Source organism: Leptonotus elevatus, chromosome 5 (assembly GCF_054856555.1).
Source record: "Leptonotus elevatus isolate MCC_2025b chromosome 5, RoL_Lele_1.0, whole genome shotgun sequence".
Lineage (NCBI taxonomy): Eukaryota > Metazoa > Chordata > Actinopteri > Syngnathiformes > Syngnathidae > Leptonotus > Leptonotus elevatus.
In genome coordinates this window covers 14,898,087-15,012,296 of record NC_141243.1, presented here as the reverse complement: position 1 = coordinate 15,012,296, position 114,210 = coordinate 14,898,087, and the positions used below count along the sequence as shown (strand labels likewise).

General features: G+C 38.9%; 8 protein-coding genes and 1 non-coding gene across 14 annotated transcripts; 3 read left to right on the top strand and 6 right to left on the bottom strand.

Annotated features, from left to right (window-relative positions):
• Positions 1–1,879: 1,879 nt before the first annotated feature.
• On the bottom strand, positions 1,880–36,901 carry dtx1 (deltex 1, E3 ubiquitin ligase). 2 transcript variants are annotated; one of them, XM_086075282.1, is made up of 10 exons: positions 36,468–36,901; positions 35,607–36,143; positions 18,058–18,769; positions 11,558–11,619; positions 11,276–11,437; positions 9,714–9,775; positions 9,460–9,618; positions 7,563–7,724; positions 6,899–6,988; positions 1,880–5,725 (listed from the first exon to the last, which is right to left on the bottom strand). In XM_086075282.1, exons 2-10 carry the CDS (start codon positions 35,863–35,865, stop codon positions 5,501–5,503), a joined length of 1,893 nt encoding a protein of 630 aa, XP_085931408.1. In that variant the 5' UTR covers positions 35,866–36,143; positions 36,468–36,901; the 3' UTR covers positions 1,880–5,500. The 2 variants fall into 2 exon arrangements, with proteins under 2 accessions (XP_085931408.1, XP_085931409.1); XM_086075283.1 differs by having other exon boundaries at positions 11,276–11,407.
• Positions 36,902–38,797: 1,896 nt separating this feature from the next.
• On the bottom strand, positions 38,798–46,925 carry slc20a1a (solute carrier family 20 member 1a). Its single transcript, XM_086076277.1, has 11 exons — positions 46,779–46,925; positions 45,542–46,092; positions 45,278–45,418; positions 45,101–45,186; positions 43,861–43,957; positions 42,271–42,390; positions 41,993–42,184; positions 41,444–41,897; positions 39,691–39,876; positions 39,539–39,623; positions 38,798–39,455 (listed from the first exon to the last, which is right to left on the bottom strand). The coding sequence occupies exons 2-11, from the start codon at positions 45,894–45,896 to the stop codon at positions 39,300–39,302; spliced, it is 1,872 nt and encodes a 623-aa protein (XP_085932403.1). The 5' UTR covers positions 45,897–46,092; positions 46,779–46,925; the 3' UTR covers positions 38,798–39,299.
• Positions 46,926–48,544: 1,619 nt separating this feature from the next.
• vgll4l (vestigial like 4 like) lies at positions 48,545–53,818 on the bottom strand. Its single transcript, XM_086076387.1, has 5 exons — positions 53,610–53,818; positions 52,183–52,303; positions 51,832–52,099; positions 49,913–49,994; positions 48,545–49,811 (listed from the first exon to the last, which is right to left on the bottom strand). The coding sequence occupies exons 1-5, from the start codon at positions 53,674–53,676 to the stop codon at positions 49,510–49,512; spliced, it is 840 nt and encodes a 279-aa protein (XP_085932513.1). The 5' UTR covers positions 53,677–53,818; the 3' UTR covers positions 48,545–49,509.
• Positions 53,819–56,139: 2,321 nt separating this feature from the next.
• On the top strand, positions 56,140–58,074 carry pxmp2 (peroxisomal membrane protein 2). Its single transcript, XM_086076336.1, has 5 exons — positions 56,140–56,368; positions 56,638–56,760; positions 57,022–57,184; positions 57,424–57,543; positions 57,617–58,074. The coding sequence occupies exons 1-5, from the start codon at positions 56,259–56,261 to the stop codon at positions 57,683–57,685; spliced, it is 585 nt and encodes a 194-aa protein (XP_085932462.1). The 5' UTR covers positions 56,140–56,258; the 3' UTR covers positions 57,686–58,074.
• A 1,029-nt stretch (positions 58,075–59,103) lies between these two features.
• Positions 59,104–60,124, bottom strand: isg15 (ISG15 ubiquitin like modifier). Its single transcript, XM_086076338.1, has 2 exons — positions 59,749–60,124; positions 59,104–59,665 (listed from the first exon to the last, which is right to left on the bottom strand). The coding sequence occupies exon 2, from the start codon at positions 59,653–59,655 to the stop codon at positions 59,182–59,184; it is 474 nt and encodes a 157-aa protein (XP_085932464.1). The 5' UTR covers positions 59,656–59,665; positions 59,749–60,124; the 3' UTR covers positions 59,104–59,181.
• A 587-nt stretch (positions 60,125–60,711) lies between these two features.
• gatc (glutamyl-tRNA amidotransferase subunit C) lies at positions 60,712–62,618 on the bottom strand. Its single transcript, XM_086076337.1, has 5 exons — positions 62,209–62,618; positions 62,065–62,115; positions 61,374–61,543; positions 61,189–61,292; positions 60,712–61,108 (listed from the first exon to the last, which is right to left on the bottom strand). Exons 1-5 carry the CDS (start codon positions 62,398–62,400, stop codon positions 61,047–61,049), a joined length of 579 nt encoding a protein of 192 aa, XP_085932463.1. The 5' UTR covers positions 62,401–62,618; the 3' UTR covers positions 60,712–61,046.
• A 567-nt stretch (positions 62,619–63,185) lies between these two features.
• On the top strand, positions 63,186–63,258 carry trnak-uuu (transfer RNA lysine (anticodon UUU)). The gene has a single exon. It is a non-coding gene; the product is annotated as a tRNA-Lys (tRNA).
• Positions 63,259–63,626: 368 nt separating this feature from the next.
• On the bottom strand, positions 63,627–99,637 carry sgsm1a (small G protein signaling modulator 1a). Of its 5 annotated transcripts, none has more exons than XM_086076478.1 (26): positions 99,539–99,637; positions 99,384–99,427; positions 90,013–90,088; positions 83,439–83,601; positions 83,198–83,350; positions 83,016–83,083; positions 80,836–80,981; positions 80,499–80,636; positions 79,691–79,815; positions 79,260–79,327; positions 78,995–79,158; positions 77,617–77,752; positions 76,057–76,186; positions 75,657–75,721; positions 74,600–74,745; positions 72,581–72,709; positions 72,320–72,502; positions 71,377–71,448; positions 70,264–70,810; positions 69,827–70,194; positions 69,627–69,751; positions 67,623–67,705; positions 67,430–67,539; positions 67,157–67,253; positions 66,746–66,913; positions 63,627–65,031 (listed from the first exon to the last, which is right to left on the bottom strand). In XM_086076478.1, exons 1-26 carry the CDS (start codon positions 99,555–99,557, stop codon positions 64,943–64,945), a joined length of 3,612 nt encoding a protein of 1,203 aa, XP_085932604.1. In that variant the 5' UTR covers positions 99,558–99,637; the 3' UTR covers positions 63,627–64,942. The 5 variants fall into 5 exon arrangements, with proteins under 5 accessions (XP_085932604.1, XP_085932605.1, XP_085932601.1 ...); XM_086076479.1 differs by having other exon boundaries at positions 69,827–70,191; XM_086076475.1 differs by having other exon boundaries at positions 69,827–70,810.
• A 4,186-nt stretch (positions 99,638–103,823) lies between these two features.
• Positions 103,824–111,942, top strand: slc6a4b (solute carrier family 6 member 4b). Its single transcript, XM_086075940.1, has 13 exons — positions 103,824–104,053; positions 104,655–104,789; positions 104,944–105,163; positions 105,300–105,438; positions 105,520–105,654; positions 106,383–106,486; positions 108,037–108,164; positions 108,237–108,349; positions 109,524–109,655; positions 109,756–109,855; positions 109,968–110,068; positions 110,864–111,031; positions 111,119–111,942. Exons 1-13 carry the CDS (start codon positions 103,852–103,854, stop codon positions 111,197–111,199), a joined length of 1,758 nt encoding a protein of 585 aa, XP_085932066.1. The 5' UTR covers positions 103,824–103,851; the 3' UTR covers positions 111,200–111,942.
• The last annotated feature ends 2,268 nt before the right edge of the window (positions 111,943–114,210 follow it).

The window sequence follows — 114,210 nt, the reverse complement described above, 5'->3', positions numbered from 1 at the left end:
TTTAAATCACTGAGAAATCATCACAATATTCATTAAAGTCTTCTAACACACCAATTGTTCCATTTGTTTTGTAAAGATTATATGTCACGTGAGGTGCAGAATTTGGACCCACAAGCAGACAGGACATGGGGAAAATTAAAAAAAACGAGTCTTTATATCAAAAAATACAAAGTAACAACACACTGGATGCAGATGGCCTTCAAGAAAACACGACGAAGAAACCTTGACTAAGAAACCTCAACATACTGACAAAGTGTCACTGAGCATGTCCAGCTAGCGTCATGCTCAATTCTACAAGACAGAATAAGCGTATATTACAAAATAAGGGTGTCAAAGACATGACCAAAGAAACTGCATAGCAACCGACAACATCACAAGGACCCAAACCAAACACAGTTGCATTATTTGTACATCACATGAATATTTCCATTATAGAGGACGTCAACCCAACAAAAAAATTCTTGACAATGCGTTCTATGCAGCCCTGCTAGTCTAAATACAGTAATCTGGTAAATATAGCCTTAGTGGAATATGAGTTAAGCAGACAAATCCAGCAGTTTTTTGTCAGCATCAGAAGGCGGCCATTTTGCCACTTCCTGTTGAGTGAAAATAACATCAAATTTTCTCAGGTCTTAGGTAACAACCAATCACAGCTTAGCTTCAGAAAACAGGTGAGCTGTGATTGGTTGTTGTTGCCTGAGCAACTGTGATGTCATTTTCAGTCAGCAAGTGGCAAAATGGCCGCCCCCTGAGATGGATTAAAACGGCTGGATTTTGCTTCATAACTCATATTCCACAAATGTAATATTAATCAGAATGCCGTGTTTAAATTATTGTGAATACATTTTTTAAAGGTGAGTTAAGGTAGTTTTTTTTTAAAATACTCTTGTTTTTATTTATTTCATTAACAAAAATGTTTTTAGAATTTTAGTTTGAGTGGATGGAATTTGTAATAGGTTACATGTATGATCCAACTGTTCCAACTGTTTATCCATATCAGAAGGTGGCCATTTTGCCACTTGCTATAGAGTGAAAATAACATCACGGCTGCTCAGGTCTCATGTAGAAACCAATCACAGCTCAGCTACAGAAAACAAGGGAGCTGTGATTGGTCGTTGCCTGAGCCCTGAGCAACTGTGATGTCATCTTTTTTGATTTGCTTCTTAACTTATAGTCCACAAATGTAATATTAATCAGCATGTCATTTTTAGATTAATGAGGTCACATATTACATAGTAATGTCAAGAAATGGTTACGGTTGACTTCCTCTTTAAATTCAGTCTCTGATGTTGGTGAAAACCATTTGGCCTGTTTTGTGCCACTTTCCTAATTCTTTAAGGGTCATCTCCAAAAAGTGAAGGTATGATGTAAAAAAATTATTGTTTACTTGGCAAAAAAGAAAAAGAAAAAAAAAGTCAGAATAGACCTTTTTAGTTTTAATTGCGTCGTATACAGCATAAATCTTTTAGAGCAGAAAGCTCAATACACAAGACGTCTACATGCAAAATAATGACTATAAAAATCGCCACCAAATGCAATTATAACACAACAGTCATTTTAAATTAACATTAATGTTTGTATCTACTGCTGCTCTCTGCCTTATTTAAATGCTAATGAGAGCTGACAAACCTGCACTTCCGCAGCAGTCTCCCAGCGCGTCCGTCCTATTAGGCAGGACACGTGACCAATGCGAGGTCGCTACTGGGTTGGCGCTGGTGCGAACGCGGCAAGGTCGTCACGGTTGACGCCGCCGTCCCAACGCGCCCTTTTGCTCCCACACACACTTCAGTAGCCAGCGGCTTTAAATGACCAGTAAAGCACATTCTAATCTACATACCAGAAATAAGACACAATAAAATGATGGTCAAGGTGACAAAAGTGAAACAAAATCACCCCCATTGAGGGCACCTTTATTGTCCCATTTTTGTCCACAAGAAAGACACAAACATGCAACAAGGTCAACACGATTCAATAAAGACCGGTTATTGGTTAAAAAGCCCTTTATAGTTAAATCATAGTCTCTATGTCTCTTTAAGCTCATTTCAGTTCCATTTTTGAGAACGAGGAAAATATTGACGCTGCTCAAGTGATGTCAAAACATTTAGCATGTTGTGCATATCCAAAAAAGTGGAGAAATCAGCCAAACGCTCTCTCTCTCTCTCTCTCTCTCTCTCCTTCACTCGTGTAAAAGAAAATGTTCTGAGGCAAAGATGCGGAGCGCGGTGCTAAAATGGCAACATCATCTGGTTGACCTTTCCAAAGAGCAGCCTTTGAAGATTTCATACGCTTTGCCATTAAAGTAGCTCGCATGCATCTCGGTCGGGAAGTCTTGGAAGGACGACATGGGCCTATGATTTTTGTCTTATGAGACGCACACTTGACTCAAAGAGACAAAGAGAGATACCAACGGACAGTATAACCGCACTAAATGTTTACGCTATATTTGAAAGATGTACGATAAGCATTAAACATGAATGACTTTTGATTACAGTAGCAAATACTACATCTTGCGCCGTATGACAAGTCATAACTTCCCACTTGGAATTAAATGGAAACGGTTATGTCAGAGTTATCGCAAAGACAATTGTCAGAAAATACATCCAAAAATATATGCTTTCCAATATGTCCGCTTTTGTTATAGACAAAAAGGAGCGAGGCACCCCACAAAGAAAACGACTAACCCCAAAACCACTGTCCTTGCTACAAATAAATCAAGTTTTACATCTCAAAAGTAGTAAATTGCATAAACGCCATCTCTCAGTCGATCCGGCATGACAAACCACATCGCATTTTGCCTCTCAACACAAGTCTGTACACACCTGAAAATCTAAAGGGCCGACAAAATGTTCAAGAAGCAAACATTTGGATTTCTCCAGTTCATTAAACTTGACTCAACGACGTGGACGTTTCCCTGATAGTTCTGCCTTGCTAAGGCCTCCAAAAAAGTGAAAGGAGGTCCAAACAATGAATAGTCTCAATTCATTTGGCCTTGTGGAGCGTGATAAGAAAAGTAGACAGCCGAAATAAGATCAGAAGTGGAAACCGTAATAAAAGAAAGATTTGATGCGGCAAATGTGTCGCTCACAGTCACAGGTTTGATTCCAAAAACATGCATGTTTTTGTTAACGGAATACTTTCAATTGACTGGAGTCATTTACCAAGTGGATCATTTTTATTTTATTTTTTTAAAGCCCCTGAAAAAGTATTTTTCATAAAACCTCTTTAGGTAAACAAATGGGTGGTAACTTTTTTTTATCATGCAGCAATCACTTACTTACTAATTCTTTCTAGGATAAAAACTTGATAACTTCTATGATTTTCTATCATTTCGCTAGAAAGGATTTATGCTTTTTTTTTGCATATAAAGACAAGAGCTGTGTCATCCATTGTGAATGAGGCTAAGGGCAACAATGCGAATGAAGAGATGGTAAGAAAAAAACCAACAACAAAGATTCACTTCCTGTCAAAGCACATTTTCGAAAGACGTGTTCAACTCGGAGGATGCGAAGAAATGGGAGGACGATGATTTCAAATGAATACGGTTCTCCCTTAAACATGAAATAATAATCCCTGAACTTCTGATGATTTGTTGAAATCTGCAAAAGCAATAAAGCGGTGGACATACTCACCGAGGTCAAATAACTATAAATAAGTTTGAACTGCATCAAAAGAGGGAGATATGTTTTTGCTTAAATTAGAAAAAACAACAACACTTCAAACTCAACTAATTCCAAAAATGTGTGGGGCCTAAAACCCAACTGTAGGGAACACCATGTGATCGGTGGTAGCTGGTAAGAGTGGTTGACTTATAGCCTGAAGGTTGTGGGTTCCATCCTCAACCCTGGTGACTATGTCGAAGTGTCCTTGAGCAAGACACTGAACCCTCATTTGCTCCCAGCGGACCTGGCAGCAATTTGTGTGGCAGCAGCCTCCCCTTGATGTATGAACGTGTGAGATTCAGCCCATTTACCATTGTTCTTTTGCATATAATCACACAGTACAAAGTAACATCACGTAAAAATAAAAATAGGTTTTCAGGGCCTTTAAAAAAAAATAAAAAATCTAAGAAATCAAACTCCACTTATCTGCGGCTCCTGTTTATTTATTAAACAGTGCAAATATCCGCAGCCAATATTGACCCAATTGTTTGCTTGCTTTGGAGTGAAGGTCGACTGAAAAGTCGACTTCACCCCTAAAAATGACCCGTTCGGGGAGAATGACAACGCTCATGCTGTTCTTGCCCCCCCGCTAATCATAAAGATACATTGACTATATTTATTCAAGTCAACTACACACATTCTACATGAAGGTACGAACAGTAGCATACACTAACACTACTTATTATATTAGACGTCCATTAACATGGCATACATCATTAAACAGTCCCTGACAATCTGACAAAATTGTCAGATTTTTATGTTTCATGTTGACATCTGCTTTTATATAGCGCTCTTCATGGGTGAGTGTTTCAGGGTATAAAAATAAACTAACCGTACAATCAAACTGAGCTTGAATTGCAGGGTATGTATCACCTTTGAATGAAAATCCCCAGCAAGGGTCTTCAAAAAGCCTTTCGCTCTTGGGCATAACATCTTAAGAGGGAAAATGAAAAACCGAAACACTAGCGAAGCATCTGCCGCTGCGATGAAGCATCATTTGCATGTTTCCTGGAAGGATGTCTGCTGCTAATGACGAGGACGCGGAGCAAGCAGAGAACACGCCCAACTGCTCCCTCGCCGCAGAAGGAACGCTAAAGAAATAAAACTCACGGGAGAATTTTCGCCTCGCAAAAGATGGATCTCCTCGGGAGAACGCCGACACCTTTAGGACCTGGGCGCATGCAGTCACACGCTCCCCCCCCCCCCCCCCCTCATGCATGGCAGCATGATGGATAGACCCAAGGCCACATTTTCTTCCAATTGAGCGCATACGAGCACAGAGGTCAGCGTTATCAGAGCGTCAACAAAACAAACGAGTCGAACCTTGGAATGTACGCTCCGACATTTCTTAGCGAGCATCTAAATGTCTGCGCGGGTATGTAACATATGCTAATTAGCAAATAGCTCTCGGGTGACTGGAATCTATCGAATGCGCTACAAAAGACACTTTCTTTAGCCCTTGCTTCGCTGATGGGGCACACTTCTAAAAAAAATCACTGAAAAGCTTCACCATCTGTTACAATATTTGATTCTCTTAAGTAAACGAGGGAGAAAAAGCAAATCCTTCGGAAAAATCACATCTATTTCTTGATCGTTTTGTCTTCTCGAGGGAGAAAAGCGTCATTGGCAACTCATCTTATTGCAGCAAATCCCTCGACATTCGCGATGCCTGGTCGCGCCACAAGTGCAGATGCTTCGCCTGGAAAAGGAGGTCAGCGACACATTTGCCGGCAGCACGTCAAGTGCTCCGAGGACGTGTACACGCTCCGGGCATGATCAAAAGAAACGCAAAAAAGAGCACAACAATCGTTTTGCTTCTGCCTCCACTTGTTCACAATCGTTCAGTCCTTCAGGTTGTCCTCGCCGACTCCCTGGGCCGACAGCTCCGTCAGGACGTTGTCCAAGTAGTTCGGGTCAGGGTAGCCGTGGCCCGTCAGGTTGGAGCCGAACTCCGTCTTGTGGTGGATCTCGTTCCACACCACCGTGTCCGACTCGCCTGTGGTACTGGAAGTGCCGATGGTGAAGATGAGGCGGCGGTCCCAGGCTGTGATCAGCAGCTTCAGGACCTGGATGGAGTTCATACGAGGGAGTTCATACACCCGTTCAATGTTTTTTCCGATCATAAATGTGGAATGATCATTTGGGTTGTGAAGATTTTTGTTTTGTTTTACTTGACACGTATTTTGTCTTCTCAGAAGTCAGGTTTCCATCCAAATGTTTCAAAATTTTGTATGCAAATGTTGTGAAAATGCGCAAAACGGACGTGCGACTTACGCCCGTTTCCATCCGCTCTTATTTTGAGAATATGCGCCGCGAGATGACGTTGCTGTGACGGGACTTTGGGGAGTTCCAGGTGGGAATGTTGGTTTTGACGGACTGAACGGAAGTACTTTGTCTTGTTGGACATTGAGAGCTGATGTTTTATCAAAAAAATTCTTCCTCTCCCCAAACATATCGTACTTTATCATCCGCCATTTATTGTGACCACAAACGTGCGTGTGACGTAGTATCGGTCAAAACGTGCGACGTGTATCCGGTCTTGAAGTCGCTTATTCGTTTTTTTTTTTTTTAACCCGTTGGCACAACTAAACCTGGAAGATTAGAACAGTGTTTGATTCTAAATATGCTTTCTATTTGATCATTTTACATTAATTTCAAGATTTTAGTCAAGTAAACACTTCTTACAGCTGCGAGAAAAAAAAAGAAAAAAGCAGAAGTAGAAAAATGTGATTAGTTGCGTTTAATCACGATTAACTCATTGACTCCCAGCCAAGTAACCCCCTTCGCTCCGGGCTGTTTTACTGGATTTTGAAGAGCCCGCAGAATATTCTGTTCTATTGCTTTAAAAACATGGAACCTACTAAAATAAAAATAAAAATTCTAGCTGTTTCCGTTTTGCAGCAATTAGCATTAGAATATAGAAAAGTTTCATCATTATTCACAAGCGCTTTTTTGCAACATGGCCATGGGTGATCTCTTATACTCTGCTGCCACCTGCTGGCCTATTTTTGCAATAACTATCATTGTTTTAAGCATCCTATTCAGGTCAGAGGCTGCTGTTTTGGGGACCATGGCAATATATATTTTTTAAATAGAACGTTTTTATACGTTTTTGGGAGCAAATGAGTTCATTAGGAAGAAATTGTACGATTAATTAGTTAAAAAATGTCAAATCGGTTTACAACAATTAGCTTTGAGGGATTCTTCTGACATCAGATACGTTTTGTGGCTTGGCTCACCTTCCTGCCCTTCTCGTTGTCTGGCAGGTAACACTGCCGAGGGAACCCTCTTGCGCTGAACTTCTTCCCAGGGTTAGGGTGCTCGTTGGTCTAAAACATACAGTGATACATGACTGTGACAACAAAATATCAAACAATTTGTCAGCGCAGTGCCAAAAACTGTGGAAATGCCTCAAAGGTTGGCGAGGAAAAAAAGATGACGGTACACTGGCGTGATGACGAGAGCTGGAGGTGTCCAGCTCGCACGTGGCTGCTGTGCTAACGTGACAGATGAGCGGTGCTGACGCCTTTGGGAGACTGTGCCTGCTCTCAAAAAGGTCATTTGAACATTTTATAGCACCACTGGAGAGTCAGGACGAAATTGGCAGCTTTCTATTCTAATTATTATGAACACATGCTGCAAAAAAATGTACAGCATTCAATATTTCGCTGTTAAAAGGTAATACAAAATGAGTAATAGATTCTATTTCTTACAGCCTCAAACTCTTCTCGATTTAGAATCCTGAGACCGATTAGACTACGGTGTTCTTCGTGACTTACACGGTTCACCTTGGTATAAGAATCATCAAAACTTAAGCGGATAAAGGCCGTCGATTTAGAGAAGAAAGCGGCTGGATCAGAGCACAAAAAGCAAGACGGATTAGTGAAGTCGGATCATTCCGACCTGGACACCGGCAGGAATGTCGTAGACGATGCGGATGGTCTTGGAGTCCGGGTAGCCGGGCAGGCAGTGGGGGATGACGTGATATTCCATCTTCCCGGGAGGTTGAGTGCCTGTTTTCTCCCCATAGATGGTCTTGCATGTTGGGCATTGAAGGCTGCCATCCTGCTTGGGAGAAATGTGCCAAATTAAGAAATAGGATCTCTTCATTATCACCATTCAATATATTTGAAGTATTAGCCACTCATTGCGGATTATACAGCATGAGGAGGTCTTTCATTAGCCTCTTTTTGCAGGGGTCAGCAACCATTACTGTCAAAAGAGTCATTTTAGGCCAAATTAACAAAAAATTGGCCTGGAGCCGCAAAACATTTGAACATTGTTATGAACGAAATGTACTGAGGGCCCAAAAGCTCATTAATGTAGAGCTCCACCATAACAGAAAAGTATGCAGCATCAAATACTTTAGGGATTATTTTTTTTCTACATTTCATCTTATGTTTGTGGATTTTATTGTTGTAATTGGTTATACTTGGTTTTTCATTTCATTTTTAGACTTTCCTGCCTTTCTGTCAAATTTCTGACATTTTTGGCAATTTTCCCTCTTCTTCCTTTTTTTGCGCATTTTATGGCTATTTTTCGATATATTTTTTGTGTGCCTTTTTTGCTCTAAATTTTTTGATATTTTTGCCCATTTTATGGCCAATTTATAGTCCTTTTCAAGATTGGTTATTTTGTTTTTGGACATGTTATTGTGATTCTTTGGACATTTAATTTCCTGCCTTTTATTAAATAAAGTTTCTGACTTTTTTGGGGTTGCAATTTTGTGTGCATTTTATGATCATTTTGGAGATTTATGCTTTTGTTTTGGGACATTTTATAGTTATTTTTTTCTGCCTTTCTTAAAATTCAATTCTGTGACATTTTTTGGAAATTTCATGAACATGAGGATTAGCGGTTCATAAAATGGATGGATGGATTTTATAATTTTTTTCTTTTCCTTCCTAGGTCACTTTTTTGACATTTCTAGGTCATCTACCTTTCGTCTTTTTCTGACAACTTAAAATTTTGGACTGAATTCTTTAAAAATATTTAATTATTCATTAAAAAAAATCGAAATCCTTAATTAATTTGACGAATATTTTATCTAAAAAAAATTAATAAATAAATCTGTAAAAAAATATATATTTCTACAAATATTTTGAGCCGCAGGAGAAGTACAAAAGAGCTACATGTGGATCCAGAGCCGTAGGTTGCAGACCCCTGCGCTATTGCGTATAAGGAGGGACCTGTAGATGTTGGCATGCAGCAAATGAAATTCAGCCAATCATTTTACTACTTCAGCATCAGATCTTCAACTCGAGGAAAAAAAAACGCAGCTTGAGAGCTTTCTATGCTGTAAAAGCACCTCCAATGAATTTCCTTTTATATTGGGTGACTCATTTGTGTTCTGCACAAAGCACATGAGTAGCTTTATGCAAATTACATTTTCTTATTATTGTCTGATCTATAGGCAACAATAAATATAGCAGAAAAACGAAACAACTGTGTGTGAAGTTCAAACATTTGCGTGCTATCATTCTAATGATTGGTGATCATTGCACAAACAGATGTGCTTGCATTTTCTGCTTCTGCATAAGCAAAAAGGGGTTCTGTTAATATTTCATGCAACTGCACCAAAATGAGCTGAATTCATAATGATTTCCTGCAAGTCCCAGCGCTGGGCTTCCGAGATGGATACGAGTAATCTGATAAGATCCCCATCTGTGTACAACAATTGCCGAGTTGGATCCTCTGCCAGTACCGTGCAGTCCAGTCGAGCCGAATGAGTGGGCGAGTTTGTAAACGGAGCCCAGAGAGTGACATCATAACAACGGCTGGCTCGCAAGCTTTTACCCACCTTATTGCCATTGTTGTACATGGCCACCAGGCACAGCAGATGGTACATATGGCCGCACTTGCCAAGTTTGCCCACCAACTCTGGCTTGATGCCTTTGTGCTGCAGGACGCCTTCGTAGCCCGATGCCGTGGCCAGCCTCTCCATGCAGATGGTGCAGTCCTGCACAAACACAAGATGTCAGTCGTCGTTCGCCGGAATGCTGGAACCCCCCCCTCCCCCCTCAAATTTTCACACCTGTGTAAAGTGTGTTTTACCTCATCTGGTGCCACTTTAATTTTGTCGGTGTATCTTCTGACAACATCCTCTGGGGTTTTCCCTTGTAAAATACACACACAAAAGTAAATATGCGAAAAGGATAAGTGGAAAGAATAGTCAATATATATCCTCTTTGCAATCACTGGAACCCTTCCATGGTGATTAAAAAAAAAAGGGGGGGGGACGTAAAAAAAAAAAAGTTCATCTAAATGTTCACTCTGAAATAGTAATGGACAAATGAAGCTTCATGAAGCATTTGTGATATTTTTGGACTCCTCTAGATGGCACTCTTGGTTTAAAGATGCAGTGGAAATTTAATCAACTTCCATCGCAACCAAGAGCACCATCTAGGGGAGTAAAAAAATATATATCACAAGTGCTTCACGAGGCGTCATGAAGCTTCATTTTCCCATCACTACTTTGAAGACATGAAATTTGGTGATATCTCGCAAGAAAGTCTCATATGATGTAATGTCAGCAAGATTTTTACCGGAAAACAGTTGGTTGTACATCCTATTGTATGACCTCGGGAAGGTTCACATGATTTAGAGGTCCCACTGGACATGTTGAAGAGGTCATCATTTAACTACCATGTGCTGTATATAATTCTTTTTAGGGATGTTCCATACCACTTTTTTTTCAGATCAATAAGTACTAAGCAACCAATATCACTAGTACTTTTGATATATAACCCCCCCCCCCCCCAAAAAAAAAAACAATAACCAACAACAAATATTATCCAATATAGCATTTTTTCTTAAAATGTATCTTCTTCTAATTTGTAGTTCCTGATCGTAAAATGGTTACAAGAGGGTGGCTGATACTAGTATCACTGTTGCCTTGAAAAAAGGCCAGTATCGGTACTTACTCGCCCATCCTTACTTCTTTTCTGTGCGCACCAGTGTAGCATAGCTAAGAGCACGCTCGCACAGCAGACCCCCCGATGCCATTTTTCCCGCCCGAATGTCTTTGTTCGGTTCAGCTAGGCAGAAAGAGATGAACACTGCGCCGCTGTGCTGTCTCCTTTCAACGCATCACACATCCACATCACCCATTGTCTGAGGTTTTGTTTTGACACAGGTGCAGTTGTGGTGAGAATTGAGACGCCTCCATTTGTAAACACAAACTGTTTACCAAAATAAAGACAAACGTACAGATGTGCCGTTTTGTCCCTTGGCGCCTCAATAAACCCTGTACGTGCTCAGTAGCGTTTTTTTTTGTCGGAATCCTCCCAAATCCTCACAAGGTAGATGTAGTAAAAGGTGCAAGAGTACAAGTGGTGTCGCGCACCGAGAGCTGTAAAGGGCTGACTAAGTCGGAGGACAACTGCAGTGTAGGCTAAGGATGGAAGCCTCGCTGATCAATTAGGACAAAGACTCCCGTGGGAGGTCCAGCGTTTCCATCGACCCGTAAACTGCTCTCAGCTAAGCTGATGACAAGAAAAGTTGGCTGATCTCGTTTGGTCATCCATTTTTTTTTAGTCTACACTCAACATTGGATTTCATCGACACGTTTTCCTCCCCCCGCACTCCACAAATTCCCATTCTCGCCTCCATCTTACCTTTCCTCAGGTGCTTTTTCTTGGTCTTGCGTCGCATACCGTTAAATCCCGGCACAGGTTTCATATCGCTCTTACTGATGTGCGGTGGGTGCAGAATGGGCTTGGGTGCACGGGTCAGGCAAACAGGGAGACCTACAGCGCACATCAGGATACCGGTCATACCTGATGCGTATTTAACAACACACAAACACAAATACACACATAGAAAAAAAATTGAAAAAACGATCGCGAGTGGTATTGAAATACGTTCGCCACAAAAGGAAACATTTCAGCTGATCCAACCTGCTAGCGCTGGATGCACCGGTCCAGACCCAGTCAAGTTTTTGACTGGGAGAGCAGGAACCCTGTAAGGGAAAGAAAACTGAAATCAGCGAGAAGGTCCTTTATTCATGATGTCGTGATATGATGAGACAGTCTGGCACAAGGATGCGTCCGATCCAGGCTGACAGAGTTTGGACTTGACTTCACTGCACACGTGACAAGGACTTGCTTATTTTAACGGGAAGTCAACCCCAATGTTTTCTTTACAATGATATGTTCTATTCAGCTCCACTGGCCTAAAAACAATAGTCGGATTAATATCACGATTGTGGGCGTTGAATTAAGCAGCAAAAAGCCATTTTGTTTTTAGCCGTCTCTGGGGGCGACCATTTTGCCACTTGTTGACTGAAATGGACATCGCAGTTGCTCAGGGCTCGTGTCATCACGAATCAAAGCTCACCTGCTTTCTGAGTTTGGCTATGTGAGGTTCGCAAGCCGTGATTGGTCATTACCCGAGCCCTGAGCAACTGTGATGTGATTTTTTAGTCAACAGCAAGTGGCAAAATGGCCGCCCCGTGAGATGGAGAAAAACAGGTGGATTTTTCTGCTTAATTCATATTCGACAGATGCAATATTATTTAGAATGCTGTGTGGGTGCATACAACAAATCATAAAGAAAATGTTGGGGTTTAGCTCCGCCTTAAAGCCTGTCCTATTAAAAAAAAAAACTAGGGGTGTTACAAAAAATTGATTCGGCAATATATCGCGATATTACAGCGCGCAATTCTCGAATCGATTCGATATGCGGCCGAATCGATTTTTAAACATCCATTTTTTTTTATGGGAATGTTCAACAAAACGTCTTACTTAGGGTTAGGATTCACACATTAAGCATGGAAGAATGTTATATTAATGGAACATTAAGCCTTAATATTTGATTTCAGTGCTGTTCAAACATGAAACAGACTGCAACCTGTTTGTTAAATGCAGTGGCTCAGTTATAAGCCTGAAATTTCAGATAAATACATTTTCATACAAATCTTACAGTGTACATGTACAAGTTTACTGATTAGTATTTTCTAAGTTTGTGTTAATTTTTATTTATTTTTGAAATCGCAATAATCAATTTTTAGATTTGTATCGGATTAATCGGTATCGAATCGTCAGGTAATTCACAACCCTAAAAAAAACCAATGCAAATACATGATGTTTACTAGAAAAACTGCTAAAAATGCTCAATACTTACATTAATTTAAAAGCCACAATTTAACCATCAAGTTTAAAGAGTACGGCATACACAATCATATACATATGCAACTACCTAATTTGTCTTAAATAGTATAGTATCAATAAAAAAATATATAGATACACACCAAACAACCAAAACTCAATCATGATCGTGTGGAAGAAGCTATTTTATATCTATTTCTTAATGGACAAGAGGCCCATAAATGACCTCCCACATGTCATATACACTTCATCCACTCAACTCGGCTCTCGGACCAGGAGGGGCCTGAGGTCTTTGGCCTTGCAGCCCGCAGGCGTTTCACAAATCCGCATCAACTGACTTCTTTTATGAAAGTGTGAGAATCTTTTTCAGTGCCAGGAGAGAAGAAGAAGAAAAAAAAGAAAAACGTGCCCCCGTGCTGTCCTGTTGAGACACTGGGGTCCAACTTACTCCTGCTGTGTAAGTACTTTTTTTTCCCCCTCACATACTTTGATAAAGACCGCAAGATATCACACCTACTACAGTCCCAGGACAATACTTGAAAAGAATGGAGCAAACTCCACATATTATTAAGATGTCTTATTACTGCGGGCACACAGCCCAGATCTACATTTTTAGAAAACATGAATATTACAAATTTTGTTGAAAGAAACTGAAGAAAAAGCTTCATTTGGGAAAAATTTACAAAAATAAATACATAAATAAATAAATAAATAAATAAATATAAGGTATTTAGACCAAATTGTGATCAAAACTTACCTAGATTTATAATATATAATAAATAACTCATCAATATAATAAAAGGGTCTTGGTCTCAGTACACTGTACCGACGTCCCACTAAGATACAGCGCAGAGAGAGCTTGTAACTTTAATTAGGGATGCTTTTCATCTTCATTGCAATCCACTCCAAGCAAAGATCACACAATGAGCTCCAGAGAGTATTACATCATAAATATGCAATGTGATATTACAGCTGCACACTTAGCGACTTCAAATAAAAAAAAGGAGGGGGAAAAAAAAAAATCTATGAATATGAGCGAGACTGAAACAAGCAGGCAAACACTTATCTATGCAGTTTATTCCTACAAAGTCAGGACACGTTGCCTCTTGCAGGCAGTGCAGCGGAGCTCATCATTTTGTAAAAGTGCACACTGGCAGTTGTCTGTTTGGTTTAGATGTGCACCTCTGCAGGAAGTCAGCCTGCCTGTCCTGGCGGAGCCTTGAGCGCTGACCTTTAAGACACGCCACTGCTGAAGGAAGCCAATGTCATTCATTTGCTTGAATCCAATTGGACTGGAATCGTTTGCAACTTTCCATAACATCAATACAGAAAGTATTTGTGATCGGGCGGTTATTGCAAACAACAGCAGCCCTTTCCTTCTGTCTGGTTGAGCGCACCCTCTTTGAGCCAATTCAGTCAAAGAGGATGAACCCAACCACCTTGACATCTCATGCACTCCGCCAAATCAAATCTCTCTCTCTCACTTCTGACCGGGTTCATCCTGAACTGGTTGCCAGCCAATTGCAGGGCACGCGCAGACGGACAAGCGTTCAGAATGGTCTGTATTTTGAAGCCTTAAATCTTAAATGAAACATAAGATCTAGAATAAGATTATATTGATATGTTTTATTAATAAAAGATATTTCATCGACAGATTTTCTCTTCAAAGTAATCCCCCTGGAGTCCAACACACTTTGCCTTTCTATGCTACATCGTCTTGAGGGATAGACCGATTATCAACGCCAATATTCAGCTTTTTTTTTTTTTTTATAAATATCGACGTCAGCTTTTTATAAAATCTGACGGCCAATAGTAGATCTATTTAAGATTGTCTTAATTTCAGGGAACTATTTTTCATTTATTTATATGAGATGTTGACCGAGGAAACTCCGCACCTACTGCTTATGGTTTGACATTAAAACTAAGATTTCAGATATTTTGATATTTTGGAAAACATTTATTTACTGGAGAAATCAATAGGGAGCTATTTACATGTTTAAGTTTTCATTTAACTTTTTAAGACATGCTCCCTGAACTTTTTCTTTAATTTTTTTAAAACAAAGATATAAAAAAAAGTCTACATTTTACAAATCTGAAAAGTTGTTCAATTAATCCTCTCCAATTAATCCATCAGGCTAAACTCCCCCCAAATTACACCCCCCCCCCCCCAAACTTGTGAATGATGAATAGTAATCGCTGGATGTTTTTCACCAACTCCACCCCCCACTTCAACAAACATGATACTGTATATTAGGGGTGTTAGAAAAAAATCGATTCGGCAATATATCGCGATATCACAGCGCGCAATTCTCGAATCGATTCGATATGCGGCCGAATCGATTTTTAAACATACATTTTCTTATGGGAATATTTGACAAAACGTCTTACTTAGGGTTAGGATTCACACATTAAGCATGGAAGAATGTTATATTAATGGAACATTAAGCCTTAATATTTGATTTCATTGCCATTTAAACAAGAAACGGATTGTTTGTTAAATACAGTGGTTCAGTTATAAGCCTGAATTTTCAGATAAATAAATACATTTTCAAACAAATCTTACAGTGTACATGTTTACTGATTAGTATTTTCTAAATTTGAGTTAAAAAAAAAAATCGCAATATAATAATCAATTTATAGATTCGCATCGGGATTAATCGGTATCGAATTGAAAGGTACTAGGCAATTCACACCCCAACTGTATATGATTCGGGCTGAATTTTGTCCGTCCGTCCCCGACCACCGGGCTTAGCAATAAGCAGTAGTTTGATGCATCTTTTACAAACCACATAAGTTGTTTGGAGAAGCGTGTACAGTAAAAGGCAAGGGTGGTGAGATTCTGGTCTTTGTATGTCCATGAGACTAATTTGTTGACACAAGCAAACCGATGGTCAAACTGCAAATATTGTGCATGTAAACATCAATTTGAAGCAACACAATCTCCTCAAACAAGCATCTTAATTCACAGTCTGACAACTTTCCAAGGAAAGCAAGACGATCATATTAACACTCATCATGATCACTTGCAACGAATGCTTGGTTTTCATTGACACCATCAGAAAAGCGTCAATTAAACTTTTTTTTTTTTTGTCCGAACATATTTCTTTGTTGTTTTCTAAAATTGTGGTTACTTGCAAAATAGAGGCAAAATTATTTGATTTCTCTTAAAATAAATTGTTTGTTACAAAAAAAAATGGTGAAAACAGTCTAATCTGATGGAACGGTAAAAGAGAGACATGAAAAAAAAAAACACAAGGTGCCGAGTATCTGTGTTTCTATATTCTGCTGTGTGGGGAAAAAAAATGTGATGTCTCACATTCTGTGTCGATTCCTGGTGTCCGTTTGCCTCCCACAAGTGAGCAAGTGCGAGAGGTTTGTGTTTGTGCACACGTGAGTGAGCGCGCTGCTGAGGGTATGTAAACCACGTGCATCCTGTATGTTGAGCCACTCGCCTGAGAATTTTTGTACTCCGCCTCACCCAAGCCTCTTCAGCAGCTTTCTCTCTCTCTCAGTCTTCCTTCCACAAAAGAAATCTTAAAATCTTTCTCCATCGCATTTGTACACATGTGCATCAATGCAAGTGTAAACGTTCATGTATGTGTTGTGCTTTTCCTTTATTTACTTTTTAAATTTTATTTTAGTAAAAAAAAAAAAAAAAAAAAACAGGGTTGGGACTAAAGAGTCAGTGATACTAGAAAAACGGATTTTCCTCAATGTTATTTCACACACAAATTTTCCATAATCCATTATTCATTTTCCCTGTGGAGCCTGACCTCCATGGCTAAGAGGTCCCCCCCACAGCTATGCCACAACCCGCCTCTCATGCTGGAACCACTCATCACACACACGCAGCTAATGAAACCAGAAAGAAAACTATGCTTCCACAACGACACTGTGATAATGACACGGGTGCAAAGGAGAAGCAAGAGAAATATTGCTGTTATAGTATAGATCAGGCATCGGCAACCTTTCCTGTCAAAAGAGCCATTTAAGGCCAGATAAATGACCAAAAATCTGTCTGGAGCCACAAAACGTTTGAAGATTGTGATGAAGGAAACAGTCTGTTAGCATTTGTCTAATGTACTGAGGGTCCCAAATTCTAATTAGAGCTGTACCATAAAACAAAATCCAATACTTTTAGAGTTTGAGATTCTTTTTTTTTTCTACCTTTCGTTTTCCGGGTTTGGATTCTTTTTTCTCTGTCATTTTTGCCATCAGTTTTCTGATTTTGGGAGGGCAATTTTGAGGACATTTTATGGTACATTTCAGGATTTCTTCTTTTGTTTTTAGACATTTTATAGTCTTAGACATTTTCTTTTCTGCTTTTTCTTTTTTTATTAATATAAATTTTCTGACTTTTTTGGGCAATTACAAAGACATTTAATTGTAATTTTCGGGATTTCTTGGACATTTTATGGTTACATTTGGAATGTTTTTTGTTTTTTTTATCCAACTGTGACATTTTTGGCAATTTCATGGAATTTTATGATGAATTTCTGCTTTTCCTCTTCAGTCATTTTTAGGTAATTTTAAAAAACTTTTGATCTACCTTTTGTCTCTTTCTGACAACTTAAAAATGTGAATTGACGTTTTTTTTATATATCTAACTAATTTGCTCCCAAAAACGTATAAATGCGTTCTATTTTAAAAAAGTGTCCCAAAGACGTATTTATACGTTTTATGTTTATTTGTTGTTGTTTTTTTACGTCAGAGCATACAGAAGGCTTTGATGTAGTCTTTCAACTGCAGAGAATGGTTGAAGAAATGGTAGTTACTACAAAAACGGCCAGCAGGTGGCAGCAGAGCATAAGAGCTCAACCAGGGCCATGTTGTAAAAAAAGCTAATTTACCCACAGTTCTTAACAGATTTGTAAATAATGACGAAACTTAGCTATATTCTAATGCTAATTGCTGCAAAATGGAAACAGATAGAAATGTACTTTTTTCTGAGGAAAGAAGAGACTCTAATCTTTCTTTTGGTGGGTTCCATGTTTTTAAAGCAATAGAACACAATATTCTGTGGTCCTTGCAAAATTAGTAAGCAAAGGGGATTGCTTCAGTGAAAATGGCTGAGAGTGAATCATTAATTCATTTAAATAATATTTTATACTAAAATAAAATTAATATAAAAATTTAATTTTTTTAATTAATTTCTACTCATTTTTGGGGGAGATCAACAGGGAGCAGAGGGACTAAAGAGCCAGGTTGCAGACCCCTGATATAGAGAAATACAACGATAATACAGTAAAAAATAAAATAAATAAATAAATAAATAAGACTTGTCTCATTACCCTGGTGGAATGGTTCCTCTCGGAGTGGCCATAATGCGCTGAGCGCCGGGTCGGTTCAGGTTGTTCTGTCCATTGAGTGCAAGTGTGTTTTGGCCATGGGATGACATCACAGGGAAGTTGGCTGTTGACAATGGCACCTGCACCTGTTCACCTTTGGCTAGCCCGCCTCCTATACTGACATTATTGGTGGCGGCCGACGTTGGAGACCAAAGAGAAGTTCCGGCAAACGTGTTGCTCTGCCGCACTGCCGTCAGGGTCCCTGTTGCACCCGCGTTGCCCGCCGCCCCTCCATGGAGCTTCCGTCGCTGAGAGGCGAGGATCGCATTGGATGCGGCTCTCGTACTGTTGACCAGGATGCACTGCTGGCAGGAGCAGGGCTGTCCGGAGCTGGCTCCCACAGGCCAAGACTGCGACTTGGGGATGGAACCCATGATGAGCGGGTAAGCAAGATCCATACGCCTCCGAAGGCGGCGTTTGCGCTGGCTCTGCTTGTTGGTTTGAGACATGCCGTTGAAGTCGATGAGGTAAGAGAAGCCAAGAGAGGTCAGATCCAACCACGGGTGCTGCTTCTCGTAGGCATTCTGGATGGTCACGCAGATCTCCATGTCGTACGGCGTCCATGAGCCATTGTCGTTCTCCCACTCCCACACTACACCTTTGCCTGGAGCAGACGACGGTTCGTAGAAGTTCCTCTGCACTGGTCTCATTGTGCCTGAAAAGACATGACAGGCTTGTTATGATAGCCCCAATTTCCCGGGAAAGTAAAGTTAAAAAAAAAGAATCTTTCTAGTATTGTGTTCTATATGACCCCATTAGTCTACACGTGGTATTGTGATTGTGGAATATGTATTATATTGTATTTTTATCCATTTTAGGCGGAGGCCATTTCGCTTGCTCAGGTAACAGCCAATCCCTGCTCCACTTGCAAATGTCACATGACCAAACAGAAAACAGACAAACCGTGATTGGTTATTACTTGAGCAACTGTGATGTCCCGTTGAGTTGACAGCTTGTGGCAAAATGGCCACCCCCTGAGATGGATAAAAACGGGTGGATTTCATTACTTCATTCATATTCCTCAAATGTAATCTTAACCAAATGCTGTCTTTAGACAGGGCACAAAGTTTCACTTGACTTTAAACAATGATTACAGTTAGCAAGGTCATTAGTAACCAATAGAATTGCTATTTTAACCTCAGTTCAAACTCTGGTTAATCCAATTAGAAAATGAATACGTGCTGAGGCAGGAACTTGAGCTGCTAATGAAGATTACTTTGTAATAAATGTGCGCAAGGCTGAAGGCATATTTTACCGATTGTCACATTAGATCAGAGGTTCACGATATTTTGGCTAGATCATCACAAAACAAGGTTGTGTAAGCTTAAAAAATAAATAAAATAAATAAATGCTCAGGAGACTCAGCAGGACCATCAAATATTCAGAGAAACACAACATGGCCACAATCCTTTGCTTTTTTCGGTCTCTTGACTCCACCAGCAAAGCACCGATGCCCATCTACTCCTCACCCATAGTATGATGAGAGTGTGTGGTTTTAAAAAATATTTTCTCTGTTGTGCCCTGTAGTCCTGGAATGTATTCAACATCTCAGTGGCATGCGATAAACTGACATTTAATGATATGGCAACTTATGTTTAATATACCAAGAGTACTCGATTTGCCAAGGCCCCTCAGTTTGCAGTAGTCATTTACCGTTGTGTCCACACAAAAATTCAAACATGACTTGTTGACGTTCTCACCACAACTCTCTCCATTGTCCTTCCTAACAGGAAACTGAGCGAAAGTGTCCACTTCCTGACTGGTCGTGTGTGATTTTAGTAGCCATCTTTCCTGCCCCTACCCTCAATGTCCTCCAGTTGTCTTTGCCTTCCTATCAAGCGAGAACAAGCTGCGTGATTTATTGCCTCGCCAGACCCCACAAAAAGGGACTCTAACCTCACTGTCGCTCCGGGCCAAGGCAGTTCAGGGAGAGCTCAGCTGTCCTTCCAGGTCTCAGCTGGAGGAAAACTTCCTGCAGCCTGTTTGTTGCTGGAGGCCAAGTGTGCTTCCATTCCTTAATAGCTTTGTTTTCCTCTGCCAGTGACCGAAGACCTGTCTAAATGACTTCTGAATGGCTGAACAAGTCGAACGCAACTGTAACGTCCTTGACTTAAAAGCCAGCGGCAGGAAATGAAAACAGATGTCATACAGTTGAAATGGAAGTCAACCCCCCCCCCCCTTCCCCAAAAATAATTCTTGACAGTATGTTACTAGTCTAAATACAGTATTTTTGGTTAATATTGCGTTAGTGGAATGTGAGTTAAGCAGCAAAATCCAGCAGTTTTTAATCAAAATTAGAAGGCGGCCATTTTGCCACTTGCTGTTGAGTGAAAATGACATCACAATTGCTCAGATAACAACCAATCACAGCTCAGCTCCAGAAAGTGGAGCAAGTGGCAAAATGGCCTCCCCCTGAGATGGATAAAAACGGCTGGATTTTGCTGCATAATTCATATTCCACAAATGTACTATTAATCAGAATGTCATGTTTAGACTTGTGAGGTCAAATATAACATGATATTGTCAAAAAAATGTTTAAGGTTGACTTCCCCTTTTAAAACACTATGCAAAAGTATAGGGACACAATGCCAATACAGAAAGTGTTAATGGAAAAAGTGTTTTGTTTGTTTGTCAAATTTACAACTTCTTGTTGATTATAAACAATATCAAAAATGTAGTTCACTGATGAGGAGGGCCTGCAAATGACTAAATCCGCCCTTGAGCGTATCAATGCGCGTGTGAAGCAAACGCCTCTGGTGGAAATTGCGCAACCGCAAGCAGTGTCACAAATCTTTCAATAAAGAGCATGAGATTTACGTGTGTTGTAATGGAAGCTGTTTCTGGGTCGACACAGTGGTGAGTGTAATCGATAGTATACGGCATGTGAACGCTAGCGCTCGTCTGTTCCCTGAGCACGGTGCCAGCAGCCAACTTCTCAGTGTTCCTCTCCACAGTCTGCCTTGGCCGTGCACCAGCACTGTCTTTCAGAGCCGTTCCTCACATTTTCCACTCACCGGACTCCATCCTGGTCTCACACACAACTCTTGGACAAGGAGCAAACGTCTGTGTCGGCGAGTTAAGGCCCCGTATCACCTAGTTAAGGCTTTTCCCCCCTTTAGTGATACTGTACCATAATCACAAGCTTGATGATATACCCTTAACCTTTCCGATTTCTCCGAGCCTGAATTAAGCCTATTAAAAAGTATTTTTGTTTTTTCAAAGTCACTTCATAATCAGTTTTTCCTACCTCACTGCTACCTCACCGCATTTGACATTTTTTGTGAGTACGTTTCTCAGGCTGTGGTTATACAAACGAAACTGGGTCCCACACTTGCTAGGTGACTTTTAGCATCATGAAGCCTCAGGATGTCAACACCTTACTGTACATTTGCATCTGAGCAACCCGCTGTTCCAAGTCATTAAAGCGAATTAAATGAATGCACTTGCAAGCAGTGCGATTTATAAAAACATGGGATTTGTTTTCAAATCCTAAAACGACCTTGTTAAAGAAAAAAAGGCAACATATTGTGAGCACAGAATTTCTCACTGCAGAGGGCTGAGATTAGTATTTGTCTTTTCCTGTATGAGCATAAAGCGATGAATCTATTATACTGCCAAACTTGTAATGGGTCATTGCACCTCAGTGAAACCCAATGAGTGAAAGCCTACTTTTTCAGATTTTGAGTTTAGACAAAACATAATATAGAAAGTAAAAATTCCAAATTTTAGCTTGATCTGATCAACAGTTTCTGAGATTTAGCAGTTTTCACTTTTTCGCGAAAATAGCTGTGGCAGCCGAATTTCAAATTGCCTTTTTTTAAGCAACTACTGGTTCAATTTAAAAACCAAAACAAAAGCAAGGTATTTCTGAAACAGGGAAATTATAAGGTATCAAAATCTGGCATTTGCATCAGAGTACTTTTGACAGAAATTACTTTAGGCTTATGTTTTGACCTTGAAATACACAATAAGTTACACGCCTAACCTCAACAACACAAATACAAAAGAAAGATAACCATGCGTGTCATTTGGATTGGTTATCATTTTCCCTTTCCAGAGATACCCTGGTTTTTGCAATCTGACGAGTGGTTGCTGGAAAATGGGAATTTGGAATTCGGCGGCAACACCCATTTTCGCAAAAATAAATAAATAAATACATTTGCAATTTCTCAGCAAACTGTTGATCCGATCAAACTGAAATGTAAACGTTGTCTTTCCATGTTATGAATGATCCCTACATCACATTTCACTCATATCGGAAGGGTGGGATTTCAAAATTCTGGATGATCTGAGATGCAACGACCCTAATATCCTACTAAACCTCATGACACCACATTGAATTGCACTAAGTCCTACGCATCAAGATGTTTTGACAAGGTGGTACTTCAATGTTTTCGTTCGTGTTTTAGACTTCAAACACATCGTGAGTTCATTTGAAAGCCACAGAATAACGCAACCATAAAAGTAAAACCCCAAAAACTGCAGATCCACTCTAGATGTTAATTTATTGAGTTGGTTGTAAATAAAATAACTGAAGCCTATTAGGAGGTTTGCACTTAAAGAAAAAAGTGCGGCATGGCAAAGGGAAAAAAGCACTTTCCAAAAAAAATAAAAAATAAAACTCACGCACATAAATCCAAGTTGAAAGAGAAGATGAGGAATCAGAATGCTGCCAAGTGGTTAAAAATATGTTGTACACTACTGGGAGAAAGCATCTGGCCCAAACAAATCCGACATTGTCATTCGCGAGGGGACGTTTTCTGTTTTTAATGTTTAAAGTTCTCTGTTCATAAAGCTGCCACCGTCATACCTGTGCGGTCCAAGTGTGCTGCGAGAGCGATTAGCTGCTCATTAACAACCAAGCTGAGATCAGGCACCATAATAATGAGGACGACAGTCAGCACCACTAAGCTGCTTCAACAGCATTGTAGGTTTCAATATCACAGCACTGCTCCTCTTCTCTCGCAGAATCACACATTAAAGCTCATTTTCTATGCCGCTACGACACGTTCATTTGCAGCTCTTTACAATGTACTCCTGTAGTCAGCTGCCACTTGGATTCCCACAAGCTTCATTCGGTCTTTGTTGGCAGACACGACGGATGCACGAAGCCAAAGCCTTGGTTATGGTAACTTGACAGAGATGCTAAGTAAAAGGGGGAGAAAAGAGGAAGAATAATCAAGGAGGTCTATGATTGGTGGAGGATTTGTGCAAAGGAACAATAAAAAGAAAGAAAGAGGGGTGGGGTGTTTATCTTTGGCCGAAGCCTAGAAAGTAAACACTGCAATAGAAAGAGTCCCATTAATAGGTTCTTGTTCTGCTACCAGAAAATTGGGAGAAAAGCGAGAAAAAGTGGCTCAACCACTCAGCAAAGTGAAGACATCCTCTGTTCTTTCAACTCTCATACACCCCCATGTCTTTCGGGACATGTCTGCTTTCTGTCCCCAGAGTACAACTAAAGAGAGAGGCAGCATTCAGTTTTAAACAATGCACCAAATATCTGGAACAAAATCCCCCAAAATGGCATTTGCAGAAAATTACTCTCACGTCTTCTAAATTAAGACTTGAGGACCTGCTGCCTTGTATTAAACCAAATTCAAACCTACTCTACTCTGAATAGTAACTTACAGTCATTTAGCTGATCTTTAGTTGTTGTTTTTTGAAAATGTTTCATATCTGAAATCCTTTTTTTTTTGGTTTCTTGGTTTGAACTGGCACATTATTTTTTGTTTATGTTAATGTTTTGATTAAATTTTGATTTTACATTATGTAAAGCACTTTGAGGTGTAGAGCCATTCCTGTTGTTTATTTTGTTATTGTCATGTAAACCTCCCACCACTTGGGGGAGCAGTGGCGCCAATTTGACACAAGTCTACTTAATCAATGAGACGCAGGAGTTTCTACTTTCTAGTGGTGGGAAGGTAAATAGTTTTAGACCGTGGACGTGGTGGAATGTGTTCGTGGTATCAGTTTTTTTTTTGGGTGTGTCTAACCATAAGTAAATAAATCTTCAATGTAAATTTGAAACCGGTAGACATTTTGTTATTTAGCCACAGGTCAAAACAAACGAAAGGAGCAGACTAGTTTCAAGTAATATATCTGCAGGTATTTGTGTAAAACAACAAGTACAAAAATAATTTGCAGTTGGTCCACGTACAAACTCCAGTCAGCGCAGCCAAGCATCAGACCCTGCAACAACCTCCAGAATTTGTGGATTTCGTGATTGTCCTCGCCACTGACTCGCCGCGTGTGGGAATGACAAGAAGGCTCATGCACATGTGCCGGTTTACCTGCGTGTGCATGAATGCTAAACAGAGGTGCGTGTTGCGAAGATACTGTAAGTGCGGCTGAATGCACGTCTCTTGCATTTTTGAGTTTCACGGCACCACGAGTCCGCTTCACGTCATTATTCTTTGCTGTGTCAGGGGAGAGAGAAAATACTGCCAAGTATATCATTGATTTCTACACACATTTGAAAATGTTTGGGATTTAATCCGTGTGCTTCACAACAGTGCAACAATAAGGCTTACATTTTCTCAAACAGTGTTTGTCTCAGACACCAGCCAAATGATGACTGCAAAGTTCTGTAGTTCTGGAATCAATCCAGTTTGAAAGCAGCTCTCATAAACAGAGAACAAACAAAAGTAAACAAGAATTTTGAATATTTATACAATTGGGAATAACAAAAATAAAAAGACTGTTTGGGAAAGTCAGAAGAATAATTTAATAATTTACATTCACATTACAAAAGTAATACTACTGTATGTTCTTTTGCTCCGATCACCACAAACGCATGAACTGCAACAGCATTAATCCCCAATGTGAACATTATGATTCCCATTCTGAAAATAATCTTGATCCACTGCAACATCTATTCAATACCACACACATACAATTACCTCAGCCAGTTAAGCTGCAGATCTCGCTTGCATGTGACCACACTATATTTCATGTCAGGCCTCACACACAGACGATATATTTATCAGCGTTGTATCCTGCCTACTCAGCAAAAAAATTGACTTAAAGACGTACTGTGTCAGAGGATACGTTGAGGAACAGCTCATGCAGTTATGTTCATAAAATTACCTTGCAACCTTGTTGTATGACTGGATCAAGAGAGGATCACAGGCAGGTTTAAGAAGAGTCGGCTAATTAATTAAAACAAGATAGATTTGGCCTTTTTGAATGCAAATTCTGCGTTGGCTACACCCTTTTCAATTATAGCAGATCAAAAAAAGAAAGAGACCACAAGAGGAGGTGGAGCTACACTATAGCTACGCTAACTTGCCTTCTAAAGTTACAGTGTTACGAACTTATTTTGTTCCGTGACCTCGTTTGCAACTTGAAACCAGTGGTAATTTTGTCGACAAAAAATGTCAATTTTTTTTCCCCGGACAAAAATGAAACAAAAACTAAAATAGAACCCATTCATTGAGACGATAACTTAATTTTGTCAATGACTAAAACAACACAGTGACGAAAATTCACAAAATCCAGTCAGAAGAAGGAATGAAATGCGGGTGGGAGAAAAGAACCACGCAGAAACGGTTCACTGCACTTGATTTAATGTTCAAGCATGTTAAAATTAATTGTGCAGCTGTAAAATTAATCACAGGCAATTAAGCACTTTTTTTAAAATGTAGCTGCAAATTAAGTTTTAAGATAAGGCATATTATTGTCAGTTCAACATGTTTCATTGAAACAAGTTTAATAAAGACACCGCTGTGTTAAATGCGTCTTGTGTGTTAAACTAAAGTTACAAATAGGTGTGTTATAATATTGTGTATAAAAGTTGTATGCTGAAGGAAAAACATCGACTAAACTATAATTGCTCTTTATTTCCGTCAACTAAAACTCAAATATAATCAGATGACTAGATTATGACTAAAACAAAAAAAATTGGTCAAAAAGACTATAAATAAAACTAAATTAAAATTTATTGTCAAAATTAACACTGCTTGAAATGTTCAGAAATCAAGGTGACTTTTCCCATTGAAATGAATGGAAATGCAATTAATCCGTTCCAGTCCTCGAATTATGTTAGGATGATGCAGGACTTGCAGTTGAATCATGCACCAACAAAACAACGCAATCATCGTCGTAATGGGGTGTCTGGTCAACTCTCAATTTGCATCGTCTCCTAACCATTCCGTTATAAGCGCGCTATTCTAATTATATTGCTTGTATTGGATTCATTAAAAGGTGAATGCAAATACAGAAATTCCTTCAAAGTTGCCTGTAAATGAGCCATGCAAGTTTCAGCGCAACATAAAGTATAAATCAAAGTCGTTAATAGTAAAACATGATGGCCTTACATTGATTTGATGATGTGATTTGTGAAAGTTCACACTGACTGTCATATGCTTTCTAGCAAGTGTGAAATGCCCACTGCGAGAGCGCACACTGGGACAATGACAATGAGTGTCAAAAGCACCTTGGGCTTTAATTTTGGATTCAACAATTTGTCATGCTGCCACTGCACAGTCGTGGCCTAAGAGTGCAGAATGAGAGCAAACCCCAATGTGACGCGCTTTCGGTTCTCTGCGACTGATGGCAGCCCGAGTTGCGTCAGTGTGACTTTGGTTTCAGTTAAATGACGCTTTGTGCCAACGTCAGACTACCCACTTCTATCCAACCAACTTACACTCTGTGTAACACCATGAACGTCTGCCTTCTATAGAATATAGACAATAGGCTATTATATTCATAGGTCATTTTGTCTCAACTTGAGCTTTTGTTTTTGTAAAGCCAGAGCAGATGTGAAGACATGCACAATTGTGTCACGAAGATATGGACAGAAAGGACAACAACCCAGAGTTCAAGGTTTTAAAGGTAACACTAACAGTGATGTATGGATCTGCTCTGACCTAAAAAAAATAAATAATAATTGGGTCTACCAGTAAAACAGATAATATTTTTTATTTTTTTTCCTACCTCAACCATCGCAGTCAGATATCAGATATTTATAAGATCAACCTGACTGAACGGTTTCCAATAGAAGTGTTTATCCATCTACAGATCATAGACTACATTACAACATTTGGAACCCTAAGATGTTAAAACGCGTCAGTTTTAAAAAGCCGCCAGTGAGGATATCTGAACAGCCGGCAAATGTGCACAGCTTGACAGCGTCATTATGCCGCCCTCCTCCTGGATTGTCACTTTTCATCAGGAAAACGCTCCGCCTCTTACTCTTCTCTCCTCACCTCGTCCCGGTGACATCTGAGTGGAATCCAGCCAGCAGATTTGGCTACAAGTGACTTTGGCCTTGCCTTGGCTCAGGCTCGCCGTTTATGGGGGGAAATAATAATCAGGATTCTTTTTGATTGATATCGAAATCCCGTTATTTGTATTCATTCATTTCAAAACATCGTTTCAACCATCATACCCTCACGCCTAACGATCCGTGAATGTTGAACACTTTATTCTTGAACACTAGTCTTTTTGTAAAGTACAAAATGACCTTGTAACTATCATGTGGAATTTTGTTGCATTATTCAGTGAACAAGCATCTTCCTTATCTCTTTTTTTTGTATTTCATTTATCTCATTTTCATCATAAGACTTTTAAAACATATTTAAGACAACAACATTATTGGCAATAAAAAACAAAACGTGTGAATGTACGTTAAATTATTTCTGAAATGCGGAATGTGTGCAGGATGTAAGAATGCAAGCAGATTGAGTAGGCCATTAATATTGCGGCATTTAGTTTGCCAATGACTGTAAAAGCAATGTCAGGTTAAGACAAAAATCAAAACCTTGTGTGTTTTAACATACTTAGCCCATAAAGATTATTCTGATTCTGTCTTATGACACACGGTACTGATCTTTAACATGTTCTGTACATGGACTTTTTACTGCTTCCACCCACAGACCACAGAAGAAGTTCCCATGAACATTTGCTAGTAAAAAAAATAATAATAATAAAGCACAGCCTTCTTCAGTCATTAGCAGTATGTACTCAGCTAGTTTAAAACCAGTTTTCCAGCAAAGTAGAGCAGATATGACAACATGAGGATGTCTTCGCCACATCATCAGAGGAATTGCTGTTACCAGGCTACAGACGATTTTTATTTTTTATTTTTTTTAAACTATTATTAAAGACGTCACGTTTTGCTTTCTCGCTTTCGGCCTTTGCAGAATACTCAATCTACTATACGAAGAACTGTGTGACAGGAAACAAAGCATTGTCACCTCATTTGAATTTAGAAGGAAGATTGGACAAAAAAAAGTGAACCACTAAATTGCGTTTGGACTGGATTATTTCCAGCAGCATGAACGTCACGGAGCTAACATGCGCGCCAGCCACTCTTTATAAGCCAAGGCGATGCAGTAAAATCAGTGGTAAGTCCTCAAACACTACACTCCAAATATGGCAGACAACTGTGTCAAACGGTAACCTACAAATCGACAAGAAGAAGAAGTCAGGCAAGGGTCCATCCACACTGCATATATAGTATTTTGCTGACAGTATATCCCATTTATATCCCAGCTTTGGTTGATATTTAGTCAAATCTTTCTTATCATATGCTCCGATTGTTCGGCTCGCATCTCAAGCGCATAGATCAACGTTCAAAGTCGGAGTATGCACTGTATTTAGATCCCTCTCGAAATGTCCTTATTAGGTACTAGAACTCCCTTTCTGCACAATTGAGAAATCCTCTCCGCTCGCATTGTTTACAGAAACTGCCAGCTGCAAAGAGATGCCTAACGTGGGAGATCAAGCTGCACATTTTTTTTCCCCACACAAGATAAGATTTATAAATACGAGTGAGGAGTGCAGATGCTTTTGTGCAACCAAGCGGAATAGCACGGCGGTCTAAACTCAATGTATCTCCTCCTGAGGTCGTGCGTCTGTAGTTACTCTTGACTCATTACTTCGGTTTTAAATCTGCAACTGAGAACCAGAAACCAAATCTAAAATTCTCTCTGCAAAGTATTTTTTGGGACAAAACTAGACACACAAAAAAAAGTGTGGGACAAGGAACAATGTTTGCAGACAACACAAGCTAAATCCGAGAAAATCCTTCACACAGTAAGGTACATCAAGTCAAGTCAATATACAGGCATGTTTGTTTAAGAAATAAAAAAAAAATCAAGTAGACCCAGGGGGGGGTACAAATTTCATTAGACCGCAATTTTAATGACATCTTAAGACACAGAGGGACTGTGGCCATGTTTACACGGGAGAGAAGAGAATTATTTTTCGCATCCATTCGTCCATGCTAGGTTTGATGGTTTCCCCCGGCGACCGCGCTTCCTGGTTTCGTCACAGCTGCATATCACGCCCCCAAACACAATCTCGCTCTGTGATTCGGATCGGTGTAAATCTACGGGCTCGGTACGAGATGTATTCTCCGGAGTTTGTGAACTCTCAAATACCGCGAGAATTCATCTTGCAGAGCAAGGTTAGTAATATTCTGAGAAGAAACACAAATTAACGAGAAAAAAAATGAGAAACTAACCATGCCATAATAAGTATTCGCACTTTGAAGTGTTGGGTACAAGTCACTAAATTGATGTCTTGATCCTGCTGTTCTCAGTCATTCACTTGCATTGACCTAAAGTAAACTAGCTTCTGATTGGTTTGTGTTAGTCAGCTGATAGCGGGTCAGGAAGTGTTGTCGCTGTAGCTTGCCGTGTGTAAGGGGGTCAAGTTTAGAAATCCGTCTCCATCCTGCCTATTCATTTGAAAAAGATTGTTCCATTAAGCACTTCTTCACGTTTTATAGCTCCTGGTGGACAAAATTCAGCACCTCGTCCAAACTAGAGCTACGCTACGTTTTCTTGCAAACTGCGAGTTTTTTCTCGCAAATTTACCACATTGTTACAAATCTGAGAGTTTATTTCATGTAAATTTGTGAGGTTTTTTTCTCTGAATATTACACCCCATCTGAAATATATTTATACGTGGCCCTAATATGGCTGCCGTACAAATGAAATCATCTTGATAAATAGATTGCAATGGATGGATGGAAAAACTGTTTAAAAACCAGGATCAGATTTTATCTCTTAAAATCACCATTATCAAGAGTGAGATGGCTTTTCATCTTGGCAGCAGCTTTACATTTATGATCTAATGTATTTTGTGCAGGCTATTTTTATGCTAGTTCCAGCTGCCTATGTGCAGTGTCACAACGACCTTCTCAGGAAACTTTTCATCAGCCTAACCCGTCTGCCAGCACATAATTGCATCGGCGAGAGCCTTAAAACAGCACCCACTTTTTTTCCCCGCACCACCTTGACAACTTAGAAGTCATTCCCGAGTGCACACGCGCTCGTCTATGTGTCACTTCTGCATCATGGCAAAAACAAAAAGTCAGGAGGCAAAGGCAATAAGTGCAGTGTGAAACAGAGGCCGCAAGAGTGGGTACATGATGGATATGGCAGATAAGCTTGTGTGTTTTGCAGGTGGCAGTGGGTGTAGTGAAAGGGGATCAGTCTACTCAAGTGTTTAGAGGTTCAAGCAGCCCTCGGGGGAACAAAACAGATCAATGTTGCTTGGCTGTGAGCCAAAAACGGCCTTCTGCCAGATATTCAGCCACACTACCCATAAAACTCGATGCTTCAACTGTACTGCATATGAAGCACTGAGGGGATTCCTGCAAAGGCAAGTCTTTGTCATAGTGATAGACTGATAGATTGTTTTTTTTCAAGACAGATACCGATTATTAGTAGTCAAGAGGACCGATAACCGATATTTGGAGCTGATATTCATTTTCAGTAAAAGAGAAAATATCACCATTTAAAAAATATATATATTTCTTTATATAATACGACAGCGTATTAGGGCCACATATAAATATATTAGGGGTGGGAATCTTTGAATGTCTCACGATTCGATTCCAATTTTTGGGTCTGCGATTCGATTCAGAATCAATTTTTGATTAAGAATGACTTTTTTATTTAAAATTATTTGATTGACAATGATTTTTGCTTCAATCTATGGATGTGCAAGGAATTGTAATGACCTACTCGCTAATGCTAATCAGCGCGCTACTCGCGGCACTTTTATCACTCCGCACTGCAAAAAAAAACTACTTTTATTGGAATAACTTGATCGTGACTTTTTCCTTCTACTCTTTAATGTGGCTACAACAACAGTGTATCATACCGCGTGGAACCACACTGCCCCTAAGCGGCCAAATCGGGTACAACATGAACAACGCTCCAAATAAAAAAGGCACACACAAACCAAGACAGTATAAAATAATTTAAATAAAATCGACTTTGGGACATTCAAAATTGATTCTGAATCGTACTAAATGAAAATCGCGATTCTTATGAGGATCGATTTTTTTGGCACACCCCTAAAATATATATCTATATTTTTTAGAGGGCGGGGGCAATATTCCGAGAAAAAAAACTTGCAAATTTGCAACTTTATAAAGTCATTCTTTATAAAGTATGACAAGTAAAGTTAAGAATGAACCCGTCTCCATCCTGCCTTTTCATTTTATAGACAGTGTCCCATTAACCACCAATGAATCCTCACATTGGACTATAGCTACGCTAACGTGTATTTGTCGTAAGTTTCTGAGGTTTTTTTCTCGCAAATTTGCCACTTTATGTCGCCGCAAATTTGCCACTTTATAAAAAAAAAAATTCTCGGAATATTGCCCCCGCCCTCTAAAATAAAAAAATATTTGACTTGGCCCTAATACACTGTCGTAATATAAATATTTGACAGCTTTGTTTAAAAAAAACAAAAAGACAAAAATTACATGTAGTTTTCAGGATAATTAGCATGTGTCAAAGCCAAATTAAAAACTAAGCAAGTAAATAGTTCCCTAAAGTTTTCTATTGTAAATAAAGCTTTCCAAAATGTCAACATAATTTCTTAATTTTCTTTCTTTCTTTCTTAAATTTTAAAAATAAAAAGTGCAGGGAGTTCCCAGTGTCAGCATCACGTGACGTGGAAACAAATACATAAATGAAAAGATCCCTGTATCTCACTGAGTGACAAATGCATGCGACTGTAGCTAATTTAAGGTTTTTGTCAGGGTTCGTAAAAGGTTTCAAAAGAGCTTAACAGACAGTGAAAAATTGTCTGAATACGTTTGAAATGTCCCTGCGACAAGCATAAACTGAACATCTTACAAATCCTGTTGAAAACCTTCAATTTGTTACGTTCGCAAGCATTCGCCGCTCAGTGACATGCCAACTTTACCGGCCGTCAGATTTGGAAAAAGGCCAATGCGGATATTTGTCAAAATGCCAAATATCGGTACAGATCATCGGCTGGTGCCGATATGTATCCCGAGAAGTTGTTCAGAGAACCAGGCAAAATGTATGTCATTTTATGGCAGACACTTTCTAAAGACCACATCTGCGATGCATAATGTCAGATTACCATAGCCCCCATCTCATCAATTCGAGAAACTCACTCGCACATTTAAAAACCACAGATGAGCAGGGGGGGGGGGGGGGGAAGGATCTCCAAGCCCTTGCAGAAGAAACCACCTAAAAACGACCTTGAGGCTCCTCTACCCTACTCGAAAACCAATTCTGACCTCCTGAGCCACAAGAGAAACAATAAGCAAACACTCAATACACTTTCCCACCAACACACGTTACACTCTGAAAGCATCATGGCCGTTGGATCAATGGCTGCGGTGTGTGGTTCAACCATTTTCAAGACGTGGCTGGCGCGTACACAAAAAAAAACAAAGAGGAAATGGGAGCAGGTGACCACTCGGCCGCAGTCCGTCAGGCCTTCATGCGACAGGTTTATACCAGCCGTGGGGGAAGGTAACACACACACACACACACACACAACATTGCAACAAGGAGCGATAAACGTCAGGCCGGCGTGCCGCGCTCAGCTCTGACAAATGGCGGCTTGGCTCAGCTCGCAGCCAACACAGACACACGGCAGTTAGTGAGCATGTCTACACGACAAGACACAGACCGCCTGACAACATGGATGCTGCTCCCTACTTTTCCAACATAAAACAAAACAAGTCGAAACGTTTCAAAAGGCGTCGGAGGAGAATCGCATCGTGTTATTATAAACACGCTACGTTTTATAGATTTTTTTGTATTAGCAAGGGAGCTGCACTATTCAATGTCATGGAGTGGAATTTATAGACTGAGCAAAACCCCATTAGTAGAACACACACACACACACACACACACACACACACGCACGCACGCACGCACGCACGCACGCACGCACACAAAGGATGTTGACAACTATCAATACAGCTCAAGGTGTTACAGTGATTTGGAGTCTTGCTTTGTGTGCCAGAATAATGCATGTAACCTCACGGGGGACACTTTGCGCACCTTGGCGACCAAATACAATCTAACACTGCACAGGAGTAAGCGGCAAACCGTTTTTTTTGTATTACAAATAATGTTTAGGAGTGTACCTATTGTTGTGGCTGGTGGGCGTAAACAAATGAGGGTACATTTACATAATACAGATTGATGCAGGTCACCTTGGATGCACACGGGAGTCATTTTGTATCGCTCCGTGGATGTTATGCAATATCATTAAATGATCTCAGAGAAAGAGTTTTCCTGTTTTTTGTCCCCCCGTACGTTGATAGGACGGTTTCCTGTAGTGACACTCTCAGTACACCACACATGATATAAACGTGGCGGGATTCACTGACGTGCAGTGACTGAGTCGGATATAAAAATATGAACCCAAAAGAGAAGATTAACCTATATTTAAATTTGGACCTTCATTGAATCCGTTTTCAAAGCTTTGGTTTATGCTTCAAATCAATTCCACACTGTTCAACAATGTGATGGCAAGACAAACAAAATCATATTTAATATAAATGTCAAAGTTCATTGTTGTTGTTTTTTGCTGATCTTTTTTTTATTATTAAAAAAAAAAAAGCATTTTGGTCTTCCCTTTATATTTACTGTTATGAAAACCTGATTGAACAGGAAATACGCACATTCAGCTATTTTAATGACAGAAGTGATAATTACTTGATTATAAAACAAATTATGTAGGGCTGGCGGCTGGGTTTAAAAAATGTTTAATAATCTACATTGAATCAATTTTCCTCTTTGAGACTGATATTGATTCATAAAACCATGAATCGATTATTTCAATATATTTTTCTCATAAATTAATAAGAAAATTGAATTTTGAAGGCCTTTTTTTTGTATCTTACAGTTTTCTTGAAATTTACTGTTCACATGTAAACGCCTGACTTATTGCACTTTAAGACAATTCAGAATCTTCTTAATTTATATTTACAATCATTGAATTTTGAAGATATCATCTCATCCTTGCTTATGTAACACTTAAGTGATTACAACATGTTCCTTTTATTAATAACAAAAATCATTTAACCAGTTGCTGACTCCGCAAAATTGTATTTGGAATTCAATGTTTGCGGCATTTTTTATCACGTCCTTCATATTTAAGAAGACTTGATGTTCCATCATTAATATCGGATCAAAATCTAAATCAACTCTTGTGAATGGAAATTGAATCGATTGAGGATATTAGAATCGATACCCTGTCCTAAAAATCAGTGGAGACCATAAACTATAATAAAACATATTGAATTTAATTATAAGTTCTTTCTTTTTTTTTCTATGCCTCACTTGCCTCCCCTGACCACACGTCTCTGGGTGGGGATAGATCTTGGCTCCAAAGACTGGGACAGCAGCCAAATTAACTCACACACACGTCGGAGAACATACGAAGCTTCAGTGGAGCGGTAGAGCAGAAACCAAAACCAAACAAAAACATCTGGCCTCATTTAAAAAAAAAAAAAAAAAAAAGGGCAACTCTCATCTGTGAAAATTACACAGAACCAAACAAAGACTGGCCTGGCTGTTTTTTTGCTTTGAAGTGACATGTGCTGTACTTTTATCGTGTGATATACGTCAAATCTGGAACTTTGTCCATGTCACGAGAGTGAAGGCTCGCTTTTAAACGGCATGCTCTACTCGCTTCCAAATGGAGCCACATTAAAGGAACAGGATAAAAACAAAAGGAGCACGGTTCCCACAGTAATTGCAATTCTTACGTCTACTTCAAACTCATCACATAGATCTGACATCCGGAGAAGCGACCTTTGCCCCCGAACCTACAGGACCCATTTACTTGATGAATGCGTCTCCCCACCGACATGGTGCCCTTCGGCAAGGTCGCGGCATGCCAGCCACACTTACGAATGAATAAATGATTGCACCTTTTCATCTTGGATGCTCCCAAACTCCCAAAGAAGGCCGCCCGGGACATCGACGACTCTCGTTCGCTCCCTTGAACGTTACATAAGACAAGGCTTTGGTTTTAATCAGTCCCAAAGAGAGATGATGTGACATCATTTGCAAAGGAAGCACGATTTCCCTAATTATAGATCTACATCTTATTTCAACAACTGCGTGTGGGCCACGCTATCCTCGAGCGAGATAATGGAGGAGCCATAAAATCCATACATATTCTTTGTCCCAACTGTGAAGCAAAAGCCTAAAGTGTCACCAACACCGTTGCCGAACCGACGCGTCTCTTACCCGTGTCCTGTCGAAACTGATGCATCGACTGCAGGTCGATGATGTAAGGAGATAGCTGGCCATCTACCTGTCCCAGAACGGCGGTTCCTCGGGCGTCCCCCTTCAGGATGTTCTCAATATGATGGCACACCGCCGCACTGTAGGGCCTCCAGCGCCCATGTTCGTTCATCCACTCCCAGACCACCACTCTGGCCAGATTCTGGGGAGGGTATCCCAGCCCATTTGCAGGAAGCAGCAAACCTGGACCAGGGCGCGCCATTGTCCCTCGCAGGTTAGACAGAGAACCACCTGTCAGTCAAATATCACTCGGGGACATGTCATCAGCGCCTCAAAGAAGGCGGTTGAGCTCAGTGACTTCACTGGTGTGCTTTCAAGCAAGCAGCCTTGCCGGGGTCATGGTCCTCGGCTGCTTTCTGTATGCAGGCTCCCTGCTCCTTGATCAACGCAGCAGCAGCCTCCAGGGTCCGAGGTGGCAGCTGTTGAGGAGCTGCAGCAGCTTCTCCTCATGAGCAGGTAAACAGGGGGAGGGGTGACTTGCTGTAAAATGACAGGAAGGTGCACCGGTGAATAAATGGCTTGAGTTATGGCTTTTTTTAGACCCAGTTGGGTCCATAGCTTGTATTGTGTCTACATCATTGGACAGTATTCCATGTAACTACTGTGAATCAATGTTTGTGAGCTGTGCGATGGGAGAAATGATCTTCAGGTTGGAGTAGGGTGACTGATGCTATCAAGAGCCTAGCAAAGAAAATGTCATCTTTCTTGTAATAGAAAATGACTCTGGCTGATGCAGTTATACACAATGTCACATTTTGGCTCATTTAACACGCAGTCTCATTACGTTGATGGTATCATACAGACCTGTAGGCTGCAGATGTGGTGCCTCACATCTGTCAAACAGAAGCTACATTTCACTGGCCCCGCTCGACAATTTCAAGGATCAAACGTGAAGAGGGGGAAAAACGAAAAAAATATTCCAGGCAACGCGATGCTTCACATTTGTTGATGTGAAAAAAAAAAGGTGAAAATGAAAATGATCTTCTACAACCGCGCACCGCAACAACCGTCCAACATAAACGCAGAAAACAGGAGTCGTCGCTTCTTGAGTGTCGCTTGTCTGCTTTGCCAGTTTGTTGCTCCGCCGTGCTCGACCGCGTCGACGTGCCGCGGGGACGCGAGAAGTCACCGTCCACGCGCACAAGTCCAGCAAACGTCACATTTTCTAGCGTGAAACAATTAAAACGCCGATGCCCGAGCGCACCTGTATGGTGAGTGGTTGAAAATTCAGCCAAGCTGACAAGTACATTTTATAAAGCCGAATATATTTCCGGTGTTACGTTTCAGAATAAAAGCTATGCTGAGCTTTTTTTTTTTTTTTGCGTGGCAATTCTCATGTAGCTATTAAATTAACGTTGGCTGATTACGTACCATGTAAAACTTTGAGGATATTTTTTACCTGTTTTCCCCGCTCTCAGTTTTGTTGTGATGAAGTGCACGTGGGTGGGTTTGTGTTTATGTGTGCGCGCGCCCGGTGCGGATGAAACTCAGCATGAGACCGAACTGATTATTCCGAAACAATGAATAATGCATAAAATATATGCATAAATAAGTACCTAATGAGATGGACCGCTTGAGCGACATTGAAAATTCTATGCGAGAAAATCATGGTCTTTCTTTCAGTTACACATTCACAAATTGGGCCATTGAATGCACATATATGTGCATACACTCCATGTGAGACTGCATACCAATGAATATCTAGAAAAACATTTACTTTTGTATTAAAAAATAAATGAATAAACAAAAAAAATCCACTTCAACATGCAGAACCACACAAGTCAGTATGTATAATCATCATCATCCGAATTTTGAAAAATGCTCGCGTTCTCTGTGAATTGATTGGCATGAATAAAAACAATCCCTCCCGTGATTGATTTATTCATGTGTTAAAGTGTGCAGCACACTCGTGGCTCTAATGAAGAAAATTAAAATGGGTGGATGAATTATTAAATACATTGAAAACAATTGAATAAAGTCGTGGCCACTTCTGAAAAATCTGAGCCTTGTCAACAAGGACTTTGATCTTAATGACCAGAAAATGGTAGGGTAGCAATGCCGCATCAACGTAACCACCACCGAAGTTTGGTCTGAAAGAAGTAAGCTAAAGGACTTGATTTTACGCAGACGTTTATTGTCAGCCTTTCAACATACTACAGTGCAGTCGTTTGTTGGCTGTTATTGCTGCAGTAGCACCATCTAGTGGTCAGCAATCGAACAGAGGCACGAGCGCTTTTGTGATGGTGTTCAACATTTTTCGATCAGTATTTGCTTTTCCGCCATTTTGGAGGTCAACATTTGGGTAAACAATTTGAAACTGAATTACAAGGAGAATGGTCCCTATTTTGTTTTGTTTGTTTGTGTGTTTTACAATCAGATGCGCTAAAAATGTGCTAAAACGTTGTCGCGGATAATAACAATGAACACACAAAAGACAGCAATAAATGGTCGACTGGCAGTGAGAAATGGACTAAAGAAAATAAACCTCTACATGCTTTTATTGTGCAAATAATTGGTTAATTCTTTAAATGTGTTTGATAGATATATGGACAGTAGTATGTTTAGCAGCTACAAATAGTATTTGGTGTAATGATTGAATAAGCACTTAATAAGATCAACTTGGCAACACGTTAAAATTATATTTTTGGATATGTTTGTACAAAGGGTTAAAGGTTGTTTCACTTGTGTGCTAATGTTACTAAAGTTAATTATTCACAGAAAGGCTCAAATTAACTTAGTTGCCACCCACCAGCCTATAATTGTCATTTTTAACAGTTCCCATTGGGTGTGCCATAAGAGAAAGTAAACGAAAGAGGAAGTTGCAGGCAGGCAATTAATCATGCAAGCAGGGCAATAATGTTATAACAAGTAGCAGACAAAGGCAAAAACAAATAAAAAATATTGTCCAAGATTTAGTCCAGTCAGCATGTCTCCAGACGAGGTTTACCTGAAAAAGGAAAGGTTTCAACACATATTGGGAAATATGACAAATGTTCTATCTTTTCGCCCATATACCAAATTGGCACCTTTAAACGATAACCTCCAGCATGGCAGCTGCGGACGTGACCTGAGGTGCGAGATGGCACTAGAAAAATATTGTTACTGTGGTTTTAAAATCAAGACTAACCGCTCAATGTGCCCTGTTTTTTTTATGGCTATATATTCTATTTCCTATGCAGGAAATGTACGAAACATATCAACATAGACAATATTGTATTCATTTTACAACTGCTCAATATTTTTTTAATCTCGATTACAAACTACACAGAATGATAAATACATAATAACGAAAAATGATGTTGCAACATAAATATGACATACAAGTTGCACAGTTCTACACCACTGCAATATACATTCAGCATCATAAAAACATAATTATCTTATTACATCACTCACATTACAACCAAACTCGATTTGACCTCAATATGTACATGAATATCTAATAGAGGGTATGTGCAATTTATGCATCTCACAATGTTTTGTCTTAATCAATGTCAATTAATTAATTAATTAATTAATTAATTAATTAATTAATTACTTTACTCAGTTATTTATTTAAAATACATGCTTCGTGCCGATCAATGCAACATATGACATTTCTTCTTGAGGATACAATGCAACGACTGAAGATCCTGATCACAGAATGACATATACGAAGAGCGCCATGATGGCAGCGCTGATGAGACCTGAGACAGGAACCGTGACAAACCAGGCAATAAATATGTTCCTGAACAAATGCCAGTCCACTGATTTCCTTGAGCGCAGCCAGCCCACCGCAACCACGGATCCCACCTGCGTTCACATAATGTGGCAACTGATAACTGAGACAACATTACTCATTATGATTATGTGTTTACATATTCAGAATCCTTTACCTTGCAGTGTGTTGTGCTGACAGGAAGCCCAACATTGGATGCCGCAACAACTGTCAGGGCGGAGGCCAGCTCGATGCTGAAACCACTAAAATGGAAGATGGCGTGTAAACGTGCTTGAACTGTGTCACGTAACGATGAGTATTGCATCATACCTAGAGGGTGTAATGGGCGTAAGATCTTTGCCCATGGTCTGAATCACCCTGCGGCCCCATACCCACAGTCCCATGCTGATGCCTACGCCGCCGTACAGAAGTAGCCAGATAGGAGTTGCTGCATTGGATGCCACAGAACCGCTCTCGTACAAAAGCCAGAGGGCCACGAGTGGACCAATGGCATTGCTAGAGAGAGCGAAATATGCTGTCAATCAATTCATAGATGTTTGAAAAACACACACACACACCGACAAGCATTTGGGGTAAAGTGGACTTGTGCTCCACTAGATTCGGTAGATGACGCTGTGCTTATTAACGAATATTTCATACAGATACATCTTAATAAATTGGAAACCATCAAAAAAATTAATAATTCTCAAGACCGATGACTGCCTAATCTTCGTGTTAAAATCTAGGGATGGGCGAGTTCAAGATATCGGTACTCGCGTCAGTAACTCATACCAGTATTAGCCGCCCTCTTGTGGCCGTTTTACGATCAGGAACTAGAAATTAGAAAATAGAAAATTGCCATTAATTCCCTGCAACCTTAAGTATTTCTTGACAGTAATATGTCCTCACTAGTCTAAACATGACATTCTTTTTTTTTTTCTCTCTTCTTTTTTTCTTCTTTTTTTCCCTTTTTTTTTTTCTTGGCCGAGAGAGCTCAGTATTGTTCATTCGGTAATTTTACCGATTTGACATGTCATCATCATTGCTCTCTCTTTTTTTTCTTTTCATTATTTTTTTTTTAACCATATAAACATACAAACATGACATTTTGATTGATATTACGTTTGTGGAATATGAGTTATGCAGCAAAATACAGCTGTATTTATCTAACTCAGGGGGCGGCCATTTTGCCACTTGCTGTCTACTGAAGATGGCACCACAGTTGTTCAGGCAACGACCAATCATAGGTCAGCTTGAAAAAATAGGTGATCTGTGATTGGTCGTTGCCTGAGCCCTGAGCAACTGTGATGTCATTTCACTCGACAGCAAGTGGCAAAATGGCTGCCTTCTGATTTTTTTTTAAACTACTGGATTTTGTTACTTAACTCATTTTCCACTAATGAAATATTAACCAGATTAGCGTATTTAGACTAGTGGGGCTGCATAAAACATATTGTTGTCAAGAAATTTTGGAGGGGTTGTCTTCCCCTTTAAGGAAATGCTATGGTGGGATATATAGGTCTTAAAATTACTTGTCACTCTATTTTTTTTTGTGGGGGGGTTATGCATCAATACTACTGGTGGTATCGGTACTTGGTATTGGTAATTGTACTAGTATCTCTCTGGGGGGAACCAATTGAATCATTTTGATTCAATTTTTGATTTTGTTTTGTAATATTCCAATTTCTTGAGATGATGAACTTAACATAATCACTAAAATTCTGTCAAATAAATCCTAAAATATTTCAGTCTGCGTGGGGAAAAAAATCTATGCGTCATAATTAGAAATACAGTAATTGAATAAGAAATCAATTTAAATGAATTGAGGTGTACCTAAAGCATTCCATAATCCCTCTAGTCTTTCTACATGCAATTTTGCTACTGTGTGGGTGGTAGAACGAAGCCCTGGTGGGCCCCATATGGCCAAAGAAACCGCAGAGTGAGCATGACTGGTGTATGCAATCATTTTTCCATTGGGCTTAGGTGTGCTAATAATTATGCCTTAGACTTTGTTATTTGTGTGGTTTAGTCCAAAAATCACTAGCATAGATTACTACCACTTCCTCCCTTTTTCCATTCTCACCTGACATCATTCCCCCCGTGCGCAAAGGAGCCAAAGCATGCCGTGAGTATCTGAAGAAACTGAAAAAGTGAAGAAACAGCCGCTTGATCGAGCTCCAGCTCATCTTCGTCAGGAGGATGCTCCCAAGTGGCCTCCTGTGTCACGCTGGCATCCTCCACTGAACTTCCTCTGGTCATTACTGAACTGCCGCTGCCGCGGCTGTCCGCTCGGGACCTCCTCCGCCAGTCGTCTCCGTCTCCCTGGATGCCGTAGATGGCCATGGTGTAGGATGTGTAGCTGTTGTTTCTCCGAATGGGCCGCTCCTCTGTGTCACAGTCACCGATGCAATCGCCGACCTTGGCCATGTGTAACTTGTGGAGCAGGTCTTTGTAAAGACTGGAGTCCTTATGGATTGCGTGCAGGCGTCCGCTCTGAGGGTCCGTGATCATCATGGGACCAATGTTACCATCGAGTCCTGTAAAAATAAAGGATATCATTTCATTTGTGGACTTAATGTATTCGACAACACCAAATATATCTGAAAGCATGGACTAATCCAATCTTTCTTACCATTGCTAACATCTAAGTCTTTGGCCACCATGTCTAAGTCAGCCTCTTGGGAACCTCCAAGTTGAAAAGAGACATTCTGACTGTCTTCTGGAGGTTGAGGCTGGTGGGGTATCGCTATGTCCGCTGCTTGAGCATGGTGATTAGCATTCTTCTCTAGCAGAGGAGCCTCGCAGGGAGCAGAGCCTATTTTTTCTTCTCAAGAGCCACACAAGAGATCTTCAGCTGCATGTACAAAAACAACGCAGTCCTTTGTGGGGGTTTTCGCACAATATACTCACGTTTTATTTTCATCTTCAGGCGTGGACAGACGACAAACCAAACGAGCAATGCTGTGATGACACCGCTTCCTAGCGAGATGCACAGCGAACCCCACCATGGCACCTTGTCAAATCCCAGCACTGTGTACAAATACATAATATAAATATAATAATATAATGCTGCATTCAAGGCATTTTTTTAACTCATACTCGCCCCTTTGAACTGGGAGATCCGAGTTGCGAAGTCTGAGAAAATTAAGGACCCCGACCGACTTCACCAGCCAACTTCAATCTTTTAATATTTATTTGTCTTTATTTATTTTGTCTTCAATGTAGTTATTTTTAGGGGTGTCCGGTGATTAAAATGTTTATTGTAATTAATCGCATGACTTCAATAGTTAACCACAAATTTATGTTCTAAATCTACAGTAAAATATACAATTATATATATATATATATATATTATTATTAATTATTTATAATTTTTAAATTTTAGTTAAAATTTAATTAAAAAGATGTACTGTACTGTAAAAAAAACGAGTATGATGTTGATTTGTGTTGAGGTCATTTTTCTGCCACTAGATGACATAATTGCATTTGTATGATGTTGGCGACAGCTCTGTGCATTTTCTTTTCATATTAAGAGCGATCTAATTTTTAACATGTAGTAACTTGTGAAATTGTGCAAAAAAATTTAATTGTAAAATACAACTTCATTCATTCATTGTTCATTTATTTCAGGCAGCAATCAAAATCAACAATTTATCAATTTCTAAACCTTGCCTGAAAAGGAGTGGGAGGAAGAAAAACGTATTAAGTCCCACCCCAAGCTCATTAATATCAAACTTTGAAAACAAATTTAGCTACTTTACAATTTGACCCCAGTTTCCGCAAATATATGTCTATTGCATTGCGACTGGAATTCCCCAAGTACAGGCTTTCCAAGTAAGAGGTCGTCATTAATCGCACGTGAAAATAATTAGTTTAACTCAAACTTAACACAATTACTTTTGACTCCACTAGTTATATTACATAACTTCTTGTAACACAACGTGTCACCTTCCTCGAATGCAGTTTTGGAACAAAAACTTATCAGCATCGGAATTTTACATCTGCTGCCTTTATGTATAGGTTATAATTTTCAGAATTTATGGATGTCTTGCAATGCTCCGATAATATATTAGTTTGTTCAGGGTAACTTCTGGCTTAACGCGCATTCATTATTTTTTCATTATTTATTTATTTATTTTGATCTGAGTAAACTTTATTTGAGAATTACATTAATTACTAAAGATTAATGACAAATATTCCTTGACTGAGCTTTTTTTTTTAATTTTGAAAGCAACTGCAGGTTATCTAGAAAAAACGTCCCATTAAAAAAAATATATATATCAAATACCGGGCATAAGTTTGATGCAATTACCACAAGTAAGGGTTTTCTGCAATGCTGCGTCAGATGATAATTGCTGCAGTGGACATGTGCGCAGAAGGTGTTATGAGGTGGGATAAGATCAGTGAAAGAGGGCAACTCCTCTGTGTTTTTACATAGCAATAGTTATGGTTCATTATATTTTACTATGGTGTTGTCATGTGTGCATTGGAATGACTCACTTGATGCTCCTGTAAAGAGGATTGAGAACAGGTTGATGCCCACAGTGACAGCGTAGAATATTGGAAGAGCTCGGAGGCCATTGGGCAGCGGGTCAGCCTGCCGTACAATTGATAATTATGTATGTGTCAAGTTAGTGTACAGCAGAACATAAGCACAAATTTAAATTATTTGCTGCATTTCTTTCAAAAAATAGTTTTGAAAGAAGTGGTTATTGATATAATACATGACATGACATGACATTCATATTGCATTTGATCAAAAACTAAACAAAATTAAATGTGCTCACAAGATTGTAATTGGTGTTTATTTGAACAAATGTGAGAACATAAAATGGGCAAAAGTACAAAAAAGGACATATAGAAAAGTGTACATTAAATGGGATAAGCCATTTTACACTAAACAAGGCACATTTACAAACGCTGTTACATCAACAAGATTAAGGCAGCTAACACAGCACTTCCTCTTTGTGCTTTTATTTTGAAACCTGTTTACGCCATTTCTGATGCACGACTTCAGCTGACTGACGCTAACTTGAGACAGCCCTGGACATTGGAGGTGGCGTTACAATTATGTTTGGTTGCCGTAACAAAAAAAAACTGTGAATATGTTTTGCCTCTTTCATGTGTTATTTTTGTACAGATGGGTACAGATGGTGTAAAAGAGTTCAATTTCTATTGTTTCTAGTCATGTATTACAATTTTGCTACTTTTAGTATCAAATTATTGTGACTTGGAAACACACTTAGTAACAAAGGTGGGCAGTCAGTGTGTATATAATAGAATGGCCGATATTTGTAAGTTTTTTTTACATCACATTTGTATGACAACAAGGTAGTGTGGGAACGCGCCAGAATGTCCATATTACCCAGTCCGGTAATATGGACAAAACCGCAAAATGTTGCTCAATCATTGCCTAATTCGGTAAATTTTCTACATTTCTGAAAGGTTTGTAAAATGTCACTGTATTTTAAAGGAGAATTCAACGTTAAGCATTTGTTGACAATATTATGTTATATGTGACCTCACTTGTCTATACATGCAATTTTGATTAATATTACATTTGTGGATATATTAACCAAAATACCATATTTAGACTAGTGGGGCTGCATTGAACATATTATTGTCAATAAAAAAAAAATTGGGCGTGGGGGGGTGACTATTTTACTTTGCTTGGTTATATATACAGTACATGCCTGACAACAGAACAGATTTAAATGACAATGACAATAAAATGTCTCACCTTATTAAGAATGAATTTGCGAACAAAGTAAAACAGAACCCCTGACACGATCCCAGACAGCACTGGAGACAGGAACCAGGATGCCACTGCCCAAAAAAAAAAAACATAATCCAGAGATTTTAAAAACATGTCCAATTCACACACCACATGTCAGTAGAAACAACTTAATATACTCACCTATGCGGAGAAGCTCCACCCATTTGACCCCATGGTGACCTCTGGCTACCATAGAAAACCCAATTGTGGCTCCAACAATGCAGTGAGTTCCGGAAATGGGCAGCCTCAGGAATGATGCGGTCAACTGCCACACAGCAGAGCCTGTAAAAGCAGAACAAGACCTTCCCTCAAAGTTTGGAAACGACTGCAAAGACGTCTCTTTTTTTTTTTAATTCAAATTTCCGGTCAACTCAAATGACAAGTCACACGTATTAGAATGCTTACCACACATCGCACTTATCGACCCCGCCATGAGGACATGTTCAGACCCGTTGTACATCTGGACGTCAATGATGCCCTTGCGGATGGTCTCACTGACTTTGGCCCCCAGCAGGACCGAGCCGACTGTCTCAAAGATGGTGGCCAGGACGCAGGCCTGTCGCAAAGTGACAACCCGGGAGCCGACTGCCGTGCCGAAGGAGTTGGCCACATCGTTGGCCCCGACGGAAAAAGCCAGGACAAAGGCAATGACAAAACCTATTATCAAGAGCCACAAGTAACCGGACATGTCTGACTGAGAGGCCAGAGCAACCGCGCTAGTGGCAGCTGTGACAGCCACCGGCGTGGGCGAATCCATCATTGAGTCGTAAAGGAAGTTTCAATCCAAGAGTCAATATGTGATAAAAAAAATCAAAATCAAAAATACGTCAAGCAGTTGTGTACAGTACTGCTATCTAGGTTTGTTTGGCTTGTTTACAGGAATCCATGCAAGATGGTCGGCTATCTGGAAGAAGGGAATGGCATCCATTTTGACAGCAAACCTGTGGTGAGGTATGCTGCAAAAACAGAAGCACATGGATTAGTCAACAATAACGCAAAAGCCATACATTGTTCCCTTTACCTTAACAATATTTTATCACGGCCATGACATTGATGACATTTTAATTTTACAGCGATGATTTATGAATCAGAGGAAGAGGGAAGTGAAAGTAATAAATGCCAATACTGGTGAGAGGTAAGTAAAAGCCCAACTGCAGTGTTATCTATCTAAGCAGTTAGGGTGGCGGGAGGCGGAGAAGGGTGGTGCTTGATCAGGCCACGCTTCTGACTTCCATATGCGGAACGCACTTGAATGAATAGCAAGAACAGCAGCAACAAGCCCTTTGGCCTTAAAATAGACATCAGGTGACATTGTACTTGATTGAGGATTTTGACTGATATGGAGGACTGTAATGTTGTGAATTACAAAAAATGGATGATCTTTGTTTTAATCCGTTTTGTCTGTGACCGTTATGTAATGATAACGTGACTTGACACCAACACTAGTTCTGCTTCAAAACATGACATTTGAGTGCTTGAGAGCCATGAATAATTAGTCAGCATCACAATAGAAAATAATGGCATTTTAATCTCCTTAGCTGTTCTTGCATAACACGAATTGAGCAACATGATGGTAAAAAAAACACAAGAAAGCAAGCACAGGACAGGAGAAGGGAAGAGAGGAGAAACAGTCTGTACTCACATTTGTGCCAGGAGTGAAAGTTGACTCTGTTCTTTGTTGCGTGTCCCGCTGTTAGGAGCCAGGCAGCCTCAATGAAAATACAAAGTGCTGGCCATACAGCAGCGGTGGCTGCCGGTCTACAGTTTATATACTGAGCAGGTTGAGTGCACGCCTTTTCACTGTGGTCATGAGACTTGCGCTGCCCCATAGCTAATGTTCCACCTTTCATGATGAAACAAAATAATGATTGTGTTCTTTAAGGAATTTCTCAAGAAAGAAAAAAATGTTCTGAACATTGGGAGTCAAATTTGAATATACTCAAAGTATACCAGTATAGAATGATATGTTTGTTTGTTTTCTAAACAAGCCCCCTACTTATCTTGACAACAATAAACGTCCATAATAATTTATTAAATCATTCTGTCATTGTTCCAGGAGGATTTCATTCTCCCCCTTACATCACAGAAAAGTATGCACTGTTATGAGAAATATCTATCTTATCACAGAGTAAGTATTTTATAATAGACTAAGCAGTCAACTAATGGCTGCAGAGGTGATTCAATGATGTATGTGTACTCATGCAAAGAGTGAAGCCATCACAAAAATGTGTTATTGTTCAACCTGTTATGCGCCCGTTAATGGCTCTTACAGAAAAAATGTACTCAAACTCATTGTGTGTCAGCATAATGTACTTGTTTCCGAAATGCTACGGTGCGTCCAAATCTGCTGATGGCTTCCTCCTTGTTACTTATTTATTGAGTGCCTGTTAGCTATGTAATGAATGAGTTAGAATCGTTTGACATTTCTGTAGAGGATGTGACCTTTTCTAATGGTGCTGATTCTCAAGTGAGACTGACACTTTTGACAGTTAATGTGTATTCAGAGAATTATTTTTAAGCCAGTTTGAACATCGTTTTAGCGCAAAAGTAAGTAATGATGGAACATTATGTATACCTCTAGATTTTGTCTGTGTAAATTACCTTTGTTTGCCACATGCAAATATTACAACTCTACTTATTTATTCCACCTAACTCTTTTTATTCTTGAGTTTGCTCGGGTTTCATTGCTCCCATATTTAGGTCACTCAAAGTTCTATTCATTCCTCATTGATGATTGTTTCCGGGCAGATTTGATATTCTGACAGCTGGAGAGGTTTTGTGACATTATCCTAAATTCTGCCAATTTTCCTGACGCTTAAATGGAATTGCCACTATACTCTAGTAAACATTATTTTGGGCTGTATTTAATGTATATATATATATATATATATTATTATATATTTTTTTAATGTTGTTGCTCAGTGTAAATACAATGAGCATTTGTTTTTACAGCAGCGTGAGAATATGTTCTTCTGCTATTCTCATGGCTGCTTTGTTTTGAGTGTACAATAACAGTTTAAATGCCTTATTCAGTCTTCCAAAGTTCGGTTTAGAGATCATACTTATTGTATAAATACAGTTGGGTTTTGGTAATTTACCTACCATTATACACTCACAAAACATAATTTTATTAGACAGGCCTACACCTGCACGGTCCACTCACTGTCGGTGTCAGCGAAGTATCGTTTTAATCTTCATTAGTCGCGTTGTTGCTAAGAACGCAACCGCCTCTAGATGGTGCTAGAGCCCCAACTCACAATCCCCAGGGCAATTCGTGTTCTTAGGAGACACAACTAGTTACAGAGCTTGATGAAAAGCAGCAGCGCTCAATATAGTCCCTTTTGTTGGAGGTGCAAAAAGTAGTGTGTTGTTGTAGACATGAATTTAAGACATTTTGATTTAAACATATTACTCCTTAAATTGTGATATTTTATTCACCCTCTTTAAATATACAAAACCATGAATCAAGTACCAGTTAAGTCACAGTAAACCTTTTGAGCATGATCATATTTAAGGCCAGACAAGATAGGGCATGCAAATAAGTAACTGAAGCGCTCGGCTCGTTCTCAAGCCCAACCCTTCCATTCCCCTCTTCCCTCCCTCCTATCCCTTGCCAAACAGGATCTGTAGGATCTCACAGTCATTTTCTCAGGAGACAGGAATGTCAGAACACAAGGTCTTATGCATGTTTCTACACGCAGGCTACATTCCCTCAAATTTACAGTAAAATGTTATTCACACATCAATTTAATTTCCACTTTGTGTGTGTGGCAACACCTCTCTATGTAAAACACTATGTGTGCACCGGACGTGTCCCAGACGTATACTGACTCATTGCACTTGTCTGGGGCAATGCCCTTCCCAGTCTCACATTCCAAAAAGAGTTTTTTGCTTGATATTTTGCATCCATTAACAAACAAATGAATTAGACTGCCAATGAGAGGGTCTCTGTCCTTACAAAAGAAAAAGGAAAAAAATCATCTTTATTTAACATTTTTAATTATTCCAAACTTTTCAAAGCCTTTTAAGGTCTGTCTTTTGAATAACAAATGTAATCACAACTGTACACATCAAATGCCAGGTAAAGCATAACAATGAAATGAATATAAATATAATGCTATGAAATATAATGTGACAAAAAACAAACAGGAAATGTGAAGGAATAATTTGACGATCCTCTTCAGCTGGTAAGACGGAAGAAAGAAATGTAACAAGACATTGATGCTACAATGGTCTGCATCAGTGAAGAGCACACTGGGGTCCAATCTCACATCACCCTTTTATAAACTGTCCATTGGTCAACAAGTGGCGTGGAAAACTTGCTATGTTAAAAGTCAATTCCCTGCCATGCAAGGTCACAGGTCATTTTTGAGTTAATTTACAGACCAATGGCTGGAGGCCGGTGGCGATTTGCTTGCCGACTCTTTCATGGATGGATGCGGGCTTTGCATGTAGGCCGGTGAGTGAGAAATGCTCGGACTGCTGGGGGGTGTAGATGAGCAGGAGGAAGACTTGGACTTAATCTGCAGCCACTTATCTCCCAAGGCCTTGGCAAAGTGGTCATCCACTGACACGCTGATAGAGAGCTGCTGAGAGTGAGTCTTCTGGTAATTTGCTCCAAGGCTCCTCTGGAAATGCTCCTCAACCACACGGTCGTAATTGCATTTGGGGACAACTGAAGAGGAAAGTACATGAAGAGTAGTGGTGAGAGGATTGTATTTACTTATTTATTTGAAATTGTGATGCACAGGCAGTGGTATGGAGAGTGAAACACACCTGATGCCTGACTCTGGTGAACATCGCAGCTCACGGTGGGCTTTCTTAGCGAAGAGACACAAGTGATCACAGATGGACGTATCTGAAAATAAAAGTACGGTGATGGTTATTTAACCCTATAAAGCCTGAACCATGAAATATGAGAGAAGATTCGGATTCTTTGTAAATAGAGTATTTATTGGTCCTTTTGAACAAACCTTTTTTTTTTTTAATCAACTTCCTCGTATGACTTGATTTGTATCATATTTGATACATCCGGTCACAATGCTTTAAATATGTACATTTATAACTGTCAAAAATATAATAATAAACAGACATCTCAAACATATTAATATTTCCAATAATCAGAAATTTCCCACTATTAATAAGTATAGGTGTCTCAATTGGGACGATCGTGCAAGGTCGCTGGAAAAGCCATCAGCTGCGTGATACTGCCCTCTAATGGCTTATCAGTGCAATGCATGTGTGTGATCATATCAGGGTTTTAATGGTAAAAAAATATATATACTCATGAAATAGAGGGCTCAAAATGTCTTGTATTTAATATGATACATTATTTAATATCAGTGTGATCTCTCTGAATTCATAACAATGCAATTTGGTGTAAAAAAACACTTACAATTTAAATAGTGCTTCTTTTAAAAAATAAATATTGAAATGAATTGTATGTGTATTTGCATAGGGATTGGTGTCATATTTGGTATGATGAACATACCAGTATCTATTTTTGTGATAAAATCCATTCATTGAAAATAAATAAATACAATTTACTTGAAGAATCCTAGAAGATTTTTTTAACTCAGAAATTATAAGTAAATTTAAGGAGAGTACTGAGTACATTTGACAAGTTTATTGAAGAAAAAAAAAAGTATCTCAAATATAGAGGCACAAACTCATGACCATCAACTTGGGATACAAGCACTCTACCACATGAGCCATGCTGCTCCTGCTGTGTGTTAGTATATTTCAGGAGTCAGGTGGAATCCTCAAACCTCCAAGTGGTCTTATCAATGCAGTGTAACAGCAAACAAAGGTGGCATGGTGGTTGTCTCCCAAGCTGAAGGTCATGAGTTCGTTCCTCAATACTTGAGTTACTTTTTTTAAAATATAAAACAGTAAAATGTACTCAATACTCACCATGTAAAATTGACTGAGAATGAAAAAAACATTCCTATGTTTTTCAAGTTTTTTACAGCGAATTAAATGATTGCCCTTTTTTTTTTTTAAAGGAGTAATTTACTGAATAATTTCTTCAGCTGTTTTATTATTCTTATTTTGTCTTGGTCTTATTATATTTAAAAAAATAATAATAAAATCTTATTGTATTTTGCTTATTTTGTTCTCCAACTGTAGGCTTTTATTCCTAGACATCTCCCCCCTGTCCCGTGCTTTGGTGTGCGTCTCGATGTATGCTGCTTATTCACTTATCCGTTAATGGTCTGGCCCTCGTGGGATAAATAAAGTTGTTTGAATCTGAATCTGAATCGACACATTTTCACCTTGAAATTGCCACTCAGTTAGTGTTAAAATGTCGGCAACAAGCCTTTCAAAACAGTGTATGAATTTAACATGAAAATAAAACGATTTGAAAACTGCTTGAACTGGTTTGCCAACAGAGGACAGATCCCACCCGCAGTCCATAAACAGGTCAAAGTGAGAACAGTTTGTTTGGTCTTGTTGATGGCATTCCTTCCCTCCATTGCTCACATTTTCTTCCCGAATCTGGCTGGGTCGCATAGCTGGGACAAGCTAGGACCTGCGTGTGTACAGCTGGATTCCCTGACTGCACATGATGTGCCTCAATGGTGGTTAGCCTGCAGCTACACTGACACTACAAAGACACAAACTGTATTCGGTGACATCCTAATTGACCTTGAAATGGGATTTCTGTTTTGCTTTGTTTTTCCAAAAAACATTACCTGGATCTGACGTGTGCTGGCGTTTTTAGTCTTCTCTTCTGTGCTCTCTGGGTTCTTTCTGGGTTTCTTGATGAGGGCAAGAGGTTCATCCATGACTGGGGTGTAGTACACATGAGAGGGCAGAGGGCTGGTTGGGCTGGGTGTCGGGCTCCAGGTGGAAGTGGGACTTTGAGGGTTGTTAAACGCGGCTGCTGGTGGTACCGGTGCTGGTACGGTTGCTGTTCTCTGCACAGCTTTACCATTGCTTCTACTCAGGACCCGCTCGCGCCTGTAATTAATGAACAAAAAATGTAATATTACCAGGTGGAACGTAGAAATAAAAGTGTGAGCTTGAATGTAACATTTACCAACCTTTCCTCCAAGGTGAGACATCTTTCATGGCTGCGCTTGCGTTTAGGATACACTGTTGGGGTCCGAGTTCGTTCATTTGTCATATGTCTGAATCTGTCTTCACTTCTCAGATGAGGTTGACCTGAAGAAAAGAAAGAATGGGAGGCTTTTATACACTTTGCCACAAAGTCAGATTTGTGAATTATGGGACTCATTAATTTGACTGAAGAAAAAGGCTGCTTGTTTTGATCCATGCATGGCTGAGTTCTCGTGTAAAAAACGTTGGGTTTTTTTCTCTTCCTTTTTTTCCCGGGCTCACCGTTAATTGCAAACTCCGTTAAGTTGCAAAACTCGATGGACCTGATCTGTGAGAGTTACAACACTACACAGCTGATTCAATGCTAACGGTAAATGTTGTTTTTCTGCATAATGCTGGCATTTGTCCCAGTCACACCTTCAAAGGGGGGAATCAACACATTTTGTAATGATGGAAAAAAACATGTCGTTTTGTCATGGATGGAATTTCAGATGACACACAAGATGAAACATATAGTAACAATAGCTAAATGTTTAGCTTTGGTTATATTTTAAATTGCCGCGACCCTTGTGAGGACAAGCGGTACAGAAAATGGATGGATGGATGGATATATTTTAATTGGAATATTTGTATCATTAATGTCCAGGTCATGTTTGTAAATGAGAATTAGTTCTCAAACATTATTACCTTAAGGTAAAATAAAATAAAATAAAATAAAATAAAATAAAATTAAATTAAATACAATTAAATAAACTACTACTGTGTATTCAGTTAGCCCTCATGTTCTGAAACGACCTGCATAGTAAATTTAGAGAATGCGTATTGAGACTTACTGTGCATACTGTGTTAGTTAGCACCTTCAAATTCACATTGATGTCAGTCCTTCCACTCTATTCAAATCATTCAGTTAATGCGTCAAAAGAAAACCAGCTTGCCACCAGCTTACTGATTCAAATACAATGGCGGATGATCTATTTTGCATTGTATAAAACGGCTGCTTGGTGCTCCCAACACCTGTGAGCTACTCACAGCCATTGTGGAGGGAGGGGGTGGGAGCAGGTTTAACCACACCTATGCTGATTTTCTACAGCCTCGGGCATGGATATTTTCCCTCATTAGGAAAGTAATATGGTGCATTATCCTTTTTTTTGTTCTTTAAATGACGGCTAATCACAAAACCCCGACTCAGGCTCACTATGGCAACACATTCTGATAGCCTCTAAGCTTAGACGTTTGGTTAAGAATCATTTTCCGTTTCTTTAGAAAATACACCATTTAGAGTTACAGAAATATAACAATGACAATTTAACAAGATACAATCATGTGTGTGTGATCATTATGTTCAAATGATTCAGCTCAAACATTTACACTATCATCAACTCAAAAATTTAAAAGCAGAGCAAAAGCTTACCCTCTAGTATGTAGACCTTGAAGCCGCTGCTCATGCGAGTAACGTAGTGGAAGTTTGCCACAGCCATGTCTGCTCGTCTCTTTTTTTTTCTTCAAGTGCAGTCCAAAACATCAAATGGACACCTGACTGCTGGAGAATGCGGGACACAATGAGCCTCAGTGGTGGACTGTGTTGGGAAAGGTAAATGAGATTGTGGCTCTGCGCTCTCAGCCAGGTAACGTATCAGGTGAGCGCAAACACAAGATGAAGCTTCCCAGGGACACATTCCCTGCATTCCGGTTGGCTACTGGGAGAGCCAATCAAAAGCTCTTCATTACACTGTGTTGTTGTTGTTGTCCTTCTGGAGGAATGCAGGCACAGGTTAAAAATTGGGAAGCAAACGCAAATTTGATGTTTATATCAACATTAGTATGCAAACTCTTCTGCGGATTACTATCATGAATCTTGTAATTTGTCCTCGGGGCATGAGAATATTAAACTGAAGTTTTTTTTTTTTTGGGTGTCCCCCAGCACCTGCATCCCCCCTACACCACCCTCCCCTCCGGACTGCAATCTCACCAAACAGCATTTTTTCGTGTGGTGAGCCCACCAGAGTACCAAGCCCTCCTACAACCTGCCCATACACGCACACATCTGCAATGTGCCACACTGTTAATCCACAAATTTTTGTCACTGGCCACACAAAGAATCATTCGCCCATAACAGCTGTGTTACACAACTTTTTTGGAGCCAAGCAAGGGACATATTCTACATAAAAAAAATATATATCTAGTGTTCACCCAGGTTACATATAGCCTATACACATAACTGAAATAATGATTATGATTACTCTCATTTTTAACTCCGTGTGAAATCTGGACCTGTATAGTTGAACATGAAGCTTATTCTGATGTATGAATGGCAATAGGTGGATAACAAGCGAACGGACTTAGTCGTTTGAATTCCCCATTCATTTTAATAGCCGGGCTACCAGGGGTCCGAATTCGCAATTCATTCCTATGGGCAGGCTACCAGGGGTCGGAAATCCCCGTTATTTTGAATGGCTAGGCTACCAGTGGCAAGAACCAGCTGCAGTACTGCCTTTCGCCGTTAGAGGCACTACAGACAGGCCGGTGTCCATTCGGTAGGTTTACCAGAACGAAACAACAAACCAGTTTGACACTGAAGCTTCAAAAAGTGTTTTTCTACACAAATGTAAATTCTTGACGGTGAAACCACATTTCTGTTATTTTCACGAGTTAGTTTCTTTTTTGAAGAGCCTTAGACTGGTGAAAAATAGTAATGCTATTAAACTTATTTGTATAATTGACAAATACATGTTATGTGAAAAGCCCTAGCTTTTTTTCTTCATTTATTATTATTATTATTATTATTATTGTATTTTATTTTATTGTGTATTTTATTTTCATTGTATACTGGTTGCTCATAGAATTTTGTAGCGTGCTATAACAAAAGCCATACATTTTGTATATATTTGTCTTTGATACAGATGTGTATGTTTGAAACAGTTGTTTAAAAAAAAAGCTTCAGAAAGTGCTTCGAACCGATGACATAGATTTCCATTGAAGCACTCCTTCGAAGCTTGCTTCAAATCAGATCTAAAAGCTGTAATTACACATTTCATTCATGATAACAAATCTTAAGCCTTTGAAATGAATTTTATGCTCCTATTTGGCAAATTTTATTTGCATAAAATAAGGTTTTCCAAATCACTTCAGAATTTTCATATATTTCTTGCAGAATTTGATTTGTACATTAATTCCTCGAAGTTGACAAGAAACAAGAAAAGTACTTATACATTGAAAATCCTTAGTGAATTATCCTTAGTTGACCTCAATTTCATTTATTATTATTATTATTATTATTATTATTATTTCTCATCTTTATTATTTAGTTTTGGGTTTTGTCTTTTATGTTGAATTGTTGTTTGTTTGTCATATATTGAATTGTTATTTGATTTTTCCCCCAATAATTGTGAATATTAATAAGCAAAGATGGAAACTTTGAGTTGCTGTCTGATGTCCCAATGCTGTTATTCTTAATAGCAGAGTTTCATACAAAAAAAAAGAAGAAGCTTGCTTCAAATCACGTGACATGTGACGTTTGAAGCTGCAACTGCTTCATTATCCGAATGAACCACCTGTTTCGCGGTCGAATTGGATGATAATGTGGCGCCATTAGTGGAGCTAGCAACCTTTTAATTTACTAGCGTTAATCACTTTTGATTGTATTTTTATTTTACATTTAGCTTTAGTGGATACGTCTGTGAGTGCGTGAGTGCGCGGATCAAAGCGGTTAAAATCCAGCGCAGTATTTTTTTCGCCAGGAGAGGGCACTACCATAGAAGCCATTTTCGAAGCAATTCGTCCAAGTGGTGTGTTGCATTTTTATTTATTTTCATTTGTTTCCCAACAAGTCGGTCAAAATGTTGCTTTACGTAATAATACTGCCCCCCCCCCCCTAAAAAAGGCACTCTGAACCATTTTTACACGCAAAACGAAAACCAGTCCTCTGGGCGAAAACTTTTGGTAGCGTATGATGACGTAGCGACGTCAACCGGAAGCGTTTGAAGAAGTTCCACCCCAAGCGAAGTTCGGACCATGTTTATTGTGTAAATAATTTAAAATTCGCGTGGCAGAAGACGTGATAATGCCCGTGCAAAGTTTGCCGCTTCGGGATGCGCCGATTCAGTATCGTCTACTTCATCAGTATCTATTTCTTCTGAAGACATACCCCATTCTGACTAAATCTGTAACAAGGTTCGTAGTTGTGGACTTTGTCATGTTTGCTTTGCTGCTGCTCTGCTGCCAGTTTTTTTTTTTGTGTCCTCAGTTGACAGACAGTCTAATTATCTCAACTTTGCTTTGCTTATCGATTTTAAGTTGTTGCTTGCATTGATCGATTCGTCTTTCTTCAGCCAATCAGCTTCTACACGAGCCTTGCATACATTTTCGCCACATCAAGTTTTGACACCGACGCCCTTATTTATTCTGCCGCATGTTCTTGTGTTTGTCCTTGATATTTTCAGTGCCATCCTCTCAGCTTTAGGAAATCTTCTTTCTCAGATTTTGGAGGCAAGAAAAAAGTCCCAAAGTGATGCAAAAGCCAAAGAGATTGATACAGCTGGGGCTGCACGGTTTGCCATTTATGGGTGAGACGTGTTTTTGTTTTTCAGTTTATTTTAACGTACTCAAGTGGATGTAAACATTCAAATGCAGGTTTTTCCTGTGATATAGGAGTACGAGACAAAGTGTTTTTGTTTAGTATATTTATAATGAGGATAAGTGGTGTAGAAAACAAATGGGCGAATGAACTGTGACATAACCATCTATTACTGGAGCCATTTAAAACACCAATATTCAACAATTATCAGCCATTTGGTGGCAAGTCACTTTCTGCTATGTTATTCCAGTTTGTTCATTACCGGACCCCTCAGTCATTACTTTTACCAGCTGATGGAAATATGGATGCCAACTACAGATCAGTATTGGCTCGTCAAACGTCTCCTATTGGATCGCCTTGTTTTTGCTCCTTGCTTTCTGATGATTTTCTACTTGGTGATGAACATCCTGGAGGTGGGTACCGGGTGATGACGTGAGCCAAATAAAAAAAGGTTTCAGGTAAATGTTTGATGTAAAATCTAGAAGTTTTTGTACTTTAAACTTTCCAGAGATCTCTACAATAAGTTGTTATGGTTGCTAATATAATATAAATAGCAACGAGCAGTACAACAGTAATGGGTCACCTACCCTTTTTTTTTTTTTTTTAAATATACATTCTAAAGGTATGAATATTCTTTTGAATCTTTTCTCAGGAAAAAGGGTGTGATGACTTTATAAAGAAGATTAAAGGAAGTTACTGGACTGCTCTAAAGATGAACTGGAAAGTTTGGACACCTTTCCAGTTCATTAACATCAACTTTGTGCCTGTTGAGGTACGTACTTCACTGGCCAAATTTCACACACTGACAGCTTTTTGTCCAATCGTTGGTGTGTTTTCACTTTCAGTTCCGAGTGCTCTTTTCCAACGTCATCGCCTTATTTTGGTATGCTTACCTGGCCACCGTGAGAAAATGAAACGTCCCGAGGTTTCGACTGAGCAAATATATCTGGAGCAAGTCGGTGTGATTGGGAGTGCCAGAAAACTGAGATTGTACTGCCAGCTGTCCGTCCAGCAGTTAACTGATGTGGACAATAATTAACACTTGACAATGACTTTAACACTGTGATTTCATTTTGGATACTTGAATGATTTTGCAACAGAATTAGTGCAGTTTCTGTTTCATAAGATGATAATCACCATCATAACTGAATAGGTTTATGACTAAAAATACTCTAAATAATATTATAATGTACACAAAACATTTAAAGATGAAATTTCAGTATTAACCTAAAATGTATTGTCATTAATGGATCAAACACGTTACTTGCAAGTTATTAGTGATGGATAAATGAACTTTCATGAAGCACTTGTGATATTTTTTGACTCCTCAAGATGGCACTCTTGGACTAAAGATGCAGTGGAAATGTAGTCAATTTCCATGGCATTTGTCCAGAGTCTGCAACCTGTGGCTCTGGAGCCACATTTGGCTCTTTAGTCAGTCTCCTGTGGTTCCCTCTTATCTAAAAAAAAAAAAAAATTGTAGACTTTTTTTTTTCCATATATATATATATTTTTATTGAATATTCTTTGAATTAATTAAAAAAAATATTTAAAGAAATATGAATAATTAAATGTGATAGTCCAAATGTATAATTTGTCAGAAAAAGAGATAAAAGGTAGATGGGAAAAGTTTTTTTTTAATACATAAGAATGTCCAACAAGTGACTATACAATGTCCACAAAGAAGAAAAACATAAAATTACCGTATACAGTAACATTACACAAAATTGCAAAAAGCAATCCAAAAAATATATTTAAAAAAAGGCAGAAAATAATATGTTCAAAATGTTACCATACAATGTCCAAAAAAGGAAAAAGAGAGGCAGAAAATTACCATATGTGCATAGAATTGCCAAAAATGTCAGAAATTTGACAGAAAGGTATGAAAAATGAAGTCTGATAAATTAGGGGATTTTTTATTTTATTTTTAAACTGGAGACAAAAGGTAAAATGTTGCACATTTTTGTTATGGTGCAGCTCTAATTAGCTATTGGACCCTCAGTACATTAGACTAACACTAACACAATGTTTCATTCATCAAAATTTTCAAAGATTTTGTGACTCCAGACAGATTTTTTGTTATTTGCCAGCTAAACGTTCCAAGAAGGTCACCATGAAACGTTACAATTAATCTTAGATCCATGCTGAACTTTCACCCTAAAGCCCAATATGACTTATTTGTGAGCAGTGTAGGTGTAAACAGAATAATAATAAAGTGGCCTTTTTTTATGTGACAAACATCTGCCAAATGTAAAAGTAAATATCCTGAGATGTCTAATTTATGTGAATCATAATGCATATGTCAAAAATAAATCTAAAAAAATGGTATGACTCATTTGTGAACTTTTTAATAGTAATGATGTCAAATAACTTGGATGCAGTTGCAATTGGAAGTGCTGGTGGCTATTCATCAGCCTCCTCTCAGGCGGAAGGTCATGTCAATGGTGCTCAAAGCTCGGACATGGTAGTCCTCCAGTTTCCCGCTCGCCATTTCGCGACCTTGATGAATGAGCCTCTGCTGGCTCACTGCAACCCCCTCTCGGCTCTCCACCTTCTGTTTGAAGTCGCTCACCGTCTCGCTCTGGTCGATGTCGTAGGTATGCAGTTGCCCCTTTTCGTTTCTTAAGAACACCTGGATAGTCTCGGACTCCTTGACCAGCAGACACACCCTGGATCCAACCTGCAGGCCGTAGGAGCCGACGGTCAAGGAGTCGTCATCGAGAGGCTTCCTGTGGCCGCCGGGGTTGTCCAATAGCAGCTTCTGCGCATGAGCGTCGATCTGAAATTTGCTCTCAATGAGGTTTTTGAGTGTCCTCACAGTGTCCTCGGGGTGCACTGTAAGGGTTTGGGATGTCCCAGTCAACATGGTGATGGTGATCTCCATGGTCAGCAGCCTGGAAATGTCATATTGACGTTTTCTAAAAGCATCTCTACAATGACCGTGTCATTTGGCACAAGGCCGCTACGTAGTACGTACCTCGTGATGATCTTTGGAGACACAAGTTTTTAGCGCAGGACGCTCAGCTGTTTGTGGGCCAACTTTCTCACAGCGTTCTTCTTATAACCCGTCGCACCCTCCCACCCTGATAAGATGTGTTTTCCTTTTACCAATGACTTTCAGTTTCTATTCTCTCAAAGTTCCTGAGAGCAAAGACTGTGAGTAGGAATAAGGAAACATACAATTTCTGTGCCATTTATCCCAGGGCAAACTCTTGAACTTTTAAAACAGGTATAGATGGACTCGGCGATTTGTAGATGATTTAGGGGGGGCTACTAGAACAGCTGATGTTACAGGGAGTACTCAGAGGCACTTAAAATGGTGGCAGGTGTGTGCTGCCTCTAATTTACCATCAGTTTGAAAGTGACAAGGTTAAATTCTAAAAAATCCCACTTTACAGTATGTTAGAGTGCACATTTTTGCAAACATCCTATTTTATTTGTACTTGCCTTTTCTGAAATACATTTTTAGATTGAATTGTAGATGTTATTGTCACATAGATGGAAAAGGTTTTGAATTTATTTAGTCAACATAGTGATGGTTATCTTACGGTCAGCCCCCTCAAAGTGTCATACATGTCTTCAAAAAGCATCTCGTCAGGGATTGTGTCATTTGGCTCAAGGCTGCTATACCTACTTACCTTGTGGTGATAAGTTTTTAATCCGGTTTCGCAAACTTTTTTTCCTGTGTTTCAAACTGCAGCATATTTGCAAAGTCACATCCTGATAAGGAGTCATTTTCCCTTCCCAATAAACCACTTTCATTTTCTATTCTCTCTTAAGTTTCAACATGCACCATAAGTGCTAAGTCTGTCCCGGCCTGGTGTGGGAACTCTTGTGCTCAAGCGCCACATTAGATTATTATTTTTTAAATGGACAAATTAATTTATAGATTGGGGGGGTTACATTATTTCAACAAAAAGAGACAAATTAAGCAAACATATTGGTGGTAGGATAGCACTGTCGTTGCATTCTATTAGTTCACCACTAGATGGCACTCCATTTATGAAAGCCCATATTACAGATGAAAAATATCAAATAGATAAATAAAACGTTTGCTCATTTTCAAAACATATTTCCCACATAATAGTGCACATTAGCAGAATAGATAGTATCAACAATGAATGTTTTCGTCATCATCACATTTTTGCATCAAATTGTAAATTATGTATGCCAAGCAGCTTGTCATATTAGCCGAGACTAACTTTATACTACAAAATGATGTACTGAGAAAAAATATCTTCCTCGGTATTAAAAAAAAAAAGGGGTTCCAAGTTGTCAGAATTCAGAGTGTTTCAACATGGCAGTCCGCTCCTCCCTCTTTGGTAAGGGAATATTTCCTATGGTAAAAGAAATACATTTGTAGTGAACAACTGACCTATTCCAGCAACATTGTCAATTTGTTGCAAATGTCTTTTACCTGGTGGTGCCACATAATATTCCTCCACTGTGTTTTTGGAGAGCTGCAAAAGTTCGTCTGCATGGTTGCCTTCGATCACGGCATCATTTCTCAAGTATAAAACCCTGCATACAAACATGCTTCATGTGTTGAAAAACTGAGCCTGCTGGCTCTGTAATGACATTTAGACCACGTGAGCAACACACCTGTCCTCCAGAACCGAATCCATCGGCTCGACTCCTGAGGTGTCAACAACATGAAGCTGATCTGCAAATCTGATGGCCTTTTCCAAACAGGCCAGTCCCTCTTTGGTGCGGAAGTCCACCAAGGCCAGACGCTCAAGTTTGTCCACCAGGTCGGCTTCTACTCGAGTTGCCTGGAAACAAAAACAGTGACACTTTCATTTGTATACTCTCGTGTAAAGTAAAAGTTTCAAAGTGACCAATTCAACAGTAGAAATAACACATTCACATTCGGTCACATTCACACTATGATAAAGAATAGCTATGTTAAAACGCTTGTCTTCTAAGTCGGCCTAAAAATGTCAACATTTCAGCCTACAAGACTTCCAATTCATATTTATGAAAACACGTCGTTTTGGCCGTGCATAAGTCAACCATAACGCTGTTTTAGAATCAGAAGTAAGGGCTAAATGTGCATCTTTTGGTATGTGTAGTCTCATGCACGCAAACTACAAGTACCAAGTTAATTTAAAACAATTTCTTGACGCTATATTGACCTTAATTTCTCACTGTAATTTTACTTGGTGACAGCAGCACGGCGCATTCAGACTTACGTACGGGATAGGAAGTCAATCGTAAAACGAGGACCATTGTATTATTATTGGTCGTCTACTTTATTCATTACAGCGTTCAAAAGGTAACATGGTCATCATACCGGTGGCAGCTGGTCCTCTGGTATCGGCTCCCAAGTTGCAGCTGCGGGCACCTTCAAACGCAAGCAGGAAAACGAAAAAAGCACGTCGTTACCTGGAATCTGTTTCGATGTGTTATGGATCTTCACCTCGCTCCCCGTCATTACCTTCGAGTTGTAAGGTTGAGAAGTGAACTCACGCGTCCCATTAGCGACGTGGCAGCAGCGAAAACATCTTCCACAGTAGACATTTGACAACGAGTAGCAAATGTGTGATGAAGACTTAGCGGAAGTGACTTTCTGTGACACCCTGCGGCACATTCGTCCGAAAGAGACGCAAAACGCAGACGTGTTTAGCATGTTAAGCTATAAAACATTGAGCATAAAGCGTTGTCACGACTTAGTCGTTTAGGGCCCGATTAAAACGGCAAACGACCTTCTTTCTTCAAGAAGGACTAACGAATAACAGATGTTTAACTTTTATACGACCCTGTCAACATCACATTTTTGTCCTTTTCTTGATGCGGCCTTAGGACGGTACTGCTGCGCAAGTGCGCATGTGCAATGCTGATGCTGAGACAAAGATGATAACGATGCAAGATGGTACACCTATCTGGAGCGATTCAACACAAAATCAAACGACGTACCATTATCATGTATCAAGTACAGTGCATGTTTTCGATTTTATTTAGATCGGTGTTTTAAGCTATTTGTTGCTAATATGCACACGTTGATATATTGAGTATTGCCTCACGCAAAATACGAAATTGATAAACTTTCTGTTATGATTCTATGTTAGTTATCAAATATGATTTTAGTACAGCATTACTTTAGACAACAGAGCATTTTAATGCTTTAACTTATGCTGTTTGTCAGCCAGAAACCAATTGTCATTTACAACTAGTTCTACCAGTTCTAGAACTAATGAAACCACAAAAGACGAGTGGTGTTAATTGTTTTTCTTTGACGTCATTTGACAAAAAAGTTGCCCTTGCCAACACGTTTTTTTGTATATATATATTTTTTTATAACGCTTCTCTTTTAAAACCGTCATACCATAAAAGCATAAAAAAAAAACCACGTCTACGCGCTAAGAATGTGTTCAGGATAATTATTAAATGGATACAAATCCGATTGCTGACAGAGCCCGGATAGCTCAGTCGGTAGAGCATCAGACTTTTAATCTGAGGGTCCAGGGTTCAAGTCCCTGTTCGGGCGTATCTTTTTTTCTTTATTTTTTTCTTCCTTCACATGAGGCAGGTCGTTGTTTTAGCAAGGGCGAACTCGCAATATATTTAGAACATGTCAGGTACGTCACCATACTGTATTAGTAATGACGAATGATAGCGTGTGTGTTCCTATAGTGTTTACCCCAGTCGGCCACCGTGGACAGGATTATGACACTTGCGCATCATTAATCGCAACGTCTGCAACTGATTCCGTTTAAAATGGTAATTTTTGACGTTTCATAAAATGGTTGGCAATATTACAGTATTCCCTTGAACTACAAATGGGTGCAGAGTGCAGACAAAGTATAAAACCTTTTATGAGTGTTTTGTGTCAATAAAAGAGAGGATTTTTCGGATGTTACAATAACATATACCATTTATTTAATATATATTATATATGAGCTCTCAGAATATAATTTGTTTTACAATACAGTTAGAACTTGGCACAAAATAAAAATACAAGTTTTACCAAAGTAGCAAGGTCCCAGTGAAAACATAAAACAAACAAAAAAAAAACAAATGAGACAATAAATTGAAGTAGGCTATCTGATATCAGTTTGCAAGAAACATCAATGCAAATAATTGGACCACATTCATTAACAGAGGCAATAAATAAGAAGCTTGAAATTTGGGAATTCATTATAAGTATTAACTCAATGAATGGTTAAAAGCACATACTGTGTAGTTAGTATTTGTCATCATCAATGGTTAAATATGCCAAAAGCATTTAAACAGCAGTTCTTCATCATATATATATATTTTTTGCAAACAACATTGAAAATAAATCACAAGCATAGACATGTACCATTAATTTGGACCTCATTGGGTCACGTAAAAGCTAAAAACATCACTATGATATAAATAATGTAAATTCTGCAACCGCAAAAACTGACAAACCATAAAGAAAATAAATCCAAGTGGTAAAATGAACAAAATACAAAAGTGTTCCCAGAACAAAAACAACACCAAAAGAACATGGATGACAGAGTGAAATGTAACGTTTTAAATATTATATTATAATTTGACAATGATCTCACGAGTAACAATTCACACATAACAACAACATCCTATTTGGCAGGAAGGCAGCTTGGGGACATTGGAAACACTGTCAAATATAAAATCACTGATGTGGTACTCAGCTCTAAACAGGTTTTAATTGTGTCTGTAAAACTAACATTCAGTCATTCCTTCCTTCACATGAGAGGAGAAGGTGGCTAAGTTGAGATTTTAAACATAATGCAATCATGTAAACATTGGCTATTTAACAAGCAACATACAGTATTTCTTCATAAACAAGTAGTCATTCAAAATAGTTTGAATTTATCTCTTCATTTTGTTTTCAGATGTGCAACTAAACTAACTTAACTTACAGTATGACTATTTAAAGTCTGCTCCGATTAATATCGACACTTAAGGGTTTGACGTAAAACACAATATGTATTTGCAGATACTGATAGTTACTCTATAAAGCATAATATTATCATAGACCTGTCGACTGCACAAACAACGTAGAGGAGCATACAGTCATTGAGGCTCGTTCGAGGCTGCAAACAATGACAGTAAAGGCATTTTGTAGTACAGTATAACGCATGTCCGTGTGTGCGCGCGCGTGAGATGCTGCTACCAAATGATTACACTTGATTGGAAGGAAAAAAAGAAGACACACATCACTATCACTTGTTCTCTATCAGCATCTGCACCTTGTACACCAGATCTCTTGCCAAGGTCAAAATCTGCTTGATGTTGTGATGCTCGGCCATTTCTGAAAGGCAAAACCATGTTCATGAATATTACACCACACCGCAGTCTAGTCAAGTGTTACGGGGAGTTGGAGTCACTAGCCAATTACGGGGCACTTCCTCGAGACGGAATTATTCCAATTAGAACTTGGAGGCAGCAAGCTTTTAAACGACTGATTGCAACATTTAGTTTAAGGTGGCTGATAAAAGAAGATCTCTCTTGCTTTTAAACACCATCGAAATCTATCACTCTGGGATCGAAGAAAGGACTTTTAGTTTCAAGAGGTTTTACATAAACATGGCATATTTACCCTTAAGGAATACATTACAAGTATTGTACAACTGACATAATTGTAAACAACGTAACCATTATTTTTAATACTTGGATGAAAACCATTTAGAGTATCGCATATTGTGAGCTACGTGGTATAAAAGTGAGGTGGCTAATGACACTAAATTCAAATGAGGTAAGAAAAATTCCGCCCCTCCCCTCCCCAAAGAAACTGTGGTGTGTGAGGGTCCGCACACTCTACTATAAAGGGAAGATAAAAGCTGATAGGTGCTGTCAGAGTAAAACAGTCAGGGCTCTTAATACTCATCTGGGCATTGGTGGCGCATGCATGATGTAGAAAAAAACTTCAAAATATTACCTTTTTAAACCGCACAATAACGAAAACTCATGAAATAACTACAACTGAAATAAAAAAAAACATTTAAAAAACTAAAATTCAAAAAACTAAATAAATATGCTTTTTAAAAACCAAAAATGAACGTAAACCACATTTTATGTTAACAAAACTATAATTATAGCAAAAATGTCCTTAGTTTTTATTATTTTGTTATTAATTTAATGCATGATCTTTTGGAGTTGATTTTAAATATAATAAAACATATCATTGCCTATATATGTATTTTGTCAAAAAGAGAATAAAAAAATACACTGTAAAGAATTGACTGAAGAATTTACAGTAAATAACTGGCAAAAAAAAGTTGCCAGCTAATTATTGTAAAATCTCAGTAAATTAATGTAAAAATCAATTGTAGCATATAAACTGTAATTTATATACAGTAAATACAGTAAAATGTTGTAAAAAAAAACTGTAATAATGCTGCAATAGATTTTTTTTTACCAGTAATTAACAGATTTTACAATACTTCCAGTTATTTCCTGTAAATTCTACAGCATGTAATAACTAAAACAATAATTCTAAAAAACTGTTTTGTTAATGAAATAAAATAAAAACGAAAATGCTTTTAAAAAAAACTGAAAAATCTGAAACTACATTTTACGTTTACACAACTAATTATTATTATAGCGAAAATGTCCTTCATTTCAGTCTTCGGTAATTCATTTAATACATGAGCCTTTGGAGTTAATTTTAAATGTAATTTGCAGTATATTTATTTCAATATTAACTAGAATAAAGATGTTTGAAAGTGTCACACAGCAGTGACGTCATCGAGCAGCAGCCAATAGGAAAGCAACTTCAGATGATGTCGCTCCGAGGTGGCTCGCCTGCTTTTTCATTTAACTCAGCCGAAATGCAACACTAGGGAAGAAATGCGTTACTTTTTTCATTTTACCATGTTGTTTATTAAATATTGCTCACAATTAATACACATAAAAAAACTAATACTGGAACTAAACTAAAACTACACAATCCAAATATATGGTGCGGCCCTTTTAAGAGATACTGGCGACAATCTAGCGAGCCGCAATAAAGCCTTGTGTTTTACCGTTGAAGAATTTAATAATCTCAGTGAAGTCCATGTTGTTTTCCAGGATGATGTCCCGGTAGATCTCCACCAGCGCCAAAGCGATGAAGAGGACAAAATGACTCGAGGAGGCAAACTTGGCCGCCCAGATGGTTTCCCACACTGCAAAGACGTCATCGTAGACCAGCTCTGGAAGGAAAAAAATCACACAAGGGCTTGAATCGCGCCAAATACAGCAAGTAAAGTCTGATGTCCTCAGGAAGTTGCATTTCCTCAGCAACAGATTTCTCGAGCTACAAGAGCAAAACCCCTTCCTTGCACATCAGGCTAACAAGGTCAGTTGTTTGGCATGTTAAACCCCCAAACGCGGCTTACGGAAAATCTCTCTCTCGCTGCTCTAATTGGCACGAAAACTCTCGTGGTCGTGTTTACCTCGCTTGAAGTCTAAGAGGAACCAGCGGTAGCAGAAGTAGAAGTGAGTGTAGTCTCCGTTTTGGTGCATCAGCTCAAATAACTCTGAATCCAGGATCTACAGCACGTGAAGCGGGGATCAAAAGGGATGTGGAAGGAAGGATAATTAGAGGAGTTGTTGGAGAAACAGTAACGTGTGAGAGCTGGAATTGATGAATTTCATTTTGCAACTTGTGCAACTTGTACAACTTGTACCGACCGGCTTGTATGAAAACGTGGCTGTTGCTGCCTTACTTGAATCAGAGAGCGCATGTTGGCAAAGTGAGTATCCATCGCTCCTCCGTGTGGAAAGTTTTGATTCATCCTCTTCATGAGCTCGGTAAAGCAGCTAAAGGCCGTTGCCTCTGAGATAGCGAGAGATGAAAAAGACGGCTGAGTCAGAAAGCAGACGAGGAAATAGAAGAGGCAACGGGGCGCGGTGACTCACCATCATCCAGAATGACGAGAAGCGGAGCCAACAGGTCACACATCCCCTGAACGTATCCGATGTCGAGGTTCCTCCAGATGTAGCTGCAAGAAAAGGCTCAAAACATCATTCCGCTGCTTTTATCAGCCACACCGACTCTACTTAACCTTTAAGTCCATGTTGAAAATAGCTGTACTGAATAGCAGAAGAGTGGGACTCGAGTCAAATGGCTTCTCTTGAGTCAGTCAGAGTTGCTAATAATGGAACTTAAACTTTCTCGATTAGAGTTTGAAATCTGCATTTTTCAACCAGTAAATAACCAGAAATAGAATGAAAACAGCAGGGTACCCAAAATAGAACCCTGTGGAACACCATATGACAGAGGGGCAGTGCGGGACTGATAGTAGCCAAGGCTGACACAGCAAATTCTGTCAGCCAAATAGAATCTAAACCACTCAAGAGCACTACCATTAAAGTCCACCTGGTGCTGCAAACGTCAGTTTGTCTAACATGTAGCATTCAATACATTTTACTGAGTTATGATCTATACAGTATATGGATATATTAGAGCTTGTTAAACGATTACATTTTGCTATCATATTAATCACATCTTAGAATTTTGATTCATCACGATTAAGCGCTTAATTCAAAAGATTTTTTCCCAACATTTCTGGCCCGCCAAATTTAAAGAGCACCCGTTGTGTGTTAATTTTTTCGACATGTCATGTTATGAGGACGTCGTCAACATTTTTTGATCCTCTTCTTTTTCTAATCAGTTAATTACTTGCATCATTTAAAATGGGAAAAAAATGACCCCGATAATTTGACATGAACAAATATTCTGAATGTCATGCGCAAAGCATTCATCAAACGCGTATGCTACCTTTAACGGAAACATCCGCTGTGAGCTAAAGGGTCATTGGACTTAAGATTCGAGACTTACATATGACTTGGCATGCTAGTTACTCCCACCAATTCAAAGAGGCCAACATTACATGTTCACAAATTTCAAAATATTCAATGGATTAACAAAAGGCTGCCATCTAATGATGCGACTCTCAAAACTTAGAGAAACTTGGTCAAATGTTTGTTAATTTTCTGTCCACAGATGTGAATGTGAGTGTAAATTTATGTTTGCTTAAATGTGCCCCTTAATTAACTGGTGATCTGTACCAAGGGATGGAGGGATGAAAGTAGCTATGACAAGTTTTAATTTGAACAATAAAGTAGAGTTATTATGAGAATAAAAAGATAGATAAAATATCTCAAAGATAAACTTGCAATTTTAGGTGAGAAAAGTAATTACTAAAATAAAGTAATATCACATTAGTGCATTTTTAATCATATGAGAATCAGTATAAGCAGTCTAAGCATGTGTCGTTTCTGTGAAAGAATTACACGTACAGTCATAACCTCTTGTTGGTTTGTTCCCTCCTCGAAACAGAAGCATTCAATATTCTATAATATTATACACAAATCTATATCAGATCACTAAAAAAGAGCCATCAAATCCGAGACAAATCCCAATTGTAACTTTTTAACCGAGCCAGGCTGTCTCTTTTTTTACCATTAGAGATTCATTCTGTCCTTTCCTCAGTCTCTCCTTTGGTCTCTTGAGGTCTCCCTAATTTGGTGGAATTGAGATGTTTCTGGGGTTGGTGAAAGACTCTGGTTGGTGACCCGGTGGGTAGTAGGTAATGTCTGGTCGGTGCTGGATTTCACTTTCCTTTCCTTTGATCCTTCCTCGGGTCTCCTGACAACCTCACGACTTTGTATTCGGTTTAGGTGAACGGTATGGGATTTTTAATAGGTTTTAGGTGAACTAATGAGTACACACTCACACGCACGCACACATGCACGCACGCAAATGCACATACTCACCCACAAATAAAAAAATAAAATAAAATAAAAAGAGAGCAATGATGATGACATGTAAAATCGGTAAAATTACCGAATGAACAATACTGAGCTCTAGAAAAAATAAAAAATAAAATAAATAAGAGATTAATTCTGTCACTGTCGTACCTGCACATAATGTTACGGAGCTTTTCCAGGTTTGCAGGAGTGAAGTACCAGTAGTTCCTGTCACAGCGCTGTACGTCCTTTTCAATGCGGTGCAAATTCAACGTGTACAAGTCTAAAAGCTCTTGCTGAAACGAGCAGAATAATAAACATATGCATCAACTGACTGGTTAGTAGACGATGAATATTTGAGTGGTACATACAGCGAAGGCACCCCGACCAGATGGCGGCGAGCTGGCTTCCGTGCGGTCTGCACAGCCGTCCAAAGACTCAAAGTGAGGGTAGAGGCTCTCCATCTCCGGCTCCTCAGACAATATGGATTCAGTGCCTTCTGGACTGGGCTTTTCCTGCCCGCCCTCGGGTCTGAGATCCGCGTAAGGGGCCGAGTCCTCAGAGGGAGACGAGGGCTCACGGCGAGCCTTCCTGCTCCAGGGCACCATGGAAACGTTGGCTTTGGGAATCTCCTCCATCTCTATGGCGGAGGGAGACTCATCAGACTCAGTCAGGACTTGCGCTTCTGCCTTCTGAGAAGCACAGTAGGCTTCTCTTGCTCTCGACGCCCGAGTGTCTGCTGATAAAGACGGTTTCTTGTCAACGTCAGATGTTCTGGGATTTTTGACGCCGGCGTCTCTTGTCTCACCTTGGCTGGATTTGTCTTCCACTTTGAACCGTTCAGTTTGGCGCTCTCCTGCCGTTTTCTTTGCGTCTTCATTTCCTGGGGTGAAAATACTATCTTTGTCAGGCACTTCTCGTGAGGAACCACCTTCACTCTGAGCCTCCTCTACTTTGGCGTCCTCTGACTTGTTGGACTCTTCCAGCACATCTAGCACTTCAGTCTCGGTCACATTGGGTTTCTCGTGTTCGTCCTGCTCGGTCAGACCTGCATCCTGAGGAGGTTTGGCCGAAGCTCTCGGAGCAGCCTCGGGTGCAGCGCTGTCCTCGGTGCTGAGCGAGCCGTCCGACAGGCCGGAGGTAACTGAGAAGTTGCGGGAAGAGGGATGCCCCGAGTCGGGAGAACTTGGCCCGTTTTGGAGTCCCCCATTGGTCATCTTTGGCACCTGCTTGGCTTCTCCGCTCTTGGACTCTGTCTCGATCTGTTCAACCTCTTCTACAGACTCAAACACCTGCAAGAACAAGCCAAAGGGAAAAAGACTACTCCAGGGGAAGGGATGGGATGATGTGAAGAACTAGCAGGGAGAGAGTGAAGGGATGTGGTTTAAGACATCATGCAACCTTAGAGTTGAATCTTGTTTAAAGTGGAAGTCAACATGAAACATTTTTTGACAATAATATGTTATATGTGGCCTCACTAGTTTAACGATGACACACTGACTAATATTACATTTGTGGAATAAGAGTAACGAAGCAAAATCCAGCCGTTTTTATCCATCTCAGGGGGCGGCCATTTTGCCACTTGCTGTCGACTGAAGATGACATCACAGTTGCTCACGGCTCACCTGATTTCTGACGCTGAGCTGTGATTGGTTGTTACCTGAAACCCGAGCAACTGCGATGTCATCTTCACTCGACAGCGTGAAGTGACAAAATGGCCGCCTTCTGATATTGATCAAATCTGCTGGATTTTGCTGCTTAACTCATATTCCACTAATGCAATATTAACCAGAACACCATATTTAGACCAGTGAGGCTTCATAGAACATACTATTGTCCCAAAAAATAGTTGGGGTTGACTTTTCAAGTCATTTGACTAGATCTTGATTGTGTTACTGGTGCAACGTGGTGAGCGTGATACCTGCGTGCTGGTGCTGGAGTCACTCTGCAGACGAGTCAGACTCTGCCTGTCTGAACTCTGGGAGGACCGAGACTGGGAGGTAAAGACAATCAGGCCAAGATATCAATGCATGAGACATCTAAAATGATTATTGTCATTGTTGCCACAATTACCTTGAAAAAGTTACTTAGTTACTTTGCTGATGACTTCATTTTAAAAGTAACTAAGTTGGATTACCAGTTCATTTAACTCTTACTATTGTCATGGCAATGTACATTTATATACACAAATCTCTCTCCTTCTTCCATTGTTATTTTTTCAAAGCAATTGTTCTCAAAGCAATGTATCGCCACACCTGGGTATAGAAAATCAAAAATATTATTGATTTACCAGTGTGTTTATTATTGTCGTTTATTTATGTTTTTTATGCTAGAGGCCTGCAGCCTCTGACCTGAAGAGGATACTTGAAGTAATGGTAGTTATTACAAAAACACCCTGCAGGTGGCAGCAGAGTATAAGAGATCAACCAGGGCCATGTTGAAAAAAGCTCTTTCCCCCACTGTTTTAAACAGATTTGTGAATAATGATGAAACCTAGCTCTATTCTAATACTAATTGCTGCAAAACGGAAGTAGATACAACTACAGAAGAGTAGAGACTCTAATCTTTCTTTTGGTAGGTTCCATGTTTTTATAGCAATAGAAAACAATATTCTGTGGGCCTTGCAAAATCTGTCAAAATCGAGCAAAAAAAGCCGGGAGCGAAGGGGGTTGCTTCAGTGAAAATGGCTGGGATTGAATGAGTTAATCAAATCTAGTCCATAGAATTTCTAAAATCTATCATTTTTACCACAATTTTGTGGGGAAATATGCCTATAAAGCTGATTTTTTTTTTTTTTGTAAATCACAGCTTTGATGATTTTATATTGCAAGACAATAGTTTCCGTGCTTGTCGTTGGGCGTCACCTCATTGCTGACGGTTGAGTCATGATGGACCATCTTTGAAATGGTACTGTCCATGCTCGCCCCGGAGGAGCACTTGGCTAAAGCTGCAGCGTGTTGCTCCTTCTCCCGCTGCCGAACAATCTCCTCACAGCCGAGCCATTCGCGCATGGTCTGCTGGTAGCACAAGCGCACCTGCTCATCCACCTGCAGTCAGAAACGAAGTGTCAAGTGTGGGGAAAGATTTCCGGGGTGGGAGGGAAGGCAATGTGATAAATGTCTCACCTCCTTCCTTTCTGTTTCAGACATTCCAAATTGATAATGCCCCAAGAGAAATGGCCACACTTCCTTACGCAAAGACGGGTCCACGCCACCGAAATAGACCAACCGAAGCAGCTCTTGCTCCTTGTAGGTCTAAAAACAAAAACATCTGCCCTCATTCTCACACTCTATTCTTTTTGCATACACAAGCGAGCATGTTTTTATTTTCACTAGTGCTGTCAAAGTTAAAGCGTTAACTCATCAATTAATCACAATAAATTATCGCATTAATCATGTATTAATGCAGATTAATCACACTATCAATTTTGACCGCAGATGATCCTTGACAGCGGATGGGTACGGTTACGGCAGGTTGCGTATGACATTCATAATATTTGTTTTAGTCAAAATATTGGGGTCTTTTTTTTCTCTTTTTAAATTATGCAAGTAATTAACAGATTAGAAAAAGAGGAGGGTGTGGATTAAAAAATGTGGAAGACATCCTCATAACATTAAATGTAGAAATAAGTCTTCAAATTTGGCGGGCAAAAAAATGTCGATAGTGATTTATCAAAATTAATCAAAATTCTAAGATGTCATTAATCTGTTTTAAAATGTAATCGTTTGACAGCTTTCATTTTCACACAAATGTGCACAAGTCAGCAAATGATAGATTCAAGTCTATAGGGTGCCCAAACCTTTTCCTCTGAGGGCCGTATACAGAAAAAAAAGTAAGTTGTAAGTGCCCCTTTGAAATTCTTCACCTTTAAATAATTAAAAATGGTCAAACCAATCTACCAAGCAATTTCATATTTTTTTTAATAAATTGTACGCATTAATACTATATTACAGCTTTCTGTTAAAGGTAAGATAAGTTTGGGGTGGTCCACAGCCCTGTAACTGACTAGAAATGATCCGCCCCTGCATTATGCTGATCTCCACAATGAGAACCAAAACAAGAGAAATCTGTAGTAAATTGATATTTTTTTAGAATAATTAATTGGGCCTTGATAAGGAGCAGAAAGTCATCAAGGTTGAATTGAGGAAACTAGACTGAATCTGAAATGTGTTGTTTTTTTTATTTTGCTTTCCAAAAATTTTAGAAAATTAATTGGGCAATTATGCTATTAGGTTGGCTATATTTAGAAAAGTAAAATATTAAACAGAGGTTTTAATAGTAGTTTTAGCACCCGACCCCTTTTTTTACACTAACACTTTTCACACCCCCTTTTTAAGAAAGAAATAAGTATAATATTTATATAGGTATAATAAAATAGTGACGTGATGTGGGCTGTTACAAATGCTATTTTGAGAATGTGCTGTGGGGCGCTAAAATGGTAAGTGGGCCGCAAATGGCCCCCAGGCCATAATTTGGACGGCAAGTTGTTTTCATTACATTAATGCTATCTTCTTCTTCTCTTATTTGTTTGTTTTGTTTTTATTTGTTCATTTTTCCTTTCGGACAATCATAGAGACAATTTACAACATTCACTTTTCACATACAATTATACCCGAAAAGAAAAAGGGCTGACGGGATGAAGCCGAAGCTTATTAGTTCCCGTTCCCAGAATGCAATAGGACGCAGATAATCAAAGTGGTAATTCGTCACATATCTAGTTGTGTGGATTATCAAGTTGTTGATTGATGCAAAAGTTCGTCTTCCCAATAGTCTTGAATCTATCATGTGCTGTGGAACGATTACATTTTTTAAACACATTAATAACATCTTAGAATTTGGATTAATTTGGGGCTAGATGTAATTTCCCCACAATTGTCTAAAAAAAATCTACAGCATGTTAATTTCATGAGCCAGGATTCCACTGATGTAAAATCCCAATGTGGACAGTTATACTGACAGAGCCATTAGCGCCGCTTCATGCTCACTGCTGCGAGACTAATGATGTGAGCAACGTAATTAGCAGAGAATGAGCATGGGTGAGACGGCTGAGCGGCAATTGAGAGAGGGAGGGAGGCTGTAAGGGGACATGGCTTGGTGAGTGTATATGAAGAAGAGCTTAATGGGAAATTCATGGTTGTGCTTACGGTACAGTCCTGCAGGAACATCTGCCACACATCTGCTGTGAGTCCTTTGTACGCATCGCACGGCACGTCGGGCGACACAATGGTGTGGTTGACGAGCGCCGAGAGGTGAGTGCGCACGGTGGACAGGTGACGGCAGTATGCCAACCCTGGTTGATGAGACAGTATAATATTCAATCCTTCTATGGAGGCGAAAATGAATACATCACTTCTTTAAAGCCAGTGGATACTGTGTATGCTGAGGCAATGTTATAAGATATTCAGTGATGCCGTTCAAATATTCTGTATGAGAAAATCTTCCCTATTCTCGACTTTTTATGAGCTACGAATGAAGCACAATGTTACAGCCATACTAATAATGCTGGGAAGCATCCTGTGCCTCAACAAATTAGTTATGTGATGATGCACTGCACAACCAAAATGCATTACTTCATATTGTGAATATAATTTTAAGATATATTTTAGCATTTAACAGAATGAACTGCTGGATATTGGATACACATGATTTGAATTTGAAAACTTTATTATAGACTCAAAAAAAGGTCCAGGTAAAAAAATTAAATACATGCTTGATATTAGAATTAATTTCAATATATCAGCAGGGACTTGCTACATGCTAACTGCATCCAGGATGTAAACACAAAATTGTTGAACAAGTTTTTCTCTATTAAAGTATATAATAATGAATTATTTTCAAATGAACTTTGCAATATGCACAGTCAGTCTATGCCAAGATTGTATGTGAGTAGAATTGTCGTTATGGAATATCATTTTGTAGTTCATTCAATAATAACGCTTTTGGTCACAATATTCCTAAATCCAGACTTGACTGAACTAAATCCAGTCTGGATTATAAAACATGATGACATGATGGCTGCATCACCTTATCTTTCTTTCTTCTTATGCTGATTATGGAATAATCACAACTGATTAGACCGCATTACCTTCTTCCATTGTTTCCTTGCTACAGTATAATGACATGAACCTTTATGCCTTTTGTTGGTGTCAACGTACAATTGCACTGGAAAGGTGAATAGTGTGAAATGAAAAGGTCACATACAGCCATAAAATGCCCTAGAGATGATCTGATACTTCATGTTGTCACATAGCAGCTTCAGAGGAGTCCTGAAGAGAAACAAGAATAAAGTCACAGTTCTGGGCATGTTGACATAAACCCTAATGGTACATTTTTTATCCAAGCAGTTGTCTTGACGGCAGATCAATGTCAAAATGAAGCTCTTTATCTATCTCAACCTGTCATAAAGTAAACGTTGCCCATTTGATCTGCTTAGCTCGTTCTCATTGTCCCACACATTCTCATGTCAGTGAGGAAAATGCCACGCATTTTTCTGCCTATTGCAACATCCCGCTGTTGATGTGGCCAGCCAGTGACTGCGCCTCAGCAAACCTTAATAAAAGCGTATCTGAAGCCTTGACGTGATTATTTCTCACTCGCTCACCTCTCTTGGTTGCAGCCTTTGGGCGCGGACCCATCGGAGAGGCTGCCCTGGGAGCAGGATGAGCACGAAGACTTCCTGAGAGTGGGATGCCACATTGCGGAGCTCTGGTCCATCAAATCTGGTGGAGTCACTGCAGAAGGCGCGCACACGCACACGCACACGCACACATCATTACTGTCACCGTCAACGTATAATTGCTTCCTGTGCATGAGCATTAGGAATTAGATGAGAAAATAATTTCATTTTAGGCGGAATTGTGCTGTTCAATGCAGAGCACTGTAGGATCATAAATGAAACAGAATTCATCATAGGCACAGTTTAAAAGACTGAAAACATAAAACAAAATAACTGCACACTATAATAATAAAAAAAAAAGAACAATGGCGATTAAGCAAGCAAAAGCCTTTCTTGGCACAGCGCCTATAATCAATCCATCACTTGTCAATCTTCCACTTAATTGAAGGCTACGTTGTCGTAACGCATGAACGAAGGTGTGACAAGACAATTGGATGGACTTTGTGGGGTTTTATTATTGGGACACATCAATGAGCTTGACCAGAGGCACAAGGCAGGTCAGGAGGATATTAGATGGTGGGAATGAAAACACATCAGATTGAGTGAAGACGGACAGAAGTTGAGGTGTGACAGCCACAGCGTTGTAGCTGCATTCTGGGAATAAGGACCTGTTGGGGGCAACCTTGTTTTAAAGGGGATGCCAATCCCCCCCAAAAAATCTTAACAATATTATGTTCAATGCAGCCCTACTTGTCTAAATACAGTATTCTGGTTAACTCATTCACTGCCATTGACGGCTATAAACGTCAAAAATTCATTTGAACTATTTCTATTAGTTTAACATTTTTTTCCCACTTTTGTTAACAAGAGTATGAAAACCTAGAATTTGTTATTATTATTTATAGCAGTAAGTGAATTAATATTGCGTGAGTGGAATATGAGTTAAGCAGCAAAATCCAGCAGTTACTCAGGTCTCAGGTTACAACCAATCACAGTTCAGCTTCAGAAAACAGGTGAGCTGTGATTGGTCGTTGCCTGAGCAACTATGATGTCATCTTCAGTCGACAGCAAGTGGCAAAATGGCCTCCCCCTGAGATGGATAAAAACTGCTGGATTATGCTGCATAACTCATATTCCACAAATGTAATATTAATCAGAATGTCATGATTAGACTAGTGAGGTCACATATATTATTGTCAAAAAATGTTTAAGATTGACTTCCCCTTTAAAGGGGATGCCAGAATTTTTTTCCCAAACATTTCTAATCAAAACCAATTAAAAGAAAATAGACAAAACATTTGTCAGTATTTGACGGCTTGGAAAAAAAAAACTTATAGTGAAGTTACGACTGATTATCTTCACTAAAACACAATCCAATTACAATACAATAACAATTACAAAACAATCCATACATAATACTTTATGAGTAAGTGTAACATTACGGTGTCGTACAAAAGTGACCCGCCTACAAGTGTGTTTCAGTGAACTAAACGTGAACAAAATGCAAAGGAAAAACAAATGTTTTGTAAAATACAAGCGTCTCACCAAAGTCTGACAAGCTATTTGGAAAGAGGATGCGGAAGACATAGTCAGTGGCCTCTTCGTCCTCCTTATCTGAAACAGAGTCCGTAGATCCGGATCCCTGAGGAACCCTCTTCTTCAGCTTTGGGAACACCTTCCCCTGCAACAAGAAACAATAATTAAATTAATATCAAACGAGTAATAAGAGAAAACAAATAACATTTGCCATTGATGAAATCAATAATGCCTACTTAACAGCTATAGCGAGAACATACTAATAACTTGAATACTTGAATTTGTCAAAAATATCAAACTTGTTATTGGTAAATGGTACACAGTAAATTTTTTAGAGTATATTTGATTCTAAAAGAGTGTATTTGGTCCCACTCTAAACAGAGTCAAATTTACACTTGGAAGATAGCAAAATATTAAATAGTAAATTTTACTCAAAGTACTTTTACTATGTACGAGATAATTGGCCTATCCTATAAAAACAAATAGTTACGTTCTTTTTTTCACTCAGAAATTCAAAGTATATTTTAGAAGGATTTTTTTGAGTAAACATTACTCGTTTATTAAAAAAAAAAAAAAGTTGCACAAGGAAATAACTCACAATCTTCAGCTTAGGAGACGGCCACTCTACCACATGAGCTATGCCACTCAAGGTACGAAGATTCCTGCTGACAAAAGTGATATACTAACACACAGTAGGCGCGGCATGGCTCAGGGAGTAGATTGTCCGTCTCCCAACCTGAAGTTGTGGGTTTGTTCCTCAACCCTTGAGTGACTTTAAAAAAATAAACAAGTACAATTTAGTCAAAATCTCTCCTTAAAATTTCTGAGTGAAAAATCGTTGCTAGTTTTTTTTTTTATGGGATAGGCAAATTCTCTCGTACACACAAAAAATACTTGGAGTAAAATTTACTCTCTTCTAAGTGTAAATTTGACACTGTTTGGAGTGGCACCAAATGGACTTTACAAATGTACTGTGTACATTCTATATTCAAATTGCTTCATCCAATTATGTTAAGTTATGCTGCACCTTTGCCAAAAGAAACAAAAACAGAAATACAGACCATCCTAACCTCTCTGGCAAAATTCACAAAAGACAGAAGAAATTATTCATTCATGTGAATTTAAGATGACGAGTGTCTTCACGCCCGTTCTTATTAATAGCCGTCGAACAAGCGTGGGTGTTTTCTATTATTCCTTTTGCTTGCACTGCACGTAATAAAACATAGAGAACCTCATCATGTGTGCTGGTGCATGTCGCGAGAACATAAAGCCAAAGAGTCATCAGCTGCGCAGTTCATCTATTATCGGTTTATTGATCAGATCCAAAATGATTTAGCGCCAGTGCTGTGACTAACGAGACATTTGAGTGACGACCTCAGGCGCTGACCTTTCCCCTCTGAGACCAGAGAGGCGGATCCAGCTGACCGTGCGGAAGCAGACCATTTTCCAGGCAGGAGAGGAACTGAAGCAGGTGGCCTCCTTTAGGGAAGCGAAGCGGAGGCCTTTGGATGCCATCCTGACTGACCAGCACCACTGTGCCCCCACTGTCCACTGCAGATGAAATGTTTTCACCAGTGCTCTTCATTGCCAGATAAAATAATAATAATAATAATAATAATAATCAGTGGATAATTGTGATTGCCTGGGCTTACCTTGTTGATGGCAGTGCAAGTACACAATATCTTCAAGAGGGATTGTCATTGCGTAGTCCCAGTACACACTGCAATTCATCCAGTGAAAACAATTTTTTTAATCAAAGGAAATAATAGTCAAGGTTGGGTAAATAGATAAGCAAAGGGCAATAATCAAACCTTCTCGCTATAAGAAAGCACACAGAGGAATATTACATTGCTAGTTGGTCTGACAGTGTCTCAGTCAATAAACCACCTGCAGGCCGCCTGCCTGCTGAAAATAAGCCTAATTAGATGAGCTGTGTTTACTCTGCATACACAGAAACGCGCACGCTGCATTATTCAGAAACAACCGAATGTTCAAGTGTTTTCCTGACAGCAGAGTAATCTTGCATCCTGGCCTTGACTCGCTCATAAACACACGCCAACATCAAACGTAAACAACACATCACCTTCGTTCATAGTCCAAGTCGCCAACAGAGCCGTTCATGAGTTGATTGGGTGTCCACTTCAGTGTCATGAGCTCCGCCGTCTGATGTAGAGAGAGGTAACCGAGGATAGCCTCCATGTCGTCCCTCTGCAGCAGCCGTGATCGAGGATGGAAGGTTTCATCAGCCGACATCACATTTGAATGTGGACTTAAAGAGGAAGTCAACTTTCAACATTTCTTGACAAAAAATATGTTATATGTGACCTCACTAGTCTAAACATGACATTCTGATAAATATTAAACTTGTGGAATATGAGTTATGCAGCAAAATCGTCGTTTTTATCCATTTCAGGGGGCGGCCATTTTGCCACTTCTGTCAACTGAAGATGACATCACAGTTGTTCAGGCAACAACCAATCACAGCTCACCTGTTTTCTGAAGCTGTGCTGTGATTGGTTGTTACCTAAGGCCTGAGCAACTGTGATGTCATTTTCACTCGACAGCAAGTGGCAAAATGGCCGCCTTCTGATATTGATCGAAACTGCTGGATTTTGGTGTTTAACTCATATTTCACTAACACAATATTAACCAGAACACCGTATTTTCACTAGTGGGGCTGCTTAGAACATATTGTCAAAAAAAGTTGTTGTTTTTTTCCTCCTTTAAATGCATGTTTAGTAGAATTATTTTTTCAATAAATTATAATAAATGACAGTGTCAGAGACAAATTATGTTATTAGTATTTTTTTGTCGTATCTGTACTAGCTAAAACTAAGTATTTCTTTGTGTATAGTTTTTTTTTGGGGGGGGGGGGGGGGTCAAACACTTGCCGGCTGAACGAGCACATTGTTTTTGCCAAAGAGCAGCGTGGCCCTGTTGTTTTGATGTAGGGACTCCACGTAGTCGCGCGCTGATGGCGAGGGAGAGGGGCGCTCGTCCATGCTGCCGCTGGAGTGGCGCTTCTGGATCTGAAATATGATGAAATATATATAAAAAGACTTTGCAGGTATATAAAGTTTCATTTACCCCGGTGTGTGAAAATGTCAATGTTTTAACATGTTTTGCCTTGACACGCACTGACTTCAAAAGATTCATTGGAACCGAATACACCCACAGAATCATGAAAATAATTTGTGACAAAAAAGGTGCGGCCAATTCTTGACTTACACACAATGCGGGCCTCTTGGTGGGCGAGTCCTGCCTGCAGTGACCGCTGTGGATGCGATGCCTTTGCACCAACTCGTCAGCCGAGGGATCGGTCCAGAAGTGGTCGGCTGTCTTCATCTTGGTATACTCCAAAGCACAAGGTCCCACTGTCATGGGGAGGTTCACAGATACATCAGGACACCAGCTGTAAAATCATGTGCATGCTCGAAAATATTACAAACGCATTTTATTAGCATTACGCGTACAATCGAATAAGATCGAATATAAAAGCTGTATGCAAATGTTGTCTTTAAGAGCGATGACGATACACGATTTTTCCAAATTATTATTCCCACTTTCTTCAAATCATAATTTTCAAGTCATTAACCAGTATATAGGTTGAATGTCTTTGAACAAACCTCTTAATGATGAGCAGTATTTTTTTTCCCAGAGCTGCAGTTTGGATATGAACTTGAACTTCCGCCCACCCTCATGGATATTTTGCTACTGCCTCCCACCTCATAGATCTTTCGCCTGAGGATACTCCAAAGGTTCTCAACAGGATTTAGTTCAAGAGAGAACGGGGGCCAAACCACAAGTTTTTTTCCCCTCCAGAGCAGCCAATGATGCAGATACTCCTTTCATGCATGAATATGATTTTGTCACGAAAAGCACGCTTCTTCTTTTGTTCAGAAACTCCACATACTTTTCAGAAGTCATTTTCACACCCTCAAGGGATGTGAAAGGATGACTCTACCACCTTCTTGCTGACGTGTAGGTTTTTTTGGTGGCCAATTTCATGCTGCACGGAAGACAGAACACTCTGTATCCTTGAGTCGACACGATTGGCTTCTATATTTATATAGACTATTTAGAAAAATCAGAGAAAAATATATTTTGCATAATAATTTGGAAGGTGACAATGTTCAGTTTTACATAGTCAGAGATGTTTTAATTAAATTTAATTGCAGCTGTATTTTACAGTGTAGTACAAATGGATTGCGTCATCATTTATGAAGTGTTTGTCATATGTTGGGAGAGGCAAAATGATTGTTTCAGAAATGTCCCAGGACTTGTGTCACAAAAGACACATTCCGAAGCCAAACTGTTGAGTTTTCCGCTTCACTGTGGGCCAGACGATCAACCAGAATGTTTACAAAGATATCCTGTGACGTTTGCTACGTTTAGTGTACGAGAGTTCTGGCAAGACAAGTCGTGGCAATTACATCGACAATGCCCTTAGCATTCGACAGTACCTGGCCGAGAAAAACATTGCCCTACTGGAGTAACCTCCTTACTCACCTTCCCCCTGTTTCCCAACCTCAAAGGGTTGATAAAAAATTTAAGCAGGGTTGGGAATCTCACAATTCGATTTGATTCAGAATCGATTTTCGATTCAGAATGATTTTTGATTCAAAATGTTTTGATTGACAATGATTTTCTGCTTCAATTTATAGATGTGCATCTACTCCAGTCTGACCCGCTAATGCTAATTAGCGCGCTACTCGCGGCACTTTTATCACTCAAAAGAACGGCTATTAATACAAAAATGCTTCAGAAATGTATACAGAGAAGCATGTTAACATTACTCACCGGCATATGCCTTTCCTACGCTGTAAAAAAAGAAGAAGACTTTTATTGGAATAACTTGATCATGACTTTTTCTTTCTACTCTCTAATGTGGCTACAACTTAACAGTGTAACAGAACGCGCGGAACCACACTGCCGCTTTGGCACACCCCTAGAAAAGGCTGCAAAGTAAGTTTGACTCCTGGGAAAAATCGTAGTTTGGGTTTGAAATATATATTTTGCGAAAACAGTCCTGGAACTTTTCTGACGTAAAGTAGCCTACACTTAAATGAAAACCTCCCTGACAGTCCCACTCAAAACAAGGCAATATTATGATCATTACGATGAAAGGCATAATTATTATACAGCTCTTATATTAGATTTCATCAGATTTTATATCAATAGCCCCCGGTACTAAGCATAAATCTGATTAAATGGGAATTGAAGGTCCCTGCTGTGATTCACACAAAACACTTTTAGGCTTCAGTAGCGGTACAATTAACACCACAGGAAAGGGTAGACAGAAAAGCTTTTAGCCCGCTAAGCCCTCCAATACTTTCATGTATGAATGAACCCAATACACGTTTGTTAGAAAACTCCAGTAAAAGCTTGCTCATAAAGTCACAAATTACCCAGCAAAGAAGCAAGGATAGGTCCATCTACAGGGTCCATTAGAACAGCCTCTTTCTCATAATATTTACTGGAAGACAGATAAATAGGATGAGGATCAGGTCGGTGGGGATCAGGACACAGTGTTCCTGCAAAACTCGCACACAGAGTTGAATAGCATGACATTTTACACTTTGTAAAGCACCTGCTGTTTTCCACCAAGAAGAGGACAATCTTGTCCAGCACCTTCTCGAAAAGAGCCGTCCGAATCCATAGGTTCTTAATGGCCTTCGGAGTGAGGCTGGGAAGCCGAGGCATTCTGCGCAGGCTGTCCTGGCTTTGCAAACTTTGGCTTCGTCTGCAAGTGGACATTACAATGTTGTCGAGAAATAATGACGTGCCGGAAGCGACGCGGAATCGTTGTCTGCCGTTTGCTTTTCGCTCACTTAGTCTCGACGATTTGCTCCATCTCCTGGGCCTTCTTGCACAACTCCTCGGCCGGGGGAAAGCTCTTGCCCACCTTCATGAACAGGGCGGCGATTTTGTTGCTTCGAAGGAAGCCCGCCACTCGACGTTTCAGCCCGTGCAAAACACATGCCTCCACCGCAGCTGTTTGGGTTAGGGTGGGGGGAGGGGGACGGGGGTGGAGATAATGTTCACCACATCTGTATTGATGATGGAATAAATAACAGTCTGGTTTTTTTATTGATTTTTGTTGTTTTCAATTATAAATTTATAAAATAGCAAGGTTGTTTTAGTGACACAGGCCTCCCAATTATGGTCTTTTGTTTAACTCATTCAACCCCCCCCCCCCCCCCCACAATTAAAAAAATAATAATTTTAATACTTGACTCCCAAAAACGTATTTACATGTTTATTTTATTTTTTAATGCAAGAGCATACAGAAGGCTTTGATGCAGCTTCTGACATGAAGAGGTGGTAGTTATTGCAAAAACATAAACGGCTAGCAGGTGGCAGCAGAGTATAAGAAATCCACCAGGGACATGTTGCAACAAGCTCTTTTTGTCAATGTTTTCACCAGGAATGTGAATATTGATGAAACTTAGCTATATTCTAATGTTAATTGCTGCAAAAAGGACAAAGATACAAATGCACTTTTTTCCTTGATGAAAGAAGAGACTCTAATCTTTCTTTTGGGAGCTTCCATGTTTTTATCGTAATAGAACACAATATTATGTGTGGCCTTACAAAATGAGTCAAAATCCAGTAAAACAGCCGGGAGCGAAAGGGCATTGCTTCAGTGCAAATGGCTGGGAGTGAATTAGTTAAAAAATGGATAGATTGGATATTCATGAACTTAACTGATTAAAATATTCACTGTTATAGTGCAAATGTTTTATTTACTGCATTAAATGAAACCTAAATGTGCCGAAAAAGACTTTCTTATATTGCAATGACAACTGAGTGGTTTTAAGTGATATAAACAAGCAATGTTTAATGATGGAAAAGTAAATTGAAAACACCAGCTTTATATAAATGTTTAATTGCCGCTGTCCTGTGAATAACATTTATGTCCATTTTTTAAAATATATATATTTTTATACATTTATGGGATGAAACTGAATGCAAACTGCAAATTTATATTGTAACCTGATCATTTGTTGTGAAAATGTCTATATGTAATTGATATATTTTAGCTTGTACAGGTCGGTTGAGTAGCCAAAAATTGTACAAGAATGAGGTCCGTTATTGAGAATAATATGACTCAAGTATAAGTAAAAAGTATTGCTCCAAATTACTTGAGTAAGTGTAAAAAAGTACTCAAGTACTGAGTAACTGGTAAGTTCCGATAAAAAAAATCAAAATCAAAACATGAACATCAAATTAAATTAAAATAAAGTACATATCTGAAAATTCAGATATTTCTGAACCATATCACGTAATACAAAACAATAATGAATAAAATCATCAAATGACAAATAATAAATAAAAGAAAACCGTATCTGCATCCGCAAACAGACAAGCTGACTAAAGCCATGGATTGCTGTAATCATGTCCTGTGGTCTAATGAGACCAAGATAAAGTTACTTGCTTCGAATGGTGTCAAGCGCGTGAGGTGGCAACCAGGCGAGGAGTACAAAGACAAGTGTCTCCCAAAGTTATTAAATGCATCCACATCATCATCTTTTCAGTTTATTCCTCACCCCACATGATATGTCCATAACAAGATAACACACTATGGGCGGAAAACCCGACTGCCCTGTGCTTGAAGGCCTACATGGCAACACCTGAAGCGGTGTTGACATTTGATTCCTCTTCAGGACTAATCCTGTGCTTCTGTTCACATGGGGTCACATGGAAGACCGTGGTTGCTGTGGCAACCCCCGTTGATAGCGAGATAGAGCTTCGGCGATAGGGAGGGGCGGCCGAGACTCATCAGCATCACAATCTGTGTTTCCATCATCCTTCAAACACAGCGTCTCCTCTCCTGCATCCTTGCCGCTCTGTAAATGTGAGCCGGTCGTTTGCGCTGTCGCCGATCAAACCACAATCACACAGGCTCCAAGTAAGTTTTAAACTTCGGCGTTGCCGGTGAAGGTGTCAGTTTTCCTCCGAGACAGAACGACATGAACGAGTCTGCATCTTCCTCCATTTTACTCAATGTCTCCCTTTGCTGCTTCTAACCAAGCATGACAGCAAGACATATAACAAAGCATTTGTAAAATCGAATTAGGCACCATCGATGCTGACTGACCTTGAAGAAACAACAAAAGCATACATGAATACATTTATCCGACAGTGGATATGAAAAGTCTATAAACTCCCTCAAGGTTTTCGAGATCTAAAAATGAGACAAAGGAAAATCATTTCAAAACCTTTTCCACTATTAATGAGACCCATAACTATACAAAAGAGAATTGAAAATAATGTGGATGCCAATGTGCGCACGTTCATAAGTGGGATGTGGCTGTGTTCAGAATTAGCCAATCACATTCAAATCTATGTTAAATGGGAGTCGGCACACACCTGCCACCAATTAAAGTGCCTCTGATTAACACAATTGGATTTCAGACCAACATCTGGGCATTTCCTGACATGTTATTTTTTTCAACTGTTCATAATTTCCTTCACCTTAACTTCCAGTTTCAGCTGAAGAAAAATAGCCCCAAAGCAGGATGCTGACACAAAATGAGCCTAAAATAACCCTAAAACCTAAACCAGGGGTGCTCAAGTTCGGTCCTCGAAAGCCCCTATCTAGCCTAGTTCCCATGTTTCCCTCCTGCAGCACAGCTGAATCTAATGATCAGCTCATCAGCAAGCTTTGCAGAAGCCTGATAACGATCCTGATCATGAATCAGGTGTGTTAGTGGAGAGAAACATGGAAAACAGGCTGGATAAGGGCTCTCGAGGACCAAACTTGAGCACCCCTGCCCTAAACCTTTTGGAATTGTTGTCCAAAAGTTCAACCTAGGTTTCATGGAACACATGCAAGTTTTTATGTATGATAAAAGGGAGGAACTATGAACAGTTCAAAATATCAGTCAGTTTTAGCACCAAAAAGAAAAAAAGTGAACATCAAATTAAATACTGTAGGTTTGAATTATTTTTTAGAAGGGGTGTGAAGACTTTTTTTTTTTCATCCACAGTATGTTCCGATAGAGATCGACATACTGTAGCTGCTCGCTACAATGGCCCTAAATAATTGAACGAAGGGCCATTTAACACCAATCACGTCGTTTATTTTCATGCCACACTCTCTCCATCGCGTCTGGATGGTTCGGACTTTCCGCGGCAGCTCATCAAAGGAGCCACGATGTTGAAGGCTAATTGCTCCCTGGAGAGCTGGCTGAGCTCTTCTCCCATCCTCCATTCGCTCCATTCTAGTCTATGCGGACCGTGTGGTAACAAGAGACACGGTGAGATGGTGAGAGGGGGAGGAGGAAGGTGGCTGACAACAAAAGCGAGCATGAAGAGGCGATTTTGTGAACTGCTTAGTGTCCATTAAGATAAATGACATTAGAAAGAAACACTCTCCTCCGACTGACCGGTTAGGCTTTTAAAAGATTCAGTGGATAATGTTTATACTGACAGCAAAGGAACTTGATGATGCTCTCCCATGAATGCACTATTAAACACAAATCCTCCCATATTAAATATTAAACACACTGAATTGTTGTGTAAAAGGAGACCTTCAATCATATTTTAATTCATTCACTGCCATTGACGGCTATAGACGTCAAAAATTCATTTGAACTATTTCTATTAGTTTCACATTTTTTCCCACTTTTGTTAACAAGAGTATGAAAACAAACTCAATTGTGAGTTAACTATTGAAGTCATGCGATTAATTAATAATCTTTTCTTTTTTTAAATTAGGCCCCTCAGGCGATTACAATTTTTTCATTGTAATTAATCACATGACAACTAGTTAACTCAACATTAATCCCAAATTTTATATCTGTTCTAAATGTACAATACATTTTTTCTAGGTTTTCATACTGTTGTTAACAAAAGTGAATTGAAACAAATAGAAATAGTTCAAATACATTTTTGACATCTGTAGCCGTCAATGGCAGTGAATGAGTTAATAAAATCTGTGTAGCAAGTGACACCATATTTACATAACCTTCACTAGCTAAACTGTACAAAGAGATTTCAGAAGAATGTGCAACATTCATTTACCTACACTGAAGTTCATTTCTTTTTAGGATGTAAAATGCAAAACTTGTAATTACCCAAGTTTTTTGCACCACACACACAAAAAAAAGCACTAAAGATGTGAGATGTGAATTTTCTTCTAATCTAACGATTTGCAGCAAAATCTTGTGTCTTTCAAGCAATTTGATCTCATTTTCTCACAGCGCTTTTCTCCCGGGGCGCTGACATGCTCATTGATGTGGAATAAGGATTCAATTGAATTAAATGTCACGGTGACCGCCGCTTCAGACACTTGGAACTGTTCTGACATGTGTTGGGGAATCAGACAAATTAACGTTTACCACCGTCATGCAAGTAAGATGTTAGAAAACCTTTCAGAAATACTTATTGAGGTTTCAGTGAATTACAACTCTTTTGTGTTTTCTTTGGATTTCTATTTTTTATTGTAATTTTTTTTGCGATGTCACCACAGGAGGCTACTGGTCAGAGTAAAACGGAATTTATTTTAGTCATTCAATTGAAAAGCGAGACTTGTATAATCATATAGATCCATTGCACACTAGGTGAAATATTTCATGTTTTTTTTTTTTTTTTATAATTTAGATGATAATGTAAAGCTAATATTCTGTAAAGCAATCAAAAACTTTTTTAACCCCTTCAGACCTGCATTTCTTTCTGCTAGGCAATTATTATTATTATTATTATTATTTTGTTGATTTTGACTCATTTCCCACATAAGAACAGCATGGGATTTTTTTTTTGGGGGGGGGGGTTATCCCATGTTTTTATTTGTTATAGTGGGCGCCAGTATAGTATGGCTGTAGCATGTTGTCAGTTTACCAAGCTTACAGTATATGTAACATTTTTAACATGAACATCATGCAAATCAACTTGCGATTGTGATTGGTTAGCAATTATGAACCAGAAGTGTTTTCATCCAAATTATGCATTTGATTGATTTAAACATACAAATATGTCATGTCCACTGCAATCATCTATGGGTCCGAAGGGGTTAAATCTAGAAAACGGGTAGGAAAGTATTTCCCGTGTGCCTAATGAATCTATATAAAGCTCATATTTGATTGACAGTGTCATATCAATGTCGCACTGTAATCATTTAACAAATATACTGCAGATCAAGTAGGTTGCTCGTCTTATTCTATTTCTTTTTTTTTTTAACAGTGTCATACAAATATAAAAATTATAAAGTGAACTAACTTCTCAAATAAATCTTGTTTGGTCTGAGCCACACAGCTGCCAAGTGTGGCTTGCACGTGGGCAGTGAGTTTTTCACACAATATAATAATATCGTGCTTCATTGGCACCATTTGGTGGAAAAAAAATGAACTTCAAATGCCACCGGTTTGACATCAATACAATTGCTAATAACGGCTGAGTTTGTATAAAGCAAAACAAGTATTCTACTAAATATCTCAGATTGATGCCTAAACACCAATTTATGTAGCCATTATTTGATTTGTATCGGTATTATGCACAAACCTTCCAGTATGTTTTTCTGAATTTAAGAGACACACATAGGGGGAAAATTTGCTATTGAATATATTTTTTTCCTATATATTTCTCAACAGTATTACTTTATATATGTCTCTGGTGAAAATGTCCATTTTTTTAATGACATTATTATATTACATACTGAGAAGACGAGTGGAAATGGTGCCACTAATTATCCATCTATTGTTTCAGCAACAGTAGAAGAGTGTGATAGATTTGCCGATAGGCAGTACAACAAGTACTTTTCACAGGAAGCACTTTGACATAAGAGTGCATGATCATCTCAGGAGTAATTAACAATGTTAATCAAGGGCCTGGTCCATTTTGGATAGAGAAGGCTTGGGAGTATTTGTTCTGCTTTGGAGGAATAGAGCCGAACATTTCAATGTGATTTAAAAGGCTACTGACATCTCAGAGCCACGGCCATAGATTAGATAGAATATAACTGAATTAAATTGGAGCATAAGAGGGCGCTACTTTCAGCATACGACACTTGACATTTACTATATTCCTGTAAGTTTTTTGGTCCATTAATTTGTGTTTTTGGGTCGACTGATTATTTCTAATGGAGAAAAATTGATATCAACTGGCATACTGGAATAAATTGTGCTTGACTTCCACTGAATGAATAAATGGACTGCCTTACAGCTCATGGGTATTACTAATTAGCATATTCTTAGCGCTAATGTTGCCTCTTTCTGTTATCTTTTTATATCATTCATCATTAACAAGAAGTGAAGCTCCACTTTTGTGGTGTTATAAACAAAACAATACATTTACAGTTTCATAAGCGATAACGTCAGGAGACACATGGAAAGGCTGTTGTGTTGCACGGTTTCTAAAAACAAAAAAAACATGGGTGTGATCCAGCTATGTTTGCTCACTCACCACAAAGGGAAACAATATGGCTGCTGTCTTCATGAACAAATTTCCTGGTGACCGCTTCCTCCATAATCTGCTTCACCTGTCAATGACATGGCAAATGCTGGATGACTCACTCATTAATATGCCACAGCTGCACGCACACAGTCTCTAAAGGGATTGTTGAATGAGTGATAAATATGTTTCGGAATAATCAGAAGGGTGTCTCGAAAAAATACAGGTAGACAAATGAGGCACTTTCGGAGAACTGTCGTTGGCAAGTTAAAGGCAATACAAATCGAGTGGGATGAGGGCTAAATTGCCGGATGAGTCACCATCTCTCACCCGGAGGATCTTTCCGAGGAATCGAAGTGTTGTTATATTTGGAAGTATAAAGGGATTTTGTTTGTTATTTTTTTTCTTTCTAGCCTACGTCAATCCATTTTTCTATCTTGGGCAGGAGCAATTGATTGTGCTGCGTTAAAGCATTATGACAGCTTTTCATGCTAACAAAAGAATAAGCAACAAGGGCAGATATGCATGCTCTCAAGATATCGCTCGTAATTGGTTGTCATGGGGACGTAAAGTCCTCCCCGCTGTCCTGACTCAGGAACACTAGTTAAGAAGATCTAATAAATCAATTGCCATGGTGAAGTCCTATTGTGCGAGCACCACTCTGCAGTTGTCGTGGCCGCGCAGACGTCTATAATTTCCTGTCGAAACAAGTCTGTCCACAACCAACATAATCCACAATGCCCACTTTATATTTTATGCGCCCTATAATGTCATAAAATGTGCACTTAACTCAATCAAGAATGTAATAAACCCAATAATGTCATAGTTTCACCAATGATGTCATGAAAAAAAAGGTTGCGTTGAAATGCACTCGAAAAACATTTAACGCCAACATTTTAACCATTTTTTTCTGTGAATGTACATAATAGTGTTAGATTCTCAAAACACAAAATGTTAGAACTTTAGACTGCAAATTGACATATATTACATGATCTGTTTTCATGATCAAGTTTTACATCATCAGTCTTGAGACAAAAACACGGTACATCCACCTAAAACTGTAATAATCCCCCCAAACATAGTATGGTACTACATTATCAGATTTTCTTTTTTCATTGCAATATCAGTTCGGAATTGTTATAACATTATTGGTTTAAGTATTACATTATTGGATGTTATTACATTTTTATTCGAGTTAAGTGCAAATTTGATTACATTTTCACTAGGCAATTATTATACTGTAGGGTGCTACATCCCTTCCTTATACATTATACATTATGTATACATTATGTATACATTACATACACATTTACATACACATGCACACATTTTCCCATTTCATTTAACCTTTATTTAACCAGGAAATAAAAAATCCAAGAGAGACCTGGCCAAGAGGCAGCAACAAACATAAACATAAAACACAGTTGCATGTTGAAATAATGTGTGTTGTACTAATTAAACACCGATTTAAAAAATATATATTGACAATAATATGTTCTATGCAGCACCACTAGTCTAAATACGACATTTTGGTTAATATTGTGTTAGTGAAATATGAGCTACGCAGCAAAATCAAGCAGTTTTTATCAATATCAGAAGGCGGCCATTTTGCCACTTGCTGTCAAGTAAAAAATGACATCAAAGTTGCTCAGGTCTCAGGTAACAACCAATCACAGCTCAGCTTCACCAAACAGGTGAGCTGTGATTGGTCATTGCCTATAAGCCCTGAGCAACTGTGATGTCATCTTCAGTCGACACCAAGTGGCAAAATGGCCGCCCACTGAGATGGATAAAAACGGTTCGGTTTTGCTGCATAACTCATATTGCACACGTTATATTAATCAGAATGTAATTTTTAGACTAGTGAGGTCACATTTAACATATTATTGTCAAGAAATATTTAACTTTGGCTTCCCCTTTAAAAAGATAAATGTGAATGGCGCTAAAGTTGTACGTCAACTGTATTCACAAATATATATTGTATGTAACCCCCAAACAAAGTAAGGAGAATATCTCCCCAGATCTATTAACTCATTCACTGCCATTGACGGCTATAGACGTCAAAAATTCATTTGAACTATTTTTATTAGTTTAACATTTTTTTTCTCCATTTTTGTTAACAAGAGTATGAAAACCTCGATTTTTTTGTACATTTAGAAAATATATAAAATTTGTGATTAATCGTGAGTTAACTAGTGAAGTCATGCAATTAATTACGATTACAAATTTTAATCACTTGTTGCCCCTATTTTTTAATAACCTTTTCTTTAAAAAATATATGTATCTTTTTCATTTGTAATAATGTTTTTTGTTTTTTATTAGGGGAGTCGGGCGATTACAATTTTTAAACGTAATTAATTGCATGACTTCATTAGTTAACTCACGATTTATCACAAATTTTATATCCGTTCTAATACAAAAAAAATCTAGGTTTTTATACTTTTGTTAACACAAGTGGGAACAAATGTTAAACTAGAAATAGTTATGAATGAAAATAAAAAATAATTTTTGACGTCTATAGCCGTCAATGGCAGTGAGTGAGTTAACAATAACATTTATCATAAATAGGGATGGATGACAATTCACATCTATGAACGATTTAGTTGACGCAAAATGAAGTACATGAAGTACTTAAGCCATTCAGTCTAGTGGCCTGAAAAGGAACAGCAAGCTTTAAGCTACCATCTTCATCACAGCAGACCTCTGCTTGGCATCATCTCTCCAGGCAAAATTATTCTGCTCATTCTGGCACTGACATGGAAATTGGAGTTTCTCCCATGGTTTGACTGATGAAAACTGACGATTAGTAAATGCATTTTATTCAGGGCATACATTGTTGGAACTATGAAAAGGAATTCTGAGTTTGAACCGTCGTGACAGCTGTGAAGGCCTGTGGGTGCGAGGGGTCTAAGGCCATCTTCAGATGGACCTACAGCCTTCCTAAAAGCAGACCCTTTGAGGCTGACCATAGCAGCGTTTCTGTCAGAGAGGCACACAATCATTTCCAAGGGTTTACAACCGACTCTTAAAGTCTTTATAAGGCCCGAAGTTCTCTTAAACCGTTGTCAATTAAGTTCTTTTTATCAGCTGGTATTAGTGAAGTCATCAAGTCCCCATCAAACACTTGTTGAAGTGAAAGATATTGACTCAAAATGCCCATCCGACCAAAATCTGACATCGCTGGACACTTTTCTTCATGAAAAGAATGTCTCCGCTCTTCCCCAGGCTGGCGTAGACACCAAGCTAGCTGCAATATTTGTTGATCATATTAGCCTGTAATGGATGTGACAGCTACATTTGTCCGAGAAACTTTCCAGTTTTTAACTGCTTGACTGCTGTTGTCTGAATTGCCTCTAGCGGCTCTTTCCTAGATAGATAGGTGTAATAAACTCTTTTGGAAAATGGACAATCTGGTGCGTCCGGTTTACTACCCCCGTTACCATGGAAAGATTTTATTTATTTTTCAAATGGCAAACAAAAGGGAACAAAACGTTCTACCCTTGAAAGACTTTCTATAAAACAGACCAGCAATGAATAAACAGAAGCCATTATGCACATTTGACCTCTTAGGATGAGCAATATCTGTACTCTCAGCATCAACTATTAATCCCGCTCCAATGCACACATGTTCATGATTAATTCACCAGCTTGGTTAGATTCCTTGACTTTTGGCAGCTTTTTATTTCTCATCTCTCTTATACGGGTTACTGATCAGGTCTCCGATGTATGCCTTAGTTAAAGTGTCCAAGCACAGGCAGGCTTGCAGGTTGCTATGGAGACGACACGTGTTGCACGGTACAGTTCCGCCAAAGACCATACGTCAATAAAATTCATTCATCTCTGTGAGCAACTAAATGAAAGCAGTCCCTCAAATAATAACCTCAGTGGAGCTAAGCCGTGTCATGATCTGTGCTCATTTGGCATTGTCGAGAATCAATCGACGGGAGCCCATTTGCGGATGTTATAACTACAACTTAAATGTCACCTTAACGTATCTGTTTCTATTTACAGACACATTCGCAGATACCGCAATGTACGGCTACGTTTACACTTTGTGGCAGCCCCTGTTTCAGGCTGCCGTGCACAAAACAACAAAGCGTCATTGGACTCTGACGGGGCTACAACTGTGTTCCAAAGAAGAAGCAGCAAGACTTTAAAATGCAAGATGGGGGGGAAAGGCTGCCATGACCGCCGGGAACACAGTGTAAACGTAGCCGTAGCTGTGACAGCTTGATGAAAGTGCGTTTCAGCAGCCTGGTGAAACGATGGCTCCTCGATGCAGTGCACCCGGAAGGCATCACTCAGAATGATAAAGGATTTTCGGGCTATTGCAATTGACTTGCGCAATAGCAGAGCTGAGAAACTAGCAGGTTCACCTATTAACATCCAATCTTCATTATTAATCGTCTAGGAGGCCGCCGTAGCACCGTTGAATACGAGGAGATCTGTTGCTCATCATAAAAACTGACGATGGGCACAATAATCGATTAGACGGTAAACTGATCGTTATAAATTCTGCCGGTTGTGAGGAATTGATTGTTGATTCTTCTCGTGTTGAGGAAATTGAAGCAAAATGGAGTTGCACTGTTGATTCAGTCTGAACTCATTTGCCGCCTGAAGAAGAACATGTCAGTTACGAAATGTGCATTATTCTGTATTGGAGTAGAAGTTCGGAACATTCTGAGATTTTTTTGATACATATAAAAACATTTTTACAAGATTGATAGGTATTTTTGGATTGATCGAAGAAATGTAATCAAATGCTGATACATCATAATGAACAACCTCATCCGCATGACAACAAAATTATACGACAATATATTACGAGCAGAGAGAATTCCACGTTCCGAGTGCATGCAACCATATCACAGCCAGAGAATAGCTGACAATGCAATCTTTGCTAAATGTCAGTCCTCCCGACCTGACATTATTTTACGGAATATATGAGCCTGCTAGCCAGTTTAATTGAAGTACCTATCATTCACGCAGTACATCTTTAATCATAGCAAGCGTTTCCTTAAATGTCGCATCAGCAGCCGCTTATAACCGAGTTTGATTCGAAGGAACTCATTATTTATAAAATACCATCTTCTTTATTTTCCGATTTCAGCCGGATCACATCACATTCAGGGAAAAAAAAACAATACTGTGATAATGAACAGAAGACAGTCAAACGTGCCAATATCAGTGCGCTTCACTGATTCTTCCATCTTTGTGTCTGTCTCTTTCCTTTGGCAACAGACGTGTGTTGTGTCTGTGCACACAACAGAACACAAACACCCAGTGACACAGAATGATTGCGGCTGCGGCAAATAAGAGATCTCATTCAAACCGATTTTTGTGCCAGAAGTGGATTCTGCCGCCTCAGACATCCTGTGCTCTGTCGATAATGGCCCACGTTATTTGTCGGTGCATTTGAGTGAACTGATGGCATATAACCGGGTGGAAGAGGACCACGTGCATGCGGTGACGTCCACACGTGTGCGGTACATCGCTAAGAACACCTGCACATGCATGCTCATTAAAAAGACAAGATACCGGATTAAAGTCTTTAAATAGGAATTGTACCGTTCACATTGCATGAAAAAATCTGATACGGAATTGAGCTGCAGTGTGAACGCAGCCTTAGTGTTAGTTGGAAAAGGTAAATGCTAGTTTTGTTAGCCCATCTACTTGTATGGGGTTTTGCATTTTGTGTTAGCGCTTAGCTAGCAGACTTTGTAAAGAAAAAAGATGAGTGTTTCTTTTTTCGCCTTCAATTTCACTTAGAAGGCCTATTGTATTTTCAAAGCAGTGAGTACAAATTGTGGGCAGAAAATAAGGAAAGTTTTAGGTTTGTTTGTTTTTCATTAAAACAGCTAGCTGCTAGCATGTTAGATAGGAAGCTAATAATAGCATGATCTTAGGGCTCTGAATTTACTTTATGACACATGGCAATAAAGATGATATTCTATTCGTGTACCAAAATGCTCTTAACGTTTTAGGCCCCGTCTACACGAAAGTGTCCGTCTGGACACTTTATGCAGGATACTCCTCCAGCGATGACGTAATGGTCGCAGCTCGATGACGACGCATTGTCGCAGATTGATGACGTATGCGCCAACTCTCGCGCGCTAACCGTCAGTCTGTCGACAACAATGGCGGATAGCCGTGTCGTATTCGTTTTGCGCAGCCTCCTTAGCTTGCTTATGCTTTTGCAGCAAAATATTTTGCTTCTTTATTCTTACGTTCGTACTTGAATCACCCGCCATTGTCACTTCTCCTGTGTTCGTCTTTTTCATGTTGTTTTGATACATGCAAAGCCACGTTTGTTCTGTAGATTGCAATAAAGTTAGAAAAAAAAGTGTTCGTCTTCTTCGCTGATTCTTCTTCGACACTTTCCATCAACTCCCTGTGGCTGCGCTACAGCGCCACTCCAGGCTTGGCATATACATTACAGCCGTTAAACGTCCTCAGCGTCTTCTTTTTGCACCATTTTGCTGGCAAATGAAAATGACACTCGGGAAAAGACCAATCATGGCTCAGCTTCACAAAACAGATGAAAAAGAGTTTTATCATTTTAGAAATCTTAATGCTGTGCAGTTCTAAGCCACGGCAAATACTGTGCAGCCATTGAACAGGTGTATCTTACGATGTCATTCATTTGTATAGTTACCACTGATAAGAGGACTTGAAAACTAACCAGACTACATTTTCAACATTCCTCTTCTCACAGAATCCTCAATTTAATCTTAAAACATCAGCCGAAAATAAAGCTCCTTCCTTTACTGAGCAAAAGCAAATAATAAATAAATTAGTTCACGACTAAGTGAAGTCTAGACAGCAAACGCAGAAGAGTGACTCGTCCATTATTCTGTGATTGTACAACAAAACGTAACACATTGTTCCTGCTGATGAAGAGACGTGTGTGATGGGAATCTCCATGGTAACAAGGTGATTAGGGGCATACGTTTTAAGAGAGAAGCGCCTAAGCAGAACAAACAAAGGGAAGCTCCCATCTAAGCTAAAACGACAATAACAGTCTGCTGCAGACCTTGATACATTCAGCCTTCGTGTTTATCATCTTTTTCCAGTTCAATGAATCATAAAAATTTGATGACGAACGAGTCGTACTTTGAACATTTGTATACATCAGTGATTCATTTTGGATTGTATCATCCTACTTGCCTGAATGCTACAAAATGAGTCACACAGCTGTGCTAATTAGCAAGAAACTTTTTTTTTCTTTTAAAAAGCTACATCGTTTTGGTATTTGGTCTCTAGCCATATAAATATGACCAAAAATAAACACACGCTACACTCACAAGAAACAAACGTGTCCAGCTACAATAATGATAATATGCTAATAACGCCCAAATGCCAAGATGACATCATTTAGTCCGATGAATCATTTCCATCTTATTCGTCTTGGTAGAGGCAAAACATGAATTTGGATCCTCCTCTACTATTCCAAAGAGCTGTCTGACCAATTTAATGCATCTCTTGGCATCCAAAAGCAGAATTTGTCTCCACTTATTTTACAGTGTGCCGCATTGCTTTCGTGTCCATGATGTTGGTTGACTAGCGCTATAATTGTTTTTAATCACCCCGTTTACACATCACTAATGATTTCCATTTGCTTTTAAGAGCATCTTTTGCAATAATTGCATTTAATTGCTGGTTCGGATGTGTGAACCAAGAATAATTGAACTGCGCGTGAGTTTGACACGCTTCCAGCTACAAAGAGCTCGTCTCCTGGATTCTTCACAAGGAAAATGTCGCATAAAAACCATCACCATTAGAGATGTCACGTGAGACTTCAGTTCAGTAAGCATAACTGATTAACTCCTGTTTTACTCGTCATGTCATTGGCTGAAAAACAGAAATAGGCAGCTCGCTAAAAAATTCACCCTAAAATTAATGATTAACCAAGCCACCAACAAAAAATAATCAACATTCATTTATTATTAAAATAGTTGCAGCTGTAGTCACCGGTGTAATGAAAAATATTTTTCAAAGACTACATGAGCATGCCGTTAATTACATCCTTGCTGTGGCATAATACAGCGTACCAAATGAAATTTAGCTGGTTCACATTCTGGAATTAATAGAGAACGAATAAATACATCTGAATAACATGAGTTGAGGTTTTCTTTTTTTTTACAAAACAAACAATGTACTTTATGTCACGCAGTGCTGTATGTAATGTGTTGCTTGAATTATATTAAAGATATTTTCATGCTACAACTCGTAAAAACAACCCCACAAATGGAAAATCATTTTTCTGTTGGCGCAATGCAACATTGGATATATTGCTTTTCTCGTGAATGCGGGATGTAAATTACTTTTCAAGATGCAGTGAGAAATACATTGAGGGGATAATGATAACCTATAATATCCGCTAGGCTAAAGGCTAAAACGAATAGCAAATCCAGATACAATCGAGCTGCCTGATAAACAATCACTTTTGGTTTTTGATTAAAAAGAGCGACAACTTTTTTTTAGGGGGGAATCCCATTTAAAAACGATTTCAATGTTTTCGAAAATACTTGGAGAAAGATAAATCTGCGAATATGCTAATCCGCATCATCATTTGGTTTAGACTGAATTTAGCTTAGTGTCTTCCGTGTTGCTTTTTTGGGTTTTGTCTTTCTCATTATGTTTTTGTGTCCACCTGTTCTCGTCAGCCCGGTCCCTAGCTGTGTCAGCCAATCACAGCCACTTGTGTCTTATCCAGATGTTCCCTGTTGTCTTGTCAGTTTGCTTGCATTTAGTTACGTTCCGTCGATTGTTTGCATTTGCAGTGTTTGTACCTGTTGCGGAGTCAAGTCTTCCCGGACTACAAAATGGCAAAGTCACTGAATAGGACAGTGTATAGTCGTTAATAGGGAGTGATTATGAGTACTGGCGATTAAGTTGGTGTTACCACAGTAACCTGACATGATGAGACAAAGCTGAGCAAACGAAGAGTAGCTTCCATATTTGTTTCCACTGCACATCACACGCACGCACGCGCGCGCGCGTTTATGCCCCAGTGGTGATACATCCAAATAGCTAGGTTGACACAAAGCTGTCATTCCCTCTGCTATTAAGACCACTAAGACCCGCAACACAATCTGTCTCTTCCATACGGCTTCTCCTCTCACACTCACACACGCAGGCGCGCGCACACGCACACAATACAGTAGTAAGTACTGCTCCGGAAGAGGGAGAGAAAAAAAAACGTACTTCCACAGATTTGAAGGAGGAGCATCCAACACGACATTTACAGGTGTCATGGAGACGACATGTCACATATGACAGTCAGAGTAAAACCATGTTTTCAGGGTTAGAAATCTCAAACACTCAGTTTGGAAAAAAAAAAAAAAAGTGTTTTGTTTGTGGACCTATCTGAAAACACCCACCTCTTTCTTGACAGTGCGCAGCAGCTTCTGGCGCGTCTCGGATTCTAATGACACAAAAGAAGCACATGCCATTTTAAAGCGAAGTCCGTTCAGGATTCATCGGCTCATTTGTGGTGTGTAAACGTATGAATGGTTCACATATTCGAGTCTCCCACCTGCCATGATTGTTGCCATGGGTCCAGTGTTCCTGCACGCACAGCACCTCCCATCAAACAGAAAAGACCTGCGACTCCGAGAAGTGCCTTACGACCCCGCCTCTGCCACTGAGGACACGCCTCTTAAAGGTACAGGCAGGAGTTTCCATTGGCCAGCGAGACTTTTTGCAACCCTGCTTCCAGCTTCTATGTTTGATCGAGGGGTGGGCAAACTTTTGTGGCGGACAACACAGAACACATTATTATTGTTTTCTTAATCGGACGGATATGTGTATATAAAATAGTTTATTTAATAATTCATCATTATTATGTACTTATATTTACATTTACATTGTCTATATATCTATGAAACAATACATTATTTTAAAAATAAAGTAATGTGTTAATATTTATTAAATTATTCATACATAATTAATCACTAACATACTTTTAGACATATCATGCATGTAAAATGGTTATTTGACTTATTTTCCCCCCATTCTTTTTCGAATTTTCAGATTTCTCTATTGTGGTACTACTACTGTATTAAAGGTTTGCTTGTCTCATATGTTTTATTTTACTATTTACAATAAGTTAACCAATTATATATATATATACTTTATATATATATACTAGATTGCTTTAATTAAAAAACCAAACAGATTAGGCTGTATATTCCCACCTGCTGCAAGACAATAAGTTTTAACTGCCTTTTTTTCCTGTGTTTCGGCAGCTCTTAGTGAAAATTGAGTTGTGCAATTCACAATTCGTCTAGAAGCACCTTTACCAACCAGCAACAGCATTACCACTTGCAAAATGAAATCGACAAAGAGCAGCACCAAATACCTTGCTGTTCTATAATAATTCTGTAATGCTCACATTTTATTGAAGTTGACAAGCAATAATTTAACTTCAGTAGTAAATTGCACTGCATCAATGTTTGACGAGCTCGAATATGGATGTCAAGTGTTTTGTTATAGCGTCCTCTTGTGGTCAATTTGCCAAACTACAGGCAACAATTAAATCATTTAATGGATCTTTGATGATGATTCTAGATCATCTGAACAATCTGACAATTACGAAAAACAAATTTACTTGTTTTTTTAATCATATTCTGTATATCTTTTTATATTGGGCCATATATTGAGATTGGAACCAACAACCTCAGAACTGAGAGGCAGACATGCTAACTACTAAATCACCAAGAAAGCTCAATTACAACAAAAAAAAAAAGGAAGAAGAAGTAGCTAATCAATTTGACCCCCAATGTGTACAAAACTCTACACAGCAGAGAATGTGGCTCTTTAACTCATTCACTGCCATTGACGGCTATAGACGACAAAAATTCATTTGAACAATTTCTATTAGTTTAACATATTTTTCTACTTGTTGTTAACAAGAGTATGAAAACCTATATTTTTTATTGTACATTTAGAACAGATATACAATTTGTGATTAATTGTGAGTTAACTAGTGAAGCCATGCGATTAATTACGATTACAAATTTTAATCACTTGTTACCCCTATTTTTTAATAACCTTTTCTTTAATTAAAAATAAATAAATAATTTGTAACTCTTTGACCGCCAAAAACATTTAATAACGTTTAGTAAAATCCAAATGAGTGCCGCCAAAAACGTTAAAAGACGTTAACTATGTTTTTTAATGGAAACGGGTGGAGGAAAGCCTTGGCCAGCTCTGCTCAAAGTATCAAGCAGATCGACGCCCCGAAATTTTGATAATCTTTAAATCGCGTCAGGCGATGACCATTTTTAATTGTAATTAATCGCATGACTTCAATAGTTAACTCACGATTAATCACCCATTTTATATCTGTATTTAAAAAAAAATTATCTGGGTTTTCATACTCTTGTTAACAAAAGTGGAGAAAAAAATGTACACTAATAGAAATCTTTTTTTTTTTAAATTTACGTCTATAGCCTTCAATGGCAGTGAATGACTTAATATCCAGCTACATAATAATATTTCTTTAAATGAGAAAAACTACCAGCATGGAGAGTGGGCGTAGGCATCAATGTTCCAGACGGTGGAGTCTCTGGGCCATAAGTCCCACTCTGCCTTGGAGGCACTGAGCTGTCAGGTGGATCAGTTGGCGAAAGAATGTAGTGATTATGCAGCATGACAGACTGAGGAGGTGGATGCCCCCCAAAGATGCTTTCATGATCTCAGCACCAGAACAAACAAAACCCGACCGAGAATGTGAATGTCAAGGTGGACTCTTGGCAGCCCAAACAGTGTCCTCGTCCAAATAATGACCTGCAGTTCTTTAGTTTTACAGCTCAATTCGATCCCAAAGCAGAAAAAGTATCCAAATTAGCACCCGTCAAAGGCCCACAGTGTATATAAGAGCCAGCATCTTGCAATTCTTTTTTTTTTTATCTGCAAACATGTTTGTGTTAGGATTCCCTTGAAGGAATGACTCACACCTGACACTGACATGAGGTAATAGCGCGTTGTTAAATGTCAAAGCAGGGCTTCTGCTCGAGTAAAGATCACACCAGAGCTCTCCCCCAACTCCATCATGCGTTTGGTTTCATTTTCAAACCAACAACTTCAGCATCATCATTGCTTATGTTTCCATGTAGGGCGCCATTTTGGTGAAGTATCAGTGGAAACAGCTCAGTGCTTTATGGGATGCGTACGTTTGAGAAACAACAATGGCGTGTCATCCCCATGTGCGTTCTCCCGTCGGCAGCGTCTGCGGGCATGGCTGACATGCACATGTCCGCGTGTGATTGGAGTCGACGTGCTCTAACAGGCCACGGAGGCTCCTGTCAGTCCGATGTTCTTCTACTGCTGTGTGCCAATGCAGATTGACAGAATGGTATGCTAGAGAAGGCCAGAGCTTTATGGGCTGTTGTCTTGCTGCTTTTCGGCCCCCAGGAAACGCACACCTCGGCTGAGCAGCCACGGCTTGCAAGCACCCTCTTGGCTGATTGTTCTCCATGAAGGCATTCCGGTGTGGAAGAACATGAGCCGACCATATTAAACACCTCTGACAGGATCTAGACTTGAAGTTATGAGCCAGGCCACCTCACCCAAAATCAATGATGTCTGAGCTTACAAATGTTCTTCTGAATGAACGGTCAAAAATTCCCACAGACACACTTTAACATCAATATTATAGATACAAAGGAGCCATATTTTTCTATTTTCTTTGGAGCTGCAATGGCTTAGTCCTTCCCTCCATTTAGTTTATTACAGGCTCTATATCTAACCCAATACACAGACATTTCGCTTTTTAGGTGACACATTGATGGCACTGTATGTGTCTCAGTGTCATCTCCATTTACCAGACTAACTTCATTTGATGCACTCTGCACTCACAGGCAAATGTGAATATCCGGTGTGCAAAGCTTTTCAATACGCTTGCTGCTAAAAGCGATGGATTTGATTTCTGTCGCACTTAAAGGGAATGAGAGGATCCTCTTCAATTGGCTGGGAATCAAGTCAACTGTGTTCATGCCTACAATGACACAAATTACTTTTTCTTTTTTTTTTATGTGCCAGGCCGTGTCTGCAAAAATACCAAAACGTAGTCTATTCTACCCCTGCGGTTATTTAGACTGCACCTCTCACTATACTTGCACAGGAGGACATGTGTAAATTGAGAATATATATAATCATTCTCCCCCAGAAGAGCTGGAGGAATAAAAAAAAAAAAGAAATCATAAAAAAAAAATATATTTATAGATAGCTCCTACACACCTAATGAGAAAAAGGTAGCCTAAATTAATTTGTGTACAGAGCTGGCCTGAGGTATAAGTGAACTTGAGCCCTTAAAAGTATATGGATTACAACAAAAAACAAAATATATATTAAAGAAATGAAAGAGGTGACATGAGCAGCACCTCAACACTTTATTTAGAAGTAGTCAAGCAGCTGGTGAAATTCTGCTCAGAGTCCAATAAAGACACTTTGTGGAAATATTGTGCATAAAGTACACAATATTCAAAGCAGCGCTTGTTTTGGATGTCATTGTAATTAATAAATGGTCATAATTTTGTGCCATGGTAGGTGTAAATATTCTCATTCAATGCTCTCATTCTCATAATCCAACTTTAAAACTTAAAATTCAAATGTAACTTTCATCAATCTGAACTTCAGCACAAGGTTATGACAATCTCCCTTTATTGTCCTTTTGGTGTCAAAAATCCTCTCTGATGCGTCTCATACCGGAAACCAGGTGTATCTCCAGGCTCCGCCCACAGCTCCCTGTCACCTCCCTACCCCCAAAACCCCGCCCCTCCCCTCATGGAGCTGCTCCTCTGGGTGACTTTTCGCAGTCCGGTGGCCCAACAGATCTCAGCGGTCATGGCCGGTAGTCTGATCCACCACGGCTCCCCGAACCCCGGATACACGTCCAACACTGCGGCCCCGGTGCCGATCATCACGCAGACGGACTCAAGGGACAAATGGAGCAAAAAGATGGACTTTCTCTTGTCTGTCGTGGGCTTTGCTGTGGACTTGGGAAATGTTTGGAGATTTCCTTACATATGTTACCAGAACGGTGGCGGTAAGATTTATTTTCTAGTTTATTTATCTTGAGTATTTGCATGTCATTTTAAATCTTTGGAAACAATCAACAAACAGGCTACAAAGTGCACACGCTGTCCATGGTGCTGAAAATAGCTGGTTACGACAAAAATAAACATGGTTTACTTTATTATATTCAGCATATACGAAGAAGCTAAGTACACTTCATCAGACCAGGAGGTTAAAAAAAGAAGAAGAAGAAAGCAAGTTGTTGAAAATACTATAAATAAATAAAAAAACATTGAAATTCTAAAATAAATAAATAAATGCTATTCTTAATTCTATAAATATAATTAGGATGTTTAGCAGTTAGGAGCAGTCCAGTTTTATATTTGTGATTATTAAGATATGATTGAGTCAAGATTTAATTGTTCCACATGTAACAAATAGCAGGAGAAAAAATTAACCTAAGACTATTACAATTAAACATTTTTATTTAAATTCAAGCCTCTTAATAAACATCCTCACTTTGCCAGTCATGACACATTGCAAAACTAAAAATATAAATACTTACCCATAATGCAATACTGTGCACGTTCATTTTGGCTTGTGTGCATGTGTGTGTGCGTGTGAGAGTGCAGGAGCTTTCCTTATCCCTTATATCTTGATGGCCATCTTTGGTGGGGTGCCGCTCTTTTATATGGAGCTGGCTCTGGGACAGTTCCACAGAACTGGAGCCATATCCATATGGAAACACATCTGTCCTATTTTCAAGGGTAAGCAAAATGCAGCCCACATTTCGAGGAAAAAGATCATATTTGCTACAGTACACAATTTGTTATCCAATAAAAAAAAGTGTTGCAAGAAATAAAAACATTAAAAAGAAGATTTTTTTTTGGTGTATTGGGCACTGCTTTCCTTGTGTTTTAGGTATAGGATATGCCATTTGCGTCATCGCTCTGTATGTTTCCTTCTACTACAACACCATCATCGCCTGGGCCCTCTTCTACTTCTACTCGTCCTTCTCCACCATCTTGCCATGGACCAACTGCGACAACGTGTGGAACACCGACAACTGCACCAATTATTTTGGCATCGACAACGTCACCTGGACCAACTCTTCCCGATCTCCGGCAGAGGAATTTTACACGTAAGTGCATGTAAGTGTGACTAAAAAGAAGAAAAAAAAAAGCATGTCAGATACATAGATTTGAAAAGTGTCTTGTTTAGAGCTGAGTTTTGCGTGTTTAACATGTTCTAATGGCAGGATGTGTTCAATTCTATAGGAGGAATGTCCTTGAGATCCACAAGTCGTCAGGTCTGGCGAACGTGGGAGGTGTTCGCTGGCAGCTGATGCTCTGCCTTTTTCTCATTTTCACCATAGTTTACTTCAGTCTATGGAAGGGGGTGAAAACATCTGGAAAGGTAACATCATTGTTACTGCTTTCTTCCTCTTTCCCGCGCATAACAGATGATGATACCTTTGTGTATCTCCTTTGCATCCAGGTTGTATGGGTGACCGCCACTCTGCCCTACATTGTCCTTTTCATCCTGTTGATCCGCGGTGCAACTTTGCCAGGGGCTTGGAGAGGAGTGGAATTTTACCTCAAACCCAATTGGGAGAAGCTGCTGGAGACCAGTGTGAGTGGTCCAATGCTCCGACATGTAAACATATCCAAAGCCGTTACGCAATCCTAACCTTTTTCACAGATCGTTTTGGTATAAGGTTTGAATTTACTGCATCACTTCTGTTGACTTCAGCAGTTTTTCTGGAAATTGTTTTCTGCACTACATTATTTAATGTAATGACATTGATGTCGATTATAGAGCATTCTAATTACTATTAATTTAAAACATTGGATATGCCTGTATTGGATATGGAACTTTTTGACTTTTTATAAAATGAAAATATATTTTTTAAATTATATACCCATCAACCTCAAAATACAATGTAATAATAATAATAATAATAGCAATATGATTTTATAGCTACGAAGCTGACAGTAAAAGCTATCTCCCTCCCTCCGTCTCAGTGAGGCGGCTTGCTAAAACCTGTGTGCGCTTTGGTTGGAGGCGAATATGGATGAGATGTAATGAGATGCATAAATAAGCTACAGAGCGGCATAATAAGATGCATAATTGGTTTAGATTTTCTGCCCATTAACAAAGGCCTCCCTTTTCTGACTCACAACGATGCCCTCTTCTTTTTAACACGCTGCTCTTCAGATCTCCAGCTGGGTGGCAACAAGGCAGCCCCAGTATAGGTTGTAATTGGGGAACCAATGATGAGTTATTGGGAAACTCAAGTTGAATATAATAATCTAGTTACAGTTGAATTTACTCATGTTTCCTGTCTCCATGTTTTAAAGGTGTGGGTTGATGCTGCTGCTCAGATCTTCTTCTCCCTTGGTCCAGGCTTTGGAGTGCTTCTGGCACTCTCCAGCTATAACCCATTTACTAACAATTGCTATCGGTAAGAAGTGACGCCTACGGTTGAACCATTCACATAAGTGAGTTGTGAGTCGCAAGTCTAGCGCAACATTGAATCACTGGGTTGAGATTGGCACGATTATGATAATCATTTGTTCAATGATTTAATTTCTGCGATTTAGAGGGATGGTTCTACATTGTTGTCTTATTTACATATTTACGCCACCTGCGCCACTAGATAGACCTGGTTTCACCAAGTCTAAAATCTCAATGGTGTAGAACTGCATCACACGGAGCTACTTTTGGAGATTGGAGAGCCATTTTTGTTTTCGGATTTGTTACCAGAAATTTACTGCCTTGTAATGATGTAATGCGTGCTTAGTCTATTTTGGATAGACACCACCTTAACTTTGCAAATTTGGTGCATTGGACAGTTGATGTGTGCTGCTGATGCAGTTAGTTGGTCATAAACGCTGGACGCTATTATCAAGTCAAAATTAAGACACCTTTTTTGACTCAAGATGTGACATCATTAATCCTTATTAAGAATTCACTTGGTACACCGTAAAGAATTGACAGTAGAACAGGGTTTTTATAGTTTTGGAATGTTCATTTTAGTTCGTTTTTATTTTGTTTTGAGTTTAGTTTTTTTAAATGTTAGTTTTAATTAGTTTTCAGGATGGTTCTGTAAGTTTTTATTAGTTTTAGTTATTTAAAACAATCATTAATTTTGGTTAGTTTAAGTATTAGTTTTCGTATAAAAAAAAAGAAGGTGTATTACGTGTGTAATATTTAATAAACGCCGTGGTAAAATGGAAAAAGTAATGCATTTCTTACCTAGCGTTGCATTTTGGTTGAGTTAAATAAAAAAAAAAAGCAGGCTAGCCGAGCTATTGGAGCAAAATTGTGGCCTTGGAGCGACGTCATCGGAAGGTGGTTTTCTATTGGCTGCTGCTAGATGATGTCACTTCTATGTGAAACACTCTCAAACGTCTTTAATCCGGATAATATTTAAATAAATATACTTAAAATCACATTTAAAATCAACTCCAAAGGCACATGTATTAAATTAATTACCAAAGACTAAAACAAAGGGCAATTTTTGCTATAATTATAGTTAGTTTTAGTTTTATAAACGTAAAATGTAGTTTTAGTTAGTTTTCGTTTTTCTTTTTAAAGCATTTAAAAAAAAAATTAAAAAATTAACAAAAATGTTTTTAGAATTTTAGTTTTTTTTATTATGTTAGTTTTCACTGTATTTTGTATTTATTTATTTTACAACTTTTTTACTGTAGGCTATATAAATTACAGTTACTGTACTGTAATTTTACAGTAGTATACTGAGATTTAACAATAATTAGCTGCCAACCTTTTTGCCATTTATTTACTGTCAATTCTACAATAAATTTTTTACAGTGTATTTATTACTGTTTGTCTCTTTTTTGATCAAATACAAATATAGGCTACAATATGTTATCTTTCATTTACTATCAATTCTACAGTCATTTCTTTACAGTGTATTTATTACCGTTTGTCTCTTTTTGATGAAATACAAATATAGGCTACAACATGTTTTCTTTTATGCTTCTTTAGCGATGCCATTGTTACCAGTTTGGTGAACTGTGTGACCAGTTTCGTGTCAGGTTTCGTCATCTTCACAGTGTTGGGCTATATGGCGGAAAAGAGGAAAGTGAAAGTTGAGGATGTGGCCAGAGATAAAGGTGATGCTAAGATATTAAAAATGATTTATATTTACTGTACACTGACCTCATAATGTGCTGTCATGAACTCAGGACCCAGTTTACTCTTCATCACATACCCCGAGGCCATCGCCAACATGATGGGCTCAACCTTCTTTGCCATCATATTTTTTGTGATGATGATCACTCTGGGGCTGGACAGTACGGTACGTCTTCACATTTTCAGTACAATCAGGTCAAATAACAAAATAATGACATGGAAATGTCTTCCCTTTTTTGGATTTTTTGTTGTTGTTATAATTTTTCAGACTTCGTTTTTCATACATTGTAGACATTTCTGCCTTTCTGTCAAATTTCTGACATTTTTGGCAATTTTTGGGACATTTTATGGTAATTTTCAGGATTTTTTCTTTTGTTTTTGGACATTTTATTGGTACTTTTAAAATGTTTTCTTTCCTAAATTTTCATCCATTTATTTTTTTAAGTACAATTTTCCTTTTTTTTCTTTTGTGGCAATTTTGTGGACATTTTCTGGTAGTTTTCAGGATTTCTTCTTTTATTTTTGAACATACACTCTAATAACAGTTGGGTTAAAAGTAACCTAATTGTGGGTCAAAAATGGACCAATCCACTTTATGGGTCAATTTGACCCAACTTTTTTAGGTTGTTATATACAAAATGACCCAATTTTTTGACCCAAGTAAAAGATCTGACCAATATTTACGAGTTGTTTTACACTAAAAGACCCATTTCTTGACTCAAAGTTGGGTGAAATCGGTCCATTTTTTGACCTATAGTTGGGATATTTCTAACCAAACTGTTCCAAATATATTTTATAGTTATTTTCTGCCTTTCTTTTTTTGTTTTTGCACATTTTGTGGTTACTTTTTGAATGTTTTCTTTACTACCTTTTGACTACATTTTTTGGGCAATTTTATGGACATTTTATGGTAACTTTCTGCTTTTCCTCTTCCTCTTTAGGCATTTTTAGGTAATTTTCAAAAGTTTTTAATCTACCTTTCATCTTTCTTTTTCTGATAACTTAAAAATGTGGACTCTGATAAAAAATGTATTTAAAAACAAAACAAAAACAAAATATAAAAAAAAATATTAAAAAAATTAAAAAATAAAAATAAAAATAAAAATGTTCTACTAAAATCTTTTTAGCGATCCACAGGGAGCCACAGGCGGAGAACTAAAGAGCCACATGTGGCTCCAGCACCACAGGTTTCAGACCCCTGATCTAGTCTAATGGCAAATACGCGTCATTCCGCATCAAAGATACTGTAGGCCTATATATTAAAAATGTACATGCTGTGATAGATACTGTAGCGCAAATATTGTGACACCATGAGGACAATTACTCTCTATTTGTTTCAGTTTGGTGGGCTGGAGGCGATCATCACGGCCGTGTTGGACGAATACCCTGATCAGTTCTCTCAAAGACGTGAACTATTTGTCCTTTGCTTGGTGGTGGTCTGCTTTCTGGGCTCTTTGACTACTCTTACCAATGTATGTTTATTTTGCTTTCTGACTTTTCACCACTTGGTCATCCTGTCATTTGTCAAGTTGATGAGGACAAAAAAATGACTTATCGCTGTCTGAATGGCAGGGCGGTGCTTATGTGGTGAAGCTGCTGGAGGAGTTTGGGGTCGGATGCTCCATCATTGCTGTGGGATTCCTTGAGGCCATTGCAGTTACCTGGTTCTATGGTACTCACAAGATTGATTGATTGGTTAATAGTTTTGACATGATTGCAACGATTAGAATCAACTGTAAGTTATGGAACCATAAGCATTTTGTCTTCCATCTCTCGCGTTAAAGGTATCAACAGATTCAGCAATGATGTTCAAGCCATGCTGGGCAAAGCCCCAGGACTGTTTTGGAAAGTGTGCTGGGTTGCCATCAGCCCAGCCTTTCTGGCGGTAAGAAGACTCTGTTTATTTTAGAACAAATTGGGATCATGAAAACATTTAAACATGCCTGAAATCTTATACAGGTGTCGGTCAGAAAATTTGAATATCGAGGAAAAGTCCATTCATTTCAAAAATTGTTGTTACTTTTGTTTTTGTGCCTTTCTGCCATAATCGTCCAAATTGAAACAAATAAAGGCTTCAAATATTTCAATTTGTGTGTGGTGAACTAATGTAACGTGCAAGTTTCACTTTTTGAAACAAATTGTTGAAATAAATGGACTTTTCCTCTGTGAAAAACAAATAACACAACTCGCTTCTTTCTTTGTGTCTGTATTTATTGTATTTTATAAGAACCGCAATGAATTAATGATGATGCACCAGTTGTTAAATTCAATCTATTACCATATTTATTACAGAGTAAAAATATTATATTATGCTATTTTCCTTATTACAATTCTTTTGAGGGGCTGAGACAAAAACATTGAATTTGCATTCAGTACAATGGGGAAAGATGATTTGAGATTGGTTTGAGTTACGAGCATGTTCGCAGAATAAATTGAACTCATATCTCGGGGCATTTTTTTTTTTTTTTCAAATCTAAAATTATTCGTATTTCTCAGTAAAATTGTTCATTATGTATCTTTCAGCGTTTCTTCAAAATTGTCCAATAACATCTGGAATATGAATCATTGGTATTCATCAATATACTGTATAGAATTCGGGTTAACTCAAACTGTGCCCAGGATAGAAAGAATTCTGTGTTGCCAGGTTTTTTTAATGTCGTCCCCCCCCCTCTATTTTCAGTATATAATGGTGAGTTCGCTACTGAAAGCCCCACTACTCACCTTGTTTGACTATCGGTACCCGGACTGGAGCATCACACTTGGGTACTTCATTGGCTTTTCATCCTTAATGTGGATCCCCATCTACATGGTATACAAAATGGTGTGGACACCAGGATCTCTCAAACAGGTCTGTGAATACACAAAATGAATGGAGGAAAAATGTGCGCATTGGGTCGAAATTGTATTCTGAATGGAATCACTTCCCAACTGACAGAGGCTGGCAGTGTGTCTGAGACCGGAAAGGACCTTACCAGACATTCACGCCGACAGCCTAAACATGGCCATCGTCCCATAGAAGGATGGGAAAACACCCTTGTTTGTCTGAACAGTTTTATCTGTGACAAAATGACTGTTTACAAAAATAAATACTTGCTTTTGTGCTCACAGGTATGTCTGTAAAGTTTTCACAAGTTGGTGTTTCATAGCATTCTGGTGTGTAAAAGTCTGTACCGTGTATTTTGTATTTTTCTCACATTGACATACAGTAGAGAAGGAAAATACTGTAAGAGCATGCATTGCTTTGCATGGGGGGTATTTCCTCAAGTCAATCGCTGTTTTCTAAATATAATATATGTATAATGTTTTGTGTGTGATTTTATATCATTAACACACAGTGTGCATTGTTTGTGGTGTTTCCTCTTCTTTTTTTTTAAACAGTGACCTTGATACTTTACTATATGTAATCGTTTGGAATACATTCCATAAACATGATGTGTATGATTCAATACCAGCTGCCAAATGCATTTTTGAATGAAAATGGAAACAAATAAGACAAGCCTGATATCTTCCCCTTGCATTCGGATCCCCCGACCCCCATGATGTTAGAATAGAGTGTGAGACTGTTAACATACCGATACAATTGAGCGGGAGCGTATTAACCTTAAGAGCAATTAGGTGGAGATGTGCAACTCGACTGTTTAAAAATCTAAAAATAGATCTTTGATCTGTCTGATTCTTCACTTATCTTCAGTTCTCTTGCCTTAATTCTTCCGAAATATATCTGTGTATGTACAAAATGGATAAAGGTTGCATTGATATCGTGCCTCTCCACAGTGTTTTCACTTTCATAATTGAAGACGACAATTTTTGTTTTTTCAATATTAGTCAAATGTGTTAACTTATATACAAGCGCTTTAACCTTTTCTTTTTATCGAGTGAGTAATGTGATGATGATTGAATTACATTGTTTCAGTAAATGTCTGAATTAATTGTAGTGTGAATTATACTGTATATCATTTGTTTGGGCTTTTCTTTTCCTGTTACCTAATAATATGAGTGAAATTCAATTACTATCAAAAAAGAAAATCAATTGCAATATAATTTTAATGTTTATGAGATGGCAAACTTAATTACAATTTAATTTTTTTAGGGATAGACTGATTATCGGCGCCGATATTTGGCATTTTGATGAAAATCGTATCGTATAGTTTTTTTTTTAATCTGATGGCTGATAATAGATCTATTTAAAAATGTGTTGATCTCAGGAAACTATTTATTTAGACTTTCAGTTAACTTTATAAGAGATGCTGCTGACCTGAAGAACTCTCTGCATTTTTGTTTTGTTTTAAAGTAAAACAAAAATGCGTGAAAGTTCAGTTATTTTAAAATTTTGGAAACATTTATTTAGCTATTGTAGAAAACTATAGGGAGCAATGATATTCATATTCATTTAGTTTTTAAGACATAGGCTTCTAATGAACCTGGGAGCTCCCTGAAATTTTTGTTTGAATTTTAATACATAGATGACGATTGTCTAAGTTTAAAACAACAAGAACAACATTTTGCAAATCTGAAAAGTTGTTTACTAAACATATGCTTGAAGACATTCCAACAAAGTTAAGAACTTGAATTTGTGTATGTAATTTATTCCCTTTTACTGAAATTGAATATCGGCTCAAAATATCGGCTATTGGTCTCCTTGACTAATAATAATTGGGAAATCAGCCCTGGGAAAAAAATATATCGGTCTAGTCATTCATTTTAGATCAATTTTAAACAACGTGCTAATTTACAATACACAAAAACATCCTCCGACCTTAAAAACTAACAACAAGCACACTCGTTTTTTGTCTCCAGTGGCAGACAGGATACGCAGTGCTGTGTTTCTACCGAGGACTTAACGGCTAAACAATAAACGCACACACATGCAAATACATAACACGGCTTTTTTAGACATCATTTTTTAGTGGCGAAGTAACCATGACCCATCACTTCAAAGACAACAGGTAGGAACGTACACAAGAGCATAAAGTAGTCTGTAACGTCCACCATTGAGCTCGTGGCCGATGTTGATCAAAGCTTCTTTGTGTCAATGACTATTGAAGTAGAAAGCAGGAAACACATAAGAGAGATGTTTCTTAATAGGCTGCTGCTCCCCTACCGACCTAATACGGGCGTTGAGCGGCTTGACGCTAAGTTGAAGAGAAATGTAAAAATCGACAATAAATCAAATGGATTTGGTGACAAAGAAAAAATGGAAGGTATTGTCGAAATATTGCTCAATTCAAGGGCCGATGCAAAGACACCATTTTCACAAGGTACGGAAATCGGCAGATACTATGGCAATAAATATGTGTAGTGTGCTGTAATGTACCATGAACACGAACTCAAAGAATATGTACTGTAAATCGTGTGCATATAACTACCATCATTATAAATTCAAATTAAGTAATTATTGGGATTATAGGGTAGTACATTATAGCATAGTGAAGCTCTCACTCAAAAGCAAATGTCACTCATGTAAGCACTGTGATAGCAGGTTTGCATCCACAGAAGTACAGCAAATGAGAAAAAAAAGATTCCTTAAAAAACATTACAGCATCCAGAATCAAATGAAATAATTCAAAAACATCACAATCTTCAATCCTATATAATAATTACGTACAAGTATTGCGTCCAAGGTATCAGTGTGACTGTTAATTCCCATTTCTTTGCGAATCTGTGCTGCAAATTAGGAGCAGTATGTGTTAAGAAATGGTGCACACAAACATGTTCTGAAGGTAAAGGCCGTAAACATCATTCATGCAAAATAATTGTATAAAGATATAACCTCAAGGAGCTTGACCTTTACATCAATCCTTGATTGCTCTTTGACATTTCAGAGATGAGAAACGTGATGGAAGTCTCACACTTGCATGATGGTTTCCAGTAAGATGTGAGATTTTATGTCTACCAAGAAATGTGAACATGCTAGCTGCAGGATGAGCCAACGTTGATTCTATGTTTTAACAAACAGCCTTGACTACAATTGCGCATTTGTATATGGATCTGCGGCAAACTTTTCTTTGATTCGTTGCATTGACTTGT

What these genes read in the sequence shown, in the direction of transcription:
- pxmp2 (XM_086076336.1), top strand. Translation starts at nt 56,259, where the DNA reads ATGCCCGTGCAAAGTTTGCCGCTTCGGGATGCGCCGATTCAGTATCGT. An exon ending in TGGTGATGAACATCCTGGAG is followed by an intron (nt 57,185 to 57,423) that starts GTGGGTACCGGG and finishes ATCTTTTCTCAG; the next exon opens with GAAAAAGGGTGTGATGACTT. An exon ending in TCAACTTTGTGCCTGTTGAG is followed by an intron (nt 57,544 to 57,616) that starts GTACGTACTTCA and finishes TTTCACTTTCAG; the next exon opens with TTCCGAGTGCTCTTTTCCAA.
- isg15 (XM_086076338.1), bottom strand. Translation starts at nt 59,655, where the DNA reads ATGGAGATCACCATCACCATGTTGACTGGGACATCCCAAACCCTTACA.
- slc6a4b (XM_086075940.1), top strand. Translation starts at nt 103,852, where the DNA reads ATGGCCGGTAGTCTGATCCACCACGGCTCCCCGAACCCCGGATACACG. An exon ending in CTTTGACTACTCTTACCAAT is followed by an intron (nt 109,656 to 109,755) that starts GTATGTTTATTT and finishes TCTGAATGGCAG; the next exon opens with GGCGGTGCTTATGTGGTGAA. An exon ending in CACCAGGATCTCTCAAACAG is followed by an intron (nt 111,032 to 111,118) that starts GTCTGTGAATAC and finishes CCCAACTGACAG; the next exon opens with AGGCTGGCAGTGTGTCTGAG.
- slc20a1a (XM_086076277.1), bottom strand. Translation starts at nt 45,896, where the DNA reads ATGATGGATTCGCCCACGCCGGTGGCTGTCACAGCTGCCACTAGCGCG. An exon ending in GCAAATTCATTCTTAATAAG is followed by an intron (nt 43,958 to 45,100) that starts GTGAGACATTTT and finishes ATTGTACGGCAG; the next exon opens with GCTGACCCGCTGCCCAATGG. An exon ending in TCAGCACAACACACTGCAAG is followed by an intron (nt 39,456 to 39,538) that starts GTAAAGGATTCT and finishes ATGTGAACGCAG; the next exon opens with GTGGGATCCGTGGTTGCGGT.
- vgll4l (XM_086076387.1), bottom strand. Translation starts at nt 53,676, where the DNA reads ATGGCTGTGGCAAACTTCCACTACGTTACTCGCATGAGCAGCGGCTTC. An exon ending in CAAGGTCTACATACTAGAGG is followed by an intron (nt 52,304 to 53,609) that starts GTAAGCTTTTGC and finishes TCTTTTCTTCAG; the next exon opens with GTCAACCTCATCTGAGAAGT. An exon ending in TCACCAGAGTCAGGCATCAG is followed by an intron (nt 49,812 to 49,912) that starts GTGTGTTTCACT and finishes TTTCCTCTTCAG; the next exon opens with TTGTCCCCAAATGCAATTAC.
- gatc (XM_086076337.1), bottom strand. Translation starts at nt 62,400, where the DNA reads ATGCTAAACACGTCTGCGTTTTGCGTCTCTTTCGGACGAATGTGCCGC. An exon ending in CTCAACCTTACAACTCGAAG is followed by an intron (nt 62,116 to 62,208) that starts GTAATGACGGGG and finishes TTGCGTTTGAAG; the next exon opens with GTGCCCGCAGCTGCAACTTG. An exon ending in GATTCGGTTCTGGAGGACAG is followed by an intron (nt 61,293 to 61,373) that starts GTGTGTTGCTCA and finishes GTTTGTATGCAG; the next exon opens with GGTTTTATACTTGAGAAATG.
- dtx1 (XM_086075282.1), bottom strand. Translation starts at nt 35,865, where the DNA reads ATGGCGCGCCCTGGTCCAGGTTTGCTGCTTCCTGCAAATGGGCTGGGA. An exon ending in GAAAAAGCACCTGAGGAAAG is followed by an intron (nt 9,776 to 11,275) that starts GTAAGATGGAGG and finishes GTATTTTACAAG; the next exon opens with GGAAAACCCCAGAGGATGTT. An exon ending in ACAACGAGAAGGGCAGGAAG is followed by an intron (nt 5,726 to 6,898) that starts GTGAGCCAAGCC and finishes AACTCCATCCAG; the next exon opens with GTCCTGAAGCTGCTGATCAC.
- sgsm1a (XM_086076475.1), bottom strand. An exon ending in TTCTTGGTGGAAAACAGCAG is followed by an intron (nt 83,084 to 83,197) that starts GTGCTTTACAAA and finishes TCTGTCTTCCAG; the next exon opens with TAAATATTATGAGAAAGAGG. An exon ending in AAATAGCTTGTCAGACTTTG is followed by an intron (nt 76,187 to 77,616) that starts GTGAGACGCTTG and finishes CGCCTTCTGCAG; the next exon opens with TGACTCCACCAGATTTGATG.